The following is a 123,551-nucleotide window of genomic DNA, read 5'->3' as shown; positions in this document are numbered from 1 at the left end:
AATGACTGTAAAACGGGCTTTATGGCTCATAAAAGGCAAAAAAAGTGCTTTTATGCAATTATGAACTTCACATTTCTGCTTTTCAATCCTTAGAGCCTCAGAGTAACATAATTCAAATAATTATGCTATATGAATTAATTAACATTATGCCTCAAATTATATTGACTGAGCTTTACTGAACCTGGAATATTCCTTGATGAGTATGAGTATGAGTAATAGTAATAGTAACAACCATCAGTGGTCAACTCGCGGTTGTCCATGTCTCATTTACCATCTTCTTCTCTAAACCTGTCACTGGTCACTTATGGCTGTTTCCTCTGTCAAGAGTCTCCTCCATTTCGCAGTCTCACCTGTCAATCACATGTGTCTGCATGGGGCGAGCTGTCTTGCCAAGGCCAATTGGAGAATCTGTCTTTCCAGAGATGTTGCCATGGAGATACCCATAGATGATCAACTGGTTTCTGTATTTATTTATTTTTTTTCATTTATTTATTTATTTTTTTTACGAAATTTGAAATCTAATTTTGATATGCACCACCATGGCAGCTGTCGATTATGATGGAAGCTGTAAGCGATCATGTGATAAAGAGCAGGTTAAGGTGAGATTACAAGAGTAACAAGAGATGTGATTTATGGTATTTTTGTCATGGCTACGCATGTTCTATATAGTGTATTTGTGTGTGTCGGAGTTTGGAGGAGAGTAAAAGAGAGTGTTTGTCACATGACAGGATCTTGGTTTGCAGATCAACACTTTTGCTTTTCTCATTTCATCACTTACTCTGTTTTTCACCAGCTATCATGCCTGCCCTGACAGCCATTTCTATAACATCCCTTGTAGAAAATGTGTTTGTGTGTGTGCGTGTGTGTATATACATGCTTGTTTGTCGACATGAGGCTGTTTACTTTCATGAAATGCTCACTATTTTTAATGATTTTAATTTTTATATATTTTTAATATTTATCTTTATATATATATATATATAATATATATATATATATATATATATATATATATATATATATATAAGTACACAAATAAGTTACAATTTTTTTTTTTATTTTGTAGTGTGTGCGTTTCATTATAATATGATAATAAATAAATTGAATTATTATATATAAAACCATTCTCATTTATATATATATATATATATATATATATATATATATATATATATATATATATATATATATATATATATATATATATATATATATACATAATAAAGTATTTAACTCTCTTTCACTTAACCAGCCATCATGCAAGCTAAAGACCATGGGGGAAAGAGCCTTTTCATATAAAGCCCCTAAGCTATGGAATGTACTTCCTCTGCACGTCAGAAATGCACCAACGTTGGATGATTTTAAAAAGTTGATTAAGTCACATTTATTCAAGACTGTCTTTCTATAATGAATTGTTGTATTGCTTTTGGTGTTTTGTTTTACTTTATTTATTACTTTATTACTGTAGCACTTTGGGTTTAAGAAAAGCGCATTACAAATAAAATGTATTATTATTATTATTATTATTATTTATAATATAGTAATATATTACATTTATATATATACATTTATAATTTTTCTAATTTATTTTTATTATACATTTTACAATTTATTTATTAAACAATAACAATGTTAAATAAGTTAATCATGTCTGACTGATTCAATAAAATAAATCAGACTTTCCACCTCAATTTGCAGTAAAGCTTTTTGCATCTGATTCACTGGTATGGACCATCCAAATGAGCAGATTCATTAAAATGAATCAAGCTTCCTGCTGCTATTACACAGATGCTTTTATGTTATACTGTTTGCACTGCAGTCAACTGAAGCTATTCATTGAATAATTTGCTAATCAGAATGCATGTTCACCACAGCTGTGACTCATCAGAAAATGTAGTTTGGTCCTGCACCTCATTGTTTTTGAAATGGCCAAGCTTCTGAAAGCTAGCAGTGTCACAGCTTCTAGTAAGTTATTCCTCAACATGTTTGTGCAGGTTGAAGTTTGGCATTTCTGATCTGGAGGTTCAGACCAGTGATCCTTGACTTTCTTATATTTACAATCCTTACTTTTCTTAAGAAAAAACCCCCCAAAAAAAACAAAAAAAACAATGGATTTGGAAAGAGGCGAGATGTGGCGCAAACTGATGTTGGCAGGAAGCTCAGGGGAGTTGAATCATCATGTCTTTCGCCTGCCTGTCTCTTTGACTCTTTATTGGTGGCGTGTCTAGAGGTTTGAGAACAGCAGATGGTCCCCCAGCGCACGAATGAGAGTGGGCGGCAGGGGAGAATGAGGTGTGGATTATCTCACCCAGAGAGAGAGAGAGAGAGAGAGAGAGAGAGAGAGAGAGAGAGCGCTACAGCAGTTCAATATTTTCAACCCATTTGAAACAAAGACTCCGCCTCCTGTCTAATTAGAGCTACTGATTTGAATTTAAAATACTTATGTTATGAGATTTGAATACGAATATTATTTAAATAATATTTAATTAAGGTTTCAGTTAATATTTAGTACCTTAATAATTAGTTACATTTCAATATTAATATGAATTATTAATATCAATAAGATGTTTTACGTCAGTCATTTAAATTATTTTGATCCTAAAATGTAAGCACTGCGGTTCAAGACATGAGGGAATGTAATTATTGTAATATTAGGTCTAGGAAATGTTATTACATTTTCATTTCCTATATATGTCAGTGTATATGTATATAAAATAATACTATATGTATAGGTATTATATTTTGTAGACCTTAATAGAGATTGATATAGAGTAAGATTGCTGTTTTTTCTAAATTACAAAAGTTCAATAAATAATATGTTAACATTTTTTATTTAATTTTATACGCAATATTGCCAATATTTTCTGATTTTGCTTTTTGGAAAGTTTCTAATTGAAACCACAGCAACCTCTGTTTTTGGTCTCTGAGCAACACTTAGCGGTATTTATTTGCTGAATCAATCTGCATTTTCAACAAATCAGTTTAATGAGTGATTCAATGAATGTTTGGTTCGAATGAATCGTTTGAATGAATCATTGAATGAATCTATCTATCTATCTATCTATCTATCTATCTATCTATCTATCTATCTATCTATCTATCTATCTATCTATCTATCTATCTATTTGGACTTGAATGAAAGTTATAGTCAAAATATCATTTTGTCCAGTGAATTTCAAACACTTTTGTGTTTTTGTGATTTGTCATTTAGCGCTTGTGTTCTTTGATGATTCTGATATGTTTTGACAGTAGAGGACACTAGACCCCAGACACGGTGTCATAATCACACAAACACATCCATGTACTGGTAAGCTGTTGACATCACCCCTGAAATTTCATTAACGAATGCAAACTCCTTGGCCGGCTTTGACCACACGCAGTCTCACACACCCACACACTCTCTCCCGCCATCTCCCACTGCATACTAAGAGGCTTACCCACAGATACTAGTCTGTTCTCTATGGAGGCCATGCAGTGGCTGTGTGTGTGTGTGTCTCGTTCAGTGTGTATGTGTGGGCGTAAGGTCCAGCCCCGGTGTAGGCTGACTCATGGCAATTAGAGAGAAGTCTTAGACCAGCCAGAGACTCCAGACATCTGTCTCTGTGTGTGTTTGTGTGGCTCCACAATTGTCCTCCAGACTTCTGTTCTGTACTTAGCATGTTGTTAATTTTTTTTCTCTTCGGTATAATATATATTTTCGGTATATTTTCTGTGTAAAGATGAGCAAATACATTGTTCATTATTTTCTGGTTAGCCACAAACAATTTAATTGTCATCTGTCAAACACCATTCTATAAGCATGCAGATGTCCTGATTTGAATGGAAATGAAGTTGACCCAAATGAGTCACTACAGTTTCTAAAAATTTGCTCATTAATGGAGCAATATACATGTATATCATGCTTAGAAATTGCATTTGTTATCTTGATCCTAGAAATCATGTCGCACATCACTTGATGTACCTGCAGCAAAATAAATAAATAAATAACAATAATTGTACCTGAAGCAGTAATTATACAGATATAAATTATACAGAAATATACAGGAATGCTTAGAATTGCTTCTTTACTTAGTTGAGATCATGAAAACATACAAAAAAATAAATAAAATTATATATATATTTATATATATATATATATATATATATTCATACTAATTTGATTAATTCATTAAGAACAAAACTCAACAAAAATCTTCGTAATAAAGAAATATACCTTCAGTCGTGGCCAAAAGTTTTGTGTTTTGCAAAGTTCTGCTTCAGTATTTGTAGATGATTTTTTACACACGTTTCTATGGTATGCTGATAAACATATCATAGGTTTTAAAGGCTTTATTGGCAAAACAACATGAGTCAATATTTAGAATGTTGACCCTTGTTCTTCATAACCTCTGCAATTCTCTCTGGTATGCTAGATATTAGCTTCTGGGCCAAAGCATGACTGATTGAGATCCATTCTTGCCTTATTTGTTCTCAGCTGATCACGATCTGTGGGCTTCTGCTCCCCACTCGCCTTTTGAGGACTGACAGGCTCTCTATGGGATTGAGATCTGGGGATTTGCCAGGCCACAGATCCAAAATTTCAATGCGATGATCTTCATTCCACTTCTTTATCACTCTTGCTTTGTGACATGGTGCTCCATCATGCTGGAAAATGCATGGATCATCACCATTCATCATTGGAAGAAGTCACTCTCGCAGGAAAAGCAACCCCACACATGGATGGTCTCAGGACGCTTCAATGTTGACACAACACAGGACTCATGGTAGCGTTCACCTTTTCTTCTCCGAACAATCGATATTCTAGATATCCCAAACAGTCAGGAGCTTCATCAGAAAATAACTGTGCACCAGTCTTCTGCTGTGCAATCCTTGTTCTTCCTGATGAATTTCAGTCTGTCCTTGACGTTTTTCTTGGAGAGAAGTGGTTTCGTGGCTGCCCTTCTTGACACCAGGCCATTATCCAAAAGTCTTGGCCTCACTGCGCATGCAGATGCTCTCACAACTAACTCCTGAGCAAGCCGAAACTAACTTTTTAACAGTGTAAATAAGTAAAAATGCATGAAATAGCATTAGACATAGCATTAAATAGACCCCCCCTTTTTATAATAAAATATTATAACTACTAAAAAATAGCAACAAAATACACCTCTTGTGTTCTTACTTCCTGTGTCTGAATGCTTTGGACTTCTGAAATGTACAACCAGTGGAGCTGTTACATTTCCAAAGTTGAAAACAAAATGGCAGAGAAGTATTGTTCCTGACTTTTTGAAGATTTGAATGAAAGAGATTGGTAGGACCGTTTCAGTAAAATCTTTGGTTGGTTATTTCACCCCAAACTCACACTACTGGTTGAGCGGGGTACCAAAACCATCAGAGAAATCATTTGAATTCAACATAGAGAAAGATAGAAAGTATTTGGACATAAATTACATGCATCAGCTACACCATTTCCTGCTATCACTTCCTGTGAACGCTACAGTTAGCAGATCCATCATTCCTTAAGCTCTGTTGTTTCTCCGCATACCTCACGAAGCCACAAGCCTCTGCGTTTCTCTCATTAACTTTCAAAGCACACATGAGGAGAGGTAATTTCATGAGAGTGCACTGCAATCTCCTCTCAGCCTCCAGGCATAGCATGTGCCATTAATTAAAAATGTGCTAATGTCTAGTAGCAGGGGAAAAAGAAACACAATGAATCTTTTATTTTTCAGACAGTCATAATTTCACCTTTTATGTGGGGAGATGCATACGCTTCATTATTACCTAGGCTTATCACAAAAAGACCCTGAATAAAGAAAAGCGTGTCTGTGTTTCATGGTTTATGCATGGTGTGCGTGCTATCAATGAAGGGTTTTTCAGGTTTTCGTGTCAAACAGACAAGTCTTTTTAAACCCCCGTAGTTTTATGCTTTCAAACAATAGCTATTTGTAGTGAATTGAGGAAAGCTATGTGTAGTTTTCATGTTGCTAATCTACTATTGCTGTGCTGTGTGGGTGTGTGGGTGTATATATATATATATATAATTATATATATATTTCTTCATGGTTTTTAATTAAGGTATGTATAAATATTTTATTTATATTATTTAATAAATATTCAACCAAAATCATAATCCAATTATCTAAATGTAAATATTTATATATTTGTTTGTTTCTTTTTTGGAAGAAAAAAAACACAGTGAACTTTTTCCAAGTTGTATATGCCATTCAGATTCCTTTCCTTTAGTTACTACAGCAGTGTCATTCCAGACAAGCACGATTAATGGTTATCAGTTTTGGGTCTTGACAGGCACTGTCCGTGGTGCTGAAGTCAGTGGCTCACCCATTTCCTTTGCAGCACAATTCACTGGTGCTCTCCATGGTACTGAAACGACTCTGTGACCCAGACCAAATCTTGTTTGTGTGGGTGACCATGATCAAGACCCCTTCATGTCTCACAGTCACATTTTTCATTATGTTGTTGATACAGTCTGAGCTGGCATGCACAACTTTACCGCTGTGTTGTTGTTCTTATGTATGTTCATGTAGGTGGACACCTAGGAACGGATGTGGACGTGGCTTTCTCTGCGTGTGTGGGTATGTAATCATCCATAATTGGCTACATTTCCTCACCATCTGGTCCAATTAGAAGCTGTGAATTCCATCATAGTGTGGACACGGAAAACGGCCAGAAAATCCCCTGCCCAAAATGCCAACATTCTTCTGCATTCCAAGGTTACTGAATCAGGTCATTATTGGATTGAGATGATGTAATTTAGGATGGCTTCTTAAAGGAATAGTTCACTCAAAAATGTAACCTCACCTTTAGGCCATCCTAGATGTAGCTGAGTTTGGTTCTTCATTGTAACATATTTGGAGAAATTGGTGTCAGAATGAGTATATAAAATCATCAAAATAATCCACACGTTATTCCCATGACTCCAGTCCATCAATAAACATTTTGTGAAGAGAAAAAGCTGAATGTTTGTAAGTAACAAATCCATCATTATGATTTCTCTATCTATAATATTGCTTTCTTCAGTGAAAAAGTTGTCTGAATCTGAATCAGGACTCATATTTTGGTTTGGCCAATGGTTTACAATTAAAATGCCTTGATGGATTGATTTCTTACAAATAAGCAACTTTTCACTTCACAAGTTTAATTGAAGGTGAATAAATTGATGCATTGTAGTCGTGTTGATTACTTATGGATTGTTGTGATGTTTTTAATAGATCCTTGGACTCTCATTCTGATGGCACCCATTCACTGCAAAGTTTTATATTTGGCTATACTCTTCTAAAGTAGAGTTTCTTTATTGGCATTGATGGTTCAGTGAAGAACCTATAATATTCATGCAAACTTTCCACTGCGCAAAAGGTTCTTAATAGTGAAAAAAACATTCTTTAGATCATTAAACTGTTCTTCACACTGAGAACAACAACAACAACAACAACAACAACAAAAGTTATTTTAAGAACTTTAACTTAAAGGGTTTTTTTGGATCCAAAACAGATCTTCTGTGGCATCACTGTGAAAACCTGCTTTTGGAACCTTTATTTTTAAGAGTGTATTTGTTCTTCTCTGAGGAGTGCAGTGGTCCAGGCCTCTCTCACAGGTCACTAGTCCCCAGGTGCTCTTCCATTCTTGGTATAACCGAGTCTGAAGCCTCTAACCCAACTGAAAGTTCCTCACCATGGTGATAATGACTGTACTAGCCTTTTCCCACCTTTTGATCCATGTCAACGGGGCTGGACTTTGCAATGCTGCCGGTTCAGGCACTGACTCTGACATTTAAAAGAATAAACTTTAAAGAGGATGCCGAGCACCCCAGTTAATGTCAACAGTTGTGTTGGTTAACGGATGCTAATTTCATCCTCATAAGAGAATGTTTCAGGGTGTGATGTGTTTCTATTTGGAGTTATTCTATAGATTATTGTGTTGCTGAGGAAGTCAAAATTGTCTCTAAGAATAGATTAGGTGGGCCTGCATTCTGTTGAACTGATGTCGTTTTTTTAATTGGAGCACAGCAGAAGGTTCTTTGTTTTTTGATGATATAAAAAGAAACACAAGCTTAGCCTTTGAATCTAAATTTGTAATTTATGCCTTTTTGTCAGTTGTCTTGGAATTAAATTGTGCTGCTTCTAAAGCTGTGACAAATAGAGCGCTGGTATTGTTATCCATTTGAATTCATGCCTTCTGTGACAAAAGGCATGACAAAACTATATTCTCAAATAAATAGTAATTATTAAAAAAAAGTAAGCAGTAGTTGAAGACCTTGAGCTGAAATTTGATTTATGTTTTTGTGGGTTTAGTCCATATAAACTATATAAATATAAACATATAAAATGCCATTTTTATATTCATAAGAATATAAACTCAGTGGATTCGAACAGTCCTTTGGCATATTTTTGCATGTGATCCAGTCGACAGTTGATCTTTTAGTGATTGATTTTTTATTTTATTTTAATTTTACAGTTTGTTACCAGGCTTCAATCCAAATATGCATTTTTATTTATTTAGTTAGTTAGTAGATCAATTTTTTTTTATATATTTTTTTTTACTCTTGACCCATGCCTTCAATATAATTGTAACATGAAAAGCAAAGAGAGAGAGAGAGAGAGAGAGAGAGAGAGAAACACTTTCACTTTTCAAACACTAACACTTTCTAAAGGTAAAATATTTTCCTCTTAATAAAAAAACATAAACGTGTACAAAACTACACATGTAGCATGTTGTTTAGTTGCTAACTGCAGAGCATTGCAGGAAGAAATGTATTTGCAAACCAACATTATATGCAAGGTATAGCCTATGTATCTACAGCTAATTGCATTGCCTTTCTAATTTCAAAAATGTATGCAATTTTCATGAATGGTAATTATGCTGCACAGCTTGAAACAAGATGCAATTAGCATAGCTAAAACCGTGATACCGTCAGATGAACTCAGTGAATCCTTCTAGCAGAACTATTATTTTCTTGTCAGTGAATTGAAGCCTTTTATTGTTATTGCATCAAATACAATGAAATGTTTTGCCTGTTTACACATGGACATGATGGGCTGTTAGAAAACAAGTGTCTATTTTACATTATTTGTTATAGTTTGATTTTGTTCTGTTTTATTTAACGTATTTACACATGAACATGATGGGCTGTTAGAAAACAGGTGTCAGCTCTTTGCACTTTGCTGTACAAAACTGATGCCACCAAATGTCACGAATTCCCACAGTTTGTGAACTTCGGACTTTGAAGAGCCGCGGTCATTGGACCACAGTCCAAATCCATACCAAATTTTTTTTTTCTCCCTAGACCGTAAAACATTAATAGAAACTAAATTAAAGGGATACTCCACCCCAAAATGAAATTTTTGTCATTAATCACTTACCCCCATGTTGTTCCAAACCCGGAAAAGCTTTGTTCGTCTTCGGAACACAATTTACGATATTTTGGATGAAACCCGGGAGGCTTGTGACTGTCCCATAAACTGCCAAGTTAGTTACACTGTCATGGTCCAGAAAAGTACGAAAAGCATCTTCAGAATAGTCCATTATTCTGACGATATCATTATTATAACATTATGAAGCAACGAGAATACTTTTTGTACACAAATAAAACAAAAATAATGACTTTATTCAACAATTCCTTTGTCAACAGTCTCCTCTGTGTCCCTCCACATCACTGCCTACACTCTTTTGTGTCAGCCGTGCCACAAGAATGTGCTGTTTCTATGTGTATTTATGCTTTGATTTGAAAGAAAACAGTACATCCTTGTGGTGCAGCTTACAAAAAGTATTCTTGTCACTTCATAACGTTACGGTTGAACCTCTGATTGCAGATGGAGTATTCTAATGATGCTTTTCATACTTTTCTGGACCTTGAAAGTGTAACTTACTTGGCAGTCTATGGGACAGTCACAAGCCTCCCGGTTTTCATCCAAAATATCTTAAATTGTGTTCCGAAGACGAACAAAGCTTTTTCGGGTTTGGAACAACATAGGGGTAAGTGATTAATGACAAAAATTTCATTTCGGGATGGAGTATCCCTTTAACATAAACCGCATTTTGTTCTCCTCACAGAAAATGTGCATCTGAAGCAGCATATATAGAATGAACAGGTCAGTTTTGCAATTTCACAGATAAATCATCATCAGTTTGTCAAAGACATTATAAGGAACATTGTGATTAATATGTCATATTTGGACATTTTAGGGTAGTATTTTGCAGAGGCGATAGTGGATTTGAAGATTAATGACCATGAAGTACTGAATTTGAAGTTAAACTTTCTTTGTAGTCGAGCAATAACACGTACAAGTGTAATTTTGGATCCAGGACTGGTTTAATTGTGGGCGACTATCCCTTTAAGTCCTATGGGGCTCTCCTGCTCCTTATATCCATTTGGAGATATTCTGAGAGGACTGTGTTTAATTTCCTTTCTTTTTTAGCACCCTGCCTAATCATCACTCACAGACAAAATCTCTCTTTCTCCTGATTTTTCTCGAGCATCTTCAACCTTCCTGGTTTCCTCTGGTGGTTTCCTGAAAGGATTTTCTCACGGACTTACCCTTTAATTTAATTTTACGCTCCATTAATAAGAAGCGAAAGTGTTAGCAGGGTGATTTGCAGACTTCTAAGCAGGAAGTGAAAGAGGAGACAGAGGTTTATTTTAATCAATCCGACAAAATGGAAATGAGTGTTTGTTGCATCACTTTCCCTTCAGTTTTCGCTGACACTCTAAAAAATTCTTGCCTTGCAGTTTTCACCTCAGATTTCATAGATTTTATAACTTAGATTTTATACAATTTATTTAAATATTTAAACTTCACAAAATCCCTCTAGTTTCTTTATAGTTTATGTAAATAATCATATATATACACTATATATGTATGTATATATATATATATATATATATATATATATATATATATATATATATATATATATATATTCTGCAATGCAAAATGCTAATTAGAAAATTTCAGAAATATCAGCTAAGCTTGGAATTCCAGACAGTCACTTTAGATTTTGTATTATTTATCTGAAATAGTTTATTTATTTATATTTAAAATACAAAATGCAAACTTTTACAAGGGAATCACTTCAGCGCACACAATTTTGTATCATTTATATAAAATATTAAAACATAATCTTTTTATTTTTATTTTATATTAATAATTATTTTTATTCTATTCTACTGTACTCTACTCTAACAATATCAACATACTTTGAATCTCCAGTGAATCAATAGATTTTGTATCATTTATATAATACATTTAAACTTTTTGCATTATATATAGATTTTGCCATGCAGACAACAACATTTCCGAGAATTACATTAACACACAAGTTAGCATACATTTTTAAGTTGGTTTCCATGTGGTGGTCCTTCTGTTTGCGACAATAAGAGATCCATAAGAGGTCCATCTCCATGGTCAGCAACCTGTTTAATAGGCTGGTGCTTTTTTCTATCGGATGCATGTTTTCACTTCCCTGCTGACTATAATCTTATGGGCCTCAGATGTACATGAGGTTATTTTGTTTACTTCATCTGTCCAAAACAGCAGGTCGACAAATAGCTTTGACTACCTAGCTCTTGTTCGGGACTGTAGCCAAAATGGTGGGTGACTGCAGCCCCCTAGTCTCTGTGCTGCTAAAACTGGAAAAACAGCGTCTGGCACCCGCATCCATTTTCTGTTCGCCATGTGAAATTATTGAGTATGCACTTCTGCACAAGCTGGTTAAATAAACCGAAGCTCTGAGTACATGTTGTTGTTGTCGTCTATGCTTGGGCGAGTGTCATTCCCTGGTTGTTTACATTGTTTTCCATCATGCATCTCCATTAGGTCCAGAGCAAATCGCTGCTCTCTGTATTTTCCTCTTTGAGCGGTTGGGGTTACAGACTCATATCATCCCTGTTGACAGTGTTTGGTCATGTTCCTCGAGCTTGTTGCCGGTTCGGTTCAGATGCTAGTTCAATAATGTGACAACCAGCTGGATAACTCACCCGGGAGGGTGTTTTATCATGGATGAGATCATTTGCAGAAATCAATGGAACATCGCTACTGTGATTTTCCAAATGACCACGCAGGAAAGCCGGCTGTTGCATCAGGATCAGCAAACTTGTGGTAGAGCAAAAACAAGAACACTTTTGTAATTTATTTCAGATTAATGTTTGTAGTTTCGTAGTTGAAAATGTTTCAATTCTTGCTCCACCATGTCTGAAAATGTGCATTAACAAATTTTACTTTACTTTACCCTGCCCTGGGCCATTATGCTTTTGTTTTATGGAAAATATTTTGGTTAAATATAACTGCAAAAAAACAAAAATGTTGCTTTTGAACATAGCAACCAGATAATGTTTTTTCTCCTCCCATGAGAAGTAGCTATAAAAGAGCAGAAAAAGACAGATGGTAAAGAGGAGAAATAGATAAGAGATGAAAAGAAAAGTGATGCTAATCACAGCTACAAACAAAATCAGTGGTTCAGAAAAATCTGGGGGTCCCTCGTCTAATCTGTCATCCCCTTACTTGTTGGTATCTAATGGTTTTTGAGTGTTTAGTATTGATCTACAACAGCCAATGTTCTGCACCAGGATAATTGGGCTTTACTATTTTAAATTAAACATAGCACCATGTTGAAAACAGCTTGGTATTAAGTATGTACAGCAAGTGAATGCTTCTTTCTGAGAGTATGTGAGAAAAGGTGAGAAAGCAAGAGAGTGTGATGATAAGAGAAGTGAAAGATGAGGTAATTCAGCGCTAATAATGATTGACATGGAGGTGCAGAAAGGTGCAGATTGGAGATGAGATCCTTCTCAGTGTTAAGATCACTGGGTGCATGTTTTTAAAGAGCTGATAAAACAACTCTTCTCATCTGATAGGAGAGACACCTCCATAACATATCTGACAAGCTTGGAAAGATGCAGAGATGGTTACTGCAATTTGGAACACAAAGGTGAGAGAGAGAATAGGCAGGAAGGAAGGAGAAAGACAACAAAAACAATCTGTCATGGCAAAATTCCCACTTTCAAGTTCCTATGAACAGTGGTTGAGTGACGTGTCGCATGAAGCTATTAGCCATGATTAAAGTCATTATAAAAGAGTAAATCAGTTAAATATTTGAGGAAAATCATACGGTAGTTTTTAATCTGATTCTGATTTAGTTTCAGGACCACATAGAAGTGTCATTTTAGAAATGACAAGAACAACAATCAATCATTTTTTCAGACCTAAGAACTAAAACTATAGAAACTGTTAGATCAAAGATGGTCTTAAAGAACTTAAAGAATGAAGGGATACTGATTCTAATAGTCTAATCATTTCTAGGTGGAATTTTATGCTATGCCTGATTTGAATGGTCTTAGTGTTTAGATCATGGGTGCCAAACCCTGCTCCTGATCGCCAATGTCCTGCAGAGTTTAACTCCAGCTTTCCCCAACACACCTGTCTGGATGTTTCTGGTAATCATGAAGTAATCGATTTCCTGGATTCAGGTGTTTTAATTGGAGCTCCTGATTGTAATGGTCTAACAGTTTCTAGGTGGAATGTTCTTCTAGGCCTGATTCTAATGATCTTATTGTGTCTAGACTGATAGTCCATATCCTTCTGTTAAACAATAAGAACCTTCTAGTGGAAGGTTCTTCCATGCCGAATTCTAATGGTCTTTTTGAGTCAGATTGGTGAATCTGCTGATTTTAACGTTTTGTAGTTTCTAGAGTGATTGTCCCCTTGAGGGTCTTGAATCTACATATACAGTGGCATGTGGAAGTTTGGGAACCCCTTGCAGAATCTGTGAAAATGTGAATAATTTGAACAAAATAAGAGAGATCATACAAAATGCACCTTATTTTTTTATTAAGTACTGTCCTGAGTAAGATATTTTACACAAAAGATGTTTACATTTAGGCCACAAGAAAAAATAGCTGAAATTATTAAAATAACCCCATTCAAAAGTTTTGCTTCTTAATACTGTGTGTGGTTACCTGGATGATCTACGTCTGTCTTTTTGTTTTGTGATGGTTGTTCATGAGTCCCTTGTTTATTCTGAACAGTTAAACTGAGCACTGTTCTTCAGAAAAATCCTCCAGGTCCTGCAGATTCTTCAGTTTTCCAGCATCTATTGCTTATTTGAACCCTTTCCAGCAATGACTGTATGATTTTGAGATCCATCTTTTAACATTGAGGACAACTGAGGGACTCAATTTTGTCAAATTTCTTGTATTTTCTAGATTGTAGATGCTTTTAGTGCAGATTCTAATGGCTTTGTAATGTCCGCATTGGTTCTACCAATGTTACTGTCCTATATTTTCTAAATTGGACAAACTTCTACACTTGATTTTGATGGTCCTTGTAGTTTCTACGAGGATTGCACAAAACATTCACTTACACACCTGTGCAACTTGTAGCACTACATTTAGATAAAGGTTTTGAATTCTATTCATACGGGTTCAACATATTTGCAGCTTTGTCTTGTGGTTTATAGGGGTTAGAGTTTTCACTTCTGTATCCTGATGGTCTTATGGTTTCTAGACTCATATTTTGAAGCCGCCTGCGTGTTTTTTTAACTAAATGTTACTGTTATCGTAATGCTGTGCATATAAAAGGCAGCAGACAGAGGGATTGAGCATATAAAGCCTGTAAGAGCCCAAGAGGGAGAATGTGGGGCGGGATAAATTAAATCAAGGCAGTGGTAATGCTCTTAAGTACTGAGATAGTGGCATCTAACTTTTCCCCACTTGGACTGCACACTGAGGGGACCCTGCTGGGCGTATTAGTTTAGGACTGGAGAATGTATAAAGGGATTAAACTGGGATTAAGCTATACATCTCCAATGCAATAACTTGCTTGGGAGGGAGAACAAGACCCAAGAAGATACCTGATAAATATGATATGCATACAGGCACTATGGGGATTTTAGAAGTGTTTCAGCTTTTGGACACATCCTTATACCCTTGAGCACAACACAAAAGAATTTGTATTTCTGTTTTTGACGGAAGTGTTTTTTTATCAGGTTGTATGTTCCCTGGGAATCAAACCTATTAACTTGGTGCACTCCACAGAAACTCACACTTAACCCTAGGTTGTTCCAGGGTTACTGTCTCTTTAGTATGTGTTCTGTAAATAACTTTGAATACAACAGAGACAGGATAAGGCCAAAGAGTGTTTTAGCATCATTTGAACTAAATCTGAAACAGCTGATGTCCGATTTTATTGCTGATTTAAAATATTTTATTGAAACTGTAAACTTATTTGATAAGGGGATTGTGTTCTTTTCCCGTTCAAGTAGATAATAACTGTATGAATGCTTATTGCATTCACAGAAAATAGCAGACATCTTGGAAACACCTCAGTCTTTGCCTTGCCTTAAAGTGACTTTGGATAAAAGCATCACCTAAATGTGAGTTTCCTAATTAATTATTCATTAGAATATGCTTCTTAATGTAGAATGGTATAAGATGGGCTGTAGAGGTCTGCATAGATAACCAGCGAGGGATGCACAAACTAGTGGGTGCAGACATATCAGCCAGCACATACACATATATTCATGCACACAGGCAGAGTAGTCCTGGCTTACAGACTAAGACACCGGCTGTCATAACACAATAAACCCAGCAGAGTAAGGCCACAACACAAGCCATGAGAGAGTGAGAGAGGGCAGCAGAGGTCATGTCTGAGGAAAAAAAAGCTGTACAAAAAGCATTGCTCATGGAGGAATTGATTTCACATTCTTGTGTGTCTGCCAAGCGGAAAACAAAGAATACAGCTTTTTCTCAGGTCCCTGTTGGAACAGGACAGCGCTGAGACTATGACATAAACACACACACACACACACACACACACACACACACTGAAGCCTCAAACTTGTATTATGTATGGGATTTATTTTAGGGAAATGAGTCATAAGTGGTAGGCCTACTTGCTAAGGCAAGGATCACTATTACTATTGCTGATAGCGTATTTAACTTTGGTACATAAGTCGTCCCACTAGCGTTTGTGGTACGAACATGAATGATACCTCAAATCGTGTGGCTTGTTGAGCACAGGTGTAATGTAACCTCTAGGCCCCAAACTCCCTAGCAACTGTATAGCAACACAATAAAAACCAATGGACCACAACAGCACAACACACAAAAGCAACTGCACAGCAGCATACTTATGACTGAGAAACCTCCCAAAACACAACTTGTTAACAACAAACAAACCAGCCCGAACACCATAGCAACACGTTTATGATGAAGAAACCTTGAAGAACACCATAACAACTGCACCATGCTAACAACCAAGCAACCAACCAGATCACCATAGGCACTGCATAGCAACATGCTAACAACAAGAATCCACCCAAAACACAAAGGCAACAAGCTAACAATCAATCAACCTCTGCACCCAAGAAACTGCATAGCAGCATGCTAACTGAGAAACAACAACGAACACAATAGCAACTGCATAGCAACATACTTGTGACTGAGAAATCACCTAAAACACAATAGCAACTGCACAGCGACAGGCAAACAACAGAGAACCTCCCAAAACACAATAGCAACTGCATTAGCAACATGCTAACTATTCCTATCTGTTTATATTCTAACATATGATTCTACATTTACATTTATTCATTTGACAGACACTTTTAGTTAAAGTGACTTCAAGTTGAGGAATACAAGCGATGTCTCATAAGATGGCAACAAACATGAGAAGTGCCTGTTATACAAGGTTTCAGTCATCGTTCAAAATAGTAAAAAGCTAGGAAGGAGGCTGATACGAGATTTCCAGAGAATGAGAGATTACAAGAGAACAGAAAAAGTGAAGGCATATAATTTTTTTATTTTATTTTTTATTATTGTTATTATTGATGGCAGTTAGATGCTCACAGAAGAGATTCTAGGAACATTAATTAGCATATATTTGAATTAGTTTGATTCATGGAAGCTTTCATAACTGTAGATGTGTTAGTTCCCGTGTTGAACGACCAACTTTTCTTTTTGAAATTTTACATTACTGTAGCATTTTTTTACAGGCATATACATCTACTGTATGATGAAAAAATGCTTCTTCAAATATTGCTATAAACCCTGTAGTATGAAATGCTTTCAATCTTTTCTTCATAAGAACTGCTAATGGGCATGATCAATCTGAATTATTTTCAATAATTCAACATTTTGTTCCATTTTAAAACCCAACCATCCTCACTAAACAAAAAACTCTCTTCTTTTCTCTATCTCAAATTTCAGCTCACAATGCTCCAATTATCTCTAAGAGCCCATTTGTGCATTTACAACAGGAGGAGTTTTCCTCTAATAAATGTCTAAGAATGTGCACCTGTCAGAATTAAGCCAAATTCTATTGATAAATAGGATTTAAATGTAATTTAAAACTGCTCACTGCCTGCATTGCTGGTACAGTGGTCCGTTCGCTGAAGAAATCTAGCATTTCATCTGCAATGGATAAAATTATGTTTGATGTCACTCAGTAATGGTCTGCATAATATTTCTAAACATTAATAACAAGTTACTATACATTGAAACATATAGTTCAGTATATACACATGTTCTTGTTATACAGTTAAGCGCACAAATACAGTTTTAAAAACAGATGTTTTAGAGTTAAGGGTTTGTCTCATTAGATCACTTTCTTGTCATCTTGTCATCAGCTATATTTTATTGAAGCACTAATGTAAAACAGCTTTTTTTCTGGTGTGCTATATGAATCTGGAAGTGTTGCTTCTGAGTGTTTGTTTATAAGCAGTAAATGAATCTATGAGATGCTGAGATCAGCCATCAGGTACACGATTGCTGCCACTCTATTTGTCTTTTTCAGAAGTTCTAACTTTGTTTCATTCTCTCTAACACTATTTTCTTAATCTGTTTGCATGGAGTGTTTTCAGTTAAAATGTAAACATGCGAATCCCTCACATATTTTGAATGTGCTAATTAGCAATTGATAAAACTTGTAGAAGTGATTATTTTGAGAGTTGTTGTTGTGCGTGAATGATGTGTTGGGAACTGATAATTGGCTTCAGGCCAAATGGTTTGAGGAATGAGTTACGATGGAATTACTGGCAACTCTGGAGTTTTTTTTTTTTTTTGGTCCAGATGGTGCACAGACTTGGGGTTGTGACTCAAAAGGAGTAATAGCCAGGTGAGTTTCTTGCTGGGTCTACTTGAGAGGATCAGCGCTAAGTCAGCTTTTAGTCATTACAATTAGTTTTTACAAATTCAAACTCTTATTTTTTTAATAGGATGAAGGGGCTAAAAAATGGAAGGTAATCAAAATGCATTTAGAGAAAAAGTTGCAGGGAAATATTTTATATATTAGGCAAAATCATGTTCTGAAGAACATTCAGCACTGATTAAGCTTTCCATTTCCCCCAATTTTCATACTAACAGATTTTGTAAATAAGAGGGTATTAATAAAGAAAAACTTCTGCAGGGTGAATGTAAAGCTTCCTTTTCATGGCTGCTTATTGGGTTGTTTTAGTGAGATTATCTCTTCTTGACCTTATCACATTATCTGAGAAATGTACTCATGTATTATGCATGACATGATTATTTGAGACTCTTAAATATGCAAAATTGCTCATTGAATATGCAGTGATTACAGAGGACAACCAGGGGACTTTCTAGAGCCATTAGAGTAATAACGTGTTGGAAGGGAAATGAGGAAAAAGCTAAGTATGGAAAGGAATGGATAAGGAATCAATAAGGAAGCAGGAAGGAAGGATGAGAAAGGAAGGAAAGGAAAACAAAGACATGAAGGCAGAGAAGAAATTTTAAATTAGCAATGCAGTATTTAGTTTTGGACGGAAACAGACAGGGAAGGAAATAAGTAAGGAAGTATGGACATGAAGACAGGAAAAACAAAGAGAGGAAGGAAATGAAGGATGATCAGGAAAAAGGACGGAAATGTGAAAGGCAGAAAAAAGGAAGAAAGGAAACAAAATTAAGAAAGGGTAGGGAAGGGAAAAATAGAAACAAAGCAAGAAGTAAGGAAAGATGGAAGAAAGCGAAAGGCATGGACAAGAAAAAATTAGCCTATATATATATATATATATATATATATATATATATATATATATATATACATATATATATTGCAGAGAAACAGGAAGAAGTAGTATAGATAATAATTTAAGGAAGGGAAGAGAACATGAAAACAAAGGAAATGGGAAAAGGAAGGAGCAACAAGGAAGTCAAGAGCCAGACAGAACAAGAGCCAGAACTAGATATACATTCATATGGCTGCCTATCAAGTCTGGCTAGTGTTAGCGAACAAGAAAATTAAATATTTATGTTCACTGTGGTCAAAACAGATGAGCTCAGAACGCTCGAACAGATTAGCTGCCAGTCTGACAGAATGAGTCAGATATGCAGAACTGCAAGAGCCAACGTGAGCACATTAAAGCCCACACAAAAGCAAATTGTCTTTATATATCGTCTGGGAATCCTTATAACTATCAGATGAGGTTCTTTTAGGATCTGCTGGCATGAACAGTTCGGATCTGTTTCCTGTTGTGGCATATCCATTTGTTGCTACAGGGCTGTTTTAATTCCTCTAATGACTCTGGCGTTAGATGGAATGACACACGACGTACAAAGCACGCCCACAACTTTCAGAAAGCATCTCTGTTGCTCTAAATCTTGTCCATGTTGGCAGGCTTGATAGTGTTTGTGCTTAGATGTGTGTGTGGACTGCTATAAGTGTGCGCCAGATAAATTCCTGAAAGATTAATAAGGCCTATCACAGAGATAAACGGACAGAGAATCGACCACTAGCCGAGAGAGTGCTGAGAAGATACTTACTTGAATGTGTGTGTGTTGGCGGGGGGAGGGGAGGGGGTCTTGCTTTTTCCTATACATAACCATGGTGACCTGCCCTGTTCTGGGTAGTTGGCATCCATATGTAGTGAATCTTTGCATCTTGCTCTAGCAACTACCTTTAATTGTGGAAAAAACAGGATTCACTGAGGGGTTTGCTATCAACTTGACGATGATATAATTGAAATTGGATGTAAAAAAACATGTAATATAATGTTTAGCTTTTGTTGTAAAGAGCTTTTGGTTGATTATACCCTCATATTGGGTTTAGACTGTATTCTAGAGGCTTGGGCAACTCATATTATTTGTGAGACTTTGTTAAAGAGTAAAGAGCAGGTTTCGGATAATGGTATCTCTTAAGATTCTAGATGACAATAATAACTCACCAAGTTAGATTGTTTGACCTTTGACCCCTAATAATGAAAGACCTCTGCTGTCTTTGGACTCAGTGGACGTTATAGTGGTCACATAAGGCCACTGCACTGTATATGGAAAGTTATCTGTTGGTAGCCGTCAACTATGAACTTTCCCACAGAGTACAAATGTTACCCTATTAAATAATATATTCATATGTAATGAAATAGCATTTTAAAGGCAAACCTCATTGTGTTTCATAAATGAATTAGAAAAATGCCCACGTTCAGAATTGATTACTAGTTTACTACTGACCGTAGAGGATACACTAGATACTTTCCACACACTGTGCATGGTATACAATCTTTATACTGCAGAAATAGTAATATCAGCATATTAGCATGCTATTCTGAACATAGCCGAAATCAGCTTTTCCTGAGGGACGGGAGGGTCAAGACCTCTTCACATTTTGCTGTCTCTTTTTGGAAACACCAATTATCTATCTTAGCTCCAATTCTTCCTTCTTTCTTCCACCCTCCCCTTATCCTAGAAAGATAACTGTAATAAGTCTAACAATTAGTGCACTGGGAGTATATAATAGTGTTATGAATATAACCCTGCTGACTGGCAGAGCACATCAACAGAGCGATTAGCCTGTCAGCAATAGGCCTTTCCGTATGTAAATGTTCTCCGTTGGACTATGGAGACGAGAACAGCATGGTCTTCTGAGCTGCTAATTTCCCATGTTAATGATCCCTTAATTTGTTTATTGTAAACTTATAACATTTTGGGTTATTAAGCATCATCTTATACACCCACTTTTTGGTTTAGAACAACCCAAGGGTTTTTTAGTTAGGCTGTGTACTGAAAAGAAGCTTCACTTGTTAGTTGGACGTTGGGGTTGTGTGTTGCTAAAAGATGAGATTTTCTTATCCGGTTTCCCACCACTAACTGGCACCCTTGTTGAAATGGTGCATAAAATGTGTGTATAGATGCGTCCCCACCAATTTTTGATACTACTAGCTAAACCAGCACTAACCAACAATAGATACTAATGCCAGTCTGCATTGATTTTTTCAGCAGGGTTGTAACTTTCTGAAAACTATCAGAGGGACTTTCTTTTCTTTGTGTTGTACCTGAGTGTAACTTTATTTTGAAGACACTGCCAGACAGAGCCTCAGTTCTTTGTGAAGTGACTTGTGCCAGGAAATTATTTTTGTGGAGAACATCATCGAAAGGCTTGAGGATTTTTGACAGTGTACAGCGTATTGCTTCAGACTCCTTTCTGCTGTCTGTCTCCTTATTCATAACCACACACAAGCAGTCCCACAGCAGATCTAATGGTGGGTGTTGTTCTAATGTAGTTGGAAACATACTCATACTGTTGGGTGGACTCAGATAGACACAAAGACAGCTCTCTTGCTTTGCCTTGCAAACAGATAAACTGTCCAGGAAGCTGATCTGCAGGCATCATGCTTACCATTGTTAATAAAGGGTTTAATATTGTTCAGATCCTAACCCTTCGTATTTAACTTTTACTCGTCCTGTATCGCTTGTGCTACTGACATGAATAATACTTCTAATTGTATGACTGTTTGAGGAGAGGTGTATTGGTACTTTTATATTAGAAATTAGCTTTGCCTGCCAGATGACAGAATGGGTGAATAATTCCATTAGATCAGGGCTGTCCAGTTCTGCTTCTGGAGGGCCAACTTTCTCATTTTAACTCCAACCATTTCTAACTTTAGCTCCAACCAGCTCCAAATTATTTGCCAAGAAGTTTCTAGTCTGAAGACCTAGATTAGCTGGTTTTGGTATTTTTAATTAGCATTTGAGCTGAACTCTGCAGCACAGTGTCCCTTCAGGAGCAGGATTGGACACCCCTGACTTGTCCCTTAATATACCCCTGAAAAGCCATATTTAGGTACCAGAATATCAAGGAGACTTAATGGTGGGGTCGTTGGACTTGGCTCAATATGCAGCCACAGAGCAACAGCATATCAATGCCCTGGAACCTGCCCCCCAACACTTGTGGCATCATGGTGATGAGTTTTGCATAGGCAATCCGGACTAACTTTGTCTTCAAAATGTACAAATCTCATTGGCTCTCTTGTTAGGTAGATGAACTAGGTGGAACTGGAAGCCTCAAATTCATGCAGGCTCACATTCAACTTCTTGATCCCCATACCTTTAGCAAAGTTGTACACTTACTCTTAATACAGTTGACGAAGACAAACCTTATTCCTTCTCCCAACAGCATTCTCAGGCATGAGCTAATTTCCCTAAAAGAGCCTTCAGGATTATTCCAACTACACACACACACACACACACACACACACACACACACACATACACACACACACACACACACACACACATATATTATACAAAAAAGCCTGCTGATTTCAGTTTCTGGGGAACCATCTGGTTCTTATAAAAGCAGACAGAAAAAGTTATTCCTTAAAACAGACAATTGTGAATCTTAATGTAACTGCACTGGAAATACTTCTTATTCTTAAGAACTTACTTCTTAAAATCTTATTTATAGGTTCTGGCATTGAAGTAATTTCTAAAGCTTTAGAATTATGTGGACCATTCTTCAGAGATCCCGACTATATTGAGACTTTGGAGTTGTTGTGAGCTGAGTTGTCGAAAGGCCACATGCAGTATGGCATTTCTGTCTAATGGAATATAATCTTTATTCATCACCACACGAACAAATTCTTCTTGAATAACATGAATGATGTGTGAGAAATCCTGTGGCCATGTTAATGTGCATGACATTTGCATTGAATTTTGTCTGAAACATTCAAATCATTTTTTTTCCATTCACAGCTAGAAAGCTTCATGTAAGAGTAAAATTCTGTTTTGAATTTAATCTAAATACTATAGAATACCAGTTCCTAATTTTCCTAATCATAATGCATTTTAGGCAAATATTGAGTTTCATATGTGTGATAAAGTTCAAGGGAATATATTCTTTCTGTATAGGCAAAGTGTAGGACAGCAATACGGATGCATAATGGGACTAAGTACCCAACAATTTTGTTGTTCATAAATCTCCGGGACGCACTCTTTTTTTTTATCGGTGACATTTTATCATACTCTCTTATTAGCTGCAGCTCTTTAGTTGGGAAACGTATTGCTTTTGAAGTGTACTGCTTGTGGCTGATATTAATAACATAGCAACACTAGTTCATTCTTTAAAATATTTTATTTGTTCCACAGAATAAAATTCATAAAGGTTTGGAATGACATGAGAGTGAATAAATAATGGCAATTTTTATTTCTGGATGAACTATCCCTTTAAGATAATAAAGTAATATTTTGTCTGACATATCTACTGATTAAAAATTAACACTTAATCAGTACAAAGATTACATTGTCTGAATCATTTGTGTCATTCTAAATGTTCTGAATGGGGAAACAAGCTAAGATCAATGTTAGCATGTGAAATTCTAACATAAACTAAGCTGACAGGTTTTTGAATTTAATGCCCCTCAGATTACAGATCAGGCAGCGTCCTTCTATTTAGATAAGGATTGATTACATTCTTAGCAATAATTGTGCTTGGGGGAATTTTACAGAGGCTGGAATTTCCCCTTCACTATTTATTTTCTTAAGATAGCTAATGAAAGTAACCAACCAGATTAAGGTCTTAAATTCACTGAGGTGAGACCCATCTCATGGCGGAGGAACCCTATTAAATCAAGGTTATCAGAAGCTAGAGCAACATCAACTCCAAACAAACAGCCATGCAAATCCGTATGCAAATGTGCAATGTGACAAAATGGAAAACAATGGATTGCATTTTGCTTTATGCAAATAAGTGAATCGCACAGCATTGTGGGTGATGAGTAATGAAGATAATGATCTGAATTTTTGTTTTTTAACTTGTGATAAAAACCAGTTATGGGAAATCATTTGAGAAGCAAAGCACTTATGGAAAGAGAGAAAGAGGTCATGTCGATGAAAGTAAAGAGAGGTGGAGAGTAGAAATATGTGTCTGCTACTGAACAGAAACAGTCTAAATAATAGCTTAGTAGGTTGCCCATCTAGAAAGCATCATAAAAGAAATGTATTCAAAAAGACTGGCAGCAAAATTATGCTACCTTCTAAGATACATTGGCCAAATTTTAAGGCAAAATGTATCCATCACAGAAAAGGCAATCCCATAATGCCTTTAGACAAGCTCTGTGAGTAAATGAAAAACATCCAAAGTGACGGAAAAATCAAGAAAAATGTAATTCTAAACAGTTTAATCAAGTAAAGCACCATTTTAGCTGATATTTCAGTTTAGTGTTGTTCGAGTTTAGTGTTGTCAGCTTAATGGCATTCTAACAATAGCGCTGCCCTTACGAAAATGTTTACTAATTTTATTCAAGTGTGCTATTAGTATACTTATTTTAAACTAAAAATAGGAAAGCATACTTTGTCTACTTTTTATGTACTTCTCAGAAATGTGCTTTATGTACTTGTCAGAAATATACTTAAAATTACATTTAAGTATAATTGACTTACACTTAGAAAAAGTCTAAATATATTTGAGCTAAAGCTACTTGTGCTCAAGGAATCCACGTTTTCATTGTTATACAATAGGGGGCGCAATTACATATCTTCTACAGAAACAAGCGAAGAAGAAACCGAAACAACAAATGCTTCCACATGTCATGTAACACGGTCAAACATAAAACAGCATCAAAACTGTGTAACACCTTATGGAATAAAGTGTTGACCCATTGAGAAGTAATGACGGTCAAGCTTTGGGGTGTTGATCGACTCACAACAACATATTTGTATACTTACTACATAAAGTATACTTAAAAATATACTTAAACTTACATAAGTATACTTAATAAAATAAACTTGAAGTATACTTCTTTTTGGTAAGGGTGCTTATGAACAGTTTCAGATCAATCACTCACAGAATGATGTTCCATGTACATATGCTACCTTTGAAGGTTCTGGAACAAGGCTAATATCTTAAAGGGGTCCTATTGTGCTTTTTTTGTTTTTTTGAATTTTAGTCAGTATGTAGTGTGTAGCCTATGTTTGGGCATAAAAAAAGATCTACAAAGTAACAAATCTTAAAGTCAACTACAAAGGGAGATATTTTGTTTTTAAAAAGTCCCTTTTCAAGAACTACAATGAATGGCCCGTTTGGACTATAGCGTTGTTTTTTGGGATTTGCGATGTCACAAAGTGGCCCATTACAATATCATGAAAATAATTCCAGCCTGCGGAAATTCAATGGTTGCGGGGCAGTATAAAAACAACGTCACATTTTGTTTTTCGGAGGGTGGGCATCCAAAATTATGTGAAAAATTATCCTTTTTTCGAACCACCAAGCATGAGAGCATGTTCTAGTACACCCCCAAACCAAAATCAAGATGTTGTAAAAGAGCATAATAAGACCCCTTTAATATTTTAAAAAGCCTGTAAGCATATTAGAGTTAGTTTTTACTAATTATAATACGCTTATATTAAGAAAATTAGAAGGCAGTCCCCTTAAGGATATGTAGCACGAGGTTGTGTGCATTTTACTTTATTGTTCATGTGTGGTCCTTAAACATAAATATGTAATTCAGCTGCCACAGCACTTTATAAGCTATTAATTGACAGCTTCTTGGCATGCAATTATAGCTGATTAGTGGCTCAATGCTCACTTTGAGCTTGTACTGATTCTTAGTCCATTCCCTTACAGCCACAAACTGCACAGCCATCAAACCCTCCAAAGCTGCTATAATCCCCCCTCTGCCCTATGAACCCAACATGCAATGTTTATCATGGGGATCAATTTTACTTCCTCTGGCATGTAGGACTCACTGGAGCCCATTTTCTACTCTTTTAGCTTCTCAGTTGAAAGTCCCAAATTGTGACTATCCTAAAACATTTGCTGTCAGTTTGTCACTTTTGGACAGATTTTTCCCTTGTTTTTGAGATTAGATAGAATCACTGCATCTCAAGGTACTTCACTGAGCAGATGCCTGCAAGTTCCACCAACTTATCAGTCAAGTCTTAATTTCATCTCAGTAGTTTACTGAATGTTCCACATTAATGCATCACCGGCAGCCGAGAAACTCTTTGTGAGGTATGCCTGTTTGTTTATTTATTTGTTTGTCTTTATCCATTCTATTCAGCTTCTCAGTGCATTATGTTTTACCTGAATGATTATGTATGCATTCAAGGTTTAGGTGCGAAATAGAGACAGCAGGCTAGCATCGTACTCACAAAATGATGTTTTAGTAACAAGGTTCGGGAGGAGCGCGTCAGATACTTAGCCTAATCCACACCATTGGACCACATTCAAGTAATCAATACCATAGTATAAATACTGCTGCCTTACCTCCATCCATTTATGGTTTATCAGCATCCCTCCTCCACCCCATCTCCACACTTTGAGTTCACTTACAACTATACGGGGGGTACTCTAGGTTTGAGCCATCCCCAAGCTCGGAGCCCTTCCCTGGATAGCATGCCAAATACGCATACCATACCTCGGCTAATTATATGGTAGCGTGAACTTGTGAATTCATAATATGACATATGGCACCACAAAAGTGATAATGGTATTTTAGCTTTGCCAAATGTGGGATGTATAAGACGCTGTAACATGTAGTGGGTGTGCAAATCCTGTCAGAGCGGAAAATTCACTAAACCTCGTGATTCCAGATGCCATAGAGATCGTTTCTTGAAAAGCTGCTTCTGAATCCTGCTAAAATTATATTGCATATAAGCATGGCCAAGGTTAATGAAAGTTGTTTCTCTTCTTTCCCAAAAATAACTAGTACTTCTTGCTACCTAGCTTTTTTGGTAAGTGTTTATTTCAGTCAAGCAACTGAATATCATCTGGCACTGCAGTGAGAAAGTCCGCATGTTGACCTTTCATTGATTTTCTACACCAGTTCATAGTCGGTGCTTCTTATAAACACAATATTTCATCATAGCCAAGCTGAAAGCATGTACAAATCAATAAAAGACCCAAAGTTTACTATTTTTTGTGCAAATACCACGTTACTCTCCAACCAGATATCCCAACATTTCAGGAAGTTATTCGACCCACATGAAATCCCCTCACTGCCGATATTGAGGGGGCACGTACGGTTTGAATAGGCATGATGATTTTGACAATGCTTGTCTCTTGGGTAAAGAACCGAATGTAAGTCTGGTAGAAACAAACAAAAAGAATAGAGAGAAATCTTGACATCCGTAGCTGCTACATGATATCCGGCAAGTAAACATCTCAAAGTCATCACGATGAAGGTCATATGACAGTTGTTTTGTGTTGTGATGAATGTACTGAAAAACTCAAAAGCATCTACAAAGACCTTCCACATAAAGTTTAAGAATCTCTTCAATCAAAGCTCCTCAAATCAAATGTCCTAAATAACGAAAAGTCAAAAATTTGCTCTTTAATCTGGGATACAAACATCATTTTTAGGTAAACAAAGCTTTAAATCATACCTATCTGTTTATTATCTGCAAGGTGAAACAGCAGGACTTGACCCATCTTCAAAGACTCTATTTGCCTCTGAAGTCTCGGAGAAGTGACGGTATAGCACTCTTACTCATATCCTTTAATGAAACATCAATTTGGGGGATGATTTATTTTCTAAAGACTGATATTCAATCACAGCATGTTTGTTTAGATTGATACTGTATACTTCCCTCTGGCTACAGCCCGTTGAACACTTCATTGTGAGTCATCGTCGACTACACCACCTGCTCTCATTACTGCAATACTGTAATTAGGCACATATACAATCTTAATGGGATCTTTCAAGATTTGATGGGTAGTGGGCATTTTTGCCGCACTAGCTGTCGTTAAAGTAATGCTTGGTCTTCCATAAGTCTGCGCAAAGTGGTCTATCTATCTATCTATCTATCTATCTATCTATCTATCTATCTATCTATCTATCTATCTATCTATCTATCTATCTATCTATCTATCTATCTATCACTACATACCTTCCTTCAAGCCATAAAAGGATAGTATTCTCAAATATAAAAATTCTGCAAGTTATGATCGTTACACTTTTTTTTTCCTCAATGAATCCAACTTACATTAGATCTCTGTGGCCTTGGATGCTCATAACGTCCACATAAGAAAAAAATAAATATAGCTAATTATCTTGATGAAACCTCATTAATGTTTCTATCATCAAACTAAGTGGGAAAATTGTCCCTGTGACATGAAAAAATATTGAAATGTATCACTTTGCTGTAAGGTATTTGCAAAATAATTAGACTTGTTTAAAACACAGGTATTTAACTGCACAGCAGTTGGTGTGAATATACATCTGTGCCAATTGATACTGTTAATAGAGAGAAAGATGGAGAGGTTGTTGTGACACAAACAGTCATAGCAAAAGGAGAGAGATTGTCCTCTGAGACTTTAACTTGATGTTTGGGCCTTTCTGAGACAGACAGAAGAACTGGACTGGGAAATTAAGAATAAACAGACAAGTGCGACAAGTGGGAGTGCTGAAAGAGAATGGGAGAGCTCGACAATAACAGAGGGTAAATAGAAAGTATGGGTGATTGCCACTGACAGCATTGAAGAGGTAAATATTAAGCCCTCTGCTACTCACAAATCTGCTCACAGTTTGTGATATTCACATGTCACTGAAGCTCTACAGAAGACACATTTGAGATTACAGAGGTCTTATTCTCAGGCGAAACACACGAGAAGAATTAGACTTTATTTGTTCTGCATTTCATATCATTGTAGTCTAGAATAAACAGTTGAGATTACATATATCTATACAGTAAAGATAGATGTTTACAGATCTTTTGACATTGTAATAATTCTTCCTAAAACTTCTCTCTTAGTAGAATGCTTGGGTCGAATGAGGGAAATTGTGGGCTAGTAGTTAAAGAGTTTGACTTCTCAACCTAAGGTTGTGGGTTTGAGTCTCAGGCCAGCAATCCCACGACTGAGGTGCCCTTGAGCAAGTCACCGAACCCCCAACTGCTCCCCGGGCGCTGCAGCATAAATGGCTGCCCACTGCTCCGGGTGTGTGTTCACAGTGTGTGTGCACTTTGGATGTGTTAAATGTAGAGCATGAATTCTGAGTATGGGTCATGATACTTGGCTGTATGTCATGTCACTTTTTTTTCTTTTCATTCAGGCCGACAGTCTGTGCATTCTCTTTTTGATTTTGTTTGCAATTCAGTTACTCACTTCCTGTCTGTCATAGACTTATGTTTCCTTCTAAATCCCATTCATCGTTCCCTCTCCATGTGGTCATGGCTCTCTGCTCCGCATTGATTGCTGCCACGCTGAATCGAAACATCATTTTCATCTTTTCTCAGCTCGCTCACATCCAATTCCATCCTCCCCTGCTTGTTTTCATCTGCTCTTGAATAATCACAGCTGACCCATGCCATATAGTTGTATGTTCTTGCACAAAGTCCGTCTATCTGTCTGTCTCTCTTTCTCTAAATCAATTTGGAGAGCTCTGATAAATCTTTTTTGTAAACTAAAAGATATCAAAAAGGAAATGAATTGTGTGGTCACTTTGGAAAAAACTTGTGCACAAAAGAAGAAAGAAATGCAGCTCATCCGCACCCTGATGCTTATTATACAGTACTTCTTTTGTTTCTATTTTTACATCTTTTGTTCTGACTTTCTGATTTCCTTTCATATCTGTCTGCCTTTTTCAAATTATATCACCCATCTTCAATTTCTGTCATTTTCTCACTTTCCATCTAATAATAGTTTGATCTCTTTCTGTTTCTGCTTGTCAAATTGGTTGATGAAAGAACATGTGATGTGAATTACATATGTGTATAGTTGGATGGTTCTTCATCTATGGTCACTTCTGGGCTTCCAAACTTTTTTTTTTTTTTTTTTTGCATGTCCATGTCCCACAGTGTATATTTTTACCACAGTCTATATTTTTTACTGTGTTTTTTGGAAATTACACTTGGAATAAAATAGCCATCAGTTTTGCCTCACTAAGCCTTTCTTCATATATGTCATTTTATGTATAATATTATTTATTCAAATATTAGTTGTATAATATTTATAAATTAAATATTATTAAATATTTATACAAAAAATATTTGTGTATTGTTTTACACAAATATTGAAATAGTTAAGCACACATATTGTTAAAATTGTTTGACCTCAATGACATTTTAATTGATACTGACCTTTGGAGACATTTAAAAGGTTAAGTAAAACGGTCTAGTCCATTTTTTTCCTTTCATTGTGTCTGTTAGATGCAGGCCAGGCAGTATAGCGAATAATGTAAATTTTCTTCCATTTGTTGATTTGAATAGGCTGGTCTCGCCTGAGAAAATTTAATCTGGCTCTTTACTCTTTTTCATTTGTATATGTTACTGCTACTCATCAAGTATTCACTCAGATGAAAGCATCTCTCATTCTCATCTGCCATCTAAATTTCAAATCTTTTTATGTTTACTGGCATACGTGATTGCACATGCTTTGTTCTCTGGAAAAATCACTGCTTATATGCTAAGGATAAAAAAAGAAAAAAAAATCAGTTTTGATGGTCTTTTGCTGTTGACAAATCTTCAGGCCGTGTCTGAAGTGTGTCTGTGTGTGCATGATAACAAACTGGGATCGCCTGGAATATTGAGTCTGTTTTTTGAAATGTAATCAAATTCTCTTTTTTCCCCCTCTATCTTTCCTCAGTGGAAGATTTGAGTGTTTTGAACGCAGGGTCTTCTCTGGTTGGTTGTGAAGATCTAAGTAAACAAAGCTGTTACTGTGGCATAAGTGACCTTTGGTTCTGAAAAGTGGCAGTGGAGTCCTATTAAAACAAGAAGCCTCCGGAACCATCCAAAATATCCTATAATCAGAGGGGAGTTCAAATAACACTTCGAATGCTGATTTATTAGAGTGAAAAGGTAAGAACTTTTTAAGTACCACAAACCTCTTGTTAACATAAAGTGAATAGATGCTATTGCTCGTTAACATCGGCATTAATTATAATAGTGCAAAAATTAAATATTGTGCCGTTTCTGTGTGTAGCATTTACTGCTCTGAATATTATTCTGCATGTAGTTGCAAATGGTGCTTAATCATTTTAGTCTGAGCTTTGTATTACACATATTTGCTTAGATAATTAGTTTTTGCAAACAGGCTTGTATTTTTACGTAGTTATTAATGATACTGGACACTAGGGCTGCACAATAAATACAATTTCTAATCGCGATATTATTTTGGATGCCACAATTACGTACACTGTAATTGTTCGAAGTGGCAATTAATCATTGAAAGTCCATTTATGTTATTCTGCGTGCTTAAGATGCGTTTTTTTCTTTCTACATGTTATCGAAAGGGTTTTTCCATTGTTTTAGTTTTAGTGTAACATTATAATACCATTCACATTTGTACTTTTTTTATATAATTTAATGAAGAAAATAATTTGCTGTATATTTGACATTTGAGACTTAATACTATAGAAAAGCACGAAAGGTTTTTCAGTTAGAGTGTTTTCAGCTTATTTCATGTGAAAATATGGCATGCAGTTGAATCAAACAATAGTAGAAACATAATTAAATGTAAATTGTGATTATCATAATTAATAATCGCAATTACAATTTCAAGGGAATAATCGACAATTAAAATTTTTTGTCATAATCATGCAGCCCTATTGGACACCACTGTAAACGACAACCAACATATGAGTGGACTGTAGCACTGTTGTGAATATTCGGTTTCTTTTAAAGTCAAATATGAACAGAATTTTTTTTGTAAAAAAAATAAATAAAAATCTACGAAAAACCTGAAACACAGGCAAATCTTGTGGTCTCGCGAATCCAGTTGTTTCGCTCCTGGTGTGAGTTGGCACCGCATGGAAGATGGAACAAAACCTCATCGGAGTCGTAAGGGCGTAACGGTAAAATAACATGCTGATCAAAGGCTGCTTTTAAACAAACATTTATTTATAAAACAAAAAATCTTCTTTGGCCAGATTAGCCTAAACTTTCTTAATGGCATAAACATTGGCTATACTCCCTTCAAACTTTAACTGGAATGTCAAGGTTTCTGTCATGGCAACATCCCAAACAGGCGAATATGCACACACACACAAAGATGAAAAAAATGTTGAGCCCATCTATCTGCCTGTATACTGTTTTGAGCAATAATTTCTAAGAAATAATTAAAAGGTCATTTTATCTTGGGTAATTTAGAATAAATATGAATTAATAAAAGCCTTTAAAAGAACAAATGCTATAAAATCATGCAATTTGCTTGGATATGAGTACCTCATATATCTCTCTTTTTGACATTATATCTCTTTTTGTCAGGCAGTCAGGTAATAACTTTTTGTCTGATGCTCAACACAAACAGAGACACACTTACTTTAGAAATCACCAGACATTCCCTGCTGTTATCCTGCTGTGATTTGTGTTCCAACTCTGAGGTCCAACAGAGAAAGTCTGGCAGCCAGTGGGAGAATGTTACCGTACTTTAGTCTGTGTATGTGCATGTGTTGAGTGTGTTTGTCACACTTTTAGCACACTGTCGTGAAGTAGTCCTCCTTTAATAATAAGAAAAATGTGTTAAAAACTTTTTCAGTAATATAACGCCCAATAAAATCTCTTGTGTTTCTTTATACAGAGACAGCCTGCACAATGCCAATAGAAACTTAAGTTAAATCAAGTTTAAATAACCTAATATACCTCATTTATCCACATTGTAAGTAATGAAGGGATTAACCTACGTTGTCATGGCTGCAATAATGGCTTGTATCTGCGTAAGGTGGAGGTAAACATTTCACTTGAGCGAGAACACAAAATTTGTTCATTTTCTGCTGTGTTTTATAGTGCTTTTTAACGTTTGTCTCGATTCAATGTGGTTCCAGAAGGCAGGATTTGTTTGCTTGCTTGTCCTCAGCTCCAGTTGCCTCAAAGGATTTTCTTTTGTTTGAATGAGTTTGTATCTTCTCCTGAGGGTTCAGAAGCAAAGGGCCAGTCATTGTAGTATAGACTCAGTCAGTCCACGTTTCAATAACTTGGATTGTGCATGCTGAAAATATATTCAATTAGTCCCTAAGGAATGGGCCAAGAGAGAACAGGTGAAAAGAAAAACATTCCAATCAGATTTTTATCCCAACTGAAGATACACTTACTACAGGGACTGTAGAATAACAAGTGGGCTGAAAACAGAATGGTCGTTGGTTGCTTACATCTTTGCAAGGGTCGATCAGTGATCGATTACCATTGTGTCTTGCACCAGACTGCACTGAAGACACAACGGCAATAGATTGTTGAACAACCCTTGTAGGCATGCAAGGAACTTGTAGGTACCAGCCCAGATTTAGCCTGACTTTTCCTGACATTGTGGCACAAAATCTGGTACACATACAGCCAAGTATTGCCAAGGGAGACGGTCTGACTGACATGTAAAAGCTACCAAGCTCAACTTGATTTTGCTTTCATGTGATTTGATGCCAATAACCTGGTGAGCTTTGGCAAATCCAGTAATTAGTTCTTTCTCAAAAGGACTTGTTGAATCAACTTGCTTCCTTGTAAATAAGACTTGGTTTCAAAGCTGACTGATAGAAAAAACTTTGCCTTTAATCACAAAAATTTATTAAATCCAGCTGATCAGATTAGATCTTGGCAGATTGAGAAAGTCCAGTTTTGTCTGCAGTATGCATTAGGCTTGCTTTAATATTATGTGTTACTGGTGTTAAAGGCTTAGTTCATCCAAAAATGAAAATTATATCATTAATGACTCTCATGTCATTCCAAACCTGTATGACCTCTGTTCATCTTTGGAACACAGTTTAAGATATTTTAGATTTAGTCCGAGAGCTTTCTGTCCCTCCATTGAATATGGATAAATAATATTTATATTATAGTAACAAAAATAATTTAGTTAAATTAGAGAACAGACACTACAATTAAAAACGGAGTATGCCGAATGACAGTCACATCACAGATCAGCAGCAGCTGGAGTCAGATTTAATTTATCATGTGACTACAGTGAGTCAAGATGACCAACAAGAAAAGTGAGGTGAGAAGGCGATGGCAGAAGATTTAGTTTAGAAATGAAATGCAAAAGCGCCTGTTTGGCAACTGTTAAAAATTAATAAATCCCGTTATTTCTCGTTACCCCCAAAGTATTCTCAGTCCCAGAACTTATGAATGCATGGGCCCATGGGAAGAGTCACAGCCTTCTTCAAAGTTTATTGTTATATCAGTAGATTTTATATATATCTCACCATTTGAACCCGAGAAGAGATATAAACATATGTGCATTCATGCATACAGTGAGATACAGAGAGAGGAGAGACTAAAGAAAGTAGAGTGAAAGAACACAGAAGGGAGGAGGTAACACAAACAGGAAAACTCAGAAATATTCAGGCAGTATTTTCTATACGGTTTGTTAATAAAATGGCTATGTTTAATATAACTGAGTTTGTCATTGTACCATTTTGTTTTTGTCCACTGAAGCAATTGAAGCTGAATTGCTGCTAATTCGAAAGCAAAAGTAAAATGTGCATGGCCATTTACAAACTATTTAAAAGTAAGGAAATCGATGAAAAAAGGGAAAACTCCAGTGAACCCCTCACATGTCGATTAACCATTGGGAAAATTTCCTCACCGTCACAACCCTAATATGCATATTCTGTGCAGTGATTTACACTGCATGGGGGACATTGTTAAGTTCCTGTATCTTCCAGTGAGCATCTCAAAGTACTGAGCAAGATCTAGCAGGTGAATTTTTGGACAGAGACTCTTAGAAAGATTTTATCCATTAGGCCTTTTGGAAAGCAGTGTAACTTTGAGTAAATGAGTGCCTTCTCTTCACTCTCTATCATCTCCATCTCCTACCATACTCCAATGCTCCTGTCAAACTACTTGTCGGCACCCCAGATTGCCTTGGCGACATGTTGCCTCTTGTGCAATGAAGTGTTACTGAATGTGTGCTGCTGCATGAGAGACTGCTTGGCAAGTCGAGCATATGCGTGTGGCTCTGATGGGAACAGCCGATACATGCTAGTTTAATTTTTCAGCAGCTCCAACGTAGATAAGGGGCTTTCGGACAGACTGTTTGGTATTTTGCGTGTGTGTGCTGGGTTATCCAAGATAAATTCGGGCTTGTATAGTATTGTGTTAGTGGCCAATTCCTATGCTCTCTCTACTTCTGTCCTTACTCCTTAGGCTCACTGGGGCATTTGTTACCTGGACGCCTTACCAAGGACTTCTTCGACTTGGAGCGATAAAGACCATTTTGACTATCACGATAAAGACTTGTCCATTTCTTCGAACCAAAATTCCTTTGAGACTTGTTAATGAGGGCAGTGGGTTATTTCTTGTTTTGCTGTTTGTTCATTTGTTTGTTGTGTGGGAAATGGAGCCAAGCCTGATGGAGTGGAACCCTGCCAGTCCTGGTGGAATTTTTCCATTTACTGCTCAATCATTGGATAAGATACCTTTCGGGGGACCAATGAGAGGGAGTTACCGGGCAGAGCTCCACCCACGGCCATTAGGATTCCACACTAATCTATTCCATCTCTCTCTAGTCAATGGTTAGCCAGAACTACAGTAGTTGCCAGGTGCTAGTTACCCATTCCAGCAACTCAGGCATGTAGACAACCCTGTCGTACACCCAACCTCTCTCTACAATAAACGTCCATCTTACATCTTCCCCCTTCAATCTCGGCTACCCAGCCAAATGCCTGCACTTCCCCTTTATTGGGGTCTTCACCTTGTACAGCACCAGAGCTACTATTGCTGTTAAACATTGGGGTGTGAGGGAAAAGGCAAGTGCCAGATCAGTGAGAATTGGCATCCTCTATTGGTTTCCAGGGATGGGGGATCTTTTCTGGCTTCTCCACCCCAGTGGCTCATCTGCATTAGCGTCACGCTAATCTTATGAGCTTCTTGTTATTGAATCCTGCAGGACTTTTTGCCTACTGCTACATGATGCTGCATATTATACAGTACAGTACTCCCTCCACTGAGCCGCAGGATATAGAGAACCAGAGAAGAGATAAGACGACAGGAAGCAGGAAGGATGGAAAATTTTACTGGCCCTCCACTTAAGTTCACATTCAGTTTGATGTATCCTCACCTGTCATGTGCTTGAGCAAATCGCTCACTGTTTGAACGTTTGTGTGTCTTGGCTCAGTGTTGCATGTCTTCTATTTTTTAGGCTTTTCCTAAATCGTTACTTTCTAAGGGGAAATGCATCACTCTCTTTCCCTCTTTCTCTCTCTCTCTAAAAATTGTAGGCCAGTAGGTTCTCCTAAAACATTAAATAGCCTCCACAATTAAAAACAGCATAGATAGCTTGGATTTGATATGCTTTTGAAACCATGATAAAAGCATTTGAATTACACACATTTACCTTGCCTCCAGTTTGGTTATTATTATCATATAAATTGACCTGATTTTTAATCTTTACTAGGAACCCAGTGTCTATATTACTTCGGCAAGGAGTTATTTATCAGAAATTAGTTTAATGATTGCTAGATATATTCAATTTCTGTCAGGTCTATTACAACCAGTTCAGTGAATGCAGAGAACTTTTTTATTTTGTCCCATATTTAAACATGTTTTATAATTAATGGCCATCCACATAGGATGTCTTATGCATACACACAGACAATTAAATAATAGCACAGACAGTGTGTGAACGGCCTGTCTGAGGCTACAAAAATAGCACAATCTTGTAAACCAGCAATGCTGAAAATCAATCCAGTTCATTCAGTGGTAGCTGTGGGGTAGAATACATCTCAGACATCTGTGGCTTGCATGTGACTCTCGTCCTGCTGTTCTCAGTCATTCTTTTTGGTTGGAGTGAATCAACTCAAAGTGATTAATGACCAGATGAGTCTGAGCTGAAGATGCCACTCGACCTCTTGAATTCTGCTTGACTTGGTAAACAGTCGCTGTAAATTACAGCTGTGCTTTAGCTGACCACAAGCAGAGACCATATTACCCAGCACTCTGATCCCTGCACTGTTACTCTTATTAAACGGAAACTGCAGAATTGAAGACTGATGTGGGGTCAGTTGCTCCTGAAAATCATTAGTAATTTGATAAACTGGTCCTAGAGCAGCTTGTTGTAGTCCACAAATTCAGTTTTACACAAAAAATTTAAGTGTAGGCTACAGGGAAAGATGTTTAATACATATTCTTATTTGTAATAAATTAAATTTAGTTCCTTTTCAGGAACTCGAGCTGCGTCGAAACGCTTTTGGGGAACGTCCCTGACGAGACCGACTCTGAATATCGTGTGCAATCAGTCCATCGGAAAGGCGTGACGTCACGGGCGGGATGACGTAGCGACCAGGAAGCTATAAAAGCACGTGCCGTGCAGCTGGCTTCAGCTTCGAATCTGTCAGCAAGCGCTCTGTGTGTGCATGTGCAAAAGTCTGTCCTGTTGGTCCTATTTATTGTTGTCTGTCCCTTAGCTTAAAAAGATCGCTAAAACAGCTCAATATGCCTAAGCAGAAGCAAAAGACCAAACATTTGAAGGGCGATTCCAAGCCGCGTTACAGACTGTGTGTTCCTCCCTGCACTCGCTACATTACGAGTGGGGATACACACAGGCTGTGCGTGGCTTGCCTGGGATCGAAGCACGCTGAGTCGGCTCTCGAGGGGGCCGACTGCCCGCATTGCGAACGTTTGCCAATGCGGACGCTTCGATCCCGGAGGGCTCTCTTCGAGGAGGGAGCCTTCACCAGCGTTCCTCGCGGTGCTGGCCCCGCTTCTGCCGAGGCAGAGCGGCTGCTGCACTCGTGGGGTTCGCAGGTGGATCTGTCAGAAGGAATGGAGACGGGCCAGTCCTTATCTCCTTCCTCATCTGCCAGATCCGGCGCCCAAACCCTGGGTTCGGAAGCACGCTCGTCGGTTTCTTCCCCCCAGGGTGAGGGATCAGCTCTTCACCTCTCGTCCTCCGAGGAGGTCGATGTGGAGACTGTTGCTGGGGATTCGCCACCCCTGTCGCCCCAGTATGAGGAGCTTTTGGAGGTGGTCACGCGGGCAGTAGATAAATTAAAAATCGACTGGCCTGCTGAAAAACAGACTGAGCCGCAGAGAAGCAAATTAGACGAACGCTTTCTGCGGCCGAAGCAACCACCTCCACGTCGGAGCCTTCCATATTTTCCCGATCTCCATGATGAGTTATCGAAATCTTGGAAACACCCGTATTCGACCCGCCTCTTTGGCCCTGATTCACTATATTATGGCAACGTGATGGGGCTGGGAGAGCGTGGTTATAGAGCGATGCCACGGGTTGAACAGACGCTTGCGGGCTATCTGTCACCCGGTTCGGCCTCGTCTCTAAAGGCTCCGACATTGCCCACTAAGCCGCTTCGAGTTACATCATCGCTAGTGGGCAAAGGTTATGTGGCAGCAGGTCAGGCTGGGGCGTGCCTTCATACTATGGCAGTCCTGCAAGCTTATCAGGCTGACCTGCTGAGAGATGTCGATGAGGGGGAGGGGATTAAGTCTGAAGAGATTGAAGAACTCAGAAAGACCGCTGATCTCTCCCTCCGCGCCACTAAGGAGACCGCTCGCGCAATTGGGTGGTCTATGGCAGCTTTAGTGGCCGCGGAGAGGCATTTGTGGCTGACCCTGTCAGAAATTAAAGAACGAGACAGGGTCTGCCTCCTGGACGCCCCGCTTCAAGCCTCGGGCCTGTTCGGCGACACAGTTAATACTGTCGTCGACAGGTTCCAGGAGGCGCACAAGCAGGCGGCGGCGTTCCAGAGTTTCCTCCCTCGTCGCTCTCGTGGTGCATCTGGGCGGGAGATGACCACGCCACATACCGGCTCCTCACACCGGGAAGCGCAGAAGCAGAGCGTCGCCACTCGTGCTCCCCCACGTCGGGACCGAGGGCAACGACGCTCTGAGTCGGGGGCTCTAGGGCGAAAGCCGATTTAAGATCTGTCATCGAAGCCCGGGAAGTCCTCGACGAAAAGATCCTGACGCCAGGATCCAGAGGGTAGCCCCTGCTGGGGTAGAGCGCGGTTCACCTCATTACACGGTGCCCGTCTCACCTCAGTACCCTCAGGAGGTCGGTCTGCCAACCCTGCCAGAGTTTCAGGGCGCAGCGGCCTCCAGCGAGCGCCACTCCCAGTTACTTCCGCCCGTGAGCGTAGCGGAGCTGGGATGCTCGCCGCCCCTTCGGGGGCCTCTTACACCAAAGGTCAGTCTCGAGAGACTGATTCCCTTAGTAGATTATTTAGCAGCGTGGAAGCTACTGCCAAATGTATCTCAATGGGTCCTGCGTACAATAGAAAGAGGCTATTGCATTCAGTTCGGTCATCCACCACCGAAGTTCAACGGGGTTACACCGACTGTGGTCGGCCCCCAGCAGGCTCTGGCTATGGAACAAGAAGTGAATACCCTATTAAGGAAGGAGGCCATCGAGGTGGTCCCTCCTCTAGACAGGGAATCCGGATTTTACAGCCGGTATTTCATAGTTCCAAAGAAGGATGGGGGGTTGCGTCCGATCCTAGACTTGCGTCTCCTGAACCGCTCAGTTATGTCACTGAAGTTCAAGATGCTCACTGTCAACCAGGTTGTAGCTCAAATCAGATCCGAGGACTGGTTTGTCACAATAGATCTCAAAGACGCATACTTCCACATATCCATCCTTCCACAACACAGGAAGTTTCTGAGGTTCGCTTTCGGGGGCAAAGCTTATCAATATCGAGTACTTCCCTTTGGCCTCGCACTCTCACCCCGCACGTTCACGAAATGTATGGATGCGGCTCTGGTATCCCTCCGTATGCAGGGCATCCGCATTTTAAATTATATCGACGATTGGTTGATCCTAGCTCAATCAGAGCAGATGGCGGCTCGACATCGAGATGTCGTTCTCGCACACATGGGGGAGCTGGGTTTGAGACTAAACGCCAAGAAGAGTGTACTTTCTCCAGTTCAGAGAACCACCTATCTAGGCGTAGTGTGGAATTCGACCACGATGCAGGCACGTTTGTCTCCTGCTCGGATCGAGTCGATCCTCACATCAGTCGAGAGAGTCAAAGAAGGCCAGTCACTCACTGTCAAACAATTCCAGAGATTGTTAGGGCTGATGGCAGCTGCGTCCAACGTGATACCTTTTGGCCTGCTGTACATGAGACCCCTACAGTGGTGGCTCAAGTCCAAGGGCTTTTCCCCGAGGGGAAATCCACGTCGAGTTATCAAGGTCACGCGGCGGTGCCTTCGTGCCTTAGACATGTGGAGGAAACCTTGGTTCTTGAATCAGGGCCCGGTGCTGGGAGTTCCTTGTCGCCGTGTAACGCTAGCGACAGATGCGTCCCTCACCGGTTGGGGTGCGGTCATGAGCGGCCACCCTGCCCGCGGTCTGTGGAGTGGTCGCCATCTAACATGGCACATCAATTGCCTAGAGATACTAGCGGTCTATCGAGCATTGAAATATTTCCTCCCAGACCTGAGAGGTCACCATGTGTTGGTGCGCAAGACACCCCCTAGTTACACGTTTCCTCCGCGGTGCGCTGAGGCTGAGACCTCCAGTACGATCCCGTGTTCCCCCCTGGGATTTGGTTGTGGTTCTAGAGGCTCTTTGTAAAGCTCCATTCGAGCCAATACAAGATATCTCAGATAGACATCTGACACTTAAAACTGCCCTATTACTGGCAATCACCTCACTAAAGAGAGTTGGAGATCTTCAGGCTCTTTCGGTGGCCCCTACCTACTTAGACTTTGCCCCTGGTATGGCCAAAGCATTCTTATACCCTCGAGCGGGTTACGTTCCGAAGGTTCCCTCTGTTACACCACAGCCTATCGTACTGCAGGCCTTCTGTCCTCCTCCCTTTCGGGAGCCAGACCAAGAGAAGCTAAACTGTATGTGTCCAGTGCGAGCACTGGACGCATACGTCCACAGAGCTGCCCTGTGGAGGAAATCAGACCAATTGCTTGTTTGCTACGGTCCTTCTAACAAGGGTTCTCCTGCCACCAAGCAGACCCTTAGTCGTTGGATAGTCGAGGCTATCAACTTCTCCTATGAGTCCTCTGGTCTTCCCCCTCCTTTGGGGGCCAAGGCTCACTCTACTCGGAGTATGGCGGCCTCCAAGGCCTTCTCAGCAGGTGTGTCCCTCTTGGACATCTGCAACGCTGCGGGGTGGTCCACGCCCTCCACATTTGTCCGATTTTACGATCTTGACATGCGAGCCACGCCGGGCTCGTCTGTTCTCTCGTCTTAGCTGTGCTCTTTTGACTACACACTAGGCAGGGATTTGGAAGTCTGGCAGCGTGGGCACATCGTTCCCCAAAAGCGTTTCGACGCAGCTCGAGTTCCTGAAAAGGAACGTCTCAAGGTTACGTATGTAACCCTAGTTCCTTGAAGGAACGAGACGCTGCGTCGCAGAGCCATACTCCCGGCACCCCTGCCGGCGCTTGCTTCCCTACTCGAAGCTGAAGCCAGCTGCACGGCACGTGCTTTTATAGCTTCCTGGTCGCTACGTCACCCCGCCCGTGACGTCACGCCTTTCCGATGGACTGATTGCACACGATATTCAGAGTCGGTCTCGTCAGGGACGTTCCCCAAAAGCGTTTCGACGCAGCGTCTCGTTCCTTCAAGGAACTAGGGTTACATACGTAACCTTGAGACGTTTTTTTTTACATACTGTCATATGAAAATACGGCAAAAGTCATATGGAACTCATATGATTAATAGTTTTCTTTTGTTCATTTTGGAGCTTGGCTATATATCACAATTGACTTTCTTTGGATAGAAACAAACAGCTTGGACATTCTGCACAGTATCTCCTTTCGTGTTTCACAAGTTTGAAAACAGGATTATTTGTATTAGTTTTATGTTTAATTTGTCCGTTTGAATTTAGTGTGAGATTTTATAATTTTCTATTATTAGTTTATTTAAATGTATTTTTTTTGGCTGCTAAATATAATGCACTAATTGACACAATTGTTATTATAATTTTTTTTTGTGCCCTATAATTCTACAAATATTTTGTTTTAGTTTCAGCTTATAGTTGTTTTTTTATTATTTAGTTTATCATGTGCTTAGGGAATCACGTCATCCTGGACTGTATTAGGATCACTCTATAACTGGCTTTCCCTCGCTTCTGCTAGTCACGACTGGCACACTAACAAGTGTGACTGGCACTCCCCCAAAAACTCCTGGCCATATTTTTCTCTGTATGTGTTTGTCTTTGTCTCACTCTCAATACTCTCAAAAACAGGTGAAATAAAGAGGCAAGAACAGGAGGAGATAATGATCACAATGGCAGCACATCAAAACCATAATGAGACAGGTGTTGCTGCATGTTTCTTACTGGATGCATGCAATAATGCAGATGTGGAGCGGTATGTTTTTTTCTGTGGCAGGGGGTTAAGGGGGCTATTTTCAGGATGGTTTGTTCAGTCAGTGGGTGGTCCTGGTTTTGACAACACTGATTGTGTTCTCATCAGCTGTCTGGTCACACTCCTGGAATTACAAAAAAGCACAAAAAAGAAAGAGAAGGTATGAAAGAAAAATATTACAGGATTGAATGGGAGTAAAAGGGTAGGGGAGTAAAAGAATGAGTCAGGTGGATGAAAGGTAGTTGAATGGGAGAGGAAATGAGAGGAGGAAAAGACTGATAAGAGTTGAGAGGGCAGGTGATTAAAATGAAAGGATCGAGGTGAGGAGAAAGGAACAAGGACTGGGGCCATAAAAGTAGGTGAATTTGGAAGTGATAGCCAGAGAAAGAGAGAGAAAAAGGCTGTTCTCGAGTTCTCGTGGAGGCTGTTCACCCCAGGCTGCCTTGAAAGAACGAAACTCGAAAGGACGTGAGGACACAGAACACATCTTTGTGAGAATTGAGATGTGCTGTGATCTTGCTGCTCAATGCATCTATCTATCATTTTATCTTTCTACCATTCAATCATTCAGTTGTTCTATCCATCATGTTTGATGGATTCATTCACTCAGTAACTCTAACTGAATAAATGAAATACATTTCCAACATTTACATTTAGTTTGCATATGTATGTACAGTATGTGTGTGTGTGTATGAACAGAAAAAAATAAAATAAAACAGAAATAATTCTTGTAAGGCAAGGAGGCAATGTGTTCCAATTTGTACGTGGACAGGTTTATGTATTATTGTAGAAAACACGGACCTGATCTGAGAGAGGGGAATCACAGGTCTCATGGTGTTTATAATTTGCTTAATTTAAGAACAACAAATATGATATCCTCACCAAGATATGATATTCAAACATAATAAAAGCTTTTGCAACAAGACTGTAACTTGCATTTGGCCTGTAACTTGTTAACATAACATCTGAGCCCTTGGCTTGTAACAGAGATGTTTTTCCCTCACTTATGCATTGAAAGTTTGTTAGAAGCACTAGATCTTACGAGAGCCGATGATCAAAAGATCTGGTCTGAAATGTGTGAATTCCTGATATTCAACTTCTCGCTTAATGATTATATTTAGAATATAGTTATTGTGACTTTTTCTACAAGATCAGAGAATGTGTACGTACAAGAGAGGGCAAGTGATTGAACAGATACTGCATGCATTTAATTATTAACACTTGGTGTTGGGTGGCCGCCTCATCTCGATTATATGTTATATGTTTCTTCTGGCTTTCATCAGCTGGTCATTTCAGGGCGGTGAGATTGCACGCTGATTTCTCATCATTAGTTCCCCTCGGCCCTAACCTCCTCTCTCCCCTCAACCTCTCATTTACTGTGAAGGAAAAAGCTTTTTTTCCCCTCCTCCTCAGGCCTGTGGTGAAGATATGACATCTACATATGAGCATCTACAGTAACTGAATTTTAAAAGCATTTTGATGCTTGAAGAAAAAGTATTATTTGATTTTGCTGTTATTCCAAATAAAATATTTTTGTGCAAGCTTGTTTTTTTCCCCCACTGCATCACAAAGTTCAATAGAGCTTTATATTTATGTTTTATTCATGAGAATTGTGAAATTGTAATAAAGTACAGAGTATTAGAACCATGGATGAGTTCGTATACAACTATTTATTTATTTATTTATTTACAATATGTGCCCCTGGTCCACAAAACCAGTCTTAAGTGTCAATCTTAAATTGAGATTTATACAGGTACATCATCTGAATGGGTGTATTAGGATCTGACAATATTTGGCTAAAATACAACTATTTGTAAATCTGGAATCTGAGGGGTGCAAAAAATTTGAAATATTGAAAAAAAAATCACCTTTAAAAGTTGTCCCAATGAATTCTTAGCAATGCATATTACTAAACAATATATCATTCGATATATTTACCTTAGGAAGTTTACAAAATATTTTCATGGAACATGATATTTACTTAATATCCTAATGACTTTTGGCCAAAAAGAAAAATCAAGAATTTTGACCAATGCAAGTGTTTTTTTTTTGGCTATTGCTATAAATATACCCCAGCGACTTAAGACTTCAGTTTTCTGGTACAGGGTCACATACAGTATGCTGTCTTAAAACTGTAATACTGCTGGCTAAATTATGAAGAAAAAAAAAAGACCTAAAATTTCATGTTTTGACATTTTTTTATCTATATTTTCACCTTTTTCCATCTTTCCATGTTGTCACATGTGTAAATAATTTAAGTTATATAAGTAAATAATGCAAAATCTCTATATATTATTGAACTGCATTTTCTTGTTGTTTGTGCTTGAAGGAGTGTTGACCATTTGGCATTGTGAAATACACCCATCCACTATTTGGCCAAGCCGTCAATAATGCTGAGCGTGTTTGCTTCTTAACTAGAGGGACTAATCATTACACTGAATAATTAGCATGCGTATTCACATCTCTCCTTACTCCACAGGGAGAGGAAGAAAAGGTGAAAGGTATGGAAAGAGGCATTAATTGATATACGTTCCGCTCCCTTACTACTCACTTTTATAGGTTATCACCGAACAAACAGCTAATTTAACATTCACAACGAGGAAGGAGTGACCCAAACAACCAATTAAAGGCTCTCCGAATGAATAGACACTTTGGGTACTAGGAGGAAATGGCATATGGACCTGGTCATGAAGCATCTAGTCTTGAGTGAAAAGCTCTCGAAGGAGGCTTTTTATGAAAAAGGTCAAATGTAATGGGCTGTGTTGTGAGAACCGAGTGTGTGTGTGTGTGTGTGTGTGTGTGTGTATCCTGGCGTTTAGGTGTGTATGTGAGTACTTCTGTTGTAAAGTGTGATTGTAGATGATTTTTTGCACCCAGAAAGAGAAGTCTGTTGTTGTCATCCTCACTCAGTAATGGGCACCAGTGGGATTGGCAGACGAACAAACTGGCAAAAAAGAAAGAGAGGTATGAGAGAATACATTTTAAAGAACATGTTTTTGTCATCCGATTGACACACTAGGTGTCTAAGATAAATTGATACTCTGCAAAAAAATGGAATGGAGGAAATGGAGATAAATAATAGAGTTTGGCAAGGTCCTTGGTAATTACCACTTGGGTCTAGGGCTGTACATGTGGGGCTGGCCTTCCAAAAGCTATCCCAGCGTGCTCTTCTGCCCCTCTTCTTCATTAATGTGGATGGATGAACAGGGAGACAGAAGAATAGAGTATTTCAGAAAAGTCAATGTGGTCTAAATTCTTCAATTTCCTTCTTAGGAACAGGCCATGGAGTAAATGCCTAGCTTTGTCCAGTAACTGTAACTTATCAAACTATATGTTACTTGTTGTTTAAAGTTAATACAGTCAAGTTAGCTAGTAAAAGGAGTTAGCTATGCTATGCTATGCTTTGCCTAAGTTTATGGCAGCTTACTAAAAGCCGATGAACAAATACACATCTTTGTTTGGTAATATTACTTGGGTCAATAGTTGCTAACACCAAACAGCATCAATTAAAAAAGTTTGTTGTCATTGTATCTTGGGGGAAAAAATATAACAACCTTCCTTTATCAACTTATTGCATTCTTAGGAGACATTTTATAAGGCTGTGTTTGATTTATTACCTCAGATTGTCTGGCTAATTTGTTTTTTTGTCATTTTGTTATTTTAGTCAATAGTAGCTTACACCAAACATCATAAACTTTTGGTATTGATGTTTCTTGTCTGTTTCCACTAAAACAAACCATTGTTATAGCCAGTTATTGTATTTTAGGAGACATTTAATGAAAGTCTGTTTGATTATTACCTCAGACTGTTTGCTAATGTTTGTAGCGCAAGATGATGTGACAAACTGTGATATAGCATTTTGTTATTTTGCTCAATAGTAGCTAACACCAAACAGCATAAACTGTTGGCACTGATGTTTCTCGTCTGTTTACTTTAAAACAAGCAGTTGCTAAAACTATTCATTGCAATTTTAGGAGACATTTAAGGAGAGTCTTTTTGATTATTACCTCAGGTAGTTTGGCTAATGCTGTTAGACCAGTATGCTGTCATAGAAAACTGTGACATGACACTTTGATACATTGGTCAATAATAACAACAAAGAGCACAAACTCTTGACATTAATGTTTCTTGTCTTTCTGCTAAAACAAACAATTCCGTTTTTAGAAATGTTTCTAGACCATGTGTTTGATTGTTACCTGTTTTGCTAATGTTGTAAGTGCACTGCACCCTGTTTAACCCCAGCATATTATGGTTAGGTATTTTTTGAATTGCTGCTGGTTTAAGATGGTCCTTAGCTGGTCACGAGCTGGTTTAAGCTGGTCCTAAACTGGTCATGTGCTGGTCCTAAGCTGGTCCAAGCAACTAGGTCCTGCTAAGGACCAGCATATGACCATCTTAAACCAGCACATTACCAGCTTAATCCAGTAGCTGTGCTTCAAAACATACCTAACCAGCATAAAGTTTTTTTTTCAACAGGGCATTGTGACAGAAAGCTGCAGTATAGCACTTTGTCACTAGCTTGTTACTGCTAAATCTAGTTTGTTTTGAAAACACACTCAGAAATACTACTAAAAAATGTAAGTTTGTAAGGTCTGTTCTAGCTGCTTTGATCCTGTGTATGCTAAGTTTTACAGAGTTTGTTTACACATATCAATTTAGCAGTGTTAGCATAGATGATTGTTCAGCAAATGTGAACAAAAAAGCACCAAGATCGGACTATATCGCCTTTCTGCAATTTTATAGCCTTAGCTGTTTGTGGTGAAATAATCTACATTAGAAAAAAAAAATCACCTTAAGAGAATTACCTCCCATCTGAGTAGGATGATTGATCCTACTTTGAATAGACCCTCCCATCTATTCAAGAACTGTACTTATCCAGAGTGAGCAAAAGGGCTGTTAAAATCACTCTGGACCCCTCACATCCAGCACACTCCCTCTTTGAACTGTTGCCATCTGGTCGACGCTACAGAGCACTGAGCACCAGAACGACCAGACACAGGGACAGTTTCTTCCCTCAGGCAATCCATCTTATGAACAGCTGATAATAACTGTGGGACACACTACACTATTTATATTTATATACACTACACTTTTTATCCAACACACATACTTAGCGTACACTTAAATCTTTTGCACATAATATACATGTACATACATGGAACACACTACACTACTTATATTTATATACACATACACTTATTTATCCAACACACATACTTAGCGTACAGTTAAAACTTTTCCACATAATATACATGTACATACATAAATGCTCATTTTAATATACCTGCCATACATTGTCAATTTGTATATTGTCAATCCTTACCCACCTATTTGTATTTTTTTGTATTTTTATTCCTTATTGTGTTTTTTGTTCTGTCGCTGTTATGTTGCACTGCGGAGCTCTGTCACGAAAACAAATTCCTCGTATGTGTGAACATACCTGGCAATAAAGCTCATTCTGATTCTGATTCTGATTCTGATCCAGTGTGCACATGAATGAGAAAAATATTGCTATTTTTCGTTAAAGGGGTCATCGGCTGCTACATGCACTTTTACAAGTTGTTTGAACTGAAATGTGTGTTGGCAGTGTGTGTACACAACCACCCTATAGTCATAAAAATCCACCCAGTGTTTATTTTATTAAATTGTTTTTAATCTACTAAAATATTACCACACAGACGGGCCCCTCCCATGATAGTTTGATTGACAGTGGTGTTTTAGCACAGACTGGACTGGCCTCTTACCTAAGATCCACCGTGAGAGAGCTGTCATCAGTCCCCTATAGTTTCACTGCCAGAGCAGATGTAGACAAGAATGACTAAGTTGTTGAGGTGTTCTGTCGTTCTGTCTGTCGTAATAATGAACACAGCAGTCTTCATTTACTTCTACTTTACTATTAGTTTGTTTCTGAAGTGAATGCGCCCCCAATTTACCTAAATGCATCTATTTTCATGCAAATCATTTGTGGTCCAGCTTCACCAACAGAAAAATTAAGTATAAGGTTTTTTAAATGAATCTTTGCAGATCACCTTTCATAATAATGTGCTAATTAGCAATTTTTATGATTACAGTTAAAGTAAACAGTCCCTCAAAGAGCAGCTCGGAAGAGAAGGGCGTGGTCAGCAGAGCTCATTAACATTTAAAGGAAAATGCTACAAAACGGCTTGCTCTGAAAAAAGCTGTTTTTGACAGGGTAAAAAAAATGTTTTTTACACTACCATTGATAAATTATCTCCAAACTATGTTACAGACTTTTCATTAAGACCCTAAATAATCATATCAACTTGTGGAAAATGGGCACCCGATGACCCCTTTAAGGACCGCTGAGTAATAACGAAAGTATTTCAGAACTGTGGCTCGCCACTTGTGGTCTGATTCATTCTTTGTTCCTGTTCCTTTTGAGCTGAATCACAATGATTAGCTCAGGGTGACTTTGTCGTGGGTGAAGAGCATTTAACTCGGCAAGGAGACTGCTAGCTGTTATCGCCTTCTTTGTAACCTTACCACTGGCTCGTTTGAAGAATATCTATTCTTCAAATAGATACTATTCACTTTATACATGAAAATGTGTTTAAGAGCTGTTGATACTACTTATAATCAGGTTTGAAAAAACTATTAATTAGAATAACTTTTCAGTTTGTGGCCACACACTTACACAAGTGCATTGCATCGCTAATAGCAAGTGTAATGATACTTGCTAACATGTTTAATCTGGTTACCTTGCTGTTTAGATTTACTAGAACAACACCAATTCACAGTATCTGGTAGTCAATCATTCATTAGGTTGTTTCATATGCAGGTGAATGTCTCAGGTTAGACTCAGAGTCACAGGAAGTGAGCAGTGGGGTCAGGTGCACCTCTTTTCATCTGTATTTAATGTAGTGTGTGGGTGGCAGTGTGTATGTGTGTGACATTTGATATGGCTGGGGCCAATTACTTGTCTAGTGGCTAAACCTGGACCATGCCTGATTACCTCCTAATCTCAAACACACACATCAGCAGCCGTGAGACACCTAAGCTTAACACACACACACACACACACACACACACACACACACACACACACACACACACACACACACACACACACACACACACACACACACACACACCTTTTCCCTGTCTGTGGTCATTTTCTTCTCTATTTTTCTCACACTGTTCTAAATCCTGTGGAATAAATGAGGGGCTTTAGTTTATTTATTCTTTTTTTTTCGGAAATTGAGGAACAGAGCTGCTATGAGGCTATTGTGATCTTTGTTATGTGTAAGGATTTGCATAAGACATTTTGGGGACAAAATTGTTAAATCTGTCAACCACCTTGGAAAAATGTTTCTAAGTACTAGACATACAATTAAATTTTTGTATAGTTTCTTCATCAGAACAGATTTGGAGAAATTTAGCGATACATTCCTCGTTCACCAGTGTATCCTCTGCAGTGAATGGGTGCCATCAGAATGAGAGTCCAAACAGCTGATCAAAACATCACAATAGTCAATGAGTAATACACTTGACTCCAGTTTCATCAAGTGATTTATTCTGGCTAAAATTTATGTCCTGTATTCATAATGCTTCTTTCTTCAGTGAAAAAGTCATCTTACCTGAATCAGGAGAGAAATATGGACAGATCAAGCACAGCTTACAAGCAAAAATAGTTCAAAAAGCTCTAAACCAATATGTTGTTATATTTTGATGTGAGAGGACAATAGGGGATGGACTTTTTCCACTGGAGAAAGCATTATGATGGATAATGGAATCATAGTTTGGACAAAAGCAACTGTTCAAAATTGAAACTCACAGACTAATGGAATTGTTACAAACATGTGCATTTTCACTACACTAGACATTTATTGATAGAGTCTTGTGGATTACTTGTAGATTATTGTAATGTCATTATCAGCTGTTTGGATCCTCATTCTGACGGTACCCATTCACTGCAGAGGATCCATTGGTGAGTAAGTGATGTAATGCTAAATTTCTCCAAATCTGTTCTGATGAAGAAACAAATTAATCTACATCTTGGATGACCTGAGGGTAAGTACATTTTCAACAGATTTTTTAACATTTGGGTGAACTATTCCTTTAAGTCTCTTCCTCCTTAATATCACAAGTTTTCCCCAAAGTGTCCAAAGTATATCTAATTTAATTTAATAATGGTTTCTGATTAGACAAAATATTTTTATATGAATTCGATAATAAGAGACCAAATGACCCGAGCGATACTCTAAACATCAGTTTTATAGCTCTGTTCACTTGTATAAATATCCACAAATAACTCATTTGTAACTTTTTTTTAAGGAATTTTAGGACATGAATTTAGTACTTGAATTAAGCTCCATAAAATCTCTGAGCAACCAAAGCATTCCCCGCTTTCAATGGAGCTTGATTGCGAGTGGTCCAGTAGGTGAGGTTGCACCAAGCTCACGGCAGGTTCATTCTGCAGTCACCAGCAGTTCTCCACTGTCAGCCCTCTTTACAATTACCACCCTTTGTAGTGATTCATAAAACTGTGCAGCTGGATATCCAACCACTGCTTAATAAGACTAAATCCTTTGCCTGTTCTCCCTGCAGATTTCTTCCACACTGCATAACAGGCTGCGGTTAATGAATGCTATAATGCAGGTGTATGATACATCGAGCAGGGCTTGTCAGCCAGACAGTGAGATTTGTTCCATTTTATGCAGTGCTTAATCATTTTAAACCAGAGGCCGTGGAGATGCTTGACTGGATGTGAAACAATAGCTGTTTACCGTCTGTATGGCAGTTCAGATTCGGTTCATCGCGCACAGACTGCAGGCTGGTATGGTGCTGTTTTTATGAACACTCAGACACGATTCAATCTCACCCCTTAAATATATGCATAATTATGTAGGTGGACTGACTTTTTTTTAGATGTTCACATTTATAGCCATTTTCACTGAAAGTCAATCATTTTCAGGTAGAGTTGGCAAGGTGCAGTAACAGTTGGCGACGTGACAAAGTTGAGCTCAGCTTTATGCAAAGAAGCATCATAAACAAACATACTGTAAACATTTCATTTTTTTACCTCTCGTTTGAGAGCCACCCTTCAAAACATGTCAGTATATAAGCGCAATCTTCCTCACAGCATTATAAACCCATTATACTATGGTTAAGTTTGCGAGAAAAAGTCAATAAATAATTACAATTATTATAAATCAACATATTTATATTTGTAATAAAAATATTCAAAATAATTGTATAAAATTATTCTAGTTAAAAATGTAACTATCTATATGTACAATATATATATATATATGAATTGACAAAAAAATAAATACAAATAAAATCAGTGATTCAGTATATTACAATTTCTTGATAAATTATGATTATACAGATGCCAGTTTTGTTTGCCATTTCTCTTAAAAAAAATTCTACCCATATCTCTATATCACAGGTCAAAGCAAATTATTATTTTTATAGGGGCAATCTGCCAGGGCACTCTTTTAGTTACCAAGCAACATGACGATCAGAGTCGGTGTATTTTGCTTAAATTAGACTGTGTTGACGTGACAGTTAATGAGATGAATGGCTGTAATGGAAAGCTCCAACATTGTGTTCTTGTTTCATTCTACAACGCGCTCATTACAACAGTGACCCATGGCAAAGTCTATTAAAACTAAACTGCCACCGTGTGTGTTGTTGCAAACCCACCGAATCCTTGTTTTCCTTTCTCCCTGGTCTTTTCATTTCTCACTAGTAGTATTTTGTGAGAATGCACATATATATATATATTCATTTGGGTGTAATTGGGAATCCCTTGCAAAGTACAGAGTGAATGAAAAAGGAAAACAGAATAAATTGCAGCTCTCAAATGGCACGAATGAAGTGGCTGTATTTAAGAGATGGTGAGGGGTAGGCTAATCCAGAAAATATAAATTCAAACCTTTTTCTTTTAATACTTCTAAGAACAGTTTATTTGAGTTATGCTATCCACTTAAATTATCCACTTTAAATTATCCCCTATCCACTTTTATTACATTTTTATTTTCTGCTTTAAGAGATCTAAATTTTTGCTGCATTTAAAAATAAAAATGTTGTACTTTTTATTAATTTGTTATCTTTGTGCCAATCACAATGGTCTTTTATTTTTCACAGCCAGTTTTACCCTCTCTTTGTCTCTCAGAATTAAACTGTCTGTCTATGCAGCAGCAGAACAGCTTTTGTTACAACCTCTTTGCAAAGCCATTGAACATTTCGAAAACATTCACAGAATGGCCTGTACCAAAATGTGCTGCTCAAAGTGTTAAGAACAGATTGAAATGATCAGGAACCTTGTTTAAAATACAAGTATGTTTAAACCGTAAGTTTGTTACATTGTGAACAGTATGAATGATATGCAGAACAGTAGGTGCTACACACAAACAAAGATGAGCATTAGTATGTGTTTTGACAGACTTTTGGAAAGGTTTTACCTGTGTTATTAAAAGCATTTATTTAGTTAGTTTTGGGTTGGTTTGGGAGTACTATTCCAATGTTTTTGGCAGACAAAGTTTTTGATCAACCAGTAAGCATCAATGATGTACAACTCTTAATTTGATTGATCTTTTTGATGTTAAAAAGCACATTCAAAACTATTCATTCTTTGCTTAGTTAAGTCAAATTACAGTATGCTTATAGTACAAACCGAATTCCGGAAAAGTTGGGACGTTTTTTAAATTTTAATAAAATGAAAACTAAAAGACTTTCAAATCACATGAGCCAATATTTTATTCACAATAGAACATAGATAACATAGCAAATGTTTAAACTGAGAAAGTTTAAAATTTTATGCACAAAATGAGCTCATTTCAATTTTGATTTCTGCTACAGGTCTCAAAATAGTTGGGACGGGGCATGTTTACCATGGTGTAGCATCTCCTTTTCTTTTCAAAACAGTTTGAAGACGCTCTGGGCATTGAGGCTATGAGTTGCTGGAGTTTTGCTGTTGGAATTTGGTCCCATTCTTGCCTTATATAGATTTCCAGCTGCTGAAGAGTTTGTGGTCGTCTTTGATGTATTTTTCGTTTAATGATGCACCAAATGTTCTCTAAAGGTGAAAGATCTGGACTGCAGGCAGGCTAGGTTAGCACCCGGACTCTTCTACGACGAAGCCATGCTGTTGTTATAGCTGCAGTATGTGGTTTTGCATTGTCCTGCTGAAATAAACAAGGCCTTCCCTGAAATAGACGTTGTTTGGAGGGAAGCATATGTTGCTCTAAAACCTTAATATACCTTTCAGCATTCACAGAGCCTTCCAAAACATGCAAGCTGCCCATACCGTATGCACTTATGCACCCCCATACCATCAGAGATGCTGGCTTTTGAACTGAACGCTGATAACATGCTGGCAGGTCTCCCTCCTCTTTAGCCCGGAGGACACGGCGTCCGTGATTTCCAACAAGAATGTCAAATTTGGACTCGTCTGACCATAAAACACTATTCCACTTTGAAATAGTCCATTTTAAATGAGCCTTGGCCCACAGGACACGACGGCGCTTCTGGACCATGTTCACATATGGCTTCCTTTTTGCATGATAGAGCTTTAGTTGGCATCTGCTGATGGCACGGCGGATTGTGTTTACCGACAGTGGTTTCTGAAAGTATTCCTGGGCCCATTTAGTAATGTCATGACACAATCATGCGTGATGCAGTGATGAGTGATGCAGTGTCGTCTGAGAGCCCGAAGACCACGGGCATCCAATAAAGGTCTCCGGCCTTGTCCCTTACGCACAGAGATTTCTCCAGTTTCTCTGAATCTTTTGATGATGTTATGCACTGTAGATGATGAGATTTGCAAAGCCTTTGCAATTTGACGTTGAGGAACATTGTTTTTAAAGTTTTCCACAATTTTTTTACGCACTCTTTCACAGATTGGAGAGCCTCTGCCCATCTTTACTTCTGAGAGACTCTGCTTCTCTAAGACAAAGCTTTTATAGCTAATCATGTTACAGACCTGATATCAATTAACTTAATTAATCACTAGATGTTATCCCAGCTGAATCTTTTCAAAACTGCTTGCTTTTTTAGCCATTTGTTGCCCCCGTGCCAACTTTTTTGAGACCTGTAGCAGGCATTAAATTTTAAATGAGCTAATTAAGTGGATAAAAGTGTAAAATTTCTCAGTTTAAACATTTGCTACGTTATCTATGTTCTATTGTGAATAAAATATTGGCTCATGTGATTTGAAATTCCTTTAGTTTTCATTTTATTAAAATTTAAAAAACGTCCCAACTTTTCCGGAATTCGGGTTGTACCTTAAGTTCTTTTTCTTATTTCAGAAGGACCACAGAAAATATTATATGACCCTTTTAAATGAGTCATAACTGTCCTGAGCTAAGAAAGAGCAACCTCTCAGCAATGTTTTACATCTTTGAATCTGTTGAATATGTGGCCTAATGCTTGTTTAGACCTTTATGCGCCTCGTTCTCTGTTCCTGCCTCTCAGTCAAAGAGCAGTTCTTGTGAAGGTAGGTGGCTGGAGCTGTGCCAGTCACGACTGGAAGGAAGGAAGGAAGGAGGAGAGAGGGAGTGACTGATAAGACGAGGAAGGAAAGAGCAAGGCTCCTTACATTGCACTCCTTCCACTCTGCTGATGCATAGAAAATTGTGGGTAGACGCAGACACTGCCTCACACAGTGACAGATAAGCGTGCATGGACTCATAATAAAGCTACACGAACAGTGTTGAACGACCAGCTGCTCCAGTTTTATTGACAGAACTGATAGATTTTATAGCAATTCCTGCTTTCATTTTTGAAGGGAAAATTGTGGATTTCTGTGAAACTGATTTTTATAAAAAATAATAATACAAAAACTAAAATTTTAGGGACCGTTTCTCCATTCCATTGCACTTAATACAGTTTGATGGCTGATAAATAATATTTATGAGTGGTAATTTCAGTAGATTGTATTCATCATGGTGATTAAAATTGGTTTAATGGCCACAATTTTTATTCGCTGTAGTTATTGGCTGCCCATTACTAAAGTTTATTTTGAAAATGAAAAATCGTCTGTCATGAAAAAGAGCAAATTTGTTCTCGCGATTTCGATCACTAAATAAGGGAAGAAAGAGACACACCTGAAACAATGCATGCAATAATTTCATCAGTATCTGGGATGCAGGTATTAAAAACACAAGACCAATAAGTAATAGGCAAATAAAAAATAAAGCAAGATGGAGAAAAATAAATAAAAAAGGAGCAAGGAGAGAAAAAGAGAGGAGAGTAAAAGTGAGAGAATGACAGAAAAGGCCCCTAACAAATCTGATCAAAAGATCCTAAATCTCTCAGGACTGTAAAAGAAGACAAGAGAGGCAGAAGTGCACTGCCGAGAAGCTGTAAACTGAAAAATGGGAGGATGAAAGAAATAAAAGTGAAGCGGGAACAAAGAGCGGAGGAATGACGGATGACGGATCGTTAGCAAATGGGCCTTCATCCTGTTTCCACACATTCAGGCTTCGACAAGGGAACGTTTTCTCTGCTATTTCAGGGCAGCTTCTTTATTTTCAGCCTTATTAGACTTTGGTTTTTAAAACATGAGTGATCTTGAGTGACGTGTGAGTGATGTTTGCTTGTCTATATCTTGGTGGTTACTAGATTGTTACTATGTGGTTGTGAAGTCATTGGATTGTTTATTAGTTTTTGAGGTTCTTAGGATGTGCTATGCTGTTACTAAGGTTCTTGAACTGGTTATTATTATTAACACTTTGCTTTGAAGTTCTTAGTGTGTTCTGATTGCTTGCTGGACAGTTGATAAGATGTTTATCTTGGCCGTTAGGATGTTTCCATGGGGTTGCTGTGGGCTGTGAGTGGTTGCTAGGATATTGTTGGCTGCTAAGGTGTTGAAATTGGTTGTTGGCTCATCCTTATGAAGTTGCTACCATGTTCTGAGTGGATGTTATGAAGTTATTAAGATGTTTGGATTGGTTATCATTAGCACTTTGCTATGAAGTTATTGGGTTGTTCTGATTGGTTGCTGGGCGGTTGCTAAGCTGTTTACATGTGAGAAGTGGCAAAAAATTAAAATTTAGACTTTTTTTTTTCTTTTTACTGCATACGAACCCACTTTGAGCACTGAGGGTGAGTACATGACTACAGAATTTGAACTATCCTTTTAAACAGTTTCCAATCCCTTTTTTTCATTCTCTTTTTTCCCCTTGTACTGAACGTTCACACCTTATGATCTGCGTTCCAATCTTTAGTATCCCTTGTGCAGATGGTGTCTTTTAGCACTTGTTCTCTTGGCTTCTGTCATTCTAAGTATCCTCCCCCCAGCGCTCTCTCTTTCTCTCTCTGTCCCTTGCTTGCTGTCCTTTGAAGTGTAAATCTCTTCAGCAGGACTCCTGGCTAATGAAGCTGCTGTCTTGCTGTAATTAGATGCATCTTGGGTTCCCTTGACATGGCTGTGGTGTGGAGAAAGAGGAGAGAATACATCACAGAAACAAAAAGACAGATACACAGATATTCAGAATTGGCTACAGTCAGAAATATGGTTTGGGAATACTAATGACTTGCGGAAATGAAACCGCCAATAGTCAATAATTGCCATTTTCACCAGAAAGGTGGGCGGAATACTCAATATGGAGACGGATAGAAGGTGGCTATTATTTTAAATGAGACTTTCATCAGAAGCGTTGAAATACATGAACGCCTTTGGAATGCTTCTGTAATGGCTAAAATTACACCTACGGTTGTACAAAGAGAGGGAAGGAATAACATTGATAGACGAAGATGCCTGTGCTTTGATGTTATATAACCTGGCCCATTTTTCTGTTAATAAGAATATCATTTATCTTCTAAAATATCAGAATAGTCAAAGTTGTTTTTAGTACTGTTCAGTTGTACCAGTTCAGCCGGAATATACTTTAAGCATTAATCTCAAAGGGATAATTTACCCTAAAATGAAAATTGTTGTCATTCACTCAAACTTATTTTGCACTTCTTCACTCAGCTCTTCCCATACAGGACACAACACAAGCATCCCAAAGATTGTATCCAAGGAGAGGACACTTATTAGTGTGAGAAAAATTTCTCGTCCTGTAGGAGAAAGGACAGACAGTGAAAACAAATGGATGTAGTTTGAATTCAGAACGATGTTTCCCATTGTGACATAATCCCATTGGTGTTGATGCCAGATCGGTTGTTGTCTTTGCGGTCCAATGCCAGGATGGAGATCAAACACATTTGAGGTGAGCTGTTCCCAGAGCTTCCTGAATATAATTTCCTTTTAATGGAACACAAACTTAAAATAATCTAACAAAATAAGTGAAAAAAAGGGTTCGGTTTAGTCTTTGCTATTTTTACACTGGGAAAAATGACACTTCAGCTTTAAGGAAGGAAATAGATCAAATAAGATTTGTGTTGGGGCATATAGCTTCCAACTATTGACGAATCAAACACAATTCTTCATGACTTCAGACATTTTTTTTATTGTATTTTGATAAGTACAAGTAATGCAAACATACACTGTCACACTGAATGAAAATAACCACAGCAGATGCATCTGTTGATATAACGTTGGCTGTGGGTTCCTATATTGCGGTTCTATGACGATGTCTTAATAATGTTTTATGAATAAGACACAGGCCTACAGGTGGCGCACAGATGACAGGGGATTCATAATGTGATTTCTTTCACGATCATCATGAGGACTCAGATTGCCTGGGTGACAAATTACATTCTTCACTTTCATTTTTTGGCCAATCGGATATAAAAACTGGGGGGAAAAATGGGGGAGAATAGAAAACAGGTTTGAGTAAAGGGATGTATTTTAGCATATTGCTGTGTCCCCAGTGTTATATCACAATTAATATTTATGAACACAATGACTTGGGCACATAGTGATTTGTTTATGGATAAACATATTACAGGAAGAGTAATAATCTTGCCCTCCAAAGAGCTGTTAACCGCAGAAACAGAATCATTGAGTCAGAGGAATATGTAATTATGAACTGTTATGCTTTGTTTCAATAATAAAAATAAAAAAAGTGTAATTGCAAAACAATTTTACTTTAAAATAAAATATTTAAACAAATTTGAAGAACCAAGTTAGTCTGATTTGATTGAATCATTCAGATGGTTTTGGATCAACTGATTCATTGGAAACATTTGAATCAGAACAATGATTTATTTACAAATGACTACTTCTGTCACAAACTATGAGTGTGATAAATAGAGCTAGGGTTGATGTTCAGATTTTCATTGAATAATGGCATACATTTTTGCTCAAGTTATATTTTATGTTACTTTTACTTCTTTTTTGAGGTTTGGTGAGCTCAGTCCCCTTTCAGCAAGGAAAAGAGCTGTCTGGACTCATCTGGACTGTGTTTTTGTGGGTAAACACATTAATTCAGTGTCATTTTAGAAAGAGCAGGAAGCTGTGAAGTGCTCCATCAGAGTCGTCTGTCTGTTTGAAAACACTGGCTAATGTGTTGGTCTCCAGTTCCAGTTGGTGATAGTGCTAAATCTCACTTTTCAAAAATTGCTCTCTCTCCCAAATCTGTGTTATGAACCAAATGCTCCATGAAATGTGTTCAAGGAAATATAAAGTACATTTGTTAAAATGGTATCTGCCTCTCAGGGTGTCTTTAGCCGCAGTGCTAAGTCTGTCAGAAGATACAGGGTTCTGAAATGAAAATTTACCTCAAAAACAAAAAAAAAGGAAATTTTCTAATGAACTAGCTAGCTTAGCTTCAATTAGCTAGCTATTCATATATAAACTAGCCATTGTTTTGATGCTGTTTCGCTCAGAAATGGAAGTAAAATATGTTGTGACAGCAGTTTTGTGGTAATTTTAAACTGGAAGTGAGAGAACTGTTATTGTTTTTCTGAAGGTTATGATGCACCTTAATATCTAATACCAAACGCTGAACTTGCCAGAGGGTTGGCACGCTTAGCTAGCTCATTAGGCTGTGGAAGACTTCGGCAGCTTATACCCAAACAGGCCTTAGCTTGGCTTTCATGTAAGCAGTTCCTTAGCATCCTTGCCTGAAGGCCTCCAAACATATTTCCTCTCTCCGAGCGTTGGGAAAATGAGTTTTGGTGGATAGACGCTGTGGAAATAACTCAAACATAGGTACAATCAGGATTTTCAGCAACAGCCTGAGTATAGTCATTTCAGATGGTGGAAATGTGATGTGATAGAGAGAGAGGTAGTGATATACAGTGTTATGCTGTGGGTTTTCAATGACATAGCAGTATAAAAAGCATATTATAGAAAAAACATCCCCAAGCTACATTTTTCTCCTTTTTCTTTGTGGCCTGTTTCATATTGTACCCTGAACAAAGCTACCTTGTTTTCTTTTGTGAAATCTAATATTGTTCATTCGCATCCATGTTTGCTATTTTGCTGGATTTGCTTTAACAACCGTTTAAGTTCCGGAGTAGCTAACTAAAAAAAAAAAAAAAACCTGTAAAGTTAACTTGTAAACTAGAGTTTGGTTTGCATTTGCCAAAGTAGTCGATTTAGCGACAGTACCAAATTAGAATTACTTACAAAGATAATTAGTAATCTCTTTAATTTGAGGATTTTACACTGTAGATTTGCGGAACACCCAATTGGACTGATACGCTCAATTTGTTAGCTTGAGGATTAGTCGTTCTTGTTCAGTTTGCATCAGCACTGTCAACTGTATTTTTTTATTATTATTTTTTTTCCCTTTAGAACAGACTGTTTAACAAAAGCTATTGTGATTATGAAAACAACATTGGCTAACAAGAAGGATGAACAGTATAGGCTACATATTTTTGAAGAATTATCGTGGAATATATTTCTTCAGTGCTAGCAAATCAGCGCTGCCTATATGCATTTCTCATTCCAGAATTTTTGCTTTGATTAATCAGACATCTCTTTGTTGGGGGAATGGCTTGGAGTGGACGCAGTCTAATTTGAATGGAAGGCTGTCTATTTTGTACCCAAATGCAGTGTGTATCTATTAGCATGCTTTTTAAAGGCTTTTGTACTCTTTGGTTCATTGTTGTCCATAGCTGTTAGTTTGGAGCGTCTCTGCCCCAATTTTGCCAAGGTACACTGGGATTGAAAGCAGAGCGAAACTACAGAGCATCAACAATTTAGGAAATGTTGAGTTTTATGCAAATGAGAGATTGGTACCAGCCAATCAAGGTAATCACATTTTTACTTACTGCTTGATTTTGTTTTATAGCTTTATTACTATATTGGTTTCAAATGGGTTTTTAACTAGCTACTCTCTGGCTAGGTTAGCAAATGTATTTTCTTTTTTTCTATTGTGATGAATTTAGTGACCGTTTATTTAAAGAAGTCATAAATCCTACTTAAATCCACTATTGTACTGGCTTAACACATTTGTACACATTTTCTGTAAATTTTTAGGACTGGTTGATATAGCAGCAATAATATACTAATAGCAAAATGTTTAAATTCAATTTGAATTTAAATCACATTTAAATAGCTAAATTGTTTTAAATAATGTTTTCAAAATTCTGTCCTCCAACTTATTTAATCCTTTTTTAATTACATGCAAACATTTTGGTTGCACTTTATTTTACAGTACGTGTACTAACATGTACTTATAGTGTACTTACAGTGTATTTATCTAAGAAAGTTCTGGTAATACAAGGTAACTACATGGGGTAGGGTTAGGTTTAGGGGTAGGTTCAGGATTAGTACCTAATTATTACATAGTTATTGTAATTACTATAATAAGTACATAGTATGTACATGAGAAACAGGACTGTAAAATAAAGTGCTACCAACATTTTAATTAAACACATTCATATATTAATCATTCTTTCAGAAACAGTGAACATTTTCAAGTGATGATAAAAGTGAAAAGTTACCAGACAACTTAAAATGATTCACGGAAAAAAAACTGAAAAACTAATTTGACATGTAAAAACTTTGCTTCTGAAGTTTAAATCTGAGATATAATTCCCCAAATAAACAGTTAAATAAAATCATCATGAATATTTTGTGAATATATCACCCAACCGTATTTGTCAGTGTAGCTTTTCTTATTTCCTTTCTTGCGATTTCCTTTTCTCTCATGACACAATTTTAGCTACTAGCACCTAGCAGTGTTGATCACTAAGTAACCATGTGTCCATCTGTCAGGCTTGTCTATAACCATATTTGTATCGTAGAATGAACAAATGTTGTTAATTTCGGGTGCTTAAAACTCCCTCTGAGTTTGTAGAGAGATATATGAATCACTCGGCCATTCTCGTCCCGTTTCTGCTGCCATTAGCAACAATAACAGCAAGGCAATCCCATTAATTCTGATTAATAATCAGAGTGTGTTCTGAATGAATATAATCTGGGTATGGAGGTGAATGTAAGGTGTTGTCACCTTGACACAATATAAAAGGAATCCTGAGATTTTGCAACATCTGAGTTGTTTGGTAGCATATGCCTTGTAATATTGCAACAAATCCTTTTTTCTGTCTGTAGCCTGCTGGTTAAATCCATTATTAACATTCAGGGCACTGTAAGGATCCATCTCGGGATTGATGAGATGCTGCTGGCAGTTTTTAAGATCTCACACTAGGGGTTTGGATCACAGCGATTCAATGGTGAATCACATTAGAGTCCATAGAAACTAGTCCATTTTTCTAATCTGTGCCATTGCATCCTTTGAGTGTCATTAATATGCACTATTATGAAAGCATGTTTTTTTGTTTTGTTTGGCTCAATGAGATAATGATGAAGTTCAGATCAGAAGTTATGAGTCACAGTTTTGGAACAAAGCTAAACCTTGAAAGATGAAAGTGATGCAGGAAGTCAAGTGATGGCAGACTACAAAGTTAAAAAGTTTTGTTAGCGACAGTGTTGACCGTTACTTCACCCCATGTTGAGACTTACTTGCTGAAAACTCCAGATTTGAGAGTACTCAAAACCAGAGTAAGACTTCCCTGCTGTTTATGAAGTAGAGTCATAGACTCTAGTTAGGGGGTCACTGAGGCACCTAACATGTGTTCTGGCAGACCATGGGCTAGGGACCATGGACAATCAATCAGCGCTCAAATAATTTGAAAGAAACAGTGACCTACTTTGGTGAAGTTCAAGACTACCACAAGCTGAACTCAGCATCAGCAGGAAAGCATTACAAATGTACCGTAGGTAATTTTGAGAGCAGGTTGCGCTTGGTTCTTCTAGTGAGGACCATTTTTTGCCCTCGAATGGGACATCGAGGCTTAAAGGTGCCTTACAGGTATCAAGTAAAGTTGTAAAAGAAGTTGCTTGCTCGGTGACTTAAGAAAGATGACTATGGTTATATACAAAGTGAGGGCCTAGTGTGGCCCTCTGGCCTAAGTACTGCAATTTAATGTAGGAGGAATGGCCAGAGGTTTTCAAAACAGTTGCAAAGAGAACCACCAACATTTAAGTTGTATAACAATCATCATTATAAAAATGATGCAAGTTTGCATGCCAAATATGAAATACCCAGAAAAGAAAATCTTTCCCTTATTCCATAAAGGGAGGGAAATTGAATTTGCTTACAATCTTGGTAATATTACATAAAACTTGAATACATAAATTAGTAATATGTATATAAATTATAAGTTTCATAGAGAAACAATTGCTTTGGCTATTAAAAAAAAACATAAATCAAGCTGGTCAAAATAGCCATAAGTCCAATATTATGAAATATAACCCCTTGAATGCTGGAAATAAAGTGCCATCTGGATTATACAATTTTTTCCATATTATGAGCAAAAATGTGTTTTTGGGTCTCATCTGTTCTGAGGAAGAGTGTTTCTTACTGGAGAATTGAAGGCGGCTGAGAGCAAGATATGTATTATAATACAGCATAAGGGGATCCTGTAGTACAGCGGAAAGGTTTGTGACTGAATCTGTTAGTAGCTGGCTCCACAGGTGACGTGTCTGCCCTTGAGCCAAGTACATGGAAATGAGGCAGCTACTTCTCCACAAACCGTCAGTCTCCAGCTTCATGTGTGATTTGTTGAGTGGTAAGGCACAGAGGAAAAAGTCCTATATTACCTAGAGAATGATGATTGTTAGCATTCCCATTCATCTTAATAGCACACACACAGTCTTGATCTCTTCACTAGCGACTGTCCAGAGCTGTGATGTGAATAATACTTTATTTAACTCTTTAATAGGCACTCAAATGGGCACTGTAAAATAATACTATATTATACAATGCACTGTCTGAATTATTATTATTATTATTTTTTTTTTTTTTACAAAAAATTTACCTTTCAGGGTATAAAAGATTGTCACTTGGACAGGGTAGTTTATCTTTAGGGGAATTTATCTACCCCTAAAAGGTGTGTATTGGTACCTTAGTGTAGTAATATATACCTGTAAGGTATAAATAAGAACCGTTTAGGGATAAATAAGTTATAAAATTGTACCTTTAAAGGGGTCATCGGATGCTACATGCACTTTTACAAGTTTACAAGAAATGTGTGTTGGTAGTGTGTGTACACAACCACACTATGATGATAAAAATCCACCCAGTGTTTTTTTTTTTTATTTCTACTAAAATCTTTACTCCTTTCTCAAATCGAGCCAATCTCAGATGCTTGTCTGTGTGACAACAAAAAGACAGGCCCCTCCCACGAAAGTTTGATTGACAGTGGCGTTTCAGCACTGGACTGGCATCTTAACTTAGACCCATCTTGAGTGACAGTGATCAATCCGCCAGAATGACTCCTAAGTGATTGAGGTGTTTTGTTGTTGGATGTAATAATAAACATAGCAGTCGTCATTTACTCCCGACATCTGAGCCACTGAAGACGCAGTGGATTACATTTGTTTCTGAAGAGAATTTGCCCACCATCTATCAAAATGTGTCTATCTTCACGCAAATCATTTGTGGTCCAGTTTTACCAACAGAAAAAGTGAGTATAAGGTCTTTTAATGAAACATTGCAAATCGCCTTTCCTTATAATGTGCTAATTAGCAAGTTTCACGATGGATGCGGCTAAAGTAAACGATCTCTCTGAGAGCGGCTTGGAAGAGAGGGGCGGGGTCAGCAGAGCTCATTAACATTTAAAGGAAAACGCTACAAATCATCTTGCTTTGAATAGAGCTGTTTTTGACAGGGTAAAAAGGTGTTTTTACACTACCATTGAGAAATTGTATCTTTCTTTATTAAGACCCTAAAGAATCATATCAACTTGTGGAAAATGGGCATCTGATGGACCCTTTAAGAGTACCGCTCCAATGACTGTACTCGCATGCCAAGCCTCACACAGATGCTCACACTTTCAGTCATCTCCTGTTTGCAAGGGATGATGACCAGCTTCCCCACTAGTAACAAGCTTCCCCAGGTATCGTCCATTTCCTAGTAATCAGTCTTCCTTCCTTCATGTACCCTTCTCTCTATTTTTTCACTTTCCTTCGCTGCCTCCCTGATGCGAGTATCACTGTGGGGTTCCCCAAGAGCGGTGATTAAGTCTGAAGGATGTTATCAGCCCAGTTCATGAAAACCTCACGCTGTGTGCTTCGTTTTATAGATGACACTGTGAGTGATTTAGAGAGAGGACCCTCGGATGGGCAAGTGACTGGTACTACGGCAGGATGCTCGAAAAGCTACGTCAGGTGGAGATGAATGGTGCTCAATGGGGTCTGACTCACAGCACTGCTTCTCATCTGTCCTCTCGGACGCCTAGTGATTGAGCCGCGCTGACATGGCCCAGAGCTCCTGTTAAACCTGAGTCACTCACCAGGATTTTAGAGGTCACGATTTAAAGGTGAGAGAGCAAATTAGAAAGAAAGGAAGAAGTAGACAGGAAAAACAGACAGACTACAACCTGCTGTGAAGCAGAGAAATTAAGCTTTCGTTGACTCGTAGGTTGAGCACAAGACTGTGGCATAATGACTTAGAATAAAAAGGAGACATGAACAAGGACTCGCGATGTCGTCAGCTCAGCATGCTTCCATTATTCCCATATTGCCTGTGAATGAAAAACAACTCCATTTCAAGCCTTCCAATTCCCAGTACAATAGATAGTACACATGTTCTTTACACTAGCAGACTGAAGCCACTTAGGTCAGTGAAATCCCTTTGGGCCCCATATATTACCAATGAAAATAATAGCTCAAGTAGTAGATGTCACAACTGAAGCACTGGAGAAAAGTGTAAGGGTGAAGCCATGTTCACACTGACAGCAATTAAATAGCTAGAGCTTGTCGAGTGTCTGCTCTTGTAGGCATTCCTACTCGACTGCTTTATCCAACTGTATGTGGCATCAGATAACAGTTTGCGATCCATTGGCCAAAAACTGGCCTTATTTGGACCTTCAGGTCTGGATCAACAGTCTTGCTAACGTTAGCCATTTGCTACTGGGCTGTCCGTTCATCTGCATGTAGCCGAGTTTTTCTCGTAACAAATATGAAACATCCTAATATTTATTGACCCTATCAGTTTTTTTAAATAAATTTTATGCATGTATTGCACCAACATTTTGATTTAACCAAACTTGTTTTGAACTTTACTTAGTGTTTCTAAGTGTTGTAAATCACTGTAAATCAACTTCTTTCCAGTTTCTGTGCCATGATTACAACCTTGTTTTTATAATTCACCATTTTGTTCAACTTTGAAAGGCCTGGCAGCTGCTGCTGTATATATTCAACTTTGACAGCATATACAGTGGAAGCGTGGGAATGTCAATCCACACCAGCCCATCATATCCATGTCCTTCATCAAGGGCTTTTATTTCTTGCATTCTTGGAAACTGCTTTTGACACTTAACCATGACATGTCCTATATTTGGTAATTTTAGCTTTAGTGAGTGATAGGATGGCAGGTTCCCAGGATCTTTTGGACAAAATACTACAAAATACTACGTTTTGGCAGCATCTCTAAATTTCCCTGAGGTTGCCAATCTTTTTATTACTCTCTTCCAACTCCCAGTGCCTAGCCATTTTTGTTATTTATAGAGCAGTCGAGAGGTCTCATTGGAAAAAAAGATTGCAAGTGGATTACCATTTTTTATTTTTTTTTTGCTGACAGGTAGACTTGAGTGTACCTTTTCTTTTCTTTTCTTTTTGATATAGCTATATACTAAATGGTTTTAGCAGAATCCAGAAGTTGCAAAAGAATGAAAAGCTTTTGGGAATCAGGAAACTACGAAGAAAATATTAATTGATTTTAATAATTCACTTTTATTAAGAACACCTTCACATCTCAGCATTCAGTTTTATTGATTTGCCATTTGATGACAGCAGGTTTAATTAAAAGGGATTCCGAAATGCCAACACGCCTTAAGGAGCGAAGAAAAGCTCTCCAGGAAAGCCCATCATCTCTGCAGTATACTGCAAGATGTAGAGAGAATTAAGGGACAAAAATTTTTACAAAATAGAAGTTCCACCAAACATAGAGAAACCCTTCTTTTGTTTCTCTCTGCCATTTGAGAAGGATAGATGAATATGGTTTGCTTCTATTATTGTCCCTAAAAGCATTTTGGCTACATTATTTAGATTTAGATGAATGCCTTTTATAAATGGTTCCAGATTTGAGTAGAATATTAAGGCCTTTTATGTGGTCTTCAATGAAAAGAAACATTATCTACCAGGGCCCCTAATAAGCTGATCCTGCTCTTTTAAGCAGATTATACCAGCTGAATAAAATCTAAGACTTTAAGGAAATAATATGCATGCAATATTATCAGTCATTTTCTTCCTGGATAGACTGAAATCCAGAGATTTTTAAGGATTAGATAACATGATTTTTGTATTGCTGCATGATGCAAAAGGGATTCTACTGTATAAAGATTGCATTAAGATGGCCTACCAAGATATTGTTCAAGCAGCTGCTGTGAGGAAGCTGAGGGTTTGAGTTCTCTAAGAGAAGGTGGCCCAGGGCAGAACAGATAAGGGCCAAAGGGTCACGGTTTCGTGCAAAGCCAAGAAGAATTGACGTGCATTTATATGGAAGAATTTCAAGTACTAGTTGGAAGCTTAGAAACTTATTGTGTGTTCAGTAATGGTTTTAAGTAATTCTTTGTTTTATATCCTGACTTTCTTTTTCTTTGAATCACCATTGTCTTCATTGATACCCTTGATATTTCTCCTGCCATTTGTATTGTGTCACTTTTAGCAGCTTGCTTTTCCTCAGTGCCTACAGTTAGTTATTGTTCTGTTTTGAGAGCAGCAGGGTAACTCTCGATCCATTTCCTACACATCCCAGCACAACAGATGAAATGAAGGCCTTAGCTACTACTGTACATCTTTTGTTTTTAAAGGTTTTCCTTAGAAGCAAGCATACAGATCTCGTTCCGGGCGATTCATACTGTTAACCAAATCTCCAGGTAACTCTAAAGCTAGAGTAGACAAGCAGTTTCTAAAACCACTTAACATAAAAGGTCTAGCACAGATGGTACAAAGTCAGGTAGACGACTAAAAGGAAAAGATAAAAAATTATAAAAAAAGTGGATGTCCACCTGTCACATGACATGTGCGACCCTAGACTGGCACTTTGAAATGTCAACACCTGCCGATTAAAACGCCAGGAGAGGACCAGAGAGCAAGAACAAGTGTGGCAGAGGAAAGTAAAAAAGAAAGATTCTAAATAATTCAGACTAGAGAATGAGGATCAGTTTGAAATGTCAAGTGCCAAAATGTGAGCAAGAAGGCCCCACTGCTCCTTCACCTAGGGTGTAGCACTGCCACTTTTCTGGGATGCTGAAGGAGAAGGGTTATCTTTCTCGGATACAGCTGCTTTGAACAAGATATAGATCATGCTGGCATAATGAAAGCAGGACTCAGCACTGCACCAGAACAGGCAAGAAACCTGGCATGTTTTTACTGTAGGTTTTTTATTGCTTTTTGTTTTCACTTACTAACTGGAGTAGTGGCCTGATCCAGTTGACTTGTTCATGCCATTTTTAAACTCAGCATGAAATAAACGTGACCCAATTAAGTTTCTTAATTGATCCCTAGTCATGGAAACGATCCATTGGTGCATGCTATTTCAATTATTAACAATGTTTATAATCTCAAAATGGGCAAACTTTCCTTTTCCAGTGGTGTCATTTAGGCCAAGTGGACCATTTGATAACAGTTGACAGCCAAATAGCTGTAGGCATGTCTTTAACAAACTAACTGTACCTGAAGAGAACGGACTAGCTGTTAGCATTCCAATTAATCTTAAGGGGGTCATATGGTGCAATTTCAATTTTCCGTTTCTCTTTGGAGTGTTACAAGCTCTTGGTGCATAAAGAAGATTGAGACTAAGGTCTCAAACCCAAATAGATATTCTTTATAAAAGTTAAGAGTCAACCACACCCCCTAAAATGGCTTGTTCCTTTTCAGGAACTCGAGCTGCGTCGAAACGCTTTTGGGGAACGTCCCTGACGAGACCGACTCTGAATATCGTGTGCAATCAGTCCATCGGAAAGGCGTGACGTCACGGGCGGGGTGACGTAGCGACCAGGAAGCTATAAAAGCACGTGCCGTGCAGCTGGCTTCAGCTTCGAATCTGTCAGCAAGCGCTCTGTGTGTGCATGTCAAAGTCTGTCCTGTTGGTCCTATTTATTGTTGTCTGTCCCTTAGCCATTAAAAGATCGCTAAAACAGCTCAATATGCCAAAACAAAAGCAAAAGACCTAACATATGAAGGGCGATTCCAAGCCACGTTATAGATTGTGTGTTCCTCCCTGCCCTCGCTACATTACGAGTGGGGATACACACAGTTTGTGCGTGGCTTGCCTGGGATCGAAGCATGCTGAGTCAGCTCTCGAGGGGGCCGACTGCCCGCATTGTGAACGAATGCCAATGCGGACGCTTCGATCCTGCAGGGCTCTCTTCGAGAAGTGAGCCTTCGCAAGCGTTCATCGCGATGCCGGTTCCGCTTTCGCCGAGGCGAAGCCGCGCCGGCATTCGTTGGGTTCGCAGATCGATCTGCTGGAAGGTATGGAGACGGGCACGTCCTTATCTCCTACGTTTCCACCAGATCTGCCTGATTCCGGGGTTTGGAAGCCCGAGCTTCGGCTCTTCCCCCCGAGCGTCGGGCTTGACGCTCCGCCTTTCTTTCTCCGGGGAGATTGACACGGAGAGCGTCGGCGAGCTTGTAGTTGCACAAACAAAGTTGCATAAGCACAGTATAAAACAAACAGTGTCATTATACGGGCAGCGTTAGTGAGCAGCTATTTAATCTCCGAGGGGATTAATATTGTTTGTGTGACTAAGCTATTCGCGCGCTGTCGAGGCAACGCGTGTATTACATCATTTTCAGTTTTGATGTGAATTTTTCCATACCCGACCGCGTGTCTGGTTATTTTAACTCCATTTAAAAACGAGGAGTTGGTTCTAGCACTTCAATGTGTACTTTATCACAATCTAGACCGTGTTTACTTGTCTGATTGTTTAATTATTTTTAAATTCTGAGGAATATGACTCTGAGAAGTCAATATATCACTATATGTGTACCTTATCACAATCTAGACCGTGTTTACTTGTCTGATTGTTTGATTTCACTAAATTCTGAGGAATTTGGATTGCATTAGATTCTGAGGAATCTAACGACTGTTATCTAACTTCGAGAAGTTCAATATATCACTTCAATGTGTATTGTATCACAATCCAGACCGTATTTACTTGTCTGATTGCTTGATTTCATTAAATTCTGAGGAATATAATGACAGTTATTTGACTCATGAAGTTAGATGTACTGGAGGGACTGCTGGGCGGGAGCAGCCCCCTCCGCGTACAAACAGTCACGACTACAGAGGGCAGCCCCTACTGGGGTAGAGCGGTGTCCACCTCATTACACGGTGCCCGGCTCACCTCAGTGCCCTCGGGAGGTGGGTCTGCCAACCCTGCCGGAGTTTCAGGGTGCAGCGGCCTCCAGCGAGCACTACTCAGTTATTTCCGCCCGTGAGCGTAGCGGAGCTGGGATACTCGCCTCCCCTTCGGGGGCCTCTTACTCCAGAGATCAGTCTCGAGAGACTGATTCCCTTAGTACATTAGCTAGCAGCGTGGAAACTACTGCCAATGTATCTCAATGGGTCCTGCGCACAGTGGAAAGACAATAGTCGGCCTCCTGCAGGCTCTGGTTATGGAACAAAAAAGTGAATACCCTTTTTAGGAAGGAGGCCATCGAGGTGGTCCCTCCTCTAGTCAGGGAGTCCGGGTTTTATAGCCGGTATTTCATAGTTCCAAAGAAGGATGGGGAGTTGCGTTCGATCTTAGACTTATGTCATCTAACCTCTCAGTAATGTCACTGAAGTTCAAAATGCTCACTGTCAAACAGATTGTAGCTCAAATCAGATCCGAGGACTGGTTTGTCACAATAGATCTCAAGACGCATACTTCCATATCCATCCTTCCACAACACAGGAAGTTTCTGAGGTTCGCTTTTGGGGGCAAAGCCTACCAATACTGAGTACTTCCCTTTGGCCTCGCACTCTCACCCCGCACGTTCACGAAATGTGTAGATGCGGCTCTGGTATCCCTCCGTATGCAGGGCATCCGCATTCTGAACTATATCGACGATTGGTTGATCCTAGCTCAATCAGAGCAGATGGCGGCTCGACATCGAGATGTCGTTCTCGCACACATGGGGGAGCTGGGTTTGAGACTTAACGCCAAGAAGAGTGTACTTTCTCCAGTTCAGAGAACCACCTATCTAGGCGTAGTGTGGAATTCGACCACGATGCAGGCACGCTTGTCTCCTGCTCGGATCGAGTCGATCCTCACATCAGTCGAGAGAGTCAAAGAAGGCCAGTCACTCACTGTCAAACAATTCCAGAGATTGTTAGGGCTGATGGCAGCTGCGTCCAACGTGATACCTTTTGGCCTGCTGTACATGAGACCCCTACAGTGGTGGCTCAAGTCCAAGGGTTTTTCCCCGAGGGGAAATCCACGTCGAGTTATCAAGGTCACGCGGCGGTGCCTTCGTGCCTTAGACATGTGGAGGAAACCTTGGTTCTTGAATCAGGGCCCGGTGCTGGGAGTTCCTTGTCGCCGTGTAACGCTAGCGACAGATGCGTCCCTCACCGGTTGGGGTGCGGTCATGAGTGGCCACCCTGCCCGCGGTCTGTGGAGTGGTCGCCATCTAACATGGCACATCAATTGCCTAGAGATACTAGCGGTCTATCGAGCATTGAAATATTTCCTCCCGGACCTGAGAGGTCACCATGTGTTGGTGCGCACCGACAACACATCAGTGGTCTCTTATATCAATCACCAGGGGGGTCTGCGTTCGCGCCCCTTGTACAAGCTGGCACACCAGATCCTTCTGTGGTCCCAGGGCAAGCTCCTCTCGATCAGAGCAGCGTATATTCCTGGGAGATTGAATGTGGGAGCAGACATACTGTCGAGACAGGGGCCGAGGCCCGGGGAATGGATGCTTCACCCCGAGGTGGTGAAGCAGATATGGAGAGTATTTGGTACAGCTCAGGTGGACCTCTTTGCGACTCGGGAGACATCGCAATGTCCCCTCTGGTTCTCTCTAGTTCATCCAGCTCCTCTGGGACTGGACGCTATGGTACAGACCTGGCCGAGGCTTCGTCTGTACGCTTTTCCCCCTATCGCTCTGCTCCCGGGAGTTCTGGCGAGAGTACGCCGGGACGGGGCCCGTCTACTACTAGTAGCCCCGTTCTGGCCGGGCCGAGTATGGTTCTCAGATCTAGTCTCGCTCCTCGACGGCTCTCCGTGGGAGATACCGATCAGGACAGACCTACTCTCACAGGCGCAGGGCACGATAATTCACCCTCGCCCGGAGTTGTGGAGGCTGTGGGTGTGGCCCCTGAGGGGGCACAGCTGTTAGCAGCCGGTCTCTCAACCGAGGTTGTTGAGACCCTACTCCAATCCAGAGCTCCCTCTACGAGGAAACTGTACGCCCTGAAGTGGAAGCTCTTCACTTCATGGTGCAGAGACCGCCAGCTTGACCCAGCAGACTGCCCAGTTGGTACAGTTCTGGAGTTTTTACAAGCCAGGCTCTCTGCGGGGTTATCCCACTCCACCTTAAAGGTTTACGTGGCGGCCATAGCTGCTTTCCACGTCCCTTTCAATGGTCAGTCAGTGGGTAGACACCCCCTAGTTACACGTTTCCTCCGCGGTGCGCTGAGGCTGAGACCTCCAGTACGATCCCGTGTTCCCCCCTGGGATTTGGTTGTGGTTCTAGAGGCTCTTTGTAAAGCTCCATTCGAGCCTATACAAGATATCTCAGATAGACATCTGACACTTAAAACTGCCCTATTACTGGCAATCACCTCACTAAAGAGAGTTGGAGATCTTCAGGCCCTTTCGGTGGCCCCTACCTACTTAGACTTTGCCCCTGGTATGGCCAAAGCATTTTTATACCCTCGAGCGGGTTACGTTCCGAAGGTTCCCTCTGTTACACCACAGCCTATCGTACTGCAGGCCTTCTGTCCTCCTCCCTTTCGGGAGCACGACCAAGAGAAGCTAAACTGTATGTGTCCAGTGCGAGCACTGGACGCATACGTCCACAGAGCTGCCCTGTGGAGAAAATCAGACCAATTGCTTGTTTGCTACGGTCCTTCTAACAAGGGTTCTCCTGCCACCAAGCAGACCCTTAGTCGTTGGATAGTCGAGGCTATCAACCTCTCCTATGAGTCCTCTGGTCTTCCCCCCCCTTTGGGGGCCAAGGCTCACTCTACTCGGAGTATGGCGGCCTCCAAGGCCTTCTCAGCAGGTGTGTCCCTCTTGGACATCTGCAACGCTGCGGGGTGGTCCACGCCCTCCACATTTGTCCGATTTTACGATCTTGACATGCGAGCCACGCCGGGCTCTTCTGTCCTCTCGTCTTAGCTGTGCTCTTTTGACTACACACTAGGCAGGGATTTGGAAGTCTGGCAGCGTTGGCACATCGTTCCCCAAAAGCGTTTCGACGCAGCTCGAGTTCCTGAAAAGGAACGTCCCAAGGTTACGTATGTAACCCTAGTTCCTTGAAGGAACGAGACGCTGCGTCGCAGAGCCATACTCCCGGCACCCCTGCCGGCGCTTGCTTCCCTACTCGAAGCTGAAGCCAGCTGCACGGCACGTGCTTTTATAGCTTCCTGGTCGCTACGTCACCCCGCCCGTGACGTCACGCCTTTCCGATGGACTGATTGCACACGATATTCAGAGTCGGTCTCGTCAGGGACGTTCCCCAAAAGCGTTTCGACGCAGCGTCTCGTTCCTTCAAGGAACTAGGGTTACATACGTAACCTTGGGACGTTCTAACATGCCCTCACATATCTACATCACAATGTTGGAAGATTTGTATAACGCTGCCCAAATGTTCACGCAAAGAAAGAAGGCATTACTTTTATTCTCACTGTTGCCGTCACCATGTATTGGAGATGCTGTGTGTTTTGTTGTGAAAGCGAAACTACTTGTTTGGCCTCCCGAAAGAGAACACGACTAGAAATCAGTGGTTAAGTTGTATTCACAACACTATTCCAGAACAGTTCAACCCAAATATACAGATGTGTGCAGCACATTTTATGGAGAGAACTGTTTCCTGAACCAGTAGCCTACAAATGCGTCTGTACATAAAGGCTGTTTCAATAAAGTGGGGCAGTTCCAACTTTCCAGGGACAGTCTGGTGCTTCTGACTCACAGCCTGTAAGTATGTTTACATATTTAAAGAATTTTCCACTGATGATTCAAACGCGAGTTTTGAGCAGTGTAGAGTAGCGCTTGTTGTTTGTCGTTTCTCCGATCACAAATGCAGACATGGTTTTATCTTTATGCGGTGTGCTATTGACATGAAGTACCATTGCAAGATAAAGCTCAGTATGGACAGAAACAAATCTCTCTTGAAGAGACTGACGCCATGAAGCTTGAAGCATCTCCTCGAGTTTTCTGTTACACTTGTTGTGTTCCCCATGCAAAAAGAGCTCTCAACTGAAGATGCCGGTACAGGTGCTTTTTACCTCAAGATGCAACAAAAAATACTTCTGCCTCAGCCGAGTAATTGAGGCTAGGTAGAGAAAGGAAAGAGGGGAAAATGAGAGCAGCGAGTATGAAAGTGGGTGAATTAAAATTTGCATAAAAATGTTAAAAGAAGTGAAGAGAGGCCGACTGAAAAGAAGTGGCTGTGTTTTTTGTGTATTAAAGCTATTGATATTTTTTTACATATCTGCTAGTGTTTAGTCTGACAGCGTTTTTCCTCAAAATCCGTTATATGCCATCAGACAAAACCTTTCAGCAAACAGCAGTCTGTCTTTCCCAAGCCGAGTACTGCCAAAATTCAGCTTTTGTAGCAGACAGATAAAGCATTTGTGTACTATAACAAGGCTGTCCACATTATTTGTGAATTAATACATTTATTACCATGAAGTTTTCATACATCAAGACACTAAAATGACCAAAATTGTTCTGAAAAATATTTACTTGAGTCAGTACTACTGGTAAAATTTGTTAATGATTATATTTGTCTGCCTTCATGATTAAAGCTCACTACTTTAGACTGGCTTATCTTCATTCCAAAGCTTTTTAACTTTATAATTTATTTTATTGGTCGTAGTTATGGTCAGTTGCATGAAATGGCCGGTCATGTGATCATTACATGGCGACACACAAAATCACTTTTTTCTAGAGGACTAAGATGTCTGGTGTCTTCATCTCACATGAATGTACATTATTGTAATTATTTCTCCAAAGTACATTTAGTTAACTTTATGTTTAAAGCTGTTTAATTAGCAAAAATTGCTGAGTGCGCTTTTAATCGATGTAAATGATATTAGCTGGATAAGTTTCAGGAAAAACCCTGGAACCTCTACAGGAATTGTCAGCCTGTCACAATGACTACATTTGTGAATCTGTTAACTAAGCTGGCAAATGTTTATGTATATGCTTTGAAGAATGGAAAACTTAAGCTATATTTTTTTAATTGTCCACCACTAGGACATTGAACTTTCTCACTCTGAGGTCACAATATGTACAGCGACACCTGTACGGCAGGGACATTTTGAAGTGCTAAAACGGTCTGTTTTTTTTTTTTTTGCCTGTCTGTGGTTTAGTCAGTTGTATTGTGGTCTAGTTTTCTGTCTGTTGTTCCCTATGGCATTCTGTGCATCTATAAATATGTACACTTGTTATGTTGAGTCCGTGCAAGGGCTGGATGAATTGCTGATTTTTGGATGGTGAGCTGGATAATGAGCTGATAAATCACCTCAAAGCGAGAATCAAAGTGAAAGAGATAGATAACACAGCCGAAGCGATCCCTACTGACCACACCTCTCTGCCTCAGTGATCTTTTGGCCGTATAGCCTCTGACTCACCCCTCCTGCATTAATATTCTGCCAGATACATGCAGAAAGAGACAGGCCAATAGACAGAGAGAAAATGTAATACACACAAATTTATTTTCAACAGAATTGGAGAATTGTATCTTTACATCACTCTCTCACCAATGGATCCTCTGCAGTGAATGGGTGCCATCAGAATGAGACTCTGATAAAAACATCACAATAATCCACAAGCAATCCATTTCTTAATGTCTTGTGACACAAAAAAAGCTTGTAATTTATCATTAAGATGTTTTGCTGCAACATACACAAATCAAGGACCATTTACAAGCTTAAACAGACCAAAACAATTCATAAAAAAATATGTCAGTTGATTTTGATGTTAGAGAATAACAGGGGACTTTTTAACTGGAGGAAGTGTTATGGATATTTTAGCCAGAAGGAGATTTATTTCTTAAAAACACACATCTTTTCATTTCGCAATATTGAAGACAAAGCCGATCCTCCCTATACGCAAAGTACACAAGCTTGGTCTAAATGTTATTTTTTAAAAATACTGTATTTGGCCAGAGGTTGTGAACACCGCTTACATTATGCGTGCGCTGTCGCCCTTTCTACGTAAAATTCTGTCAAATCATGTAACATGTGTAAATGTCTTTATAAATCGCATTAATATTCTACACAGTTCATAACATATATAACATTTTATATTTATATTTTAAGGAATTATATGTTTAACAGTGTCACTTTGTCTGTTCCGCTTTTATTTTGAAAAGCGCCGTTTTTTCTTCTTCGGATGTTTTTTTTTTTTTGTAACGCTAAACTTTTTTTAAACCGCTATTCTCTCGTCACAATGTGGTGTTCACGTATCGTTGGAAGAATGGTAAAAACTTGTAACTACTTAAGTTATTTATCATGTTCATCCATTTGAATCTTGTAAAGAAAGAGTTTACATTGTGATTTACTTTATTATTTTTGTATTGCTCGTACATGTTATTTTTAAGAGCTCCGAACTGTGAGGGTGTGTCGAGCTAGAGCGCATGGTAGCTGATGGCAGAAACTCTTTGATTAGCGCCCTTGGAAAAGCAGAATGAGGTATGAAGGAAAATAGGTGGAGTTTGTATTATTATGAGAAGGGATATTGTTTAAGGAAAAGAGAATGTCAATACTTCATTTGTTTATGGGTTCATTGCACATGTCATCAATATAAAAACATATATTCTTTCTTTAAACAATTATAATATATTGTGTTTCATTTAAAAGAAGCATGTGATATTTCATTTGTCATGAAGGCTTAAACACATTTCATATTGGTCATTTGTTAAAATAATTTGTATTGGGTGTAAACATGATTAATATGTGAAGATGATTTATGTGCAAATTATTTGTGAAACTACATGGAAGCATTTTGTATTTCTGTTTATTCTGTAGTTTTCACGGTGTTCATGGTGCATGGTGCTCGATGAGAGGAAGAAATAAATTGACAACCGTTTGAATCTCTCTGCGTCTTGATCAATATATATCCGAGGGGCTGCTACAACATGAATAAAAAAAAAAACACAGTTGAAAGCGTACCGAGCCACAGAAGAGACACTGTTTCTCAAGTGCTTTCCGTGAGCATGATTCAAGATGGAGTGAACATGGACAAAGGCGTTTCACACAAGAAATTTTTAGTTTTTGTATAATCGCTGTTGGACATTGTTAATAGGCTACTACAGAAAAATACTAAAAATGCCTATTCAATAGTTGAAGAAACACCAAACACTCCTCCAACTGGCTTGATAGTGCCATTTAAAGTAGCACTTTGTTAGTTAATTAACACATAAAGCTCAGGGTTATTTCTGTAAATGAGACTTCCTGAAAGCCTGATTTAATCTATAGCCAAATCCAAAGGCAGTGTTTGAGTTTTCAACAGAGGAAATGTTTGGTTGAACATTAAAAGATGAACCATGGTGGTTTTTCTGACATACTTTAGATTGGCATCAATAAGCAAATAAGCGCATTAAAGATATTAGTGTTTATGCGCTACAGATCGGTTTATGTATAATTACGGCTTTACACATGAGCCATGAAATCTTGTTGTTTTTTTATCTACATATTTATTTTTAAAACTGTAAATACTGTCTCTGTGCCAGTTGTTTCATCCTGACCAGCTTGACACAGCAACAGTGGCTCAGCCAATGGTGTGAGTTTGGAGGCGGGGCTTTCTCTGACCAATGGCAGATTGTTTGCCTTTATTTTTGCAATTCTGTTTGGTGTTGCTAGACGCACACGTAATACTTTCTTCACATTTAAGTTAGTCAGTTAAACCATGATAAGTATCCACTTTTCTTACTTGTGGAAATGGCTGTTACTATTACTTATGCTGCTTTGACAATTTTGACATAATCTTGTTGGCGCTTCGGAAATTAATTTATACCTAAAATTGTGTGATTTACTGAGGCAAAAAAAAAAAAAATCCCTTCATGTTGAAAAGGGCTGTCGCATCATGGCAGAGAGTTTTGCACAGTCAAGCACCACTCAGAAAATGTTAAAATCTTCATTTAGTTATTTCATCACAGGAATCCTCAAATGTTGAACATTTATTCATAACACTGTAAATTTCACCCATATTTCATGTAGCATTATGTCAGTGGGTGTTTTAATTTTCACAGTTTCACTTCATAGAGAGACTCCGCTAAGGACTAGTGCGACTTTGCCAAAGTGAGACGCCGCTCTTAGTTAAGTTAAAAAGGAAGTGTGCGGAAAAGAGATGCTCTTCTTCATGATTAGCCCACCTGGCGCGATGTGAATGTCGTCTTTGCCTTGAGGGAGTATGCGATGAAAAGACTGTCCTGGATCTTTCCTTTCTTGTTCGATTCGGGGTTGAAGAGAAGTTTGAGCCTGACAGATGTTTAGAAAAATTAAAGCACACACACAAACATATGGAAACAATGTGTCCACATGAACGTTCCCCCCACTGTTCAACACAGCACACTGTCGGCACTCATTCATTCATCTTCTATAATGAGGAAAAAAATTTAATAAAATAAAAAAACAGTTGGCAAATTAAAACTCCTTTTGTTTTTCAGTCACCTGAAGAAAATAGGAAAATGATTCCCTACATTCAGCATATTTTGAACATCCTTCTGGCATTATTTTATTTTATTTTCAATTGCTGCAGTTCTGGCCTTTATATATATTATATTATATTATATTATATAATTATTTAATAATCTGAAAGGAAACATCCTATAGACATATTGCAGATGAGCAAACACTCAAAAAAATATGTCTTGCTGATGGACGTCTCCGTGATATGTTCGAAAGTTGATTCATCTATTTATTTGAATATTCACAAGGCCACACTAGGCCAGTGCTCTATTGGAATTGTTTATATACAGTGCAGTCAGAGTATGAAAATAACACTGTTAGCAGTGTAGATTGGCTTAGCTAACTACAGTTTGCAAAGCTAAAACAGCAGTATAATCTCTCATTATAAAGTCTTTTTAAAGGAAAAGTCTGAAGTCTTGCATAATTTATGCATTCTTTTGGTATTTAAACCATGAAGGAATGACTTTATTTTTATTTGTGGAACACAAACTGAGATGTTTAGATGAATGTGCTATTTGCTCTTTTCCATGCCAATTCAAAGAATAAGAACTGGAGTTTTAAAGCTTCAAAAAGTAGCGGAATAACCTTTGTCTGTTTAGTTTTAGAAGTCAGTGAATGACGAAACAAATGCAACATTACATATCATCAAAAGTTATTTTTTTTTTTTATTTTTTTTTTATGAAAGCAGCAGTGTAATACTCACTGGCATTGTAAGTCATACAGAGGAGAAGATGACAGCCATGTTAATAATAAGCATTGCTTTGACTGATGGCCTCTATTTCGACACTCTGTGATCATTCACTCCATTCACTCATCTATTCTTTACCTGCTCAATTTTTTTCTGATTACACTTTCTTTTATTCATGAGACTTCATTGCTCTGTTTGAGTTTCAATAGATCTAAAGTAAACCTCTGTCGCGAGATGATTTTATCTATGTGACTGAAGGCGGAAAATGATCAGTGATGGATTTCGGAAAGGGGTAATTTTATAAATGGTTGATTGTTTTATTCACTGACAAGGTTATGTGTCACAAAGGATCATGAGATGTGCAGAGATATTCATCATGAGCTACTGTGAAAGGAAAATCCCTGCTGTTTACCAAGATGTAGATAAGATGTTTCTTTAATGGAACAGGTTTTGAGAAATGTAACTTTACATCACTTACTCACCAATGGATCCTCTGCAGTAAATGGGTGCCGTTAGAGTGAGAGTCCAAACAGCTGATAAAAACATCACAATTATCCACAAGACACAAGTCCATCGATTAGCATCTTGTGAAGCAAAGAGCTGCAAATTTGTAAGAAACAAGTTCATCATTATGCCTTTTTAATTTGAGTTTTTATGAGCTGTTTGGACTTTCTTTCTGACGGTACCCATTCACTGCAGAGGATCCATTGGTGAGCAAGTGACACAATGTTAAGATTCTCCAAATCTTATCCGATGAAGAAACAAACTTAAACATGGGTGGTTTGAGGCTGAGTTCATTTTTAGCAATTTTCGGCATTTATATTTTATGAAGAAAAAAAATGGCAGCATGATCTTTCGGCTAAATACTTCCTATTGTGCTCCATGGAAGAAAACAGTGTTATTTGTGTTTTTAAAAAAGAATGGACCTCTTCTTATAATGAAATCTCATAACGTTATTGGTCTTATGAAAACTAAAGGTATAAAATTCAGCATGTAGATTTACTGTTGAATGTTCAGACGCTTTATGAATATGTAATGTAAGAAGTAGTAAAGAAAAGATCAAATTAAAAATAAAAAGTGATCCATGTGATGAACAGATGCACTTTAAAAAGCACATAGAGGGGAAAAAGCAACAGCTCTGTGGGTCTACAGCTCTAAAGTCTGGTTGCGTTAACATGTTAGCTTCTAACCAATGTGACTTGCTGGAGAACACATGTTGACTATCACCAAGAATCAGTGCTTCGTTATAGATTCACAGCAACTCCAGACAATTGCCTCCCATCCTCTGGCAAGATGGGTTTTTCTTGGAAATGCCTTTTGTGTTTTCTTGTCTACTTAGTTAGTAGTTGATATATAATATCTCTGTATGGTACACCAATTTCCAAAGAAACCTATACCATGTTCTAAGGCCACAAAACTTACATTTCTGTTGAATTCAAGTGACCAACAAATGAGCAGAATCCTCATGGGGAACCTTTTCACCCTCACATGAAACTTCTGATCGCTCGGATGCCTATGGAAGAACTCTGTTTCGTTCACACAACTTGGACAAGCAATGGTAAATGTGACTGTACATTTACGGTCAAATTCCACCATGATCACAGCCCCTGGAGCAAATTTGGGGTAATTCTGGCTCTATGCTACACTTGTACAAACTTATGAATCATTTATTCTGGCATTCAAACCTGCAACCTTTCCACTCTAGATTGTTAATTACTAAGCCACACCACCACACAAATTAGTATCGAACTACCCCAATCTGCCGTCGTCAGGTGTATTGGCTGTTTCATCATAGTCTACAATCACTGCCAAGCAGCTTCAGCCAAATTTATAGTGTCTCAACTAGTATGGACAGAAATGCAAGCCCGCAAGGATATAGAGCTCAAAGTGGATCAGGAATCTTTCGGGTGGCAGATAACCTTCACGGAACGCTTCCTCTTTGCTGGTCCTGCCTCTCCGAATCCCAATGTTTTGTTAGCCTGTCTCATGGGAAGGGTGGATGAAACATGACAAGACTCTGCGCCCAGCACAAATGAGTGCATCAACCCTTCCAACGCAGCCTATGGCCAAACATGACCTACATTCTGTCTGCTGTGAGCAGAAACTGTGTGTTTATGCAGCTGTGTTCTGTGTATAGTGTTCTCTGCATTCTCACTTTTTTTTTTTTTTTTCTTTCTTCCTCAGTTGTGAACACCTTGTGATTTTGTTGAGATCTACTGGTTTTCAGCTCACTTCAATTTGTGGACTGAAATGCAAGCAGATATTTAAATCACACTACATCGCCGAAAATATAAGGATATTACTATTAATTTTGACTTTTTCTTTTGCTCTTCGTTTGATCAGTTTTTTAAATTTTGATGAAAGCAAATGTTTTCAAAAAAATTTCCATTTTTGCATATATTTTTTTTTTATTTTGATTGTAAACTGAAAAATACAAATAAGTTAATACAAATATTTTACCTTTAAATTTTACATTTTATTATTACATTTAAACTAAAATAAATATTTGAGTTTAATTTAGTAAAAAAAAAAAAAAAGTTTAATATTTTCATAATTTTTACCAATAAATAACTTCAGTATAATTGATTTTGTTATCATTATGGGTGTGAACCGGTTTTTGGACATTCTGTAATGTGCATGTAAATTAGTTATAAGTCCACTTGTGCATTTTATTAATTTTATTCAAATGTAAATTGTAATTTTTACATTGTAGACAGAGGTGGACAGAGTACACAGTTGCATTACTTGAGTTAAAGTACAGATACCCCTTGCAAAATTTTACTCCAGTAAAAGTAAAAGTACTACAGTCAGATGTCTACTTAAGTAAAAGTATCGAAGTACTTGTTTTTAAAAGTACTTGAGTATCAAGAGTACAAGAGTACATTTTTACCATGTTGCTTTATTTAACATTTCTCACTTGCCCACAAGGCAATAGCGTAATGGCAACGCTCTGACAAACCTCTGCTAGAGTTTAATGGATTTTTTTGCACCCACATTTGAACCTGACTGTGTTAAACACACCACATACTCAAGAACATCAAAGAAATTGCTCAGCTTACATTAATGTGTAATATCAGAAAAGCAAATTCAGCTAACAATTGTGTGTACATGTGAGTTTCTCTGTTTTTTCATCAATCAAATCAATAAACCTAAACCAGCAAAGAAAGCAATATTGCAATGTTATGACACACCTCTGAATCTGACCGTGTTATACACGCAACATAGAAGAGAAAATAATAATGATTAAAGAAAATCATTATGTCAAAGTGTTTAGGTCAGCGTACAAAGAAAGGAAAAATTTAATTCAGCTCATTTGAGTGACAGTATTAAGCACCTTCCTCTCACATTGGCATACAGACAAAGGCAGGAGAAAATACTTTCAGCTGAATAACACCATTCTCACACACACAACCTAGGTGTGACAACTCTGTGTGTCTGTGTGTGTGTTTTCATCTGGACGGTGAATCCGTACATTTTCTGAAAATATGATGTCATCAGCCCACGTCTCGCCCCTAGTCAAACACCACTACGTCACGTAACAGCAACAAAAACATGAACAAACACTGAACGATTGTATTTTTAATTAACTAACATTAACACGGATTAATAAATGTATTGTTCCATGTTCGTTTGTGTACCACGCGCAAGGTTTGAGCAAGACCATGTTTTCTTTCTGTTTTAAGTATACTACATCGTTTTGTGGTTTCGTGTGGACGCGGATATTTCTTGAGACGAGGGAAAAAAAAGATCGGATTGGGGTAAGCTCCGTCTCTGGGTGGACGGGGCCGAAGAAGTAACGGGTACTTACGGTTATGGATAGAAACGTAGTGGAGTAAAGAGTACAATATTTGCCTCTCAAATGTACTTGAGTAAAGTCATGAGTACTCCCCAAAAATGATACTCAAGTATAGTACAGATCCCTCAAAATTGTACTTAAGTACTGTACGTACTCAAGTAAATTAAATCCGTTACTGTCCGGCTCTGATTGTAGATTTATATATTTGATTTATCTTGTGTATAGTATGTGTTTGGATGAGTTAACTCATTAGTGAAGCATTGTTTTTTTTTTTTATTAGTTTACTATCTTTGATTATAATTTGGATTATTTCAAGCAATCATATTCTTTTATATGTTTTCTTCGTTAGTGTGTTGTTGATACCTTGCAGGGTCTTTTTTCCCTCTTATTTGGTCAACAGTAGATCAAGTTTCACAGTTCAGATTGGTGAATTATAACAATTATGCACTTTTTAGTTTTTTTCTTCTTTGTCCTTGATAAAATAATGATAATAATATATGGTATCAAATATTTTTTGTCAGTAATTTATTTGACACGATTAACACTTGCATCCATATGCAAAATGGCCACATATTGTAAATAATTTGAGTGTAGTTACTACTGTAGCATTTGAGTTAAAGTGCTTGCACTACTCTGTTTGGGTTTACTTTAAAACGTTACTTGGAATACCCCAAAGACATGCACAGATGCTTTTAGCATCTCACAATGTCCCAAATCATGTACGATAAAACGGTTAATTAGCACTTGGAGTGCTTGTGATATTACCGCTTTTGTTAAATTAGGTACGATTGAGTGCTTCACAGAAGGCCACACGGGTGAAGCTTCTCTTTCAATGTACTTTGTCGTAAAATTGTGACTCACGAGCACTCAAGCCAGACAAGAGGTCGGTGATGAGCTGTTTTATCCTCACCGGCAGGTGGTTGTGCAGTATCACTCATTCCGGGGTAGGAAAGAAGAGGTTGAAGAGGTTTCCACAGGCCAGGACAGAAGTATGCACTTATGACTATTTATGAGACTTCACCGTTTTACCTGATGCTAAATTACGTCAGATTCCTTCCTGTGTGGCATAAAGTTCAGAGTAGCTACATACAATGACTGGGTAAAAAAAGCATCAGTTTTCAAAGATGTCAAGGATGGATTTTGGCCCAATACACAAAAGACAGGATATAGACAGATGCGTGAATGTATACTTTATATAAGAAAGGTGTTTCGTGTTGAAATCCTGACCAATCAGCATCCAGGACCAGAATTTTGCTTTTTATATTGTGTTAATGCACACATTTACCCACGCTTGAATGTCTGTGTACCGTGTTTTGGCCACTTTACATGTAAGTCAAATGGCATGTTTCTATCTAAATAGTTGGCCAGAATAATCTGGAGAGACTGTAAATCATAATTTCTCACTATATGTTTAAATATCACAATAGCCTATGATCGGGTATGTTCCCTTCTCCATTGCTGATGTACATGCAGCTTCATTGGTCTTTATTAGCAACCTTTCCCTCAGGGCAGAATGTGAAGAGACAGAAAGAGTGTAGAGATGTTGTATTTTCACCTCTGTTACTTTAACATGTCTACCTCAGGGTACCTACCAAGGAAAAGAAAGTTCCTCCATACAGACATGGTTAGGTGTAGTAGGTAGTATAGCTAGTCACATATTTATTATAATTTTTTTTTATCATTGTTTTACATTTTTTGAAGAAATGTGAGTGGTTTTTAAATTACTTATTTTAGGCTGAATTTTCAGCCCTGTTGACGAATGATGCTATTTGACCTTTATAAATATTAACAAATATGTTTCATAATATTTGTAAAATAATATTCTAACGCAATTAATTTATTAATTCATTACTAACAAAACCACGCAAGTTTAAACTACATTCAATCAGTGGCTTTTTGGTAATTTTGGAAACGGTTGCAAAAACATATATTTTTTTTTTTTTAAGGCTAAATTGCAACAGCACTGTTACACACATTTTTTAAGCATAATAATGCTATAATAATATAGCGTTTTTTATAACTATATAATTTTTCTTCTAAATATAAAAAAGAAAATACTACAAATTGACTTTTGTTATTTAAACTGTATATTAAAATTATTTTAAAGGTTTGCAATGCATTTAGGCAGTTATGATTTTTTCTAAAAAATGGTCAATCACTGACCATTTGTCTATTAACTACTTTAAGAGTTTCCGACACATCCTTTTGTACCCATTTTGTGGAAATCGCCAGGTGATAAAAGAGGCTATGCTGACAGGGCAATATCGCTGTGTGTTAGTGCAAAATCCTTCCTAACCCCATCGTGAATTTTAGTTGTTATTTAAAATCCTCTCCCTGCACTAAAATTCTGGCAAGCAAACTGGCATAAATGTTGCTGACACACTTTGCAAGAAACAGAGGAGCAGGGCGAGATGTATTAAGTTATAATATGAGGCAGAATTTAAAGGCACTTTGAAAAACCCAATCTTCTCAGTCAAGACCCGGAGGTTGAGAAGCCACTAATTATAATTCGGGAAGTTAAAGCTGCTGCATCCTCTGGGGCCTTGGTCCCATGTAGGTCATTGGATGTCAGAGCAACAGGGCACATTCTGAGCATTTGGACACAGACAAATTAGTTTTTTTTAGCTGTTTGAATGCCCCTTGTGGCTGCTTATGTCAGTTTTGCTCTCAGTTTTGATGTCTCAGACGACTGCCTCAGACAAAACAACTGAATTTACTATTTGAATGCATGCTGTGTATGTAGTGCGTTGGCAGGAAAACGGTGGGGTTTTCTTTGTCGGTACGTGAAAGGGAAATCAACACACTCTCTAAGATTGCTTCATGTTCTTCCCCTTCATCTGAAAAGTTTTCCCACTCCAGGCAGTCTATGTTGCTGCTGTTTGGAGATAAAATTTGTATTCTAACAAGTGCACACTGTGGTGGCTAAGGAGGAAAGAAGAAAAATCAAGTACTTAAAAGAGCTTGAAATGGCAAATTGCTATTTATTTATATAGTGGTTCAATGGATCATATTGTGGTTTTTGATTCACGGATCAGATAAGCATAAAAAAAATATTTAAAGCACAGAGAATAAGAATGCCGAGAAGGGTTTTTTGGGACAATCTTATGTGTATGTATCTCAAATGCAAGGAGACTTTAAATAGGAATCAATTCTGTATTTGCGCGCTGTCTGAAACACGTCGCTATGCTTGTGTGCGCTTTGGGTGTGTGCAGCTGCTGTGCACACTGAGAACAGCGTGTGAGTAACCAATTCTCTTTCAATCATAATTAATTAGTAATACAAAAAAAAAAAAAAAAAAAAAATCTGCGCACTCACTCACATAGATTCACACACGCCATACGGACACGCATGCAACACACGTATAATACAAGGTTTTTGCATACATATAATATGCATCTTCCCCACAACCCTAAACCTACCCATCCTATAGCATATACACGCCAAAGTCCATTTTTGTGTATCAGTACCTTCGTAAGATCGGGTTAGACAGATCCGAACTATAATTAAATTTAATAATTGAACATTTAATTTACATGAAATCATCAAATTGCCACCGGCATACAACAAACGAAAATACAGAATAATTACAACAATTATTAACGCACCATAAATAACATTGTGTCATATCATAGTGTTCCTGTAGCTCAACTGGTAGAGCGTTGTGCTATCAAGCGCAAGGTTGGGGGTTCGATTCCCCGGGAACACATGATAGGTAAAAATTGATAGCCTGAATACACTGTAAGTCACTTTGGATAAAAGCGTCTGCTAAATGCATGAATTAAAATTTGATATCTATGCACATTTTTCCCAGAATGTTCTTGCGACCCAGTTGCAACTCTTCCACTGCCCAGTACTGGGTCATGCCCCATGATTGGGGACCTCTGACCTTGTTCACCTCAAAAATTACAAGAATTAAGATTGTTTTCAAACAGGTTTTCTAAACACATCTACCATCGGTCAACAAAAAAGATAGCTCTGCTCCAAAATCATGCCATTGGCTGAGTCACAGTCACTATGCTGGGCTGATCTGAGCAAACAAACAGAGTAAGATTTTGATAACTCTGTACTCGATAGTTGTCTCTGCAGATTAAGTTGGAGATAGAAGTATAAAGAAATGACATGCTTCAGCTTTAAATAAGGCTTTAGCTTGAACTATCAAAACCTGCACAGGTCATTGCTTTTTGTTAGGTGAGTTAAAGGCCAAGTGTAAAGGCCAACATATACATACGATGTGACAACCACATGCATTGCCCCCCTCACCTCAAAAGAACCAACAGGTAAGGTGGACTTCTAGCTTCACTTGCCTCGTGTTAATTTTTGTGCCATTTTGAAGAAAGTTTCCCATCACTTAACACTCATAGCACCTCGTTTGACCTTGCTAGCCAAAGCATTTGCCTGATTTTTTTTTTCTGCATATAATGGTCTGAGTATATCTTATGTCATTGGTTTTCTCTTTGACTCTCTCTCTTCCCCAAGAGGTTCAACTTTAGACGATAAAGTCTCTAAAGTAACTCCTAGTCTGGTCCACCTGCTTTCAAAAACTGTAATTAGCATTAGCCTCTGGTCCTAATTAAATCGTAGATACGCTGTGTGATAACTCGACGTGAGAAAACGGAAAGGGTTTCGGGACTCCACAAAAGCCCAAAGCTTGGTGGAATAAAGGAAGAAAGAGATGGTCTTAATTGTTTCCTTGCTGTTGCTAGCACATGCTATTTTTGTCTTTTGAAAGGACAGAAATGATAAATTGCTAGCATACAATGGCGCCGTTAAAAGACAAGACAGGAAGGAAGAACAAGGATAGAAATGCTAGCACATAGTGAATATAACTTCACCTAAGCGCAGATGCATCATTCCCATTTAAACATAGGTTTGATTTTTGAGCTAAGTGGATTTTGTATGCAAAATGTATTTGCATCTTTGATTTATATAAAGCTGTTAAAAAAAACGTTCTCCTATACCAGAAAAGAACTCAAAGTTAGTAATGTTTAGCTTGATTTCTCAAAAAATGTCTCAACGCTTTGGCACTTAACATACTCATATGATTGTGCAACTACTTGGTTGTTATTTTTTTTATTATATATATATATATCCCTCTTATGGTCACATTTTATCTCGTCTAGTTCCAATAGTGACACTAGTACCCTCTCACTCAGTAAAACCTTAGAATGGTGTTTCTTTTAAATTGTGGCATTACAACCCTACTGTGATAGTACATTTGGGAGATCTTTCATCTCTTGTAGTATTACTTCATTTAAATATCTGAAAGCCAAATGGCCCTTCAGTCAGTGGTGTGCTTGGAGAAGTTGTTTTTAATGAATCCAGCAGGGACTGATAGTTATTTTATTTGTTAAAATATTGCTATGAGGACTCTACTGTAATATTGGGGTGACCTTGTATTTGGACAGACCTTCTCAGTGTGGAACAGTACTGGTGTAGTGTTTGCTCTAGGCACTAGTGAGTAGACTAAGTAATTAGATCTTTATATGATGGGGTCAGAGCTCAGTGAACAAAGGGATGGAAATGAGCTGATGTGACTGGGGATGAGAAAGAGGTTAAACTGCTTGCATTGAAAGCTATAAAGAGAAGAACAGAATGTATATGGTTGATCAGGGGATAGTTGTCACAAAGAGAAATTTTCATAAAAGATGGATCTCAATAATTTTAAGATTTTGAAACAAAATTCATTTAAAATAGAATTTACAGTGTAAAATGTACCAAAAATCTTGTTTATTTACAGATACCATTGTGACAACATGCCACACTATTAGTTCATTGGGTCTTCTATGAGATATCTTTATGAATCTGGTCAACAGGGGTGGAATTTTTTTAGATATTTTTCACACGTCAGCATTTAATACTTACGGCTGGAATTTTGAAAACCCTTAGCAAGCACCATTAATTCATAATTCTGTGTTTATCCCAGAACAATGTGGGGTATTAACATTTATTAGTTTGAAGGTGTTTGAGATATTCCACTGGGTGTAATATATTTTGACAGTTTAATGTGCAAAAATCATCTGGCATATATTGAAGTTACATTATGCAACTTGCAGGATAACTTTTATAATTATGGCTGTTTAAGTAGTGCTATGTAAAGCTTTTTTCTCATAAGCGGGGTAATTAATACTCCCTTTAGAATTACAACTCTTCACATTAAATTTGCATAAAAGTCTTCTGCGTTATTTGCATGCAATGAATGCATGTTTCCCTTGACATAACTAACATGTTTACACACATATATTCATAGCCATTCAAATAAACCCAGTTGCACACAAACATTCCTATCACATTTTCTTGGGCATAAGTTATATTTGTGAGTTTTTAAAGAGGCCGGTGTAAAAGAGTTTTAAAGCTCCTTAGCAAATGTTGTTTTTATGAAAAGACCAGCACACGTTTTAGTCTTGAGGGACTGAAGGATTGACAGATATGAGAGTATCGCGTGGTTATGACACACTCTGAGGGTCAGTGGTAAGTCAGTTGAGGAATTGAATCATCAATTTCAACCTTGAGTATAGGCACCAGGGGAAACATTTTTCTGTGAGGGCTTCAGGAATGAGAATGGACTATTATAAAATTGAATGGACAATATTTGTAGTCAATGAAACAGATTATTAAAATTTTGTTCTGTGTGAATTTAATTCAAATCATGAATTAAACATTTTATCAGCGGTTTCTCCATACAGAGGCAGTTTATAAAATGGACAAATTAGCATTAGCAGGAGGCCAGTTGAGCATTCTGTGATTTATTGGACAGATTTCTTTGAAGTAACATTAACATGAGGTTTGATGTCTATACTGTCAAACTCCTATAAAAAAAAAAAAAAAAAAAAAAAAAAATTATATATATATATATATATATATATAATAATATTTAAAATTGCTAATTCTTGTAATAAGAAGTGCTTGGAGAATATTGGTATTGAAGCATTTAGAGACTTTATTGCACTAACTAAAGCTTACCAGTGTAAATTTCTAAAACATTCTAGTGCATAACTTAAGTAACTCACACGCACATACAAACATGTGCATGCACACACACATACAAACACCTTACTGTTTTGTGAAGCCACTGTAGCTTTGCTATGAATCTGTTTTATAAAAAAGGAAGCCAACTTTCTGCAAAAGAGTGACTTATAGAATGGTGGTGTTTAGATAATGGTAATCCAAAATGAATTCACAGAGGCACTATAAACACTTAGTGACTTACAAAGACTAATGGTGGTTCTACATTCTGGTCCCTAATTATGCTGTCATTTATGCTTTCTTTTATAACAATTTTGAGGCTCCATTGTTTAGTTGTACCAATAAGGTTTTACATAATCAAACATAGCCGACTTATAAAACTACTGCAGTAAAGACAAAGTTTTAGAAATTTGACTACATAAGTGGTCTTCTAAATCTGGTTTTGTTTATAAATAAAGCATGAAAAACATTAATTTCTCAATTTTCTCTCCCCACCCTTTGTCTCTTGTACAGATCCAAAGACTGGCCGATTGAAAACATTGTTCATCGGTTCGAAAAAGGAGCAGTCAAGAAGTGAAAGACCATGAGTTAAAGCTGTGGCAAGAGATGCTATAAACCTATAACACGGACCACATAAAATGGGGACTATGTTTGGCATTATGGTCCCTGAACAGCTGTGACTGCCCTCAAGACACCTTTTCCCCTAAACCTGTGTCTTTGTAATCCTATTGGCCATCCATCTCCTGTGATCATTTTTCTTATTTTGAGCCCTAATCTCTTTCGTTTCCAACCTTGATCAAAACAAATCCAGTTTTTACTCCAAAATGGCTTGTGCCATAACTTGTGCTTTTCAACCTTCCTTTCTCATCCTTTCTCTTCCTATTTGTCTCCTTCTCCATGTACCTTCTTTTGTGAGGGGTGACTGCTGGCTAATTGAGGGGGATAAAGGCTATGTGTGGCTGGCAATCTGCAGTCAGAATCAGCCTCCATATGAGACAATCCCACAGCACATTAACAACACTGTCCATGATTTACGGCTGAATGAGAACAAGCTCAAAGCAATCTTCTTCATCTCCCTCAGCCGATTCACCAACCTCACTGACCTCAACCTCACCAAGAATGAAATCTCCTACATTGAGGATGGTGCGTTTGCGGGACAGGCCAATCTACAGGTCTTGCAGTTGGGATATAACAAGCTAACCAACCTCACCGAGGGGATGCTGCGAGGGCTGGGTCGAATGCAGTGCCTGTATCTGCAACATAACCTTATAGAGGTAATTGCAACCAATGCCTTCTGGGAGTGCCCAAGCCTTAGCAGTCTCGATCTTTCCTCTAACAAATTAGCAAAGCTGGATTCATCCACATTCACCATTTTGGGAGGACGGCTAATAGTGTGTGAACTGGCTGGAAATCCTTTCCATTGTGGCTGTGACTTGTACGGCTTCCTTATCTGGCTAGAGGCATTTGACAATGTCACTCACACATATGACAGGCTCCAGTGTGAGACCCCAAAAGAACTTTTTGGTTACCCTCTCCTGAGTCCTAGAGGTAATCAAGGAAGAAATGCTCGTTCTATCCTGTCATCCATGTGTAAAAATGGAGTTATTGTTAGTGGCATAACTGCCCTGCCTCCTGACTTAGACTCTTCTGGGATGGGGATAGATCTTTATGATCAGATGGGACCTTATCACCAGCCCACAGCTTCCTCAACCACAGACCCCACATACAGCCCCACCATTAAGTTGCAAACAGTCTCCCTATCTTCTGCATCCCTCTTGGTTCAAATACCCAAGCCCTACAGTAAGATGTATATTCTAGTGCAGTACAACCACACCTATGTGTCAGATGTCATGAACTTAAAGAACAAGAAAGAGATTGTCAGACTAAACAATTTAAAGCCCCACACAAATTATACCTATTGTGTTGCCTCCATTCGCAATTCCCAGCGATACAATCACACTTGTCTATATTTTGCAACTCGGGCTCCAGGGCCTGATGACTTGCGAGCAGCCCCTTCTACCACCACCCATTACATTATGACCATTCTAGGCTGCCTGTTTGGGATGGTCATTGTGTTGGGCTTGGTGTACTACTGCTTACGTAGGCGTCGAATGAATGAGGTAAAGGAAAAGTCTATTAGTGTTAAAAAAACTATCTTAGAGATGCGCTATGGGCCAGAAGCAGCTGCTGCAGCAGCCAAGGATCCTTCAACCTTGCAGAAACTCCATGACCAGTCCCTTCATCAACACCACCACGTGAAGTTGTCCCAATCAGCATCCTCCAGCTTGGGCGTCCTTCATAGTTCAGCCAACACCACCTCTTCTCGACTTTCTGCCCTTCCACAAGTGGAGAAGATGGCTACAGCTTTCTCAGAGGCCATGGTCACCAATAAAGGCAACTACATGGATGTAAGAACATCAGCAGGAGGAGAGGACAGAGTAAGAGATGGAGTTCTAACAGGGTCAGGGAATGAAATCACAAGGGATGAAAATAGGATTAATGTAGGAGATGACTCTGATGATGATGGCCAAGATTCAACATCGGAGATCTCAACTATCGCCAAGGAGGTGGACAAGGTAAATCAGATTATCAATAACTGCATTGATGCACTGAAACTAGACTCTGTAGCTGTTGTGGCAGCAGCTGCAGCCCCTGGAACTACAGTTGATAACACTGACTCTCCACCACCTCCTAGTGTCCCTTCATTAGCCAGGGGGTTAATTCCACTTTCCCCTACCATCACAGAGTCATGCCATATTATGTCGTCCCCTAAAATCCGTCCTCCACCCTCTGTTCCTCTTGTTTTGCCCCTTTCTGAGAGGCCTGGCATCAGTGGAGGTGGGTTTCTCTCCCCTCCCTACAGGGACCCACCCCCAGCTACAGCATCACGGCCGTTGCAAAGGCAACTCAGTGCAGATGCTGCAGTTGTTCCTATTAACTCTGTTAAAAATCGTTGCAGCGTTTCTTCCGGTGGCTCTGTAAGAAGTGCTCGGGTCTTCAGTCTGGATGTCCCAGACCCTCGTAGCACAGAGCCATGCAAGTACCCTGAGAAAGGCAGCCCTGTTCGGTGCGGGGAGCCACTGGAGAGGTTGCCCTTAATAGGGGTTCAGGGAGTCAGTAATGGCAGAGGAGATGGTGGCAGTGGGGGTGGAGGGGGAGCCGGTGGTGGCAGTGGTGGTTCGGGTGGGTGTGGTGTTGTGGTCGGAGGCGGGGGCAGCACAGCTCAGCAGCACCACTTGGAGGTGCACCCAGACTACCACTGCTCAGAGCACCGACACTCCTTCCCCGCCCTCTACTATGAGGGTGCCACTGACTCCCCTGCCCAGAAAGTCTCCTTTCTAAAGCCTCTCACTCGCACCAAGAAGGACACTGCCTATTCACAGCTTTCTCCCCGCCACCACAATTACTCAGGGTATTCCTCTAGCCCTGAGTACTCCTCAGAGAGCACTCTTAAAATCTGGGAGCGCTTCCGACCATACAAAAAAAGCCCCCGTGAAGAGGCCTACATAGCCGCTGGCCATGCTCTTCGAAAGAAAGTGCAGTTTGCAAAGGATGAGGATCTCCATGACATTCTGGACTACTGGAAGGGGGTGTCAGCACAGCAGAAACTGTGATGCTTGTTAGAGACATGACAGCAGGAGGAGAGGTTGTGGAGACAAAAACCGATGACTCTTGAGACAGCTCGACAGACTCCATCAGCAGGTGCTTTGGTCCCTATAGGCCACCACAGAGACAAGTGTTCTAAAAGAGACAAAATTAAGCAGGTGTTCCAAGCTCATTAAGTCATAGATAAGCAACCAACCAGAAATGCAGAGGAATGTGGCACTTAAAAAGGCATACAGTTTCAGTTTAGAATCCCTCCATATTACATTGTATACCACCTATGCTTTATTGTACTGTAGTTTGACAAGATAATAGTCTTAAATGAGGAATTTGTGGTTTTATTTTATAAATGCCTGAATATAATCTCTAGAGATGGTGGTAACTGGTGCCTGTGAAGATGATTGTTTTACCATATTAATTAGTAAGTAATTAGTAAGTGAATTTCGCTTGGCTAAAGCCACAGGTCAAAACATGTATATACTGTTCCCTCTCATTCCCTAATGTTTGCTCAAGCAAAGCATATTCATTGATTTGAGACACCTACACAAATTTTACACAGTATGTGTGGGACACAGTTATCAAACCAGAGGCAGTCATTTGGACATGCTTTATATTCAAGCAAGTGTGGCAATTCGATAAAACACACAATGTAAATTCCTTTTTGGCATTCATTTGTAGCACAGCCAGCCCAAGACATTTTCCCCTTCATTTGTAGTCTTTTGACAGTTTTTATTCTAAGAATGGAAGCTCTATGTCCCAATTTGATTTTACAAGTGGCAGCTAGATATAGACCCAGTGCAGTAATAGCCTGAAATACACAAGGTTTACAGTTGTGTATTAAATATTGAGGCATGTTACACAAAGAGTTTGCTTTGTTTAGCCTGTTAGGAGGCCAAATGCCAAAGCTCAATCCAAATGACACACTTTCGTAAAAAAAAAAAAACTAATTTGGAAGCTATAATTTCATGATGTGTTAAACATATATTTTCACAATAACTGTGTTGCTGGTGTTTGAGTAAAACTTTTCAATGACATATTAAGCTTATCACAGACACAGAAAACCTTGAACAGGCTTCAAATGTGTAAAATACGATATTTTATTTCATCATTGATTCCACAGATTCAGATACCATATTTGGATTTCAATGATTACTTGGTCAGGTCTTCTTTCATTGAATAGTATAGCAACTCTGCTGTTATTTTTCCTTATTGATCTGACCTTCTGTTTCCTGTTATAACCCACTTTCCTTGACCTAATGTCAGCTGTGGTCAAACTAGGGATGGTATGCAACAAATTCTATTATTTCTCATCTCATTTTTTAAGACCTTGTTATTGTCCTTGCATGGCTTTATAGGGAAAAATAATTAGTAATTTGCAGCATAGGAGTCGAGAGGTCACAGAGGTGCTAATATTATTAACACTGCCAGATTGGAGAAGTGATTGAAATTAATCTTGCGCTTTTCGGTCAGGTCATCACCTAGAATGCATCCCTGGAGTTGCTGGTTCGCCCATGGCAATGAAAGGCAAGCTAAAGCTCTTCTTCTTTAGAGCAATTTATCGGCTTAAAAAAATATCCTCAAGCTCTTCAAAATAGGCCTCTGGGTTTTTACATTTAAGGCAAGGGCATTTTTTGATGACAAACATAAGTATTTGTTATTAATAGCATATGGTTCACATCCGCTGGTTTCTCACAACATTGACTGCAAACATTATTAGAATTCAACCTGTATATGGAAATTGATTTTCCTTTTACAGTCACATTTGGCCAGCGTTGAAACTTATGAACTCTCAGCATGCATCAATAATATGTCACATCATCCTTCAAGGTTCAAAATCAATGCTTGGTAATTGAGAATTGACACGGTCAAGTCAAAATACAGAGGTTTGCCTTTTGAACCATTTTACTAAAACCTCTCAGGGGGAATTCCAGATTGCACTCAATCACAGTCTATGAACTCAAAAGACAAGATGAATGTTTAGTAAATTATTACCGTGTTAAGAAATAAGCTATATCAATGCTTCAGCTAATGTTTTGATTTTGTTGTGTATATCTGTATAGAATAGTGCAAGAAGATATGAATATCACTGACAAACGCAGACCCATAGCTAGAGCTTGCAACAAAATGACAAACCCACACATGCATATATTCCGCTTTTTTGAAATCTCATTTATTCCTATTTAAAACTCCAAAAGTTATTTTCCCCCCACTATTTTTCTAAATTCAGTTAGGAGATGAGTTTTCTAAACAGCCTCAAGGCTTTCATTATTGCACTGTGGTTGGGAGATAACAAGCTAAGACAATTGAAGAGAAATTATTATGCTCTTGGAATGTTTTAAGTATAAGTACATTGTTAGCATATGGAAATGACAGTTATTTTTGGTTTGATTACCTGCTGATATGTTTTTGGAAACGTATGTATGGTCTTAAAGATATACAGTGTTGCTCAGATGGGACTAATGGCTGACTGTGAAAACTGTGACAAACACAACCAACAAGAGAACAATCTATACTAACAATGGTTGCACACAATATACTGTATGTACAAGTAGTATTAGATTTCCAATGGGTATGTCCAGTGAAAACAAAATCGCTGTATGTGTACACGTACATACAAACACACACACACACATATACACAAAGGCATATGCAGACTCTACAATCTACACTTACTGTATACGTTTACAGACACATAGTCTTAAAAGTGCCCTCTTGGCACTAAAACAAAGAGTGAATTATTTTAAAGGATGGTGCCAAACATTTGTAACATTGTAACTGTTATTTATATGTCAAAGTAACATCATTATGTTATGATTGAAAGGTTGTTATAGTTGCCATTTATTTAATGTGATTTTAAATTTCATATAACACTATATATTAACCTAATAGATTAATTTTGTCCCCCAGAACGCCCTCCTGATCAGGTATACTCAAGGCCAAAACCTAGATGCTTTTGCATAATTTTGATGTGTATTGTCTTTTGATTCATTTTCAGTTATATTACTTAGCTTAATACATCCTAATGCTGTCCAAATTAATATAATTAATGGATAATTTACATCAGGGCTGTATTGATTTGCATAAAAAAACATTCTACAAGTTTCCTAAGAGCTCAAGCTTTCTGTAACTCCCACAACATGGATGAGTAAAGTTCCCCTCTCTCTGTATGGTTTTACAAAGAACTATAGTTTCAACAATTTCCGTCCTCCCACTAATAAAGTTAAGCAGCGAAAGACTTACGGCCCACAATTTTCTGGCCTCCTACCATATTGTCCGTGGAGATAGTAAGCCTTTCAAAACCAACCATTGTCCTCTGATACACTTGTCAAATTTAGTTGCATGTTCAGAGTGTGATGAAGCCTTTTTGCTCTTTTTTCCCCTCCCTTTTTTCCTGGTAATATATTGTGCCAGAGATTTCTCTTTCATATCTCCATTCCTCATGCTCCAGCTGAGCGTTCGAGCTTATGCCCCTGAAGCCTTGATGAAATGAATTTGGTGTGCGGTTAGAAAACACAGAAAGTATTTCTTGTTTTAATGAGCTGTATGCACTTTTGGCTGCTTTAATCAGGCCAGACCCCCTCAAGACCCCTGATTAGACATCAGAACGAGGAATAAAATGTCATTCACACTCTCCATGGCACCACTCTGGGTTTAATGCAAAAAGACTTGAATCGCAGAGCATACCCAACCCCCTTATCTCAAGATGGGTATTAACTCAGCAGGTTAACCGAGACCTCAGAGAAGAACCCACTGTGACTAGAATTTGCATGCCTTTCAGTCAAACATTTTTAGAGTAATAAGTGAACCGAGCCTGGGGAAGAGAGCAAATTTATTTAAGTGATGGATTGGCATGTGTTTTAAATATAGCTTCAGTAATAAGTTCAGGTTTGATGTAGATTGCTAATTAAGTTTATTCACTTTTATGGGAGCTTTGCATAATTAAGATTTTTGTTTTGTTCAGGTTTGCAAACTGCCTCGTTTGAACTTTCGCAAACTTGTAGTAAACTTTTTTGGTGCATGATTCATCTTCATGTTATTCCAAAGAAAAATAATAATTTATCTTTTCGTAAAAGGTAATAACTTGTTTTCCATGACTTTCCTTTTCAGCAGATGTTATTACCTGTTGTTTAACATTATCCCGCTATTTTATTTTTCTCTTTTTTTGTAGGAAATGCATTCCTTTAGAAACTTTTTAGCAATTTTGTTAAAAGTTAATGTAAGACAAGTTTACAGCAAAATATCAAGTAAAGGTGCTTCACAAAATGGTTCCATAAAGAACCTTTAACATCTGAAGAACCTTTCTGTTACACAAAGTTATTTATGTTGAAAGAAGGTTCTTAGGCAAAAAATAGATGATTTTTTTAAAGCACTTTTGACAGATTGTTTCTTTCTGGAACCAAAAGTGGTTCTTCTACGGCATCACAGTGAAAAACCTTTTGAAGCACCTTTGTTTTTAAGAGTGTAGATTTAAAGAAGAACCATTGCGATACGTGGAGATGCTCTTGAGGTTGAACTTGACCTTCAATGTCTACATCCAAATCCAAAAGTCTCCTCAAAAGTAATGTTTCAATAGGTCAGGCTCCATATTCTGGTATGTATCACCCACCTTTTCCAATTCAAACAATTCCCAGTACATATAGCATTGATTGAATGTCCTGTTACACCACATTAGAGAAATAAAATGGGTTTTGAATGCTGTTTCATGTTGATTTTATATAAGAATGTAGTTGGCACAGTCTACAACAGCCTTAAGACACTCTAAAGTCTAACTTTAAAGTTTCAGTAGCAAACATTACAGGTCAATTCCGCTTAACATATCCACACTTCCTGTAAGGCAGGCAGTGTCTAGAGGTATGATAGGAAGATAATGCAGCCACCTTCATATTGTGATGGGTCAAGCTAAGGTTGAGGACTACAACTGAGCAAACAGGGAAAAAGACACAAGACCACAGTTATTTTTGAGAGAATACAGACAAAAAAGTTAAAACGCCAAAGATGTGGCTCAAGGCACGACTCCACTGGATTCATTTTTAATGCGCCTCAAACTTCCCTAGATCTCATAAGTTCTGTCAGGTTGCGAAAAGTTCTGTTATATACAATTTTAATGGCTATGTTCTGTAGAGTACATGTGCTCTTGTGTGCCAGTTTTGAGGAAAAGGTCTACAGGGGGTCTTTTGGAAATGGCGTTTGTAATGCTTTTCCCTCTAAGAAGGGATTTAATTACCCTTATATGCCAAAGCCCAGGGATTGCTGCTTTTATCACGCTGTGAAAAGATTAAAATAACCCTCAATAGGTTTTCTTTTCTGCCTGTTTTGTTATTAGCTGTCAAGACCGGTAGACTGCTAGATAAATACATTAGTTTATAGCATCTCAGCTTTGTTGAGAAAATCAATTTGTTCAATTTTATATTTGCACCTCCTTGGAGTAATAATAAATATGGTTTCTTCTGCAGGTTGCATTGATCAGTCCGGATAGGCAACAATATTGTCCAAAGGCACATTTGACCTCTCTCATGTGTTAGATGCATCAATTTCTTGTTTAACAAGGCAATCAATCTTTTCATGATGACGATAGGGACATCTGATTTTTTTATTCATACAATTTGAAAACACCTCACAGCATTTTCCAACCCCTCTAAGGTTTGTGAGCTACAGACGATGTGGATATTTCATTCAGAGTTGAGTGAAATGCTTCGCAAGGAACCCCAGATATGCAGCATATACGCAACGGTAAAAGAGACTTGTTTTTCACTCATATCCTGCTGTATGTGCACAATACTGCTATCCACGATCACTAAATTGAGGGCCTCTGGTTATCACAATGTGAATGACTTTTATATAAGTACAATGTATGAGTTTGAGAAAAAGTGATAAATGTGAAAAAGAGTTTAGGTAGAAATTCAAAAAGCAGTTTGTTTTGACCTCCGGGCGTGATGTTCCATTTAGAAACATGCAAAGTGGATGCGCCACACTAGAGTGACTGAGAAAACAGAATAAAAAGAGAAAACACAATGAGATATTCGCTCAAGAAGGAAGAGGAGGAAACCACAAATCCTCTTAAAGTGAGGGACATGGTTTTGCTCTTTGATTTTCCTCTCACTTTAAAAGCTTGAAACGGCATTTGCAAACCGTTACTAGTGTTGTGGGACAAGTTTTTAAGTGAAACAGGATATTCAATGAAATCAGAATATAGTGTGGCATATGATTTTATCCATTGGGAGTTGTTTGAATAGTGGAAATTGTCTCCATATTAAAGGTGGTTAGAGAGGAGGGGTTGAAAAATAACAGGACTTGAATGTCAGATGAAGAGGAAGGTAATTTCGATATATGTTGATGAAAGATTACAAAGGCAAATTTGTTTCTTTTCTTTTGGAATAACATGAACTGATGAAATGTTCATAAGACCAGGGACATGGTAAATTAAATGATCTATTTGGATTTCATGTTGATTTCTTGCTGAGAGAGCAGATATTTAAAAGCTATGTGTTGTATAAAAAGCTAATTGTGGTTACAACTGCATTTTGTCTTCAACATTGATAATTATTATAAATGTTTCTTAAGCACAAAATCAGCATATTCAAATGATTTCTGGAGAATCAAGTGATACTAAAGACTGAAACTTCAGCCATCACAGCAATAAAATACACTGGAATCGTTATTTTATTTTGCAATATTACTGTTTTTGCTGTATTTTTGATCAAATGAATGCAGTAGGTGAGCTTAAGAGACATAGTGACCCCAAGCCTTTGAAAGGTAGTGTATGTTAATAACCTTTCATGTAAATGGTTGAAATTTCATTCGGAATGCGTTGGGTGTATAAACCACCCATGTGCAGCTGTGCTTCAATTGCTTTGCCCTTTCTGCTGGTTTTCCTTTTTCTGACCTCTTTCGTGTTTAGTTCGGCTTAATAACTTATTTTATTTTGAGTTGAGTTGATGAATTCAGATAGGGCTATAAGGGTATGTGCTAATGCAGACTCAAGGACGGCTCTGCTGCTGTGGGTACATAGTAGATAAGACCTCTAAATGGGGCCTTTTATGTCCACTATTTCTAAAACCCTGCTGATGGTTTACTGCTTCTCCATATTGTAAGTAATGAATTCAAAATGGACCCTATTTACTTTTAAAAAAATGGTCATGCTAAAATCTTAAATGAACCACTATGAATCTCTTTAAAGATTACTATCAGAGTCATTAGCTCACTTATGTCAAATAGTCAAATTAGCTAAATATTCTCAATGTTACTCTAATGGAAATGGCCTGTCTGATTTCAACAATTCAGAGCCTTTTAGCTGATAATACATTTAAAATATATATATATATATATATATATATATATATATATATATATATATATATATATATATATATATATATATATATATATATATATATTCTAAACATACAGGATCCCCTTCATCTCCATTAACTGCTAACAATACTGCTTCTGGTTTAATTCCAACTATATAGGATATTTCTTGCTAACTTTTGTTTTAGCTGTGTCTTTTTCTCTCAGCATTTGGCTGAAAAAGCATTCCCAAATGAAGAGGATAATCCAGATCTAGTTGGCCTAGTTGGAGCTTTCAACCGCCCTGTTTTATCGTTCCGACCCAATTTCAAAAGCTTTTATGGTTGGGGAATCAGGCATAAAAGAAGCTAGCGCTATATAAGCTAGCCTAGCCATGGTGGTGCTATCAGTTTCCAGTAATATAATTTAATTAGGTTTAAAATTAACAAATAACAAGCTGCTTACAAAGCACTTATTATCATGCTAAAGATCTGTAGATAGAGATGTTTGTTGCCTGATAGTTTTGAGGATTAGCATGCTAGCTTATGAAATGTGTAGTTTGTTTATTTTGTGTGTGGTATGGTTTCACATATGGTAAGTGAGGGATTAGCAATCGGTTCTCGTTTGACGGTCATCTGAAGAGAGGGTAATTTTACATAGCAGCGTGTTTTCAGACTCTTGCCATGTAACGTGTCTAATTCCAACGAGTCTACATCCAGCATGTGGGATCTTGTGCTCCCTGCATGCATAATATGCTGGAGATAATAATCTCGGGGTTAGCGCTGCACAGTGGTCTGTTGGTGCCAGCCTGAAATGTGCTGTAAGTTAACAGATACTGTATGATGTATTTTCCCATTTTCACCTTTTTGCCTGGCTTTGTGAATGGATTGATGTGATATATTGCAAATTCTATCTCTTACTTTAACTTAAACACTGAAAGTTAATAAAAAAGCAGTACTGTATTTCCAGACTAAAGGCCAATGGTTACTTGTAGTTGTTGCCTAGAGCTGATCAGGAGTGCGTTTTGGGAATCTGGCATTTTAAAATAATCATCAAGACTATGAACCATATTAGGATTGATTTATGTGTTTTGTGTATTGTTGTTTTATTGATTAATTAATTTACATTAGGTCTATGTGCGCTGATCAAGTTTACAATGTTTAGGTCATCTGAATGGAAACACTTGAAGGAAATGCGAAACATCTGTGAATTTTGTAAAGAGTCAATGACTGTTTTTCTACCAAGCTTGTTCTGTATATCATTGTTTTGGGTGGGACCGGAGTGTATTTGGGGAGTTTTTTTTTTTATGGTCGGGGTCGTGCAATGATCTGTAATTAAGATGACTGAAACTATAGACTGAAAAAAAAGACATGAAAATGAAATAAAGTGTTATATTTGCATGATTTCCTGTATTTTCGATGAGCCTAAAATTTATCGTTGTGTATATTGAGTGGATGTATGACGTTTTTTCTGTGATGTTTTGTCATTTTATTTTTGTCTTACTTTTTTTAAGGCATTGCTTACACTGCCGTCACATTAAAACCTATTTACATGTATAATGGATTCAACTGCCGCAGTAAATGAATCAATCACTTGATGAAACAATAGGTCATATCATTATCAAACGTGACCATTAGTTCCTGTGTACTCTTAATTTTCCTTGGCCTTCATCATACAACTTGGCTCGAACTAATCTGATGTTTTCATTCAGTACTAGCGGGGTTAATTGACAGGCATCCCTGTTTAAAAAGATGAGCATCCATTGGTCAGAAAGGCCAACCGTTGAGAATGCCAACATCAAATTATTAGTGTTTGCAAAATAATCCTATTATTAATAAATACCAACTCACCTTCTCAGTGTTTTACCCAGGAATGTAGAAATTGCTCTAGCATTTCACTTAATTGAATTATTTTACATATTTAATTAAATCCAAATATAGTGGTGAACTTGAGGAGGGTCCTATGGTAAAATGGTTTCGGTGTCACCTTGGTTGTTTGTTGTCTCCAGTGGAATTTCCAACCCATTTCATTGACATAGTCGAGTGTTGGTTCAAATTTTTATCTGATGTTTGTCTACTAATGTACTTAATTAACTCAGCTTAGCAAGATGTTAATATAAAGACTTTGGTACACATTCAAGAGCTTTAGATGAATACAGTGAAGTTTACCTGGCACCTTTCTAGGTTCCTATTGTGCTGAAGTCTTTGTAGATCTTTAATGTTTTAACATCATTGATTAATCTTCTCTCCTAGTTATTGATCTTCAGACATCCCAGAAGACTTTTCTTCAACTGCTTTATTAAAATAGGTGCATTATGAACGTCCTTGAACTGTCAAAACAAATCCTAAAAGGATAGCGTGTCATCTCATTTGACTCCTTGTCGAGGAAAATTGACAAACTCTTCTGACAGCTGAACTTTTCTGGAAAACCTTTCCAAAAATCCTCTGATGACTTAATTGTGAGATACTCATGTATAATTCACAGTATAAACTGGGAGTTGGAAGTCTGAAAACTACTTGCTCAGAGACTATGATGGGCCAAATTCAATCTGTCAGACAAATAAACTCCACCAGCCACAATCGATTGGACACATTCTTTCTTCAACCCATGTGGGATGGCACAAATAGCATATCTACTGGTTGCAAAAGTCAATTAGACCCCTTGGCAGTCTTTGAGTGTTGTGGAATTGTTTCCATTACATCAGTATATTTGATTTGAGATCTGCGTTCAACATCAAAAATCTGCTGTTACACTGATTTTGAGTAATTGGGTTCCACATCAAAATGTCACCGTTTGCCTCTTGGTACACCTCTACTTAAAGGTGCTGTATGTAAGTTTTTGACTCTAAAGCATAAAAATACCATAATATGTTCAAAGGTAAGAAACATGGCAAGTTAACATACTTGTTTATATGAAAAAACAATCCTACAGACAGTTATTCTCCTTTGAAAATGTTTCCAAGCCAAGAATGTTGGTCTTTGTTTTGGTTTGTGAAACCCGCCCACTGCCATTTACCCAATTTTATTTCGGCACACCAGTTTGCCAGTTGGCGGAAAACACATCGTATTTCATTTCATTCATCGTAAAAAGTGAGCTCGTTCCTGTTGGTGCCATCAATCTGGCAACCTGCGTGTGCTTCAAGTCTGAGGAGGAGGGACCAGGTGAAAAAAATCCATCTCTAATATTTTGAACTTGGACTGCAATACCTAGTTCAACCACTCGGTGCAATCCTACATACAGCACCTTTAATTAACCCCCGTCTCCAAGAGGACAAGATGTTGGACAAGAGGTCATAGGTTATGTTTGCTCTTTCACCCCTCAATACGATGAAGGGGAGATTGATTTCCGATCCATGTATGAAACATTCCTCCCTCTGCATAGATCCATAAATAGGTAATTCAGTTGAACACTGGTCCATTGTTTGATGTGACATTCATTGCTCTTTTTTTTATTGTTTCGTTCCTTTTTTTCCTGTTGATTCTCATTCTTTGTCTCTCAATTTCTGTACAAAAGATCTATTTCTAAATTTGCAATAAATTTATATCAAAAAGAACAAATTTGTGTGTAGTTCTATTCTACTGTAAGCTCACATACTGTCTTTGTTGGCCTTGTTGGGGAAAGTTACTTTTAAAAGTAATACATTGCAATATTGCATTACTCCCTAAAAAAAGTAACTGACTATATTAGTTACTGGGCTTTTCTTGTTTATTTTTAATATAAAAAAGTTATATTTCAGGCAAATGTAAAAGCCCTTTCAAACCGAAAGTGAATTGGATAAGCCTCAGGCTGAAGGAAATTTAAATTCACATCTGTACAGTAGAGGACGCAATGAGGGCGTAATGTGTTGCCATTTTGGATTGCATGAAGAATAGGATGCAGGAGAAGAAAGTTCAACAGTCTTCAGCAAATAATCAAACAACTGAAACACAAACGTTATGTTCATCCAAAGTCACTTTCACTTATTATTATAGATTAATAAGATCATCGAAGGTCAGCAGCAAAGTCATTGTTAATAAAATGGTATTAAGTACATAAAGGATATTTGTGTTATTTAACATATAATTATTGCTGCTTTGCATCATATTCAGAGTTTGCAGTTCACATTTCGAGGAATACAGAATTTGTTTTTGTGAAAGCGAGATGAGTAAATGCTTGTTCACATTTAGTCTAGAACTACTTTAACCATCATGTTTACACAGTACACACACAACACTTCTGCATTTACTCCCAATTTCTCTCAATAGGAGATTTGTTAGTAAATAGGAAAAAAGTAATGCATTGGTTTACTAGTTACTTGAATCTGATTATTAGTAACTCATTTTACTTGCAATGTGCTACCCCCAACACTGCATGGCCTCATTGATTCAAAATTGTGCAGAGCAGGATTCCTTTAATCAGTGGCTCCCAGACCAAATCCATCTTGTTAATCATCTGTTTATTGTTAATTAGCTGTCTCTCTATCATTTTGTCTATCTTTTATTCTGTTCTATATATTCTCTTTATCATTATATTTGTTACTCTGTTCTATTTTTTTTTTGTTGTCAAAATGATGAGTTTAACTCTTAATTTTTCCTTAAATTCAACTTGCAATTCTGAATATTTTTTAAACGAGGTCTTAATTTAATTATTGAATTACTGCCACTGTGATTTAATGTTTTAATGTATTTCATTTGCAGGCATAGCACATATTGATATGCAGTTAAATGGGATTAATTTGAACCACGGGATTATTTTGACATAGAACCCTGAGCTTGGGTTGCAACCAATGAATCTACTGAGAAAGAACCATTTTCTCCCATCTTGACTGAGTGTATGGCCTGAAGAGTGTGAGTATAAAAGCGAGAGATTGAGTGTTGACTCTGACTCAGCTAATGCGTTGTCAGTGTTTTCGATGACTAAAATGAGGTAATGGCAAAACATCTTACACTTTTACAAACAAACACACACACCCGCTGAAACTATAAGCAGATAGACAAGAACAGGAAGCCAACTTTTCTTAACGCACATACCCAGAACACACCCATAAACAAACACAATTTAGCACTGTGCGCAGTCTGTGACAACTGTGTAGCAGTTCAAACAAGCAAACAGCGCCGTGTTTATCTTGTTACAGTATGTTGGCCCAGTAATTAATTTTGATTCCAGAATTTGTCCTATTTGTACTAACCTACTTGTAAGTTTACATCAACGTTTTACACCAGGAAAGGAGGTTTGAGACTAATTCACATGCTGTGTTTATTTGGAGTGCCGCAGCAATCCCAAACCTGACCATGCATGTCCACTGGGATGAAGACGAGTGGGCGTTTTTTAATTGTTTCTTTATGGAAGCTTACAGTAGCAGCAGGGCATTGTGGGTCTGACAGAGGGGCAGAGGAAATGTAATGGAACTTCCTTTAGTCTGGGCTTAGAACTTGCTTTTATCTTTTCTCTTCACTGGATTGAATACCGAGAGCATTATATTGTGCTTCAACTGCTGATGTATGGAGCCGTGTGAGCCGTTATGGTGTGTGTCGAGGTATAGGGCTGGATCGATAGTGGGGTGGGGAGAGATGTGGTTCTCATACAGCACCCCTGCTCAATAATTTAAGGGTCAAGCAGGGTGTTTATGTCTGCTCGTAGCATAATGGACTCGCAATGCGTCTCGTCCCCAATCCTAATTCATTTCCCACTCATGGCATGTCAGGAACTGCAATGAATGGTATGACTGCGCTCCCCTTGCCCTCAAGACCTTGATGGGCTATTCTGAGGTGTTTTTCCTATTCCTCCAATCAATGAAACATACTGATCCGGTTAAATTAGGAGTATGAGTGGAATTCTAATCATCGGATGGTGTTTAATTCCAAGCATGCAGGTTTTTGTCTTTTGATGGAAATATTTTCTAATGCAATCAACTGTTGAGGTTCCGTTTAGAAACTTTTGGACAGACTGTCTGTAAGGCTCCTCAAATTCACCCTAGTGATTTCTTAATTTCTCTCTTCTGTATATTAGAAAGCACTTTGGTCTGATTGCTCAGATATGAACAGCTGCAGTACATATAGGGCTTAGTCAATCTGACAATCCAGAATTACAGATTACCAAAATTCATAGTCCTTCTCTGTTCCACAGAATGGCTGTAATGTTATCCAAATTCTCTCTGATGTCATTGAATCGCTTCTGTAGAATGCATTTTGGTTTGAACATCTGAAAAATTATGGCATGGTCACCAAATCCGACAACATTGTTACAGGTTACGAAATCTTCATGTCTTTTAATGTGAGCCAAATTCACTCTGGTGATATCTAACCTCTTCTGTTTCATAGCCTAGAAAGTATTTTTGTCTAATATGAACAGCTGCAGATACACAGCAGGGTCACTCAATCTGGCAGGTTACCGTTATGTTACCCTAATATGTTTCAAACAGAATGGTTTCAATGTTACCTAAACTCACTCAAGTGGTGTCTAATCTCTTCTGTTTCATACTAAAGCAAAACAGCTGCACATGATCTGATTTGTAGCCTTACTTTCAGATATTATGTCTTCATTGTTGTCAAGCCAAAAAAAAAAACGGGGAACATTTTCATCAGTAATTTTGTTGACTGGATTACCATCTTTCTCTTTCTAGTTTCATTGCCTGTTTTCCCATGTTGGCTTCTACTGATGTTCTGAGATGTTCAGTCTCATGAGGTGCACTCTACTTTCTTTTGTAGACAACCTTGCTTTGTAGTACTTTATAAATGTGGTCCTCAACTTTATGAACTTTAAGTATGTACTGTAAGTTACAAGTTAACTGTAAGTATGTCTAATAGTACACTGTGTGTACTGACTATATGTATGTGCATATTGCACATTTTCACCTGTTGAAGTCTGTATGGTTATATGTTAATTGTTTCTGCAATTTCTGGAGCTAGCTCAAAAGAATTTCACTCACCAAGGCACATGTGCTGTGGTGACGTGACAATAAAAGTGACTTGACTTGACTTGACTTGAAGGCAATGCTGATCTTAAAGGCTGTTTTCCTTCCAAGCTACTGTATTGCCAAGAGGGGAACACCACTGCAAATATGGTCTAGCAGAGCTGAAAATTGCTGAAAACTTGCTATTTAGATGGTATTCCATTTTTCATACACAAACAAACTATTACCCATAATCCCCTGCTGCAGCTCCCTGTAGGTGGGAAACCCTCTTCCTTTCGATATTTTAACAACAATATCATACGTGAGTTGGAAGTGATAGTCCTCTGTGCGGTACACTAGCTCTCATTTTTTTGGACAATGGTAATTCTGAATCTGCATTTCTCCTGCAAACAAACCAAGGCTCATGTGAAATGAAATTAGAAATGCTTGATTGAGTCCTACGGAAAGTAAATAATAGGACAAATCAAAGCCTTTAATCATCTCTAAATTTATAGACAGCTTTAGCATTTAAAGCACATTGGTCCTACAGCTCGCTGCAAATAAATCCATTAACTGAGGCATTTCATAAATCATATAATTGGTGATCCTGTACCTCACGAAAATGCATTTTTATGACACATCCTTGTTTAACCGACAAACAAAATCTTAAAGCGAGTCAATGATTCATTTATGTTTCATTAGCTCTGTTTATCTTCTCTTGGAGTGTTTGAGATTTAGTCGCATCATGAATGCGGTTCATTGTCACCCCTGCCTTCCAACTCGTGATTACATTTCTACCGATGTTTAATGAGTTAAATAATATGTAATTTTCACTATATATATGCGGCAATTTTGCAGCAATTTATATCCCCATGCAAATTTTCCCAGATCAAAAATGGTTTTAAAGTGTGTGTGTGTTGGGGGGGGGGGGGGGGGGTTAGGCATTTTGTTAAGGAAAATAAATAAATAAATCAAATGAATTTTTAAGCCTGTGTCTCTAAGGGATAAGTGTCTAAATGTATACTATATAGTTACAGCCTCATTGCTAAAAGTGAGTTTTAAAGTTCACAACAACCCCAAGCTCAGTTTCTTTATGAGTTGAAAAGACCCAAAGCATATGCACCTTTATCTTATCAATTACAGTGATGCATAATCAAGTCCAAAATGGTCCCGGTTCAGTTAGCAGGAGTACTAATTACAACACAAAAATACCCGGCATTCATTTTCATTTCAAAAGAGAATCAAATTAAGTCCAAAGGGATGAGAATCACAAGAGAAGAAAAACAACAGGGATTCTGCAGGAAAGATCTGTGTGTCACTTTATCCTCCGACACTGTTTAATTAGACTTTATAGGTTTCGAACGGAGAAAGATATGGCTGTCCATTTTACACCTGGCATTTCCCCGAATGATTGGCATTCACAAGCCATTTTACTTGCATAATGTGATATTAAAACTGAACTTTATTTGTCAGGAATTGATTTGATAGTGAAAATCAAATCACTATGGTGTTATGTACCACTATTGGTGTTATGTACCAGAATCAGTGGATCACCTACTTCAAAGGAGGTGTTTTGACCATGGATGCCAAACGTCAAGAGCATCTCAATGGATCCCAACGGTAACTCAAAACTGTTGAGTGCATTTCAGAGCCTTTCTGGTTTGGTTTGAAAGTATTTGTTCTCCATTTGTTCTCTTTCATTCCCAAATTGGAACCTGTTGCATTCACAGTAAATGTTCAGATATTGATTTTGAATGGACAGATGTTTGTTCCTCTGCCGATTCAATAGAAAATAATCTCAGCTCGAAACTTCCAAGATCTGTACTCTGAAAAATCATTGATTAACTTTTAAGAATATCTGTACTGTAACCCCATTATTTTTTTTTTTATCATCTTCATTGAAGGTTTTTGTCTTTCACATCCTTAATTTTTATTGCATACATTATTATTGTCAAACCCTCAAAAGCAACATTACCACAGTAAAACCGTGGACTTGGTTTTTATTATGCTTCAAATGGCTCAGTAAGATTACATGAAGCTGGTAAGTATGTATGTATATATATATATATATATATATATATATATATATATATATATATATATATATATATATATATATATATATATACATATATATATATACATACATACTTACCAGCTTCATGTAATCTTACTGGGAATAATCCTCAAACACCATAAACCCCAAATTAAAGTTGTTCAGAAATTCTCACAGGGTGTCAAAGGTTCAACTCACCTCAATGAATGAAGTTCCAGTGTTTCTATCCTAGAAATAAAGACGTCAGAGTAATTAATCCTCTCCAAATTCCTGTATGAACAACATTGAAGTAGGGGCATGTACCACATTTAGTCTTTAATGTAATATATTTCGTTTAATATAGTTTTGTTTATCGCATGGTCATTCCATAAATAAATATGCCAGATTCTGATTATTTTGGTTATGAAGTATATTTATATTAATTATTGAAAGCCATTTTAATTACAACATATTTTTGCTAAAACAGAGCTGATAAACATATGTGAAGAGATGTAAATGTGTGCTTTTGAGGCTAAACGTACATTATCTTTAATTACACACTTACGGCAAGCCTAGACAAATTTTCCCATTTACCACACGGTAATACTGAAATATTTAGGAACTGGAATGTCACAGAGTAAATATAATTACATACAAGTTTTGCATATTCAAATGTGCCTCTACAGTCAAATAAATATTCGTATCTGTGAAGAGTTCTCTTTTTTTGGGTTGGTCTCAACAGGTAGCCGGTAGAGTCTCTGAGCTAGGAAGGTGTTGACGTAGGTTCTCAATGGGGATTGGAAGGGTCTGTAGGAAGCCACGGAGTTGTTGCGGTTGAGATGCAGACAAAATATAGCATTGGTTACTGATGTCTGGGTGCCAATAAATCAGGAGGTTTTCTCATTGAGGCAGACTCTTAATCATGAATAATGAAGCAGCTATGGGAAAACTCAACAATTCAGCCATTCTCTGAGAAAGGAGGAAAGAGAAAGAATAGTGAGATATAAGGAGGTTACGATGTTCAGATGTGTTTTTCAGAGGGGGTTGTATGAGCGTTACTGTTTGACTGTCTTCTGTGGAATGCAAAAGGAGAGATTTAGATAAATGATCATGCTGCATTTTACGCATTAAAATCACAACCAGGAGCCTGCCGACTTTTGAATGATGACAGAATTTAATTTTTTTGGTAATTTGCAACTTTTTTTCTTGCATTAGTGACTTGTTCCTCATAATTCCAACTCATTATTGGAAGTTTTTTCTTGATACTGCAACTTTATATCTTCAAATATGCTTTTATGTCTCACAATTGGAAACTTTTTTCCCCATCATAAATCCAACTTCCCAGTCACGTAATTTGGACTTTTTTTCTTGTCAACTTTATTTCACAAAATTAACATTCTAATCTCGCAATTTGCTTTCTTGCAATTTGTGCATATTTCTCATATTGGCATTTCTCACAAGTGCAACTTTTGATAATTGCATTTATTTTTTTATTTCCCATATTGTAACTTTATATCTTTTATAAACAGAAAACAATCTTTTATACAGAAAATATATCTCACATATATTTTCTGTAAAGTTGCTTATTTTCTCTGAAGTTGCTTTGTAACGATATGTATTGTAAAAAGCGCTATACAAATAAACTTGAATTGAATTGAATTTAATATCTTGCAACAGTCTTTATATATCACAACTGGACAATGTTTTCCTTGTAAATCCGACTTTTACATATAATTGGGACACTTTGTTTTCCTCAAAATTGTGATTTTAATAACACAATTTGCTTTCTTGAAATTGTGAATATTTCTTGTAATTGTAATTTTCTCACAGTTGCGACATTAATTTTTGATAATTGTTTCTTTTCTCTCTCTCTCTCTCTCTCTCTCTCTCTCTCTCTCTCTCTCTCTCGCAATTGTAACTGTATCTTGCAATATGACTTTATATCTCACATTTAGAAGCTTTTTTCCTTTCAACTCTCAGTTGGTACTTTTTCCCCCTTAACTTTATTTCTCAAAATTTAGATTTTAATCATACAATTAGCTTTCCTGCAATTGTGAATGTCTTGTAATGACAACTTTATTTTTGAGGTCCATTAAAATATCATAGTCCATTAAAAAATCACTCTGTTTTATGGCTAGCTCTCACTTCAAGGGTCTGAAACAGTCATGTATGAGTCCTTAATAATTTTCCTGCATATTTTGCATTAATTTTCTTATTTAATCAGGGATTTACAACAGATTAAAAGATTGACTATAATACTTTTTGTTGCCAAACAGTTAGTGCCTTGCTAACTGTTCTACAGAAAGAAAATGAAGGGGAAACAGCAGTTTTAAAGCTTTAATGGCAATGGTACCCAAGCGGGAAGTTTCTTTGAAATGTAGTTTTCATTTATTTTTTGTTTACTCTCCCAAACACATAATAACACCATAGCATGCTGTGTGAGGTCTGAGGGCACTATAAGCTGCTCAGCTAACTGCATGCGGTCCTGGCGGGCTGCTAATGGCTGTGCATTTTGTAAACACTGCTAGGAGAATTAATGTCAGAGAAAGAAAGGCAGTTATGTGTGTTTTTTGTGTGTATATCAAACTCGTACTTGTGATGAAGTGACAATTTCTTTTTTCCCCTCACTTTGTGTTTTTCTATGCCTCCATCTCTCCTGCTCGTGCATGGCAGTGATTACTCACTTTGTTGACACGTGCGCATAAGTGTAAAGAGATGAACTCATTTGCACAGCTGAGCTGTAAATCAAGTGTCCTCCCAGCCCAGATGCTCAATTCAAACAAGAGCAGATGACAGTTTTAGAAATGACGCACTTGAAAACAGGCAGACGAATAGTAAATGATTACCCTCGCCATTATTCATTTTCGAAGATTTCACTTTACTCGCTTTGGCTGTTCATAATGGCTTGAATTGCTATTATTGTGTCTTAGAGAGTGTGGTGATGTAATGCAACCAAAAGAGCAGCATTTATCGAAATTGCAATCATGATTTTGGATAATTTTCTTTAGTAATGTGGGTGGTAAAACAACTCCAACAATGAGAATGTGATTAATTCTCAGAAGAGATTGATCGATAACAGCTTTGACTGATTTTGACCATTTTCACACAGATATTCACACTTTTCTTCTCAATCAGTTATCGCTTTCACTATTTTGGGTTTATTTAATGTCAATAAATGTTTGGAGACACACATATATATATGTGTGTGTCAATGTTATTATTACTATATTATTATATTATAATGCTTTATTATTATTATTATTTTAACCCCTAGTTTTTCAATCAAAAAATTGCTTCTACTATTACTACTACTTACATTAATTAAAATATAATTAATAAAATTAATATAATTAATAATTAATAAAACCTACTTACCTAAATACAATAACAACAACAATATAATAATAATATAACTAATAATATTGTAATATTCCTAAAAGGTTTGCCAAATTGAACATTCAAACTTTTCTGCATTAACATATTGTACAATATATATATATATATATATATATATATATATATTACACTTACCACTTGATACATCCATTTACAAGTGTACTACGTACGATTTTTACAAGCACTTTTTAAGAGTACATTTATAAACAGAGCCCCAATAAACATTAAACACACACAAAAAAGCTGTTATCAATATGCATAAGCATTAATTTGCAGCAAAGCGGGTAAGTCATTAAAAGTGTGCACTTATACTCATTATGTTTAATAGGCAAAGTTCATTCAGCTGTGGTTACGATGCTGTCACTGCAGGTGTGCTGGAGTAAACCGTGCGGCAAGATGAAGCGCCTCAGCTGCGTTCACGTGGAAGAGTCATTCACTACTGTGCTGATTTCTTCTCATTCACTAACCGGTCTCTCGGATGGCGCTGTAACGATTATGACTAGAGGATATGCTGTAAACAGACTGGTCTGCTTGTGTATTGATTTCCGATAAAGACAGTTGTATGGTATAGGACTATTAAGGGTGTTTTGGAGCGTGTGGTCAATATTGCAGCTGTGATGGGTGATGTGATGTGTTGTTTATTCTTGTAGGTAATGATCAGTTCCGCAGAACAATCTTTGAGTTCTGATCGGCTCCATGAAGTTGTGCCATATGCACGTTTAGACTTGGCAAAAGCTGTAAGATGTATGCTATAGACTAGGACTGGGAGGCATGATTGTATGTACCATGTTAACCTGTAGAGATTTTACTGTATTATTTATTCAGTATCTTTTGTTGTCATCAAGTTCCAAAAACAGCGAAAACAACTGAATTACAGGTATACCTCATATTTTGTGAAAGTTTTTCAAAGTAATTTTGCTTTTATATGACAATTACAACTTTTTTTCATTTATTTTAATTTGCTCATTAAACACTCATTATCTGACAATTGGGGACTTTTTATCATTAGTTATAACTTGCAACACGACTCTTTAGCCTACAATAACAACTTTATATCTTATAATTGCTACTTTTCATTATATAATAGTGAGTTTTTTATGACTTTCATAATTGGTAACTGTTTCTCATAATTGCAACTTTATATCTCACAATTGCATTTTTTATGTTACTTGTTATTGCAACTATCTCATAATTGGAACCCCAATTATTTTGAGTTTTTCCAAATAATTGTCGCTACAGCTTGCAATATGACACTACATCTCAACATTGTGACTCTATATTACAGGGTTTTTTTTTCTCTGTGTAACAGTTTTGACTTTTTATCTAATAATTGCAAGTGTCAAAATTGGCTCATAATTGACTATCTTACAATTAGAAGTTTTATCAACTTCATCTTAGTTTTCTTGTTATTGTAACTTTATTTCCCCTTCAAGGGAACTTGCGTTGCGTCCTCTAGCAGACACTATGGGGACTGCTGCCAGCAAGACCAGTGTCTGAAGCACTGTGCCGTCACAGACCGCCACTCAGAAGAATGGCACTAGCAGAACACGTCACCAACTTTTGTTGTCTTCAGGAGCCATCTGTTTGTTCAGCATGTGTGAATCATTATACTGGTGAGTCGAGCAGTGCTTTAGGGAATGTGTGCTTCCATGTTTGGGTTCTAACACTTGAAGGCCTTTTCTGAATTTTGTGTTATTGTCTCGGTGAGGAGCATGCATGTTCAGTGCTACGTCACAATGTTAAGGCTCCACTCGCACTTGTTCCTATTCCCGATGGATGCAGGACAAAGTGTTTGTGTCTCGCAGCTCAGTCAGCCCTCTGAAGTAGGCACTGAGTCCTTGCCTTGGAAGGTAGCTATCTGAGGATAGCCATGTATTAGACCCCCCCCCCCCCCCCCCCCTACTTCAGGGTGTTAAGTAGTCGTCTTTGAGCCTCTTGCCTGGACTGTGTTATCTCCCCTGTTAAGGTTTTAAGTAGATTGCCCACTTTCCATGCATCAGGAGCATCCGTGGCTTGGTTCCTTTCTGAGGAAAGGTTAGGTGTATGCCTGTCACTTCCTTGGTGTTCTCTCACTAGTTGGACAGACATTTTGTTCCCCTTAGTGTCCGCTAGAGGATGCAGCCGACTTCCCTAGAAGGGGAACATCTCGGTTTACACATGTAACCATGGTTCCCCCGAGAAGGAGCAAGATGCTGTGTCACCTTGCAATGCCTTCATGCCTAAATTTGTTGGTAGAAATGGTCTTCCAAATAATAGTATGATGCTGCTATTGTGAAATAAAATAAGTTATACCTTGATATACGTACAATTTTGGCCATATTGTCTACCTATATTACAGACATTAGCAAGATAATTTCCCTGATGTATTGCTGCATGGGTGCCATGTCTGTAGATTGATTAAGACCAGCTGTGTGTTTTCTTTGAGGAGGGGAAAAGTAAAGTTGGAGTTGTTTGAAGTTTGGAAAGGACATTATGAGTTTCACTTCAGGCTTATCTATGTTATTTTGGAGGGAGGGTTAACACCCTGCTGACTGTCTCACAAGAGAAATGTTACAAATTGGAAAGCTGCACATTTTGAAGGTACCGGAAGAGAAAACAGCATAAAGAGAACAATCTTCATCATTTAGTTTTCTTGTTTTTTTGCCCTCATGGAAAGTGGAAGGTGCCGTTAATGAGGCCATGAACAGTGAAATTTCAGTCTCTGTACGCATTAAGTTTCATTTGAATACAAATGAGGAATTAATAAGGATAAACAACAGAATGGAAAGAGAGAGAGATAAATCACATAGGCTCTGTTCAGAATAGCATGCTTACATGCTACTTTGCTCTTTCTGAAGTACATTGTATATTTAATGTGAATGAAACCATTGTTGAGGAAACTTCTTTAAAAGCATTAGCATGTTAACCTACTCATACCCAAGTTTGTTTAACAACAAGCTTCTCATTTGGAAAAGTAGTTAACAACACTACATGCTACAGATCAACAGTGATTTATCATTTGGTTGTGTTACGATGCTAACTATCACAAAAATGTGCTTGTTGGTGGAAAGATAAGATGAAAATTGAATAAGTAGTGTTGCTGGAATAGCCCAATATTGCATGGAATACTGTATCCCCCAATGCAATGCTCTTGACTTGACTTTCGGCTGCAAATTATGCAATTATGAATGCAATGTTCCATTTCTATTGGAGAGAACGAACTGGGAGTAACTGCATTGCATTGCCATTTCTTTTTATTTTAGCTTATTGTTTAATCATACTGCCAGATATATAATATTGTATGCACAATTGTATTAAACATGCAAAAATAACAGTTTAAATAATAACAGATAAAAAAAGTGAAGTTTATAGAACAAGCAGCCTGTTTTAAGCTAGTATTGCCTAAGACGTTCCAACAAGCTCGCCACAGGAGAAATTAGCACTCACACAAACCGAACATAAGTGTAAGTGCAAACTCAGAACCCTTTTATTGTTGGCAAATCTACAAGAGAACCATTTAGGAGTGCAATCAATTGACGATTGCAATTTGTCAGAAGCCTCTAATCACAAACTCTCCATTCCATTGCTGACTTTTCCACTTTCACGGCACCAGAGTTTCACTGCTCTGGTGGCCAGAAGGGATGTCTCCAATTACACGGTAACAGCAGCTCTCTGTTCTCTTCGTTTATTTATTTAAATGCCATTACTTCGGATGGGTTTTAATAAGCTAGTCATTTCGCCCGGCTGAAAACGTAATTTGGTGCTGATAGAGTCTGAGACTTTGAAAAGTTAACACTCCTATATTCATTTGTCAAAGTGGATCACCTTACCTGCAGGTTATTACCTTACACACACAGCTTCTCAGAGAGCACTTTTATGGCAATACTCTTTTATCATTTATTTCATATTTTAAATAAGATTTAGAATATTTGATATTGCGTATTATATTGTTGTACTTAGCATATGATATGCATATTATGAAATAGTGTTAATTATGGGACATGCTAATTAGCATAAAGCAATAAGTGTGCAAATTGACTTTTCAGTTTAGTAACAGGCATGAAATTGTATGAAGCATTTTTTGAGCTAATTTACCATTACGACAACATCCGACGGTATGCTATATGAATAAATTAGATGTGAAACTTTCAAAGGAGTTGTTTTAATCCTTAGGCCATTTTTGTCTGTTCATTATAATTTGGCTGAGAGCTTACCATGGAGACGTAAATAGTCAATAAATATTTGACACACACTGATTACAGGTCTTATTAAATAAACATGTAGAGTGCATTGCTGGTAGATTATTATATATTGTATAGGTAAATTTATGACATGTTCTTCTGTATGTATGGAAATCAATGCATAACTGTTATTACTTAGTTTATTTTTTCTATATTTTATTACATATACTGTACACATCACAATCTGGGATTGAATCTGCAACCTGTGGCCATTCTTCAGAAGTCCAATGATGAGTTTTTGTTCTCCATGCACACATGTATGTACATTTCTCATAGAAAATGTTTGGCTATTTAAAGAGAAAACTAAAACTAATAAAAAAAAAATTAAAAACTAAAAAAATGTATTGCTTTGTCTAAACAGGCAATTGTTAAAATTATACCATATTGTATACCATATTGTCCATCTTGATGACTTGACATTTTAAGTTCAGTCAAGATATACATTTCATTATTATAATTGTTATTATTATTATTATTTTGTCTTCAAGGAACACGCCATTTTTACATTGCACAAACATAACAATTTACACTCCATACTCGGAATTTGTATTCTGCATTTAACCCAAGTGCACACACACAGTAGTGAACATACATATCTTGAACACGCACCTGGAGCAGTGTGTAAATAGGAAATTGCTAAAATGATGCCATATTTTAAATCAAGACAAACTAACATTTTAGGTTTAGTTAAAATATTTATTTGAAACAACTGAATATATTAATTATCTGAAAAAGCCATGTAAATTGTTGCCTTAATATCCTTTTTGTCTTTTTCTTTTTTATATCATCACCTAATTTTGACAATGCACAAACAAGCATCTTTTTTGAAGGCATATTCATTGTCAGCCATACAGTTAAGCATGACGAATCATAAAGGGGTGAGAGAAAAATATGGGCCAGCACCCAGAAGAGGAGAGCTTATAGGATATAGCAATTAAATTTGTGAGAGAGGCGCTATAGAGACGAGTGTTTTGGAAAGAGCGAGCACTTTAATGAGAGCCCATGGAGATATATGGTCACACAGGTTAGGAGTTATTGCAAACATCTTACGAGTGGGCAAACAACTGTTTTACAGAGGAACCATAAAGGTTTCTGAGGGATACATATTTGCCTGGCTTAGACAAACTGTGATTTATGATGGTCTTGTTCAGCTAGAATTCCCCTCCAAATTCGTAGCACTGAAATGCTTACTACACAGAAAATGAGAAAGGGAGGGCATGAGTGTGTGGGGGGTGATGAAAAGAAAATGACAACAAAATAAAATACTTGTGTAAGTTGGAGGTGGATGTATTTAAAGTCAACATAATCCTGCATTCGCAATCAAGTTTACTTCAAAGCCTGAAACATCTTCAACACATGCATTTGAACATGCTTTTTGACAAGGACATCAAGATCAAGTTCACCCTTAACATAACATTATTTGCTATTATTAATGTAATATTTTGTACATTAACATTAAATTCCATTAAGCTGCTGTCCATTGTCTGTAAGATTAAGGTTCTATCAGCTATAACAGTTGCTAAAATAGTGCCTAATTATCTATTTGACTACTGGTAAATATTAGCCCATGTGTGACCCAGGTGATGCAACAACTGCTATTCTTGTAATGCTATGACTTTTTTATCCATACTTCTACTGTTTTCATTTAGTTTCACTGTGCTGTTTTATGTTTAGTTTAATTGTGCTGTGCTGTTATTTCGTTTGTTTTTGTTTAGTTTCATTGTGCTGATCTGTTATACTGTTGTTTAGTTTGATTATGTTTAGTATCATTGTGAAATGCTGTGTTTTGTTGTTCAGTTTTGTTTTTGCTGTACTGTTTAGTTTGTTTCTTTGTCCTGTGCTGTTTTGTTGTACTTTTGTTTAGTTTTAGTTTCATTTGTGCTGTTCTGTTGTACTGTTATTTTATTTAGTTTGTTTGTGTTTAGTTTCATTGTGCTGCTGTGTTTTGTTTTGTTGCTTTGTTTTTGTTTTTTTTTGTTTAATCAGGCTTTGTTGTGTTCTTGCTTGGTTTAGTTTAATTGTGCTGATTTGTTAGACTTTGTTAAACTATGTTGTTTAGTTTGATTATGTTTAGTGACATTGTGAAATGCTGTGTTTTGTTGTTTAGATTGTTTTCGCTGTTTAGTTTGTTTCTTTATCCTGTGCTTGTACTGTTGTTTAGTTTTAGTTTTTGTTTAATTTGTGCGGTTTTGTTGTACTGTTATTTTATTTGTTTAGTTTCATTATGCTGCTGTGTTTTGTTGCTTAGTTTGTTTTTTTGCTTAATTGGGCTTTGTTGTGTTCATGTTTGGTTTAGTTTCATTGTGCTGTTTTGTTGTTTAATTGAGCAGTTTCACTGTTTTTTTTTTTACATTGTCATGTTGTGCTTCTCATAATTCTGAAGTTCCACATAGAAATAACGCTCAGATTTCAAACAACATGAGGACTACTAGACTCATCCTTTTAATATTGAATATTGAGAGGGGTCAGCACTGTTGCGTTAAAGCTTTCAAGAGTACAGGCAGCAAGACGTGACTGACGGCATTCAACAGCAAGGCAAATGTTCTGTGAAGCTGCAAGGGTGAAAAGAGGTTCTGTATTAAAAATGCAGAGGGAAATATGTATGAAGAATACTAACATCTCTACTGATGTCAACTAGCTAAACTATAACCTTTCACAAGCCTAACAAATAATCATGTTTTCTATGGGAACTGTACATAATATGAGCACAAAACACACAATGAAGCACACCAAAATTACACTAAACAGTACAACAATTCACAACATAGCACAATTACACTAAACTAAGACAAACTATACAATATCATTTTCATGTATGTTCATAATACTCTGATTTGTCTATATGATATGTCAGAAAACATGCTGGACATATTGACTAAATACCTACAATACATGGTTTTATTATGTCATAAATGTATTCGTATAATGTTCACTCACTTTTGTTTAAGCAAGCAAGCTAATAAATATATAAAGCAATAAATCAATCACTGATGAAAAGTGTGTTCATTTGGCCATTTCACTATTAAGGGATTTCTTTAAGTTATACTGGGAACAAAACACACTGATAGCTTTTTGTGTATGTAGATGTGTTTACATTTGACCTAATATTACCCAATCAAATGTGTTATCTTATTAAAAATCTCATTATTATTCATAAACAAAATTCACACTTAGGTTTAGATACACTGATACATATAATGCATGTACAGCTCTAATACCTATTAAGCATTTTTATGTAACTTAACAAATGACAAAGTACTGCAAAATAATAATAAATAATAATAATAATAATAATAATGATAAAAATACAAATAAATAAAAAATACTGCATAATAATATTAATAAAAATAATAATAACATCCTCAACAAACAAAAAAGAGATCACCTTAGATAAAGTTTGATTAATATTTACATATCAAAAGTAAGGAAAAATTAATATTTTTTATATAAGTCTCTTATGCTCATTAAACCTCCTTTTTTTGTATCAAAACTACAGCAAAAAAAAAAAAAAGTATCAGGTTGTAAAATTAATATTAAAGTAAAAATATTATGTTCTTGCCTCAATTTAGATGAGTTGATACGTACCTCTCCCGTCTCAGTCAGTGCACTAGGTTGCTGTAGCATGCGGTGCCACTATGCTAGAATTTAGCTTAGCACCATTCATTCCTTAGGATCCAAACAGGGATGGATTTAGAAGCCACCAAACACTTCCATGTTTTCCCTATTTAAAGACAGTTACATTAGTAGTTACGTGAGTAAGTATGGTGGCACAAAATAAAACATGGCGATTTACTAAGTGGATAAAAAGGATAACTACAATGTATAGCGGAAGAACACTTCGCAGCACTTCGACCACGGCACAGTAATATCATCTAATATCAACTCGTCTAAGTTGAGGGAAGAACATAGTGAAATATGGAAAAATGGTGGCATGGCTGTTTCTAGCAGTAATAATAATAAATCAGCATATTAGAATGTTTTCTGAAGGATCATGTGACACTGAAGACAGGTGTAATGACTGATGAAAATTCAGTTTTGTATCACATAAATATATTATATTTTAAAGTACAGTAAAATACAAAACCGTTATTTTAAATTGTAATAATATTTGTAAATATCATATTAGAATCATATTAGTTTCAAGTACTTTTTTATTGGGGTGGGGGCGGGGCTTCAACATGAATTTTACCTACATTTATATTTATGCATTTAGCAGACGCTTTTATCCAAAGCAACTTATAGTGCATTCAATTGCATTTCCCTGGGAATTGTGTGTGTGTGTATATATTGAAATGCTGAATGTTAGTGTCACGGTCCTCCTACTGTGGTGGAGACCATGAGACGAAACAATTTCAACTGAAACATTTGCAGCACAATGTGACCCAAAAAAAGAAAATTTTGTAGCTTTGTCACTAAGACTATGGTCTGATCTTAAAACGTCCATGCCAGCAGTTAGCAGCTTGAGCCTTGGATAAAGGGGAAAGCCTGGAGAAGCTTCCTTTCACACGTCCCTTAAACCCCCAAAACTAAGACGAATGTAGGCTAATACCTGGGAAAGATACTGGGTTTATGGATTTCATTAAGACACACTGAACAAACCACTAACCAATTTGCGACAGCCTCCATTTATCCAATGCAAAGTATATTTGGGGAAAGACTTTTATTTTCTATTTTAATAACCTGTTTGCATTTTGTAAAATCTTGAAACATCCACCATGTGACTCAGGAACATCTGTGTTTTCCTTTGAGTGTCTCCACAGGTTTGATATCTATTATTCAGAGCTTTCGAGTCTCTCTCTCAAACTAATTAAACTCTCACTCAGGTCTCGACATGTTTCCCACAGCACTTCGGATGAGCTTTACAGAGCTCAGTGTCTCCCAAGCAGAGGTCATGAGGCACAGATATGCAACCTCACCCGCTTATCATATCAGTTTAGAAATTCAGAAGCACAAGAACATCTCTATTCAGCACAGGCCAGCCACCTACTACGATATATTGCTCAATGATTGATGCTTTTAAGAGCTAGGACACTTTGGAAGTATCAAGTTCCTTTTTAAAGCATAGTTCAGTTCATTTGGATTCTGGACTTCACAGACTAATCTATTAATGATGTTAAACTATACTTGGTAAATTTTAGTAAAACATTACTTACTATTTTGGTCAACCAATTCTGAAGTTGCGATCACATTTACCATTTCTTCTATGAAATTTTGCGAGCAAAATTTTGTTGTTTCAATAGGGATTCACAAAATTAGGAATTTCATGTAAAGGCAAAAGATTTCACTTCCAGATTTTGCAACGGGTTTGAGCTGGTCATGTGAATTTGTTGTGTTCCCCAGTAGAAAGCTGCTTGGTTTGAAAGTGATTTCTGTGTAAACTGTGCACCATGGACCCTTTGTGACCAGTGATATTTTGCAGAAATTTTACTAATGTGACCACACCTTATGCAACTGCAAAATGAGCGTTACAAATTGTAAAGATTATCTAATTATAGCTCCATTCACAAATGAAGATGGCAGTCTTTGCCTCAAGAGATAGTCAACACTATTGATAATTGACAATAGATCTTTTTCCACAAACTTTTACTAATGTGGTCACAGCTTAAAACTGCTATCAATGACATTAACTGTATCAATTAAACCTTTGGCTAGTCTTTTGGCACATTTGGCTTAACCTTTCCTTACCATTCAAAGACGACACCTACCACATCATTAGCTTTGTGGAGAGATGGAGAGAAAAAGAAAGCAAGAGAGCGGGTTTCTGAGCAGACAGTTGGAGGATTAGCCTATTAGCACAGCACATTTGCTAAGCTGCTTACGGAAACATTACCGCACAAATATAGGGAGAATGTCAATATCTAATTCATTTCCGTTCTTAATTACCATGCATCTCCCAGCTTACATCTTACTCAGGCCTGACAGTCGGCAAAGAACAGCATGGGAGAGAATTAATTGCGCTTTATTTAAACTGACCTGTACAACGACAACTTCAGTTGGCAGAAACTTTGCTAATACCTGAATAGCTTGCACTA

The 123,551-nt window shown here is 37.8% G+C and overlaps 1 protein-coding gene across 1 annotated transcript; it reads left to right on the top strand.

Annotated features, from left to right (window-relative positions):
• The first annotated feature begins 30,804 nt into the window (after window positions 1-30,804).
• On the top strand, window positions 30,805-94,450 carry LOC132131342 (protein phosphatase 1 regulatory subunit 29-like). Its single transcript, XM_059543362.1, has 2 exons — window positions 30,805-31,015; window positions 90,621-94,450. The coding sequence occupies exon 2, from the start codon at window positions 90,932-90,934 to the stop codon at window positions 93,719-93,721; it is 2,790 nt and encodes a 929-aa protein (XP_059399345.1). The 5' UTR covers window positions 30,805-31,015; window positions 90,621-90,931; the 3' UTR covers window positions 93,722-94,450.
• The last annotated feature ends 29,101 nt before the right edge of the window (window positions 94,451-123,551 follow it).

The sequence above is a fragment of the Carassius carassius genome, chromosome 48 (genome assembly GCF_963082965.1).
Source record: "Carassius carassius chromosome 48, fCarCar2.1, whole genome shotgun sequence".
In the NCBI taxonomy this organism is placed as follows: Eukaryota; Metazoa; Chordata; class Actinopteri; order Cypriniformes; family Cyprinidae; genus Carassius; species Carassius carassius.
The sequence above is the reverse complement of the archived record's forward strand: the minus strand, read 5'-3'. Positions and strand labels throughout refer to the sequence as shown.

Excerpts from the sequence above, each read along its gene's own strand:
- LOC132131342 (XM_059543362.1), top strand. The coding sequence starts at position 90,932 with ATGGCTTGTGCCATAACTTGTGCTTTTCAACCTTCCTTTCTCATCCTT.